At 38.9% G+C, this 144,179-nt stretch overlaps 6 protein-coding genes across 9 annotated transcripts; 2 read left to right on the top strand and 4 right to left on the bottom strand.

Annotated features, from left to right (window-relative positions):
- Positions 1-44,372: 44,372 nt before the first annotated feature.
- Positions 44,373-49,043, bottom strand: LOC114456964 (protein phosphatase 1 regulatory subunit 3E). Its single transcript, XM_028439085.1, has one exon. It carries the CDS (start codon positions 48,519-48,521, stop codon positions 47,598-47,600), a length of 924 nt encoding a protein of 307 aa, XP_028294886.1. The 5' UTR covers positions 48,522-49,043; the 3' UTR covers positions 44,373-47,597.
- LOC114456957 (uncharacterized) lies at positions 48,561-51,779 on the top strand. Its single transcript, XM_028439079.1, has 3 exons — positions 48,561-49,276; positions 49,375-49,578; positions 50,862-51,779. Exons 2-3 carry the CDS (start codon positions 49,408-49,410, stop codon positions 51,651-51,653), a joined length of 963 nt encoding a protein of 320 aa, XP_028294880.1. The 5' UTR covers positions 48,561-49,276; positions 49,375-49,407; the 3' UTR covers positions 51,654-51,779.
- Positions 51,780-52,430: 651 nt separating this feature from the next.
- Positions 52,431-59,135, bottom strand: atmin (ATM interactor). Its single transcript, XM_028439065.1, has 4 exons — positions 58,795-59,135; positions 57,105-57,230; positions 55,730-55,929; positions 52,431-55,641 (listed from the first exon to the last, which is right to left on the bottom strand). The coding sequence occupies exons 1-4, from the start codon at positions 59,047-59,049 to the stop codon at positions 53,898-53,900; spliced, it is 2,325 nt and encodes a 774-aa protein (XP_028294866.1). The 5' UTR covers positions 59,050-59,135; the 3' UTR covers positions 52,431-53,897.
- Positions 59,136-60,001: 866 nt separating this feature from the next.
- cenpn (centromere protein N) lies at positions 60,002-66,300 on the bottom strand. The gene is made up of 10 exons (XM_028441155.1): positions 66,016-66,300; positions 65,872-65,917; positions 65,739-65,798; positions 64,194-64,267; positions 63,892-64,065; positions 63,697-63,798; positions 63,534-63,588; positions 63,011-63,120; positions 62,748-62,871; positions 60,002-60,148 (listed from the first exon to the last, which is right to left on the bottom strand). Exons 1-10 carry the CDS (start codon positions 66,184-66,186, stop codon positions 60,027-60,029), a joined length of 1,038 nt encoding a protein of 345 aa, XP_028296956.1. The 5' UTR covers positions 66,187-66,300; the 3' UTR covers positions 60,002-60,026.
- A 1,110-nt stretch (positions 66,301-67,410) lies between these two features.
- On the top strand, positions 67,411-70,748 carry cmc2 (C-x(9)-C motif containing 2). 4 transcript variants are annotated; one of them, XM_028438299.1, is made up of 6 exons: positions 67,411-67,513; positions 67,591-67,691; positions 67,910-67,988; positions 69,667-69,737; positions 69,818-69,889; positions 69,974-70,748. In XM_028438299.1, exons 3-6 carry the CDS (start codon positions 67,952-67,954, stop codon positions 70,055-70,057), a joined length of 264 nt encoding a protein of 87 aa, XP_028294100.1. In that variant the 5' UTR covers positions 67,411-67,513; positions 67,591-67,691; positions 67,910-67,951; the 3' UTR covers positions 70,058-70,748. The 4 variants fall into 4 exon arrangements, with proteins under 4 accessions (XP_028294100.1, XP_028294118.1, XP_028294089.1 ...); XM_028438317.1 differs by lacking the exon at positions 67,910-67,988 and having other exon boundaries at positions 69,624-69,737; XM_028438288.1 differs by having other exon boundaries at positions 67,411-67,691.
- A 613-nt stretch (positions 70,749-71,361) lies between these two features.
- Positions 71,362-109,865, bottom strand: LOC114456489 (chromodomain Y-like protein 2). Its single transcript, XM_028438277.1, has 7 exons — positions 109,453-109,865; positions 90,345-90,951; positions 87,224-87,441; positions 76,270-76,442; positions 75,961-76,171; positions 75,727-75,870; positions 71,362-73,300 (listed from the first exon to the last, which is right to left on the bottom strand). The coding sequence occupies exons 1-7, from the start codon at positions 109,474-109,476 to the stop codon at positions 73,148-73,150; spliced, it is 1,530 nt and encodes a 509-aa protein (XP_028294078.1). The 5' UTR covers positions 109,477-109,865; the 3' UTR covers positions 71,362-73,147.
- Positions 109,866-144,179: the final 34,314 nt, after the last annotated feature.

The following is a 144,179-nucleotide window of genomic DNA, read 5'->3' as shown; positions in this document are numbered from 1 at the left end:
AATTTTCTCTTGCTATCCACACACTGTTGTTATGGTTTTCAGCTAAAAAACTGCACATTACAGTAAAACACATGGATATTTAAGCGGCTATTGTATGAGTCTGTTTCCGCGCTGTGTTCATCCAGCAGCAGCAGCTTCAAACACTCACTTTCACTTTCATTCACTTTCTTCTCCTTCTCATCTTTATTAAATACAGGAATAGTGCATTTAAGGTGATAATCATTTGTTTATCACCTCAAACCGTTGCGTCGCATTGGGTCACAAACACGTCAGATCAAGTCAAAGGTGATACGAAGCGGCGCGGCACTAGCGGCAGGCACTTCCTGAAGGGGACGATTCAGAATCCTCGTGACATCACTAGCATTTGAACCACTTGTTTTTCAGAAGAGGGCAGAGAAGCAGCTCAGAGAGCAGGATTATTCAGGATTTCTCAGAGATGCAGGAAGGAATCCCAATAATACTTTGGAGGTGTTTTTGATAAGGAATTAACATTGTAACAAGGTTAAAAGCTAAAAAAAAAAGTTGATTTGTATGATATAGGACCATTAAATATTGTAAGCAATTCTTTTCATTTGGTTATAGATGCTATCCCCCCTGTAGTTAACAGTCACATAACATAACAATTAATGCAAATGTAGAAGACCAAATGAAATACAAAAAAAGACAGTAAAAAAAAAGTCAGAGTTATGCAATGGCATAATTTCCTTTAAGAATTGTGTTTGCCATCTATGAATTTATGAAGCATAGCATGGCAATGGCAAGGATGAGAAACCTTACTAATCCTCTTTTCCATGGTGCTGTGGGTGATGAAATTATTTAAAACCCGATTAAGCCAGTTCCACCTTGGTATGCCTTTCGACACATGCCATACCTAATTATTGCATTTAAAGATGTATGACATCAACTCAATGCAATGACTGCTGGGTCGTCTTTGCCAAGATATTTACTTTTGGCATGCAACATAGACACCTCATAATGCTAAATGTGTCAGAGCTGAAGCCTGGTCTGCATTCTTCTCGAGGCATCACTGTCTGTAGCTTTGGTCAGTATCTGCCTCTCTGTCTCTTCATACCCAGCTGTTCTGGAGCTGGCAGGACAAACTATGTGCATGTGAGGAACCAGGTGGCTGGATGACACAGTAAGGGCCAGGACTAAAAGTACATGGAGGAGATGAGTAAGCCACGGTGTAAATGTCTTAACCAAAATAGCTACTGATGATGATTAGAACTAAAGTTGGGTCTAAACGTGATCCTGTCACAATGAGGGTATATTCTTTGCTCTCACTGGGCAATCAGAGATATCACCACAGCATAGCAGCAAGGACCCAATCGCAAGGAAAGACTAGTACAGATATTTAAAAGGGGGTTCTAAGTTTAAAAAAAAGCAAAATGAGTGACACTTTACTTCAAGAACTATTATCCAGTCAGCTGAGTGCCTGTCACATGTGAAATGTTTGCCAAGTAAAATAAGCTATTAGCTACTGTGTTTGCTGTGCACTGCAGTTGCATCCAGGTGCAGAACTCCTCATGCATGCTGACGTATGCACACGCCCACACAGACACAGCTGTGGCACAATCCAGCTGCACTTGCCAGCATAAGAGCAAGCACCTGCCAGAGCTCTTAACCACCTGGCAGACGCAAGTCTGCATTAACACACATGCAGACACGCTTGCAGCTGTTCTGTATGTAAATGATGACAAAAGGATACACAAAAAAGCAAGTGTATGCTAGCCTGTGAATGGATGCATGTAGACGTAAGTGTGGTTGAAGGTATGTTATGGCCAAAGGGAAGCTGTCAGAAACAGCTGAGCTATGGGTAAATTACACTCTGAATCCTCTATAATTACCACAGTCAAACCCGGTTAACTACAGTAGAGACCACACAGCGGTTGTGCAGTATGACAATTTTTATACAATACTCATTTATTGACATAACTTAGAACCATTGAAGGAAAATTACCACATAGATCACAGCAAAGATTGATGATTACCAAGGAGAGGGACTCATATCAACTGTAAAACCAACGCTTCTTCATAATTCTGATTGTAGAATATAATATGTAGAAGTTCTGAGGACAGGTATACAATATAATAAAACGTCAACATAGATACAGACCAAGTGTACCCACGACACAAAATGATATACCGAGACTGGATGTGTTGACATAGTTTGATTCTCACAGTTTCTAGCTGGATAGTAAACAAGCAGTTAACTGGCTCATGGCATTTACATATTTCATTGCCAAGTTGGCACCAACAGAAACAAAACAGAAACCTATTCAAGGCATGAAAATTCCTCTATGTTTTTTCTTTTTCACACTGTCCATGAGATGTAGACATTAATAAAGGAAGCCTAGCTGCCATGTGCTATTAATGGTACATTGTTTCACTTCCATTGATAAAGAGGAAAACAATTAAACTGGATGAATCCATTCAACATTGTGACCTTTTAGTTGCAAACAAAGGATCTTGATTTTACTGAATTCGAATTTCAACTGCTCGGTCAAAATGGGTTTAAGGAACTGACCATCCATGATTAGATACACAAGAAGTGTCATTGCCTCAAAACAAGAGATTTGAGGTTTTTTTTTTTTTTTTTATCTGGACCGAAAGCAGCAACTTCCAAAATTAACAGCATCAGTGTTACACATGCATTACGTGTGCATATTATAGTAAAGCAGTGTTTTGAATGTTTTTGCAAACAGGTGTGGGTGTCTTTTCTCAGCTATCTGACCCTTGTTGAACCTACTTTGAGTCCTTGCTCTTCTCATGGTTCGCAAAGGTTGAAAGGTCAGAATGTCTTAGTCTGACAGTTACAATTAGCCAAAGGGCACACAGACGTTAAACACCAAACAGTATGAAAAACTAGATTGTCTCCTAAACTTTCTTTAATCTTTTTAAACGACAAGCTTGTATTTAATTACAATTCACTTTCTTTTTCTTGTTTCATCTGCAGAACACCAATACTTGATTTAGTTGAATGTATGCTAAGAAGCTTTATTGTTGATTGGTTCGAGACCTTTTCTTGATAATATTGATCCTATTGCACCTTCAAACCAGGAATAAATGCAAAGAAATCAACCAAATATCACTTTGTTAACCCTATTTGTGAGTTTTTTCAAAAGTTTTTCTCCAATAATGATAATAGCAATATTAATAGTAACACCTGTCTCAGCGCAAGAAGGCCCTTTGTCCAACTGCACCTGGAACCTTTCTGTGTACTTGCGCGGCATTTACATGTTCTCTTCATCCCTGGCACTCTAGTTTCTTCCATCCAATAACACATACTATATGCTCGCTTACTTTCATTGACTAAATATGCAGTGGGAGTAAATATGTATGTGATCAGGAGATAATGACTTGTGTTTTTAAGCAAAACCAAAGCTTAATACTGCGTAATGTTTCAACTTTGCAATTCTAAAGGCTTCAAATGAACTGAGAAGAAGAGCATGACGTTTATTTTGAGGGCATGCATAATCTTACATCAAACGGACAGGTAATCCTTCTATCAGGTTTATTTACTGCACTGTCGAGCACGCAAAATACGTTGTTAGAAGACAAGCATTTGTGGCAATATGTTAATGTTGAGTCAGCGTGTAGAAAGTTTTTGGCTTCTAATGTTAAACACTGGAACAACAGGAAGAAACCTAGGTCCGGTGTAACCATGACATTATTAAAGGAAAGGCTAAGCTGTGTGTTTACATTTGCAGGATTGAGTCACAAAGGGGATTATATGAAACACGGTAACATCCCTACCTCATCTGCTGTCATCATTCAGATTATAGACAAGAATGCAGCAAGCGGGAAGATGGTGATTAAAGCATTGTGTGCTGAATGAAAACCCACCTTTACAAGCTTTGATATTAAGCCCTCGAATACCAGAGGATTCCCCGTTAAACGCAATGAAATCAGCTCAGAAAGTGAAGACAACCAGCTGTAAAAACTTAACACAAACCATGCAACATGGACACTTCTGACTAAAACTGACATTGACACATAGATGCAGAAAAGTAAGTACAAGAAATTATTCACTTTTTTTTTTTAATAAAAACTTAAAACATGCTGTAGATATTAAATAAATGTGTTTGATGTGCTTTTGTCTGGCTTTAGCGTCAGTAAGACCCTCACGTCCCGGCCGAAAGATTGGGGAAAACTTCCTTCTCCCTTTTCAACAGCACATATGAATTTGATGGGTAGTGTTGAATTTCCTTACTCTCAATTTGTCTTCCTTTGCAATGCTGTCAAAATACCTAGCGTGTTGTTCCTGTAACACCAAATACCTCTTTCACAGGGTAAGGACCATGCAGTAGGAGCACCATCAACCTCGTGCATACAAAGGACCCACAAAAGAGCAACGTCCAATGCAGAAAAACACACAAACACTAACAGTTACTGAACTGGTCAACAGTCACACACTATGGTCACTAAGCATACGACTAGTAAATGATACATTCACAAGTGCTTGTGCATAAGAGTTTCATAGTGTTCTATCAACACATATACACACAGCATTTATCAATGCAGGGCATGTAATAAAAAGAAGTATGATTAACACAAACTGTGTCTGCAATCTACAAGTTGATCATGATTAATTAAATGGACACCCCTGATTTAGATCATCATAAAAAAAATTGTATTCGATTTGTTTTGGTACTCTGTAACTGCAAGTAATAAAAACATACTCATCTTGCACAAAGTGATATTGGTGCTTCAAATCGTCATGCATAAATCAAACTGATGGGTACGTGAATGAATGATCAGTTTGATTCTAAAAAGGGATCGTCTGTCCAGGTTTTACCCCAACTTGCTTTCTGGTCATGTTTGGATGGTTTGCAGTACCCCCGATGATTAGTGGGGGTTTTGTCTATTATCTATTAAGCTGTAACATTGTTTTAATAGCACAAAAATAATCAAATAGGTATTTTGCCTGTCAAGATTAAGGAGAAGTTAAAATAATGTTTCTCTCAAACAGCTTTAACTGGAAACCAAATGAAAGTACGTATCAGAAACAGAAACAGAATCAGACAAGAATTTGTTGGGGGGGGGGGGGGGGGGGAAACAAAGAAGCATCCATCCTTCCACTTTCTGATCAGCTTGTTCCATTTTTCAGGGTCGCAGGGGTCTGCTGGTGCTTATCTCCAGCTAAACCAAAGAACCAATCTCTTTTTATTTACTTATTTTTAAAATGTAAAAAGTTGTAAGTTGTAGATCAGGTAAAAACTGTTCTACTGAGAGTGCCTGCTCCTCCTCAGTCACTGGGTTTATACGAACACACAGGTCAAGGGCCATGTTAGGCATTCTGATCGTGAAAAACAAAACAGGCATCTGATGTTTGTGTTACTTCTAACAGACATGTGGCTTTTATTTCATTGACTATTTCAGAAATGATCTCAGGTATGTTTGGTGACAGGAAAATTTGAAAAGAGCAACAATGAGACATCTTTGTTACATCTAAATGATAGATCGTTCTGTCTTGGCTGAGTTCTGACTTCCTTCAACTCCCTGCAGCCGTTTTTCAAGATAAAATGGTATGCCGCCTTAAAAATTCATAGAAAACTAGAATTGGCCATTGTGAAATGTGGGAGTATACAGTATGGTTTCTATTTTTATAGCACTCACCACCAAGTCCTCACAGGCCTATGGAGAAACAGATGAGCAGTCCCTCCTGACAGCTCAAACCCCAGTGATGACAAGCTCTCTCAAGCATACAGCATGACACTAAAGGACAACGCACCTGTTCCCCTGGTGCTCTTCTGCACTGCCCCCCTCTCTGAACAGAAATACACAATGGCACTTTCCCATGAGGTCACTGGATCACGGTGGCCAAAACAGACTTTTCCACATGCAGACAACTTGGTCCAGAAATATCTGTCTGGACAGAAATGTGTCAAGAAACGAGTATATAACTTTACGAATAACTTTTAGGGACATCATACTGTATAAACAAGGTGTACAACTAGTGTGTGCCAGATGTTCACGTGTGCTACGTGGTCATACAGTTAGTGTTTGTCTGTAGAAGTGATCAAAGAGCCAGCTGGGTGTCTGAAGACAGCTCAGCTCTTTATCAACACATTCCCTTCCTGTGTTGCCACTCACTTGGCCACCAAAGAACTCCACAAGCTACAGATGAACACGACATACAGACACGCATGAAAGGCCTTTGTAGCTAAACTTGGATGAGTAAATGTTTGAAAGAAAGGACAATTACAAAAAAAGCTTCAGTTATAGTGCTGTTGATACGTATAAACCGTCTTTAATATCTGAGATACCGGAGTGTATCTTTATGTGGTTAATATTAATAAGCAGAGCAAAAAGGTCCTGTTGATCAAAATCCTTTTAAAGTGATATTTGATTCCATCCATCCATCCATCTTCTCCCGCTTAGCCGTTTCCGGGTCGCGGGGGCAGCATCCTCAGTAGGGAGGCCCAGACTTCCCTCTCCCCGGCCACTTCCTCCAGCTCGTCCGGGGGGACCCCGAGACGTTCCCAGGCCAGCCGAGAGACATAGTCTCTCCAGCGTGTCCTGGGTCTTCCCCGGGGCCTCCTTCCGGAGGGACGTGCCCTGAACGCCGCACTAGGGAGGCGTTCAGGGGGCATCCTAATTAGGTGCCCAAGCCACCTCATCTGGCTCCTCTCGATGCAGAGGAGCAGCGACTCTACTTTGAGCCCCTCCCGAATGACTTGAGCTTCTCACCCTATCTCTAAGGGAGAGCCCAGCCACCCTACGGAGGAAACTCATTTCGGCCGCTTGTACCCGTGATCTTGTTCTTTCGGTCATGACCCAAAGTTCATGACCATAGGTGAGGGTTGGAACGTAGACCGACCTGTAAATCGAGAGCTTTGCTTTTCGGCTCAGCTCCCTTTTCACAATGACGGACTGGTGCAGACTCTGCATCACTGCAGACGCCGCACCAATCCGCCTGTCGATCTCTCGCTCCATCCTTCCCTCACTCGTGAACAAGACCCCGAGGTACTTGAACTCCTCCACCTGGGGCAGAACCTCATCTCCAACCCGGAGAAGGCACTCCACCTTTTTCCGGTCGAGAACCATGGACTCGGATTTGGAGGTGCTGATTCTCATTCCGGCCGCTTCACACTCGGCTGCGAACCGATCCAGTGAGAGTTGAAGGTCACGGTATGTTGGAGCCAACAGGACCACATCATCTGCGAAAAGCAGTGATGCAATACTGAGGCCCCCGTACCGGACCCCCTCAACGCCCTGACTGCGCCTAGAAATTCTGTCCATAAAAGTTATGAACAGAATCGGTGACAAAGGGCAGCCCTGGCGGAGTCCAACCCTCACCGGAAACGATTTCGACTTACTGCCGGCAATGCGGACCAGACTCTGACTCCGGTCATACAGGGAACGAACAGCTCCTATCAGGAGGTCCGATACCCCATACTCCCGGAGGACCCCCCACAGGAATCCCCGAGGGACACGGTCAAATGCCTTTTCCAAGTCCACAAAACACATGTGGACTGGTTGGGCAAATTCCCATGACCCCTCAAGGACCCTGCTGAGGGTGTAGAGCTGGTCCACAGTTCCACGGCCAGGACGAAAACCACATTGCTCCTCCTGAATCCGAGGTTCAACTATCCGGCGGACCCTCCTCTCCAGTACCCCTGAATAGACCTTACCGGGGAGGCTGAGGAGTGTGATCCCTCTATAATTGGAACACACCCTCCGGTCCCCCTTCTTAAAAAGGGGGACCACCACCCCAGTCTGCCAATCCAGAGGCACTGCCCCCGATGTCCACGCGATGTTGCAGAGTCGTGTCAGCCATGACAGCCCCACAACATCCAGGGCCTTGAGGAACTCCGGGCGGATCTCATCCACCCCCGGAGCCTTGCCACCGAGGAGCTTTTTAACCACCTCGGCAACCTCAGCCCCAGAGATAGGAGAGCCCACTCTCGGGTCCCTGGGCCCTGAAATCTGAGCAGATATGAACTTTATTTTTCTAATTATATAAACAAAGCACCAGTGACAGGGGCTGAAAACCACCCTGGTTATTATAAGGTAGGCACAACATATACAAAACTATTATTGAACAAGCAGACTATGTTAATTTTCTGACAACTTAATTTTAGAATATAATACTGTACATAGTTTCAATGGAGCTAAAGTTTGATCATCACTGTGGGAGGAGAAGATATTCATGAGCCATTGTTATTGATTAAGTTCTGTGCCACACACTTTACTATTAATCCTGGAATCTGATAATAAACTGTCACATAAATTGGGCTAACCCATCCTTTACAATCTGAATATGTCCGTATTGTAAATTTGTGTTATTTCCTCTTACTGGTCAACTTAGAGCATTGAAGCAAGAAACCTTTTAAAATAGTCAATAAGACTGAATTAGAATTAAATAGTAGAATTACATAAAGATTAACAACCTCAAGGTGTTTTTGTAATGTATGTGTTCAGAACAAGGCTGATCTTGGTTCTCCATGTATTGTTTATATTAGTGACTTCTGATTGAGATATTTCAGTTATTTTTCTGTCTTGGATTGAGAAGTTTGCTGCACATTCTACATAAAAGATTAATTCTGATTTTTTTTCAAAGGTATCAATGCATTGATCATCTTATTATTCATCATTTTCTTATTATTTTTTACTCTCAAGGATTAGCCAACCAGAATTTTCAGGACAAACAGTGTCTATGTCAGGGGTCACCAACACGGTGCCCGCGGGCACCAGGTAGCCCCCATGAACCATGTGAGGGGCCGTCAGGAGCTCTACCAACCAATGGGCTCCATCTAAAATCTGATTTATTTACCAGGATTCAAACTCACAAAGATAAGTACATATGACAGATGTAGAACTTAGTAAAGTTAAATACTGCTGCACCTGATAAAGTTTTAGTATTAAATTACCATGTTTAAATGTTTATTTCCACTAAAAAATTGTGACCAATGTTTTTAAGTGCTGCAGATTTGGTGTATGGTCAGTGGTATGTTTTTTATATATATATATATATATATATATATAATTTTTTTTTTTTTTTTAACGCAAGATGTATCTTTGTACATTGTTACATTTTACAAATGTTACATGTTTACCACAGTGACATGCAGTCAGGGTAGGCAAGGTAGGCAGTGCCGACCCAAGGGTGAATTGATATTTTGATTATTTGTTTTAAATATAATATAATTATGAATTATTTATTTTTCAATTTCCGATAGCCTACATTACCTATAAGTTTGAAAGTGTTAGCATGTTGTGCTTTTCATAGCCCAAATCGCCAAACATTGCTATTTCCTAACCGCTGTAAGGCAGGAGGAAGCCACACCCCTTCTCAAAGGCATGTTGCTGCTCTGCCTCTGTTCCCATAGTGTGTTTTTATGTGTTTGCGCATGCGCACTCAGTTCCCCAAGATGAAAACCATTTACGTCCAAAGGCAGCTCTCTACGCTGCCTTTGGATGTAACCGCGCTATGCTAAATGCTATACGTAAGTTCACAGTGCATTAGTGAATTGATATCACGTGACCGCTGGTGCTACGTTCTCTAGCTAGTGGGTGGGATAACACTACAGGCAGGATGACAGCGCTAAAGACGATAAAGAAACTTTTTTTTCAGGAAAAACGACAGCTTTTAAAAGATGGAAGACCAGAAAATAGTTTGTATTTTTCACAGTGAATGGGACAAAAGGAAGGATTGACTTTGTGGCTGTGTCTCACTGAGGCTGTTCTGAGTTGTTGTTGTTGTCATTTTCTCTGTGTTTCTGTGTTTCCAACACAAACAACGGATGCGCTGTCGTGTCATGAGATATATCTTGTTGGGAGATTATGGAGGCTATATTAATTCATTGTTTATGTTTCTTTAATGGTGTTTTACAATGTTGATTTTGTGAGATGACTAAATGCTTGTTGATGTCGATCTTGTTGGGTTTTTTCTTTCTTATGAATTTTATATTTTGATAAGTGCATTGAGATGACTTTGTTGTAAATTGCGCTATAGAAATAAAGTTGAATTGAATTGAATTAACACTTGCCAGCAGAAACATATGAAATTGTCATCGGTGTTGACATTGGTGGTCTCGATTTGGAACGCCCTGCCTCCCCAACCCTACTGCTCACGGCACGTCACTGGTTTACAATCAGTTAGAAGTTGTTTGTTAGAAGTTAGTAAAATAGGAAGATGATCATTTTCTATGAAATGTAATGAAAATGAAACAATTGCATAAATTAGGAGAAATAAAGTGTTGCATGTTACATTTCCGACCTTTTTAAGTTACTCCGAGCCTTCCTTGTTATCTTACGCTATAATTAAAGTGAAATCGTGAACATTTGGTGTTTAAGAAGTTCTTTTCTAACTGGTAGCCCTTCGGACTATACAGTACCTACAAAGTAGCTCACAGTTTCAGAAAGATCGGTGACCCCTTTACTTCTCTCAAGTGGAAAAAAAAAAAAAGTTAACAAACACAGCTAAATAAAAAGCAGGATGTGACTTTGTTGCATGATATCATTTGTGTGATTGGTTCTCACCTTGGGTTTAGTCTGGGATAAAACTGATTGGAGGTCTCTCCTCTCCCCAGCAGAGGCTTCACTCCCCAGCTTCGTCCTGTCTTGCTGCACGCTCTGTCCCACCTGCACCATTGCTTTACATTCCAAACATGAGCCAATCAGCAGTCTCCTGCCATCATCCACCAGCAGAGTGCGAGAGCTGCGAGGGGCATACAAGAACACAGGTAGCCTGGCCATGGTGACAGCACACAGCCGGCCCCGCCTGCACTGCTCCTGCCTGCAGAAGAAACACACAAAGCCCTCACAGCAGTACTGACGGGCCCATGGAGAGCTGGCAGCCTGTGGGGTGGCTGTGGATGAACCAGAGGTAGTGGTGGGGGTGGAGGGCTTGGAGGGACCTTGTTGACTGTTGTTCTCATGCTGAGTCCACTGAGAATGCAGATCGTGGTAGCAAAGAATACAGGCTGACACTAAGCCTGTTGCATCAACTGGTTTGGCACTGGGAGCAGGAGGATGAACTGTGAGGAATGGGAAGAAAGGTTCTTTTTCCCCAAATCGACCAGGAGGGTTAACGTGTAGTTGATACTCTCCTCCTGCGCTCAGCTCTGCTCCACACAGGTAACACACCGCTATGGAGCTCCCAGGGCGATAGGCCCCTCCTGTCTGCTTCTGCGTTGGTGTTGACACTTCGATGGACATGACAGCGTGGTACCTGGCCAGGAAGAAGCTGACAGAGGTGATGAGGTCTTCACTGTGGCTGATTCTATATGCATCCCAAATCTCCTGGAGGATTAAGTGACACTGTGCACAGCAGTGCACGCGGCCATTCCTCACACCGTGAGAATTAGGGGGGCAAGGCATCATGTTGAGAAATGGGAAGTACATCACATCAGGAGATTTACCAACACCAGCCTGTGCATGCGTTACTCTCATATCCCCACCGCACTCCTGACCACAAAGGAAACAGGCCTCATTGGGCACCTTGGGTTGGGCTTTTCCCTCTGAGGGAGAGACATGGGACGGATGGAGGTCACTGTTACTTTGGTTAAGTGGAACCACATACAACCGCTGGAGGACTGGCACATCAGCCAGCTGGAAGCTCTTCCACTGCTGCATGAGAGAAGTGTGGCAGCTGCCACAGACCAGGGTGGTACCTGCTGGACTAATGGGTGCTGCACCTGGGGGAGCAGAGTGAAGCCACAGGAAGGGAAAGAAGGGCTCACCCTGCGCCTTCTCCTGTTTCTGAACACTGACTTTGAAGCAGCCTTCATGGCTGAGCTCAGAGCCACAGATGTAACACACACACACTTGGACTGGAGTGGAGTTTGCAGTAAGGTGTGTTTGGCTGCTGTTCCTCACTGACAAGTCTGCAATAGGCATTAGGTGAGTAAGCGGGCCTGTTTTACTGCCATACATAACATCTCTTTCATCATCACTTGTGATGTTGATCTCATCTTCATCAGAGGGGTCAGAGTTATTCTCCCTGGAATCTGGAAAGTGACTTTTATTATTGGCTGAGGTGTTGTTGGAGTGAGCATCCCCTCTGGTTCTGTACATGTGGGTCAGATCTGCATGTCTCACATTCTCCTCCTCCAGCCATCGCCTGTTGCGCATAATAACTCCGTTGTCCTGCACAGGTGGCTCAGACACAGGGCTGTCATAGCACCGCTGGGGGATTCTCTCATGTGCCTTTGTCAAAGTTTCTGATGACGCACACACACTGTTCATAATTTTAACACCTCGTACTTGAACACTATCCTTTTTCGGAGACCCCTGCGCCCCGTAAACACCCAACACCGGGTACCGCAGTGCCAGCTGAGAATCAGGGCTGTTTTTAACACTGATGACATTCATTTTCCTGCCACTGTCTTTGGCTGCTTTTCTCAAACACTTATCTTTACCACCAGCAGATCGATCGACTAAATCCATCTCCTGATCAGATAGATTCTCGTTCTCAGATGAGAAATCGGACTCTGCACCTCCGTCATAGTGACTACCCATGCTGATTCTTCTCTCCAGGTCATAGGAGATGTTCCACTCCTGAGGGACCCTTCTGGAGTCGCACTGGTAGGGTCGCTTTAACCAGTACATGCGCTTCTCTATTGGAGTCCTGCTGCGCTCGAACGCGTTCCACTGCTCGGTCAGAAAGCAGCGGCACACGGCGCACACCAGCGCGTACCCGTCCGGGCTGAGCGCGCACGCCCCCGGTGCTGGCTCCTGGTTCTGTAGAAAAGGAAAGAAGGGGAGCCTCTCTTTCTGATATGTCACATGTAAAGGCAGTTCCTTCCCCGGTGTTACTCCGCTTCCACATATAAAACAGTGGACAAGAGCTCCTAATCCATTGCGCTCAGACCTGGAGATGTTAGCGGGCAGAGAGCTGTCCTCACCGGGCATAGCAGCGGCCATGAGGCGGTGTTTGCGTGGGTAGCTGGATTCCAGGTCCCGGTCACTTGGGGAGTTCATTGTTTTAAAACTCCCTGGACAAACCTGCCATAATGTCAACAACTAACTAAGTCATACTAACTAAGTCTTTTATCCTGCCATCTGTTTGGTCCATTGAAACGTGCACCGTTAACTGGTCATTTACCAGCACGGGGAGGAAAGAAAAGCACTCCAAACATCCACAAAGCAGTGCAAACGTCCCAGTTTTAGAAATCCACAGTCCGAAACTCTCCCCTGGACATCCGTGGGTGATATGACAGAAGAAGTTGAACACAGGTTTCCTCCAAACAACTTTCCTCCTGCACTCCGCCAAACTTTGGCAGCGAACTCACACCCACTGTACAGCGCAAGCATGGGACCCGCTCCGACACCCCAAACCACACACTACTACACCCCCTTCCCCCAGCCCCCACAAACCATGGAGCAGAGATCATACCATGCACAGGGTCTCAGGAGGTTACAGTTACAGCATCTCATGGACACCACCAGGATTCACTTCCACCTCTGTTCCTTCATCTTTTATTGGCTTTGAATGAGAAAAAATCCTTTTGACATATAAAATGTTTTTATTTTACTGTACATCTACCACTGTGTGTGGAGTGAAAGAACAATCCACATCAATGTAATAATCAGAATAATCATAATCACAAATAAATGTACATGCACGTTTTAATGTGTGTTTATGTACATTATAAATTATATCTATATATTCTGTGCATATATTCAGTTTTTCTTGACTTCCCTATTTCTCTCTGTACTGTCTACAGGTCCATGTGTGTATATATATCTTCTAATTTTTTTTTACTATGCTGTTTTATTTTATTTTTGATTTATTTATCTGCTGCTGAAACTGTGCAAGTTTCCCCTCGTGGGACTAATAAATGATATCTTTACTGTATCTTTGTCTTGAAAAACCTATTGTTGCCTTAAATGTCCTGTTTGCTTGTTGCCACAAGCTTCTTTTTTTTTTTTTTTTTAGTATTATTATTATTATTATTATTATTATTATTATTATTATTATTATTATTATTATTATTATTATTATTATTATTATAGCTTAGGGATATAAATAGAATGTGTATGTTGAATTACATTCAGAAATGTATACGTAGCCTATGTAAAACTGCTTTGACAGAAAAACTTTTACCTAAAGAGACGTTTTAACAAGGGCAATGTATTTATTTATTTATTTATTTATTTTAAGAGAAAATGTTCAGTTGTAAAGGAAAGCCTTCATGGTCTATTTGGAAAAACAATATGTATTGCTGCAGAGTTTAGAAAACAGTTTAAACAGACAAAAGTGCAACTCTGTTACCATCACTGCTGGTTTAATTTAGACAATATTAATAGTAAATAATATTGTGAAATGATACTAATTAGATCATTATAGGGATTAATATTCGATCTGTCTATCTATCGCATCACCAAACGTTCATGTAATTCTAAATTAGACATCATGTCAAACATCTAAACACTTTCAGGTCCTTCCACGTAAACAGGATAAATGAGTTCTTTGGGTTTTTCACAGGTGCCATTGAGCAAAAAGAAAGAAACCACAAAATATTGTACTTTTACATCATCACAGCATATCAATAAGTATGTTTGATTAATTGTTGACAAAAAAAAAAAAAAACATTAGTTGACCAATTAGTAAACCAAAGACATCATGACTTAGGACGTTTTAACTTTGAGTAATTTCTTCTACTGTGAACTTTAAAACTCTGATGATGGGTGCTTTACAGAGGTGTACAATACTGTCGCACTCTGTCAAATGTGGGTACTGCATCACAGGTTGGCTTTACAGTGAAAGAGTCAGAGAGGACGCTATTTAAAGGTGATGAGAAATAGAAGGCAATTTTAAGAATTCAATGATCATTTTTGATATTTGATGGTAATATTAGATATAAAAAAATTGATGAAAATGAAACTATGGATCCATCTGAGTGGAGCTTTTTCATGGTCCTATTTCCTCCAGCAGTTCAAAAACTTGAATGCATGCATGTTTTAGTTTTGATTCAATGTTTGATTGGATCATTATATCACGCTTGTATAAACATTTAAATACATCTTATTTTGTGATATATATTTAATAATTCAAATTTTTATGTACCTGCACAAATATATACGTTTTTTCCACATTTGTGTGTCTTTTTTGTGTGAGTGTACTATGATAACCATGTGGGTAGAACCAAATATGTCAGTACTAAAATATGGGAAAAGAAAAAAAGTGATTAAACTATTGTATTTGAAATGAGTGTTGCTTAAAATAGTGTAAATTCACTGGTATTTTTTGAAGAGGCACAAACAGCAGTAGCTTTTATATCAAAGCCTGATTTATAAGCAAAAACTGTTCAAAGAGTTGGCGAGGAGCATGAAAGCATTTTGAAAGCAAGACAGTGTTTCATAGCTTAACATTTTCCACTCCAGCTTCTTTGTGATCATCTTCACCTTTGTGATGCACTCTTTAATGTATCCTCTTGTTCACCACTCTTATTTTGTGGACTGAAACTTTTCATTTTTTCAAGTGACAATAATGAGACAATGACTAATTGAAAAAAAAAAAAAAAAAAAAAAAAAAAAAAAAAAATATATATATATATATATATATATATATATGTTTATTAATAATAATAATAATAATAATAATAATAATAATAAAATACATTTGAATGAAAACAAAATCCCAAATATGTTGATACTTTCATCAACTAATAGAAAAATAAGCTATAACGCTCACTGACGAAATCCAATCAGAACTAAATTTCTTTTTTTTGGACGGTATCAAATCAACTTTTGTTGTCAAAAACCTTTGACTAAAGCTCCTGTTAGAATTGATTATTATTCATGGTTTCTTTTTGTGTGTAATAATATAATTATATATATATATTTATACTCAATAATCCTGTTAATAAAATACATTCTCAGTCAGGCCCCACAGGACAAGGACAAACAGTTTTAGAACGTCTAATTTCTACTTAATCTAAATCTAACAATAACAACCATGGACGTAAGCGATGATCCAAATCAGATAAATAACAAGGACACTCAGATTAACACTAAAATGTCAGTTTGACCCAAAAATGCACAAAGTCTAAATCATTAACAAATAAGAATAATTATATATTAGAAATTCAACTTATTAATACACGTTAAACAGTTGTTCATATACCTAAATAATCAAATAAAGCAGACCCAATAGACCCCTAAATGATAAATAATAATGAATAAATCAATAATTTTGAACATCATGTGTATTGCTTTAAATCACCAAAAAATATCATCTTTAAGTAACTGATTGTTTGATTTCTAAATGTAAAACATCTTCTAATTAAAAGAAATACTGTAAGATTTAAACCTTTGAAACACCCACAGCTGTGTTTTAGATGAGTGCATGCTTCTCCTATTGACTTGATATTGTTGTTGATTTATTTTCTGTTCATCTCTAATAAATAGATTGATTGATTCAGCTCAGCAAAACCTCTGACTATGTCTCTTTGTATATGCAAACTCAGAATACAAGAGTTAGATCGTAAAATCTAACACTACATTACATAAAAAATGAACACTGCTGTTCACATTACATGGAGAACTATGTGGTTCTTCTCTTCTGCATTATTCTATCTTTACCTTTACACCTGCACTGATTTTATCCTTCGTATATAGCCTAAATCAGGGGTCTGCAACCTGCGGCTCTTGAGCCTCATGTGGCTCTTTCGCAATGGCTCAATATATTTATAAATAAATTATTAAAATAATGAATTGTTATTTCTTACAGATGATATGAATGATTAATGACATTAACTTCAAATAGAATTATGATAAAAACAATTTGATAATCTAAAAATATATCACTGCCACCTTCCTACTTCACCTAGTGCAACATCTACAGACCATTAACTTTCCTTGCTAATGGCTAATGCTAGTGGCTAATCTTAAATTATAAATCCCAGGTAAGATAACTAAACCAACAAAAAGACTTTTCTGTAAAAAAAATAGAAACTTTATTTGTGTGGGGAAAGATTTATTTAACTGTCAACATGCCGACTTGATATGTTGCAAGAATATAGCAATTCGCATGTGTTGACTGACATGATCACGTGTTCTCAAATTCAAGTTATATTTTGTAGCCCTTCAAATCCATTAATTCATGAAATGATTCAATACTATTTTATCTGTATAATTTTATACACTGTATTGTCTTCATTGAGAAGTTTTTTTTGGCTCTGGGAGGGCTTTAATCCAGGTGAGATTAGGTAAAATGGCTCCTTTGAGAGTAAAGGTTGCAGACCCCTGGCCTAAGTTATCCTAAAAATCACATATCAGACCTTTTTCTTTCTTTTTTTTTATTAGCTCTCTCTCTTTGTTGGTCAGTTAGATTCCATTTAGATCAAGTGATGCATATTTTAAGGCTTTTTAAGGCATATCTTATCTTGGACGTAAGAACACAGCACTACTGTGAAGTCTGTCTCACTCTGCCTCTAAGTCTTAAAATGTTTGATATATGCTTTTGAAATAGCGTTGTCGTTCAGAGCGGGAGCAGGAGTTTGTACTGTTCTGGAAATTGTTATGACTATAATAAGAATGAGATGAAAGAAAAGGTTTTTGAAAAATGACTCAATTTTGAGTCATCCAACACATGGTCGACACATGATGAAATGGTATCAAACCAGTTTTAGTCAGTTATACATAGTGTTTTATCTTCCCAATTGTATCGTTCATTACAATAAGGAATAGTAACATAAACTCAGAGGGGGAGAAGTGATTCCTTCCGCCGACAAGGCATTTATTTATTTGTTTGTTTGTTTGTCTGTTCGCAGGTTTATGTCAAAAGTAGTTGACAGAATTTGACAAATTTTTAACCAAAGATAGACCTTGGCCATGGAAGATTATATTACATTTTGGAGAGGATCTGGATCTACAAACTGATGCTGAATCGGTTTAAAAATATTGAAAAACAATTGTTTCTTATCAATGGCAAAATGTCAAAAAAATTAATATCTCGGTTTGAGCATACTGTATTTTTTGATCCAGAAACACTAATCAATGATATGGGAACTGAAATGACAGATTTAAAAACATGGTTTGACAGGAATGATCTGTATTTAAATTGGAAAAAAAACTAAATGTATGATTCTTGGGACAAAAAAGCATGGGGATCAGAAAGAGAATACCATCGGCGATACAGTTATTGAAAATGTTTCAGAAATAACATTTTTGGGAGTCATGCTAGATGATGATGAAACTAATTGGAAGAGTCACATTGAATACATAAAGAAAAAACAAGTAAATGTATCGGCATATTACATAAAGTAAAGTATACTTTTGATGAAATAGCATTGTTCAGAAATTATACATCCCTAATAGTCCCATACTTCACATATTGTATTGAGATCTGGGTTCATTCATGCAAAAGTTTCACTGACCAAAACAAAGCCATTAGAATCATAAATCACAAAGGTCCAAGGGACCACACGGATGAACTTTTCATTAAAGGTAATATTTTGAAATTCACAATTCACAAATGAAAACAGCAGGAGGAAAGGAAACTTTTGTGTAGCATTTGCTCGCACTTCACTCAAACAGAGGTTTTGTTGCCACTGGGATCAGGTTGTGGAACTCATTGGATGACATAGATATCTGTATCTGTAAATTAAACATATGTTAAACTATTGACATCTGTAACAAACAACATTTTTTGTAACAAACAAAATTAATTTAACAACGTCGTACCTGTTACAATGTGAAAAAGAAAAGAAAAAAATCGCAGAATTGATCGGCGACCATTCACTTGGACATTCTTTTGTTTAACAAAAAGGGGCGTGTGCTGTATAATAAGACTTGGTCTTCAACATGCTCCTATTCTGACATGTGAAAAGTACTGACTGTCAATTATAATGCTGATATTGTGAACAGGATTACATGGAAGAATACATTTGATTTGATTTGATATTTGTGCTTGGCGGTGGTTTGCCCTCTCTACGTGCTTTTATTGATAATGCCTATCAATGCCAAGCTAAGTGTCTTTCTATGAGCAGTTTAAATGTTTCCTCTGTACTTGCTTATGTTAGCCATGCATTCCAAGTTTTACTTTAAAGTTCAAAAAACACAATGTAGTTCATGTGTGTCTATTTTAATCTCAAAGATGCAGATAGAATTTGATGCCAGAAATAACATTTATGTTTGGCTGCCAGTTACACCTCTGTATCCTGCCAGGCAGGAAGTGGGGGTATGCATGTCGTCATGGAGAGGAAGCACAGGGTTGCACACTGAGTCGGACTCAGCAGTCCACTTCCTAAGAAGTAAATTAACCATATGGCATGGTGACTTGTCATGTAAATAAATGAATCTTACAAGAATCAATAGGAGTAGATTTTGGATGTGTTTTTACACCCTTTAGAGAAAAACTGTAGCAGCTTAAACACTAAACATAATAAAGTTGTTACAGAGAGTTCAGTAATCAAGAAGTTTTTCAGCAGTAGTGACGCTCCATCCATGGGGCACGGAATGAAATAGGGGAAAAGTCAAGGCAACCTCAGGGAGATGTCAGTGCACACTCCTTGTTTATTTATTCTTTGAGTTCTACAGGATTTTATTCCTCTTGCCAAGGTCAGATGTCTAACAAAGGAATGTGTTTCCTCGGAACAAAGTGAAAGCCATCATGTCCATTTAATGTCCGCGTATTTTTCTTTGTTTAATCTGTGTTCCTCAGAGTGAACCACAGTTGGATCATTTTTGATGTTGTGTTCAGGATAAATGCTTACGTGTTCTAAAGAGTTGTCAATCATATCCTTAAGGTTTCTTTTTTAAGTTTATTAGGTTTGCAAACCAATTATGTCTTTGTTTCGTCTTCAGTGAGAACAGTCTAGAGACCAGTGTTTCTGAAATGGGGGTACGCGATGGCACTACAGGGGGTACTTGAGAGAGAGAGAGACAGAGAGAGAGAGAGATGATACAAACTATATAAATAAATCTATTCAGGAGACAATAAATTAAAGTTTTCAACCTTGGGGTCGAGACCCCATGTGGGGTCACCTGAAATTTCAGAAAAAATGTATTATTCAATCTTATTTCTATACTTTTGCATTGTGAAATATACATTTAGTTAAACTAAAATGCAGTAATATCTGAGCTCAAACATGATCAAAAACTAATTTTAGAAAAAAATGTCTTTCGGGTCACCAGAAATTCTTTATATCAAAATGGGGTCACAATTCAAAAAAGGCTGGGAACCACTGCACTAAATACACTCATGAGATTCTTTAAAATGTGTTATCACCAGTGTTTACTTCCTGTTTACAGTGGCGGTACATATTTTTGCGGGATGCCCTGCAAAACACAGTAGAACAGTAGAAGAAGAAGCATTGTCAGCGTGTTTCTGTTTACATCACATGCGCCAATCGTGGGGAGAGCAGGACGAGCTTCTCAGAGTGGAAATACGCGCATTATTTTTGTCTCCAAAAGAAGCATAAGTGAAGCTAAGCTAACGCTGAGGCTGGATTTTAACGGACTGTGACTGTTATCCAGGAACAGATCAGCCAAACTATTGCACGGTATGTTGTTGTAAATATGCAGCCTGTCGCTACTGCTGAGTCACTGCTAACAGCAGCTCATTAGCCTGATGTTTTTTTTTCTTCTTTTCTTTTCTTTTTTTTTTTATTTTTTCCTGATATGTTTAGCATTGTGTAGCTGAAAAAAATTCTGTGAAATCATTTTTCCAGATTTATTTTTATCAACATTTTCAACAGCAGAATGTGCACCTGGAATATGCACAGCTTGCTGTACATTACTGTGCTACGGCTGAAAAATTACTGTTTTAATTTTGGATCAGCTGTTTTGTGCTTTATATGCACATCATTTATGGTTGTTTTATAGCAGTTGATCAACAGTGGATTATTATATTATTACGGCACTGATATGTAGCTGTATGGACACAAATGACCCAAAATAAATAATACACTCTTTAATTCTAAGTAACTCAAAAGTTACTTTTTCCAGTAATGCATTACTTTTTGGTGTAAGTAATCAAAATAGTAAATGAGTTACTTTGTGAATGAAGTAACTAGTAATGGTAACTCATTACTTTTTTTCAGTAACTAGCACAACACTGGTTATCACTCATCATTATGCTCTATAGTTGTTTTTCTTTAAACAGTGTTCTGAGCAAAATGTTGACAAAGGGGGTACTTGGATTCAGAAATCAAAAGAGCCAAAAAAGTTGGAGAACCACTGGTCTACTCTAGACCAATGAACAGAACATTTACAGTTATGTGACATGATCACATGAGATTTGGCTTCTACTTTCCCTTTCCTTGAACTCCATCAGCTCAGCCGTTGACCTCTCCACTCTTTGACACCAGTATGATCCAAAACTACTCTCACCTGCACTTGTCAGTCAGTCCTTAAGCTCCTCCCACAACAGAATACTGAGCACACTTCCATTTGGGACTTTGAAAGACTCTGACAGACTTCTGAAGAACATTCCTTACTTCTCAGGTCACCAAGACCCAACATCGGAAAAGACTCCAGAGGCAAGCCGAAGACAACAAAAAGGAGTAGAGGTGCCAGAAACACTTAAGAGGAGGGAAAGGATGTGTGACAACTGACCTTTTTAGTGTTTTTCTCTGAACTCAATGAAAATGGAAAGCCTTGAACACCTGTTCCATTGCTGCAGATGTTATTCCTCTCTAGTTTTCCTGTGATCTACAGCTGGAAATGTAGTAATTATCAAGATATATGTACAGTATGTTACGTGTGTTCTTCACCTTGTTTAACCTGAAAGCAATTTTATTTATATAAGATTCAGCTAAAGTGAAGGGAAACACAAGCTAACACACACACACACACACACACACACACACACACACACACACACACACACACACACACACACACACACACACACACACACACACACACACACACACACACACACTCTTATCCAGTTCCAGAGGTTATTCACTTCCTCGTTCTACTCTTGCCCTCTGGTGCATCACCTCCAGCAACAGCTCATAACCAGAAAATAATGGCAAGGATGAAGACATAGGACATCAGGGGCTAAAGGAAAGGCCAGTAGAACCAGGGGATGGTGCTGCTCGTAAAGAGACGCCTGGAATAATGGGAAAGGAATGCAGTGCAATGGCTCCCCTGGGACCGGCCCAGCCGAAGGCATTCTGGCTCGGCAACAACAAACGGGAATGCCTGAGGAGCACAGGGTGAACACATAAGGGCTTTAACAGCACCTCCCACCATTCCCAAACATATACACATGTCCACACACTCACCCCCACCCTCCCCTTTCCTGTGGCGACCTACTGGAGTCGGCTGTTGTTGTTGGCTGCCTGCCTCCTTTGGAAGAAGAGCGCCCTCATCAGCCTTTACCCTCCCTTACTTTTCTCTTGGACTGGCAGGATATGCTGACGACATGACATCTACACAGAGATCCCAGCATTCGTATCAAGTAATCCTAACCCAGGTCTTCAGATATGTGCTCTGACCTTCTGACTTATAAAGTTACGTTTGTGTCTCGTGTGTTTTTTGCTTGGTGTGTGCAACGCAGTTGGTCCAAGTGAGCAGTGGTGATTCTGATCCATGAGGTGCTTGACTAAACCACAGCTTGTATGGAGCCTTTAATATGCTGCACACATAGACACACACACTCATAAGTGCACCAGTGGACACACACATAGAGGCTTCACTCATGGTTTGTCTGGATTCCCGGAGTGTGTGTTGGTCACGCGAGAAGCGGTGTGAGTTCTGAGCATGAGCCAGTTTTCAGAAAAGTATAGGAATCGTTGAGAAGTGAAAAGGAATGGGGGCAGCCTAGGCTGTGAGGTTTGGATTGGAGCCAGAGTTATATCCAGCTCTTTGAATCATGGCTTGGAGTGCTCTGCCAGATGTATTAAACTATTATAAAGGCTGATGTTCCAGAAGGATGCGCTGGAAAACAGTTTTAAATTATTGTTGGTCTTCAATGATAGAAATAAACACATATTCCGGTGGTGTGACGAGCATTTTCTTTGCGTGGGTGGTCCAATTTGGACACTGAGTCCATGCAGCGGTGGAACAGTGACAATCACCTGCAGGTTTTAATAAGAATAGATATAAGGAACAACTGTAAATGTGTGGATTTTACCACTGAGAACACAACATCAGGACTTACAGGTTAGAAATCCTACACTTTGTCCACTATGTTTCCTTCTGTAAAACAGACCATAAAGTTGTAGACAACTCGATCAACTTTACCTATGACAACAGTGACTCAGTAAGTCAAATGGATCTGCCTTGTGATTACGTGCCTCATTGGAATTAAATGTAATTATATTGGCCAAGTCCAGTGTCATGACAAAAAAAAAAAAAACATTACCCTTTATTTACTTTATCCAACACCTCGTATCATTTTGTATGCAACCTTGTAGTTTTGCTGGTAGTTCTTCCTTTTTTCCCGCAGTTGATTTCTTCCTACACTATTTCATACAGCCAGTAAAAGCATCATGTTTTGATTGAACCTCAACCTTTATCTTTAAACGTTGACTTGAAGAACATTTATTTATTTATTTGTTTGTTTGTTTGTTAGCAGGATTACGTCAAAAGAAAATATACTGTGTTTGTGTGTGGATGTGGTGCATCGCACATCCCCAGATGTGCTGAGCAGGTGGTCCAGACCACATACATTGCAATGCTAAAGGAAACCTATATTTGTTCCAGCTTCATTTTGTATATGCTTAAACGTCTGCAGGTTCTCATGTGATTGCGTGATTAGGTGAATGTGTGTTTATCATGATGCCTCACCTCAGCGCTTCCACAGCTTCCCATGGATGAAAGCAGGAGAAACCCCAGACTAGCGGGGCTCCACAGCCAATTAGAATTGTTTATTTAGTCAGCCACGGCGGCCTAGCAGAACAGGAGCACACAGCAAGCCACACAGCCCTGCAGGGGGAAAGTGCTCCTCTCTCGCTTTCCCTCTTTTTCCACTCGTTTAGACTCCGTTGGCGGACTCCATCTCTTCAATTGCCTGTCTTCACCTTTTGTCCCTTTTTTCTCCAATTCTCAAAACTCTCTGGGCAGATGTTTAAATGGGTTTTAGATGGTGATTAAGCCATAAAAATGATTTCTATCAATGGGGATTGAATTGCTTATTTGGAGATGCAACACTGGCTTTTTGCATAACTGCACATACTGTAATGTTTCCTAACTGGTCTGGTTTAGCATTCGCCATTAGCCCCATATAACCAGCCTATACCAAAACTGTCATCATTGTCTCATTGAAAGGATGGAGAGGTTTGTACCTGCAGCATTTTGTATTATTACCTCCAACAAGGAGGACATATCTTCACCAGTCTTTATTTATTTGTTTGACTGTTAGCTGTTAGTTTCGTCGTGATATTAAGAAAAAAATGGGGGCGCTCATTATTTTGGACCTTCTGTATGGTTATCAATGGAAGTGGGAATGATCATGGTACCACAATGAGGATCACTGATCCAGTTAACTGGCGATATCTGGCAAAGAGAATATTTGAAGCTTGGCAGAGGTTTGCGCTCTGAGTGCTTTTGTTACAATAAATAAGAAAAATTAATATTGATAAACCATTATTTCCAGCAAGTGGTAATGAAATAAAAGAAAGTGAGATAATCAATCAACTGTTGCTGCCTAAACTAAACATCCCCCGTTAAAAACTCTCTCTTTACTCAGCCAGGAGCCCATAACCTATACAGAACATGTGTGATCCACTTTTCTTCTATGAGAATGTTTGCTTTGTATGGCACACAAATTACTGTTGTTAAATTAGTTTTATTATGATATCACTGTTCTGGACATTGATGTTTGTTACCGTCTTCAAATCTCACCAGTTCTACCAGCTTTGTCCTCCTCTATTATTACTTTTCTCCAAATAAACATCCACTAAATAAATGGGGTGAAAAGTCATCTTCACTTTCCCCTCCATTTCTCTCTTTTTTCTCCGTACAGTCTACACCACATGATTTTTTTCTCCTTGCCTTTACTGCTTATTTTACCTTCCCTTCTAATCCACATGGACATCAGTGATGGATCAGCTCACTGACTGATGCACAATGAGGACTCTGGGCTTTTATGGGCATTACAGAACAGTGAACACAGAGTGCTTAGCATAGAAATGAGTGAAGCAACATGATATCGTCAATGTAACAAAAAAAAGAAAGGAAAAAAAAAAAATGTGTCTGTTGTGAACGAATCGCTCAATCACGCCACGTCCACATTTAAACACATATCCCAAATCAGTTTCTGTCTTTGTGGTTTATCCTGGGAGAAAAATTTAGAAACATTCATTTTCAACCAGACAAACGTGGGTGCTGTAAAACAGATACACACTTCTAACTGTGAGAACACTTTTGTACACAGTCCTTCTTGAGCTTCCATGCCAGTTGAAATTGAAAAGGGTATATTTTTGCTGCCTTACCCTGTTTATTCCTGAACACACGTACTAATCCCGTCAGTGGGTTAAATACTAAAAGTCCATCAAGGCAGGTCATCCCTCACTGGGCTAAAAGCCAACCAGAGGGTTCCTTTCAAGGTCACAGAACAAAAAAACAACTTTTTTAGGTAGAGGTGAGGAAGAAAACCTTAAGAAAGTAGTGAAGAACATTCAGAGATGTACGTTTATATTGAGTGTCTGAATAGAAACATACAACGTACATTACCTGTGATGTGTGTGTGTGTGTGTTGTGTCTTTAACATTATAAAAATCACAAACATTTCTAGTCAACCACTAAAGGTTACAAAAGACTGGTGACATCATGTTAGACGAGCCTGAGATCTTTTTGATGAGTAAACGTGGGCGGCAAAAATTCCAAGTCAACACTGACTACCGGTCATTTTTTTTTTTTTCCGCAAAAGAAAAATATGCTTGAATATTTTTGTGATGCGAGTGCGTTTGAGTCACGTTTGAAAGACTTTTATGTGGTTCATGACACTTTATTGAGGACTATATTGAAAGGGGTGAATGTTCCTGTAACACACCACAATTTATCAGTTGGTTTTTCAAACATGGCCTAAAATATCTTGTCTAATTTGGGAAGGGATACATGACACAGAATAACAAGAATGCAAGAATAACAGATTAATAGAAATGTTAAAAATGAATGGCATGACGTCACAACTCCGACAATGCTTTCAGTTTTACACCAAGTGAAATCGTTTGAATCTTACTAAGCATTTTTTCATTGTAGGATGATCATGTCATCCTCAGGCTACATTTTAAAGGGATTCTCCATTTTATTTCATATTCTGCCTCAATGGGTCTGTTTTTACTTTTGGTTAACCCCATACACAAGTTAGTATTTAAAGTGTTTACAGAAGAGACACTTAAAAATAATATGATAAATGATAGCGTAATACAATCCCTTTAAGATTTGAAAAGGTTATTTTAAAGAAATGATATAAAAGGCAGAAGGAACTGTGAGCTTCTTCTTTCATGTAGTGCATGTTGTATTTTGTTCCTGTGTTTTTTTTTTTTTTGCATAGAAAACAATTCTAAAATTCATTTTTTAATCATAGCATCAAATTGAAATTCCTTTTTTATCATAGCATATTTGACACTGACATTAAGTGTGCTACTGTGGGAGCAAATTGGCTTTGATAAAAAACAACCCAACGATGTCGTTTATGGTTAAAACTGTATACAAGGAGATAATTCCAAGCAAACATCTGTTATTGAAACACAGCCATGAAAAGGAAATATAGGAGCACCAATTGGACAGCTGTACCTATGGAAGTCTGATTGGCAGTCGCTTTGTACAAATCTGGTACATCTGGAGAGTACGGCTGACAGGGAAGTAAGTTTGTGTCCATAAATCTACAGTACTGAAGTTTGTGCGCTGTCAACGCACAGTAACATACATCTAGTCCCTATCTTTGAGGAAGCCTACATCATGGCCGTAAATATCAGATTTTTAGGTGCTAAATATTCATGTGTAAGAGTTGAGCATTAGGGCAATGTAGCATGTGCTTCAGTACAGCCTGGGCGATACATTCATTTTGGCAATATATTGAATTTTCTATGATTTTATTTTAAAGTGTCTGAGCCACCATCAAAACTTAGACTTTTTATAAAGTACCACATGTATAATAACTGATTAACAGTAAAAAAAAAAAAAAAATATATATATTTTTTGCATTATTATTATAAACCAAATGTTTTTGTCAAATTGTTTCATAAATTTTGAGGCCAACAGACATGGCCTGAAAATCTGACGTTAAATTATATCGCTTGGTTTTTTACACGCATACATGCCCGGAAAAGTTAAAGATTCTATCAGATAAGACTGGGATCAGCTACAGGAAGAGGTGAGCACTCAGACCTACATTGTCTGATATTTCGCACTTTGCATTGTGCGATTTGGAGTCCTGTACATTGATACATAGAAGTGTTGATACTTCTATCCGAACCCGGGCGAAATGTAATGTCTCGTGGACTGAGGCAATATCACAGGAATATTGAGAACAAACTGGAGCAAAAATGAGCTCTACACTGTTTTCATCTGATTACCGGTAGAAAAAGGATTGTCTCCAGCAGCTTTAACTCAACCTTGGTGAGAGTAAATTGACCAACTAATCAATGTTTTGTGTCCATTTTGCCTCTGCAGCCATCGTCTGTAACACTTGGCTTGGTGCCAGTTGGCTCAAACATGTGGTAAGTGGCCCCAAAATGCCCTGAGTCTTTGTCATGATGATTGTAGATCATTTTTAGAAAACTCTTCTTTCCTTTTGAAGTGTATCAAAGTATTTAACATCTTGATGTTAAAAGGTTTATACTGTTTTGAACTACAATAAATGTCATAATGTTTGCAATTTAGTTGCCCCGAAGATTTCTTCTACACCACCTTTTCTGTCATCACCATCCACACCACAAGATGCAACACTTTCAGATCCAAAATGCTTAACTTCTGCGCTAAAATCCGAGTCATCACGGGACAACACAATTGTTTCATTCGCAAAAGTCCATGGAAACACAGAGACGTGTTTCATTTTTAGGTCAGTTCTGATTTCAGCGCACGCGCAATGGTTTGTCTGCTTCATCTTAATGACCAGCTTTCTTGGTTTAGCACTCGAAAACAGACAAGTCAGAATCAATCTTTTTATTTAGACTCAGGTCCATTAAAAAAAGACAAACGAACATGCAACATTATGGCAGTCATGCCAGTGTTTCCACATAGCAGACTGGTATCTTACAGCAGAATGTCCTAACAATTGCGCTTTACATTCATAAGAACTACATCTGGACAATAACATGTTTGGTTTAAGTCACAGACTTAAACATTTGGCTTTGTTTGCTACTCCCATGAAACATGAAAAACCACCGACCAAAGGGATCAACCAACGCCAAAGTGTGATGAACTGTGCAGACTTTGAGTGGCTGATTGTCGGAGGCACAGTGCAGATATCCGATTGTAACACCACACGCTCCCTTTGATTCCCTGTGCAGCTGATTACAGCGCTCTGTTTACACTTCTCTCTGTCTTTGCCCTGCTTAAAGGGGCCAGATATTGGATTGCTGAGTGCTCTCCAGACTGCATTCAGCAACTCAGGCCTGCTCTGAAAGAAGCCGCGATAAAGAATTTACCCACACATTCTATCCCTAATGAGAGAAAAAGCCAAAAGTGCCACAAAACATCGACACTTTTGCTGCTGGTAATTAATAAGAGGGCCTTTCGGGCACTTTTCCACAGTGACTTTGACCGAGTATTGTTTTTCTTTTAAAACAGAGGGAAAAAAAATTATTGCCATTTTGGAGAAAAATATCAAGATGTGAAATGTGGTCCATATGGTCCAGCTCTCCTTCAGTACCCATGTGCCTGAGGTATTAGATATTTCCTGTTTATAAAAAAAACTAAAAATATGGAAGTCCAATTGTGTGTTAGTTTCCTGTTTGATATCGTCTCTTTGTTTACCAGTTGGCTCGATAGATCTTTAAATGATTGTGCATGATCCATCTCCCCTACCCTACCAATCTACTGAGGAAGCACCTTTAGAAGACGAAGCCTTTTCCTCAGTTTCTATCTCTTAGAATCTTCATGTTGACAGAGACTGGTAGGGCTATTGTTGTTAATTTTTTTTTTGGCCTCCATTAAACACAGCCATGGGGAGAAAATTGGGGGGGGGGGCTAGGCGAGGGTGGCTGAGGGAACCATCTTGAGGATCTGTTGCTACTAGACAGCGTGTTTATCATAACAGCTGCTGTCCACAGGGGAAACTTGGCAGTCAACATCAAAGTCCACCTTACCCATCTCCCTCTGACACACACACACACACATACACACACACACACACACCCACACCCCAATTTCCAGGTTAAAGGAATTTGTGTTGCAGCCCAGACTACCTAAGCTGTTAGCTCCCAGCCGCGAGGTTTGCTCTTTACGATTCTCCTGTTTTTGTGTAAATGAATTAAAGTCCCATTTGAGTGGCGCCCTCTGTGTATGCCAACACATTCTTCAGATAGAGAGTTGAGCTGGCAGTGCTTCAACACATCTCCCTCACATAAAAGGCAGCCAAAAGAAAGAAAAAAGGAGCAAAAAAAAGAGAGAAAGTGAAGGGCCAGTAGGAGCTTTTTCGTCGAGTCCTCAAAGACTTAGAGGATGAGGTTACAATTTGTGATCATGTTGGGTTTTCCTGTGAGTTTTATAAGGAATCCAGTCATGTCACGCTGCTGCCATCATGAGGCTAAAGCATGAATTGCAATCTTCTAAATCACATTGCAAAGTAAATGCGATGTGATTATTGGTTATTTCATCTTCTACCTAAAATCAAAAGGGTGCCTGGGATCAAAAACTTCAGGGAGGAGCTTGCATGTTCTCCACATGATTGTTTTATCCTGGTTCCATTGGGTGCTGATTGTTAAATTGCTCATGCTAAAATAAACAGCAACTTTTTGCAGCATTTAGCAACAAACCACGTTTAATAAAACGTATGTGAAATTTTTACTTTTACCAGATTTTCAGCAATACATCTGACATTTGTGATTCTCGTAAAAATAAAATGTCAATGTTAAATGTAAATTTTAAATCGAAACGTAAATGTTAAATAATACATCTACATGCTAAATCTAAATGTTGAATCTAAATGTCAGGCGTGAAACTAAATATTTATGCTAATATGAGATTTTATGTTGGTACTTCAGGTGAATTTGTATATTAGTTAAATATTCAGTTTCACCCGTGACATTTTCATTTAACATTTACATTTAGATGTACCATTTAGATTTAATATTTAACATTTAGATTTAATATATTGTTACGAGAAAAGAAATGTCACAAATTTCATAAATAATGCTGTAAATCAAGTCAAAAGTAACAAAAAAAATGCACGTTTTTTTAAACGTGGTTTGTTGCTAAATGTTGCTGGGTTTTTTTTTTAGCATGCACAACTTCACAATCAGCACCCCATATTGTTCTCCGGTTTTCTTTTACAAAAAAAAAAAAAGTTTTTAAGTTGGGTTTAGGGCAGGATGCCAAAAATCAGCCATATGAGTGAATATGATTGTCTCCACGTGTTCAATCTGACAAGATGGCGTCCTGTAAATGGCCTTGTGCCGGCACCATATAAAATGCATAGAACAAAGTCTTATTTGGCTGGACTGCCCCATCGTCAGTCCCTGGCCAGGTGTGATAGCTTTTCATAACATAAAAACAGCATATATGAGATACAGTATACAGGATATAGACAGTAAAAACTGACTATAAAATGTTAATAGGATAATTTATAAAAGCAACAATGAAGTTAATACACAGTGATATTTCATATTCAATGCCTACATTTTTGATTATCAATAAGCCATTTATTTGCATTAAATGTGAATGAGTGATATGATGGGGACTCTCTTATAACAGATTGTGGCCCTGTCATCCATTAATCTGATCCCTTGTATGAGAAGACAGCCTGGTCAAAGTCACATTTTCTTGGTATAGTGCAGTCTCTTTTAGTTGCACCTCTGGTTGTTCTTGTAGTGCACCTACGTTCATGATCCACGGGATGTGCATCACTCTTAGTGAGAGGAAACGCACAACACTCCACAGGATCGGTTTGCGTGCCAGTGAAAACAATCGACGTGAGCGCAACCCATCCTGACGGTTGATGAACACCACAATTTATATGAGCCCGCTGGAGGACCGCATCCCAGATCTGTCAGGCTGGCGTCTGTGGAGATCACCACATCCATGCAGCGCACAAACACCTTCGGGCTCAAAGAGAGGCTGAATGAGAGAATGTGGTATTCCTAACACACCCCTGGGAAAGCACACTGTAGGTACTTTCTGTGAGTGGGGATATATTTGAACGTGGGAATACGCGTCCTTGAGGTCGACAGATGTGAATCAATCGCTCTGTCACACCAGGGAGGAATGCTTGAGTATCCTGAAGGTGTATTTCCTGAGGACCCTGTTTAGGGCCCGTAGGTCCAGGATAGGACAGAACCCAGACCCCCCTCATTTGGGGACTAGAAAGTACCTGGAGTAGAACCCCTCCCGAGATCGAGCCGGAGGATCACCGAGATCGCTCCACTGTGCAGCAAGGAACACAAAGGCCAACTCTCCATGGGCCTGAGAATGAACTATGCCGGTGAATCGGGGAGGGACAGGTGCAAATTGCAGCCTATAACCCTTCGATATCTTCCGCAACACCCAAGGCTCTCCATCCTTCCATCTTTAGGGAAAAAGAGGTTAAGTGCTCTGGTGCACCCACTGAGACGAGCCATTCGTTGCGCGATGGCACCCTCTTTCTGGGGCAGACCGTAAGCGGCCGGAGAGCCCAAATGTGGCGTGATGGCGCCCCCTTTCGGAGAACCAACAGTCGAGGGATGAGGCACCCGACACCCGGGTTTTCCCCGTGAACAAACGGGCCTTCCAGAGACGCGCAACTTCAACAAGCAGCTCAGGAAAGACAGGAAGGATTTGTTTCGGAGTGCCTTTGGAAAAGGGGAGCTTCTTCTCTTCTTCTTTCTTTCTCTTTATTTCCTCCTGAAAGGCTACAGAGGTGGCAGGAAACTCGCCTTGAGCCGTTGTGATGAATGGTGCATCTTCCTTGTCCACACCTGAGCCAAGAGGTTCAGAGGAGTCTTCAATAAACTCTCCACAGTCAAAACATGGACATCCTTGAGCTGGGAACCCCAGCTGGAACCCTGAGCAGCCACAGTTTTTATCAGTGCAGCCTCTTCTTCACCTGCTTCGGCGGGGACGCCGTGAGGAGGGAGGAAGTGGTCCTGCTCGGACAGGTTCACCTGCATGCCAGTCTCTTGTGGAGGCTTTGTGCGTTAAACACGGCGTAGTGCTGTGATGAACCCGGAGTTTCGACTGCCATTTGGGCATGTTCCAGACCCACGCAGTTAGAGCATACCTTGTGCCTGTCCATATTGGAAATTTTTCCACCACATGGACAGAGGCGAGCCCCAGAGCATCTTGCTCCCTCAGTGAGAGGTGCTTTAGCTTCGTCACCGCATGACGTAGTTAGGGAGATCAGGAGGCCTAGCTTGCACTCCCACAAAGCAGCTAGCACAGATGCTAGAAGGGATGCAAGTCAACGTGTTCTGGTACGTCTCAGACGTTGAGGACAATGTTAGCTTTCGAGACGGCAGCTGGTTCGCTTGCGTCCGAAGCTCGGATACCGTGGTATCTAGAGCTGGAGCCGGGCTATACACTTTCGTAAGAGCCCAGAGGGAGGGCCGAAGTGCACACAGGCCCGTAAGTGCAGTGGGACCAAGACGACATCGAGGTGTGATGAGGTCAGTTCGCACCGGCTTTGCAGCGTGGAGCGTGCAGCTGGGCTAACACTGGAGTGAGAGAACCGCTGGGGATCAACGTGCGCCGAGGCAGCAGTGTTGGAAGGAGCAGTCAGCCAGAGCTGAGGTTCGGAGGGACTCACCAAGCAAAGCAAGATAAGAGTTGTGTTTTCTTTCCTACTTCTTGACCTGTTGTGGTCAAAAGCAGGTGCTAGTTCTGCCACGTCCGTCTGTCAGAGAGACAGAGGTTGCATCCCATGAAATACATCTATTTGAATAGAATATAGTCAACTTTATTGGCCAAGTTATGTAAGTTATACACACGAGGAATTTGACTTGGTAAACTGTGCTCTCTCCAGTAGTGTAAACATTAAATAACATTAAATTAAATTAACTAGAAAAAAAAAAATCTAAACATAAATATAAACAGTAGCTAGACTAATATGTGCAAAACTAAATAACATAATATAACAAGATAATAATACTCGTAATAATAATGATAATGAGATAATAGTGCAGTAGTGCAGTGATGAGTAGTGCAGGTAAACATTTAAATTATACAGTATGTACATGAACATTCACAGTGACAGACTGATCCAGGGTTGTTACGTGTTTAGTTCCATGGTTATTTCACAGCAACAGGTCTGACACTCTTTGAATGTTTAGCGTTGATCAGAGTGACAGCCTGGGGGAAGAAACTGTTTTTATGGCGTGTTGTTTTGGCTTACAGTGATCTGTAACGTCTTGGATGGAGGGCAGATCGACAACAATGATCTTTTCTGCAGTCCTGATTATCCGTTGTAGTCTGTGTCTGTCTAGTTTGGTTGTAGATCCAAACCAGACAGTGATGTGGATACAGAATGAGACTATTAAACTATTGATGGAGGCCTGTTATCAAAAGACCTGCATTTAAAAAAAAAAAAAAAAAAAAAAAAAAGACCTGCATTTAAAAGCTGAAGCCACTGCATTAACTTACAGCAAAATTAACTAATTCCTTACCAAAAAATGGCCTACATAAGTACAAAAGAGCTTGGATAGTGTATGTATATCAAAAAAAATAAAAAAAATTAAAATTAAGAAAAAAATTGCAAACCCATAACATTAAACAAGTCTGGCGGGACGGAGAGTTCAGAGTCACAATGTATATAAAAATACAACAGATTATGTCCTCAAATGTTTTGCTTTAGTGTAGGGTTTCATATAGCTCAGTAATCTACTTTGCTGAAAATATTGATCTGCAAATATAATCACTTTGTTTCTGTATTAATTGTTTTCACACACAAGACTGTTTTTTTTCTGCTCACTCCTAAACTAACAGCTGTATCCAGGCTGCTCAGACGACAAAGAATAATTTTCATTAACTAGCACACATTAGCTAATTAGTTATCTTAGGTATGTAGCCAAGCCTGCTGTGTCCCACTGAAGTACCTCACACATGCTCTGTGTTGCCAGATAGAGCTGCTAATTCTACCCATAAACTGTCATAACTCCACCTACACTGCCTCCTTGAGAAAATGTAAATATAACCTGGCAACACAGTTTCTGCAGTGGATCACTCTACTGTCTCACCTAAAGTTACATCTTAATTACCCAATAAAACAATGACATTTTTAAAATTGTTTATCAATTTTAAAATCCAGGCTCATTCATTTATTAATAATAAAATATTTACCACATCTGCAAATTGTACCAGAGGCCCCCTGGTCTGTAAATGAAAGAAACTTAAGCTAAGCCTACCGATGCCACCTCAAAATGAGGAAAAGGAAAATGAGGTTAACTTAACAGAGGGTTCCCTATTAATAAATAAGTCTTTTTACAAGTCTTGACATTGTCAAGACTTGTAAAACCAAATCCAAAACACAGCAAACTAAATTATAAAAACACAACACATCAAAGAAATTTTGTACAAAACTAATCAAGATGCTTAATGGTTAACGGGAAAAACAAAACAAACAAACTGAACTAGAGAGCATAATTCAAGCTAAAAGTCAGAGCCTAACATGACAGCAGTTGCAAAGCTCTAACAAAAATAAATGAACTGGCCTAAATTAATTGTGAACATTGACTGTCACAATACCTTAGCTTGAAAATAGTCACCTGGGTTCACTCTGTTCCAGCACCACAAGACTCTCAGGGCAATCTCAAACAGACTTTGACAAAGGCCTAAAACAGGGGCCAACGTTAATGTTTGTCATAATAAAACAGACTCCAATGAAATAAAGAGCTACTTAGTACTTACAGTACATCTCAGTACACCAAACCAAGCCAACAGTTGAGGCATGGCCAAACCAAAGGGGTGCACAGGTTCTTCTTCTTCTTCTGGTTTAATGGCAGGTTGCAACCATGCACCACCTACTGTACCATAACTATGTTTGCAATGGGCACTCCTCAGACTGGACAGGGGTGCACAGGGTGGTCTAGATTACCTAATTAAAGTCCACATAGGAGCAGGGAGTGGCACATGCAGCAATGATGCGTTCAAGACTACTGGGAAATATGCAACTCACCTCACTACACACATTAACAAAAGGCCCAACTTCACTGGATGCAGTGAGATAATTTTCAGCTCTTTTTTGTTCTCATTTTATTTTGTGTAAAGAAGGTTGTTACATTTCAAGACTCAAGAGTGAGCAGCGGAGTCTATTTGAGAACTGGTTGCTCATTCCACACATGAATGTTCAGCATGAGCACTGGGGGGCTGATGACTTCATTGGTCTGTCTGTTTGAGCAAAAACATATAGTCACATCTGGAAGAATATTTAAGCATCACTTAAAGGTTTATAAATGTCTCCCAAAGTGAATAAACCCACACATGTTATATAAACTCGACTGCCACTTTTCACTCATTATTCTTTTATTTCTAGATTATGATGTAATAAATGACTTACTCGCGTCATTTCTTTACCCTTTTCTTTCTGAGCACATTCAGTTCTGTTAAAAACATGTACAACACTTTCTGGAGACTGTTGTCATGTGTAATTGGTTTCCCAGCAATATTATGGAGACAGTCACTTTGTGAATCAATTAAAACAGGCAGTTAATGTATGATGGGGATCTTAAACTTGGTGAGAATAATAACTGAGTGCAGCCAGACCTACCAGGCTGTACTCAGTTCATCCAACTCAAAACTTTTACTTCCCAGCCCTCCCTGGGCCCCCTTCTCTTTATAACCTTCTTCCACTTGGCAATATCTTCCGGAAATTTGGCATTCAATTCCACTGCTTTGCAGATGGCACTCAGCTCTATCTTTCCAGCAAACCCAACTCCACACTCCCCCTCTCCTCCCTTACCCACTCCCTTTCACAAATTAAAGACTGGTTCACCTCTAACTTTCTCAAACTGAATTGCAATAAAACAGAACCATTGGCCCCAAATCAATCCTTTCCAAAGCTAACTCTTTCCTCTTCACCATTGACAGCTCTACCATGTCCCCCTCCCCTCAGGTCAAGAGTTTAGGGTGTCATCTTCGACAGCTTCCTATCATTTCACTCCCACATCAATAACAAAACCCGGTCTGCATATTACCATCTACATAACATCAACTGTCTCCGCCCCTCTCTCACTCCTCACTCCACTGCCATCCTGGTTCACAGCCTCGTCACTTCCCGGATCAATTTTTTACAATTCACTCCTTTTTGGTGTCTTTCACAAATCACCTCCATAAGCTCTAACTGGTCCAGAACTCTGCAGTCCATATCTTCACCGGAACTCCCTCCTCTGAACACATCGCCCCTGTCCTTCAGCAGCTCTACTGGCTCCCCATCAAGTTCAGAATCATCTTCAAAATCCTCCTGTACACTTTCAAGGACATCCACAAGTGTAAGTCCACCTCTAGCATTCATGAACCGGGTGGGATTTCAACTCCTGTCGGTTGTGTAAACCTTAGGGACTAGAACCACAGGTAAGGGATATCCCAACAATGGAGAGCAAGGATTTCAGTCGCACTGCTCCCAAACTCTGGAACTCTATCCCACCGAACATCAGAAACATCAAAACCTTGATCCCTTTTCAAATCTAAACTCAAAACCCATCTCTTCCAATCTTCCCCTTCTCTGTAATTCTCATTCCTAATTTTGCCTACATTGCTCTTTTCCTTTTCTCTTCTTCTTTGTATTATTCTGTTTTTAATGTATTGCACTGTTTTTATTATTCTGTTTTTATTGTAAAGTGTCCTTGCGCCTGAAAGACGCTTTTAAATAAAATGAATTATTGTTATTATTATAATTATTATGTCAATTATTCCCCGCGATCCTGAGCAGGAATAGGTGGGTCTGAAAATGAATGAATGAATGAATGAATGAATGAATGAATGATAATTATTATTATTTTTATGATACTTATTATTATTATTATTATTATGATAAACATCAACATCACAGTCGGTGCTGATTTGCAGATGAGATGGGAGCAGATGGCATGGGGAGTGAGAGTCGGGGAGAGGACAGTGTCAAGTCCTTCAAACAGATGGAGGACGTGATGTGTTGGGACAAGGCCCCAGAGAAAGCCATTTATCTCTGTCTTTTCATCCAACACTTTCTATCATGTTAATGCTTCTCCTCATGATATTTGACACATTCTCATTATAGCCCCCCCCCCCCCCATTATTTTGTCTACCTAGATATACCAATAGCACACACTGCTTCACTATCCTCACAGAATCTTTGACAAAAGAGGGCAGCAGAGAGTCACCATTTGCAGTGTCAGTGCACACATGCATGAAGAGTTCAGCTTAGTGCATCACACATTAGCACTCTCCACTACACGTGTGCACGTGCTTCACAAAGCCAACCATTAGTGTGGTTTATAACATTGAGCTGTAAACAATGGACTACTGCATCTGGCTCAGCAGGAGAGAAAGATGAGACTGAATGTGTTGGAGGTCGTGTGAATGAACCACAGCAAAGCAGAGAAGCTGACCCTAACCTTCTCCTCCACAGCCATTACCAAGCAAAACAGAAAACAATGGAAAGAAATTGACTTCATACTGTTGACTTCAATCTTTCACTACCTTGGTCACAAAGATGCCTGTGGACCATCAACCATGAATTGGGGGCTGCAAAGACTGATAAAATAAACAATCTATAGCATGTTGGTAACATGTGTTTTACTATGTAAGAAAACACAGTGTCAATAAAATAAACTTTGGATCAAATAATACTCCTTCATATATTAGCTTTGGGCTTTTACAAACTGTATATTATTTAAGTTCTCTATAAATCTATGACAGAATGAAGAATCATATTTGTTTAGTCGCTACTTTTTTTTTTTTTTTGTATCTATCCTGCTCTTGTGGGATAAACATATCCATAATCCCTAAGGCATGTAGGAGTATTTTGTATTTGCTTTAAGGATTACGAGTGCATTTTGGACAACTATTCTGGCTGGAGGTAATTGTCAAATATACTGAAAAGACTGTTTCCTAGTTAATTCAATGTATTAATATCTTTAGGCTTTCTGATCTCAGGAGGAAAAAAATAATTTTCAGAATAGATGAGACTGAAAAATAGGAATGCCAAAAATATTTCCAAAAATAAATGTAGAAAATGTGTGTATTGATTATAAAGATATGGATACATTGGCAGAAATAACGTGTCGGATAGCAACAAATGAGGTAGACTGGTCAGTAGCATGGTTGGGGTGAATTATAACTGCAATCGCGTAATTGATAATTAATTACAAATATGGTGCAATTTTAATAGTAATTAAAAAAAAAAATCTGTTGCTGTCATAATCATAATGAAATTGTAATTGAGTTTAGATAATTGACTATGTAATTGTAATTGTCATGAAAATTGTCAATTATAATTTAACGCAAAACTGGGGAACCGTGCTACAGTTCTATGTATAGTTCTACACATATGTAATTAACATATGTAGGTAATATTTAATAAAATATGTTTCATGTCAAGCTTTCCCACATTTTGTCATTTAAAAAAAATGAAATGTATGCAAATACTGACACAAAGAAGTCTCAGATGCCCACACCAAAAATGATTAAAACCTATAATTTCATTGATGAGGAAGACGAACAAGGTAACCAATAGATAGGAAAGTGATCACAGTGATCACATTACCTGCTTTAGACATGGCGACACAAATCCTGCATTTCTCTTATTCTGAACTATAGCTCAATCTGCAATGGTATGGCGTACAGTATATGGGCCTTAACCTTTGCTCAAACTGCATGTGTGTGACTTCTGTTTTTAAATGGGATGTGTCTATTTGTTTTGAAGCTGAGCGAAGGGTCAGGTGGAAAGAAAGACTTCAGCACCCCAGTCACAAATCCTCTCCATGTGACCTGTCAGTATCTGCAAGAGAGACTCAAGAGAGTACTTTGGAATGGAAGCCATAGACACACGAGTGTGTGTGAGTGCAAGAGCATAATTATTTTATAAGACCTGTTGTAAGTGCTCTTTTACACAGAGGCAATAGAGCTCACTGTGACCTTACGAATTGGGTGAAAATGATCCGGTTTATGTTACAATTTAATGAACAGAGAGGGATGTGGAGTAAAAAACCTCCAATACTCCAAAAACCTGGAGTATTCATGTATTATTGGAAATATGCTGCTGTAGGTTTGATTTAGTAGCAAACAACATGTCTCCAGCTCTTTGTAGCGGCTGCAGTCACGTTTTGCTGAATCACTCTCACACACACATGCGCTGCTTCTAAACAGCACGTAGGCGATTCCAATGTGAGAATGATGGTGGCCATCAGTCACAGCATCCATTTTAACAAACCCCCACAAGGTGAGGACACAGAGATGAAATGCTGAAGACACACTTTCAGCTTATGGAACAACACACAGCAGGATCATCTTTGGCACTAGTAAAAAAAAATACACGTTTGCTGTTCATATTAGATGGGGTTGACCTTTGTTGTATACTGTTGAATACAGCATATTCATCGAGGCTCTCACACATTGCATACCTTTATTGTACTGTATGTTTGCACATAGAAAATATCCATACAAATGTTTTGACAAGCAGTAGTAATGCTTTTGGTAGTCTTTAATAAATCAGAATGATTTCTTTTTTTCTTCCGTCACCCAAATGGTAGTGGGGGGTTCATACTCTGCTGGCTCAGTCACTTCCTAGAATTTCCATATTTATATTAAAAAGTACTTCACAGGTTTTGACAAACTTTTAACTAAAGATAGACTTAATGCCATGGAAGATTCAATAAAATTTCATAGGGGATCTTGATCAATATACTTCAAGGGTCATCAACCGTTCTGAAAAGGTGAGCTACCGTCACAGGTACTGTATAATGTGAAGGGCTACCAGTTAGAAGAGTGCTTCTTTAATACTACAGTTTCACTTTATTAGAGGCTAAGATAATAAGAATTTGAAAAAGTAAGAAATGTTGAGGTTTCAACATGAAATATTTATTTCTCCCAATTCATGCCATTGTTTCATTTTAATTACATTTTACAGAAAATCTATCTTGCCTTTTTAAAAATATATCTTATCATATTTTATAACATACCACTGACAATACACCAGATCTGCAACACCTAAAGGAACACTGTGGACTTTTTGACCTAAAGAGTTGACCCATATGGGTCATTTTAAATGATTCCTCAGGCCAATATACAGCACTTAACAGTATCAATGCTCTGAGCGGGGCTCCCCTCTTGAAATACCGACTATGCAAGTTTGGAGAGACGGACCGTCTTTCACCAGGTCATGTGACCTGGAGAATACCTGGAGAACATTTCACTTTACGGCTCATGGAGCTAAGGCTTTTGCTTCTATGTTTTCACCTGAGGAAAACGTTTAAAACTGCTTCTGAGGAGGCCCCCGTCCCCCGTCCGTCCCGACCCCGCCCACCGCGCAGACCCTCGGCGAAGGGGGCCGACGACTGCGGCGAGGCCAGGGAGTTGGGGGGGAGCGCCACAGACGCGGCAAGGAGGGCCGAGCGCGAGGCCTCCAGCGGCAGGAGAGGAGGGCAGCGTCTGCTCCTCCAGCCGCGGTGCTAGCCCAGCTCCGCTTCGCACCCCAGCCTGACCGATCCTTATCCCGAAGTTACAGGTCAACTACTGTCTGCATACACAACCAAAAGACAAAGGAGGCTGGCCCGACTGACTGACTGATTTTTGCGACAGTGCTGCGCCGCTTGTGGCCACTAGGGGAGCTTGACGTGAAAGTTACAGGTCTAGCGCCCCTAGTGGCCAAAATTACACAGTGTGCCTTTAAATGCATTTCTCACAATGTTTCAGTGAAAATAAACATTTAAAGATGTTTAATTAAATACTAAACATTTTTCAGCAGTTTTTAACTATAATTAAGTACTAACTACATTGTTCATATGTATTTCTCTGTTTGAGTTTGAATCCTGGAAAGTAAATCAGATTTTAGATGGAGCTCATTGGTGATCAGAGCTCAGCCCCTCACATGGTCCATGAGGGCTACCTGGTGCCCACAGGCCGTGTTGATGACCCCTGATATACTGATTTCTCAGTTTAAAAAATCAAAAAGTCTCTTAATTAGTAAAATTTCAAAAATCCATATCTTAGTTCGTAATTGACTGATCTGTATAAAACTTGACTCAGTTGTGTCGGGTTGGTTCCTCAGTTACCCCACTGAGTTTCATCTATATCAAACTAAGATTGAACATTTTGTCGCAATTTTTTTTTTTTAAATGGGGTTGCTAATACATTTGGACCTACTGTATTGTTCGTAATGGGGATATACATTTCTTACAAGCCATTAAAGTGTGGATGATCTCGGTACCATGATCAGGATCACTGATCCAGATAAACGGCTAAGAGGAGAAGCAGCATTTGGGGGCGGTTTGCACTCTTGTTTGTTCCTTATATTAAAGAAAACAACCTCCGCTGTTAAACCATTTTGTCCTCATTACTATAAATAATCAAGATTGCTTAGAACTGCCTGTACGTTATTTAAGTGCGTCATCTGTGTATCACTAATCTGCCCCTTTTCCAACACTATCCTTTTTTGTTCTACCAGACATGTTAATATATCAGGAAAACTCATACTCTTTTTCATTAATATGACTTCTATATTTTACATTTTAAATGATTCTAAACTAAACTGATGCCTTGACGGGACCTATCAGCTTGTCAGGTTAACAACCCCTGTCTTATCGCACAATATGATCCTTTCTCCTTCCCATGAAGACTGTGTTTAGGGGAAAAACACAAGATGCACTCTGGATACTTTGTCAGTCAGTATACGTACCACAATGCACTAACATGATCATAACAGGAACATTTACTATTTATCTTCACAGTGAACATAGGCATACAAGATGACATTAGAAAGGTAATGGGGTTTATTTTTTGCTATATCAAGTCCAAACTCGAGAACATGCAGTACAATATGAAGGTAGACCGCACAAAGAAATGACAATATTATTCAATATCACAAGGTAAAAGGGGGGAAAAGCCTCTATATCATGACGTAATTACACAGCAGGCTATACTGCAAGCTTACAGCAGCATCATACATTTTTGAAAAAAATGATCCAAGTAATCAATAATTGAGTGGCCAGCACTGAGAATTTATTGTGGATGCACCTCTTACAACAGCTCTGGCTGCCTTCACAGCTACTGAGTCGGAAATAATCTCATGGTAGAATAGGTCTGAGAAAGGGCCTGTCATGAATTATAGAGGATGAAGTCATAAAACCTTTTTTTAAATACAGATATATAAATGGATGTGATTTGGTTGGACCACACCTGCAGTGATGTGAGAGTGTAATTGTTCAGGTGTGTCACTGATTACCTCAAGGTGGCATGACAACAACTTTAATGGGTTTAACATCATCACGATGCATATGCTGTGGTTTGTTAATATGAACTCTTTTGAAAATGTTTCCACACATCTAATTAAATTTCCTTTAACCTAAAATAGTGACATTTTGTCTATTGCTATATATGGCAATATATTTCAGTACTTTCACTGCCTTTTCAAGTTAAATACATTCAGGCAGAGGGAATTAGGAAGGTTAATTTATTTATTTTTAAGTTGCTCAGCTGAAACAACCTCCCAATTTCCATAGGTACATAGCCTCTGTTCAGAGGCCTGAGGGTGAGAATAATCAATCAGAGCAGAATCATCACATAAACTCAACAGTTACATAAGCAGTAAACAATACTGCCTTATTACACAGGCTTGTAATGAGCCTCTGCTTAACAGGTCAAATGTTATCTGCCAGGACTTAACAGGATGCATATCTATACAATCATGGAATATTCCACTCAAGGTTTCGTCCATAATGTCTCTGATCCACAAATAACCTTCTCTCAGCATGTTTTTATTGTTTGGCCATGTGGATATTATCTGAGTGGCTTCCTGAGTGCATTAGGCTAATACCTTGACTCGCTACAAAGTTTGACATCATTTTTATTTTTTTTTAATTTAATATAAACTTGGCAGAATCATCAGTTTGTGAGGTTATGTATTTGAAGAATTAGAGAGGAACACTAACAGCATTAGGAATCTTCACTAATTGTTTTATCAAATTTTATACTCACAAATGAACAATCAGCACCTGATCTCAAAATGTCAATGAACACATTGTTCTTACGCTTTGTCATCTACCCACCCTGTCCCATTTGTAATCATCCATTAAGGTTTGGTCCTTCTCTGTGAATGATTGTTGGTCTGTATGGGAGTCTGTTCTAGTATCAGTAAAGCTAAACATCCACCTGCCTGTAGGCAGTTGTGCTCTAAAGAACGATGACATCCCCAGATCTACATCAACAGAGCAGTGCTAGCTTCCATGCTAACATCACACTCACATTTTTACAGCCAGTAGCTTAATACGCTAGTTAGGCTTATGCAGTGAAAGGAACACAAAATGATATGAACTTACATCTTACACGTTTGTGCTTGAATCATGAAGTGTTGGCACACAACCAGCAAAGATCAAATCCACCCACTGTGTACCGAGAGGCTCAGATGAAGGGAGGAAAAATGCACTTTTGCGTGGCTCATCCTGCCTTCACCATGTCTGTTCACCTGCAAAGTAAATAATTAGGGTGGAGCTCACCTCCATGCAGGGGCAGAGGGAGGGTCAGTAGGAGGAGTTATTCCTTCTATTACATCATAAACAGAGCAAACTCGAACTCTCCTGTCTGAGCACACATTTCCCAAAATGTGGACCAAACAAGGGATGGAGGAATCATACATTTTCACTTTTGAAGACTCAGAATGAGGCTATAGAGATAAATATAAAACCATTATAAAGGATAATTTGTATATCTTTAAAGAGCTTTTCATGTGACCAAGCTAGTAACTTTAAAACAGCTCACATGGTAATGCAAGATATGAGAGACATTTTGGATTACATAATTATAGTAGGAATTTGAAGGGCTATTATGATGACTGTTTGTCTCATATTAAGCTAACTACCTTCACAACCCTCCACATTGCCCCTCCCCTTCATAGCAGGGAGGGGTGGTGTCACACTGCAATCGATTCAAGGACACGTCCTATGCCACGTCTCCAATTGCAATGGCTCTAGGTCTCTGCAGTCTGCAGCTTCTTGAATGGGCAGTCACAGCAGCAGCAGCTTCTTCAATGAAATAATCAGCTGATAAATTACTCATACAGCTGGAAATTGTGCTTGAGGCTTCAGAAAAACTTGCACAGAGGCTTCAGTATCCATCACAAATGCTTTTATTCACCAGTGTTTCAACAAACTATGGATTACATTAAAAAAGAAAACGTAAAGAAAGGATTTCGCTGTACGATCTAGCATGGTTAAATTTCACTTAGTGAACAGCTCACAGTGCAGATGGAACGAAACAGAATTGCATAGGAATAAGAGACAAAAACATCAGTGAAGTCAAGTTTTTTAGATTGACATAAATTAGGTTTCTATAATAACAAGGGCAAAAATCCCACTTTCTGTGTTTGGGAAGCGATAAAAATAAATAGCTTTAGGCCATATTGTAGTTAGATCCAACCATAAAAAGTGACTTTCCATTTAGAAATGAAAACATTTCCTTAATATATCCTTAAACATTGTATAGGTTCTGATGCATTGGGAGGGGGACCAGCCTCCATTTTCCCAAAGACGAACCCCCACACCCCCGAGATTTATGCCTTTGCTTTTTAAGAAAATGGAACCCTATGATCAAGAATGGAAGAGCATTTTGTTTCGAAACAATTCACGGGAGACGCCTTTATTCTCCTGCCAGACTTTCAGTGCGTTACTCGTCCTCTAAACATCAGCTACAATCATAAAGTCATTCATGCAAAAAGCTATCAAACGCCAAAGTGCATCATGTGTCGCCCATCACACTTTGAATCCCATATCAATGTACAAATCAACATGATCTGCAATCAAGTTACTTCCCAACAATTGCATTTGCAATTTTCCACTTCTTTGACAAGTTCTGAAGTAAACTCACAGTTTCATAAGGCAGTGCACAACATCTCAGTGTGCACGTAGGCTTTTCTTTAACGTCACTCCTCTCTCCATATGTTTAATGTTAAAAAATTACATTGTAAAACAATGCTAGTTTGAATATATCTCTAAATATCTCCAAATTGAATGATTAAGTGTGCTTTAAAGGTATCCAACAACTGTAGTCTATCTGTAACTTTAAGCTTTGCTTTCAAAATATTATATATCAAACAGCACAGCACGGTACAGGAAGACATTCAATATGAACTTTAACACATTTACTTACATATCTATATATCAATGATTTTTGACTCACACTGTTAGGAATACACTGAAGTTAAAATGTAATCTGACAAAAAAGCATTTTGAAAAGCACAGAAATGCATCAATATCAATTAATATGTCCATAAGTCATGATTTTTTTTTTTAAAACTCAAAATGCTAACATTTTCTCACTTCGGAGAGCAGAAGATGAATCTTGTTTAGAGAAAAAAATAAAATAAACTTCACACTATTGGAGCAAATCTGGTGTCAGTGGAACGTTACAACTAAAGGTCACGATCAGCTTTGACAGTGAGTAATTGGCATTGATGCATCTCTTTTAATCCAAACATGTGTCCCCAGGCTGCATTATTCCCACTGGGATTTCTATGAATGGATGTTTAAACAAAGTGGTGCGAACCAAAGCAGACAACATGCAAGTGCCCACTAATTTAACAGCATAATTTACATTAATATCAGCCATGATCCCATTTTTAACATCGACATAACAAAATAATGCTGAGAAAATTTAGTTTTGTACACAATCCAAAAGAACTGTAGGATAACAAATATATTTTCTATTGTCCTATGTTCACTCTATATCTGATACCAGCAAATCTAATCCAATCAGCAGGTGGAACATTGTAGATGTGACACAAATTATGTCAAAGAAGGAGTGAAAAGGTACTGATGGATTCACAGTGGAACAGCTCCAAAAACTAAGTGGTTACAAGAATAGACTCCATTCTCATTCTGATGTAATGGCGTCCTAAATGGAAAGTGTTCCTCTGAGGCCATGAGGATGTAAACAGAGGCCAAAGTGATTTTCCGATTGCAAGAAGCAGATTCCAATGGCTCCTCTTAGCTCCACATGGGTTTCAACAGTCCTGAACATTGCTGCTGTTAAATCAATAAAGAAATTAATAAGTTTAAAAAGTACCGGGCTGTCCTCATATTTTAAACGCAAAACTGAATTGAGGATAATTTTGTAAAACAAACACAAATGATTGAAACATTGTATTCCTGGTTACATTGTTTTCTAAAGAAAGCAAATTCTTTTTGAGGCAAGTTTTAACACCAAAGTGCATGGTATGAAATCAGGAGTGCTTTTTGCTATTGTCATTGGCTCAAAGGTTGTATTCTTGAATACACGCCTGTGCACACACACACACGCACACACACACACTAAAACAATAGCTACCTTCTCTGCACGTAAACAACACAAAAATACTCCAGAGAAATATACTATATGTTAATATAATCTTTTTTCATGTGGATGTATTAAAAATGTTAGAAAAAAAAATATCCGTCCACAGGTTATCTGAGGTACATTTAATTTCTCAAAGATATACTTAATGTTTTTTGGGAAGAGTTCATTTTTGATAAAAACGATTCAAATCAAAGGCCGTCATAAAATATGTAGCATTAGCTTCAGACTGTTACATATTACATTTGTTTATTGGAGTAACGTCATAATTTCATATGTGCAATTATTTGCAATATGAAAACAACATATGTCACCTGATGGGTGCACTAAAGTTTCACTGTTATTGAGTAGCTTTAAATGTACATCTAAAGAAGCAGTTCAACTAATGTCCCTGCATGGTTTGTGTAAGGTCAGTAATGGTTAAGACCAACACATGCATTTACTTAAAAAAAAAAAAAAAAACCTGTTCCACATTCAGTGTATAATGTCCTGCAGTTTAGAATAAGGCATTTTAAATGTCACTGCAGACGGATATCATACTGAGAATATTTTAAAGCTGCTTCTTTCTATCCAAAAAAAAAAGACATGGGTGCATTATAGTAAAGGAGAGGATGCTACATAATCGATTTGTAACTTTCACATCAGCCGATGTGTGGCGCTGTTTTCCTTCCAACGAATCAATATTTTTTGCAAACGTGCAAAATTGGCTCTTTTAACGACACCGTGCCATCATATGAATGTAGCAGTAAAGGCCTGAGGTTGGTACTGCTCGACACGTTATTCCGTGGCACGTGTTTGGTTTTGGTTCTCACATTACACAACATGATCATACCCACCTAAAGGGCACCAGGCCTCACACAGCCCTGCCATCCAACAGCACCCCTCACTGGGAAACCAGCAGCAGGATCCAAAACATGTTCAATGACGTCACGTAAGGGGAAGTGTGTGAAATGTATAGTAGGAAATCATATTTCTATCACAGCCTATGTGTCGCTGGCAGAAAATCTATCTCATATCAGACTACTGACTCAGGTAGCCGATGGAAACCCGGGATGAGTTATGCGTATTTTACGCACGCCTGTAGCGCAGCTGCCTCAGATGAAGTGAATCCATCCGTTCTCCCATTCCCGCGGCGGGGACATCTTGAGCCGGTGTCGCCTCACTTTGTAGTTGTGACCGTTGTTGTTGTCCCAGAACTCCTCACCACCCACACAGTATTTGATGGCAAACTGCAAAGTGCCGCCGCTGTCTAAAAATGTAGGCATCACAATCTTGAAGCGGAACTTGTCAGTGGCGCCGTTGGTTGAATCCGGCACGTAAGAGGCCAGACTGTCCATGAAAGTGATCCAGTTGTTGAGGGAGTAGCGCAGAGAGACGCTCTTTTCAAACGCCAGGTTCAGGACGCGCACAAAGCCCGAAAGGCTGGACTCGTCCGCCTCCACGCTCTCCAGCATGACCCGGACCTCCCTCACCTTCTGCTCAAAGTCGGGCAGCGTACCAGGGTTTGTGAAGTGCAACTCCATGAACACGGACTGCGCAGGTTCCCGTGGGAACTTTGTGTCCAAATGGTTATGGGTGAGGGGGGTCTTGTGCAGTTTGGCCAAAATGCGCTCAGGGACCTCTGGTTCATCTGCATCATTGAAGTGCTTCACGCTGATCAGCTCCAGTCCCAGAGAGTCTGCGAAGCGGACCTTTTTCTCACTGGTGGGGCTCCTGCTCCGGGAAACCTCCAACTTTGCTCTTTCTGTAGATGTGGGCAGAGACTTGCACCTTCGACGCAGGTTTGGACTCTGTGGAGGCTTGAGGAACACCTCCCTGCCCCGTGGCCTCTCGTCCACCACCGGGCTCTCGATGGGCTCACACGTACTGCTCACCATGTCGAAGTCGTCTCCATCTTCAAGCCTCGGGTTCGCTGCTGCCAAGCTCCCAAAGAGCCCCGCGATGCAGCTGTAGTTCCTGGGCAGGCAGTTCTTTGGAGGCAGCATGACCACGACAGGATGTGAAGAGTCCGCTTCCATAAAACGCAACAATCCCCGCACTGCAGAGCTGGAGTGGTCGTGATGAGGGAGATACCGGAGGAGAGACGGAGCCGTCAGGTGTCAGAGAGCCGGGCTGGGATAGGTGCTGCTGCTGCATGCGTCACACGCACACTCCGCAGAGCTGACCCAATGGACGGCAGCACACAGGAGGATAACACCGTCTGTACATCATGCTCCCAGTCAATGTTACACACATTATGGAGTCAAAGCGCTAAAAGGCGTCATTCCTTGTGTGATGCGATTGAACTTGTCATGCTACGCGCAATCACGCCTGGATTCCCCGCGGATTGTCTGACGTCACACATGTCTACGTGCAGAAGCGCACATTGCAACCACACACCAGGTTTCCTCTCCCACCAATGATAGCGCAGCGTTGCCTTTTTTCCACTTACACACTGATGTAAAGCACACAAACAGCTAAACGTCAAATGATTTATGTGCAGCATGTTTCAGAGGTAAACTTCCAGTGAGAGTTCTTTGGATTATCCGGATATACGCGATAATTCAAACAGATTACACAATCCATTTATCATCTGATGCGGCTGTTAATGACCACCCACTTTCCACTACGTCATGACGCTCGTCTACGTAGCGTTTACGGCCTGGTCGCCATGGCGACGACGCTGCATCTTGTCTCTGTTGGCATTCAGCGCGTCTTCCTAAAACTGTGTCAACTAGAAAAAAAAAACAGAAAGCAGGACTGATCGAAATCTAAGCCATTAGGTGGACATTTGGTGAGTGTTTTATATTTTCTGCATATTGGTCATTTTCCGTTTCAAATGAAAATGTTGTCTACTTAGTTTTGAGCCGACATGTCTTGTCTTTTTTCCAGATCACACCAGGAAGTGTAGCTACAGCTGATATCATGGAGATCTTAAAGGAAGATGATCCTGAACTGGAGGATCCAGTTGAGCAGCTTCCACCCCACACTGCAGAAAGGACGTGTGTTGATGCTCTTTTAAGTCTTAGTGAGGAAAGCTCCATGAACAATCTAGGGCCGTTTGAGTATAAGTCTTACTCAGGCTGGGAAGAAGCTGTAAGTGGACAAACCTGACTTTGTTAAGGCTGAGAACTTAACGCCAGGTATTGGCTTATAGTTGGAAAATGAATAAGGAATTAAGTTAGTTTTTTATACATACAAAATGTATAAACAAAGATTAAATTGAGTGAAAATGAGTTACCATTTTGTACATGAACGCATACAGTCCTTTACATAATCTTTAATGAATAATAACCAGTGGTTATTGTGTAAATTATTTCAATAATTCTCCACATTTTGTCTACTTGCCTACTGGATTTCTGTAATGACATAGGCAAGACATTGGATCTAAATGTAAAAAGTGATTTGAATTATTTGCCTGTATAAGGGAACAGCAAACAATAACCTGTTCCAAAAACAAGGATTTAAGCTATGCACCATTTTGTATTTTTGGTCAATAACCGATAACTCAATATTTTACTGCTCATTTGGCCGATTACTGATGTTGATACTGATATTTTTTATTCCCTCACACCTAATTGCAGAGATGACGTAGTTTCTGGCTCGCTAGCAAATACAGACATAAGTCTAGCTGAAAATGATGTAACATCAATAATCATTCTTTGTGCCAATAAAGAAACATAGTTTAACTTACGTTCTATAAAACATGTCCTATTTATTCATGACAAGTGTTTTTAAACCAAGCAAGTATAGATACATGCATCCTATGCTACTAAGAACAGTGACACCCTTCTTACTTACCAACTTAAATGCTGTATTTGAGGGCAAAAAACAACAGATTTACAATATCCAAGCATTCTGTGTCATAGCAAGCTACTGTATATATATATATATATATATATATATATATATAAAAGGAAAAAATCAAACCATTTGTAAATTTGGTGAATAATTCTACTTTGAGATAGTTGGGTGCCTCTTAGCTCCACTGATTTACAAGCATCTGCTTTCAGCACACAAGATGGCGGCGCTTAGTCATGCCATAGTTTAGGAATATGACGACTACTGGTTGATCAAGGAAGGAAGCCGAGATATGGAACCGATAAATAGGTCCGATATGTCAGTGGAATGCCCGACATCCGACACTTAATTTTAAAGCTGCTATTTGCCGATACCAATAACAGCTGATAATATCGTAGTCTGGACTGGTTGTTTTGCCCATAGATATCTTCTTGTTATGCTTGCAGCCTGCTTATAATTGTAGCATATGAGTACATATATCTTTATATAAGTATATTAGCCTTAATTTTAACATCAATTTCACACCAACACAACCTGCATTTTTCTAAGTCAGTGTTTTCTGTTTGTTTTGTTGCCAGGTCTGTGGATGGACCAAAGCATCCCCACTAAGCTGCATACTGGGAACTGAGACAAACCACAGGAATTCAAAGCAGAGGGAAAATGATAAGCTGGCCTCTTCGTCCACACACCTAACACTCTCTAAAGCAGAGAATTCAGTGGACCAGCATAAGACCAAGAACCCCACCTCAGCAGGCAAGCGTTCAGCCTCACAGAGTCACACATCTCCGTACAACCATCATTCTGATACAGCAGAAGGGACTGTTTCCAATACCATGAAGTTGAGCATGGGAAACCTGTTGATAAAGGACAAAATGGAGGAAGAAAGACCAAGAGAAAATCCAGCATTCCCACTAAAATGCAATGTGTCAGAGAATGACCACATCAAGCTTCTAAAGTACAGCCATAGACTCTATGATAATACAATTCCCCTCAAAAACGTTACTTTCTTGCCCCCTATTTGGTCACCAATCCTGAATTCAAAGATGAGTCCCTGCAAGGGCAAGAAAGCCTCCCAAGCACGAACATTAGTGGAAAACTGTGTTATTTCAGACAAGTCGAGTAGCAGGACGATAAGCGTGAACACGATAACTAAGTCTGATTCCACTCCTTATCTATGGAAGCACGTCTCCGAAAATCAAACTTTTCAGCCAAATTCCCAGGTCTTCCCTACAGATAAGAAGTATGGAATACAAATCTTTCCTGAACTTCAGACATCTCACAAACCTAGCTGCCCCATGGGAAACCGCACAACCCATGCAATCATTAAAAAAGCCCATGGACCTATTCTGATGAAAAACCAGGCTGTATGACGACAATCTGTGAAATAAACTACCGTCATGGCTTTCGTGATATGCAATCGTTTTGGATTCTCAGTGTGATATCTATGATTAACAACACACTTGTTTTTACATATACTCCACCTCAACAATCTTTTAGTGTTAAATACAGGTCAAAGTGTTGATCACAGTAAAATGTAGTTTCTATTGGGAAGAAACCTTCACCAATCATTCAATCAACAGTTACAGGAACTGACCAATATACTGTACTGGTTTAGCCCAATGTCAGATTAGATGGACCTTTATTATGAACTCTTCTCACAAGAACTATTTCCCTTTGTTTCCTAGCAACAGAGAATTACTCAAAATTAGTGATGCACTGTGAAATTATGTAATATTGGGCCAACCTCTGCCAAATGCATAGCTACAGACAATATTTTTCACCATAAAAGAGCCCCTTATTGGAAAAAGCTTGTAAACCTAAGTAAAATGTTTACTGATCATTATTACCTTCCTGTCAATCTTAGTTAAAATGCATCAAATATACTTACACATACAAATATGAGCAGTTTTCCTGTAAAAAAAAAAGAAAAAGTTTGAGATTTTTTAATTTAATTTAGCACAATCATAGTTAAAGAAAAGTGTAGAAAAACTTTGCTTATTGAGGAAAAGAAAAAAAAAAACCTAACATTTCAGCCCAATTCTGTCCATTTTCTCCTCAGACATAAAAGGCTAGAAAAGTAATCCTGTTAAAAACCAGACCGTCTGCAGGGACTGGACGTGAAAGTTATAGAGAACAAATTACAGGAGTTTATAACTTTTCTGTTTATTAACATTTGTTGTAATCAAGGCAACCAGAATATTTAGACAGAGGCAACAGCAACTGAAGTTTGACAACAAATATTTTACGCAGGAAAATGTCTGCATGCACTCCCTGTATGGAGGAAATAGAGCACGAAAACCAATAGTTAAGACTGACCAAACCTGCAGTTTCGTTTTAAACAATCTATTCCTGCTTTCGAAAACACCTTGGAAATGTCAGTCTTTTACTTTTGAACGTTACAGCAAGGCCCAACTTCAAATCTTGAGATGCAGAAATTTAATTAAAAGGCTCAACACTTTTACTGCTTGAGAAATCGTCCCTACACAAAAATGAGGCACGTCACACCTGCGCATATTACCCAAGTGTAATAAGATGGGATCAAATAGGAATCTGAAAAATTCTGCATAGCAATACTTCTATGACATTATTATTACCAACAGACATTGTATTAAACCATGCAATCTTGACCAAAAAACATAAAATGTAACCAAATATAGAATGTTATAGTCATGCAAAGCAAAGGCTAAAAGGAGTGATAAGTGTTTGTTCATTTCCTAAACTGTAACTTTTAAAATGCAATCATGCCATTACTGAACACAAGTTGTTTCCACTACGAAGGCACCAACACAGCAAAAGAAAACAACCATGTCATTATGTTTCAGATCAGTCTGAGGTGCCGCTGTCATTTCAATCAAATCAGCCACAAAGGTCAGAGTACTCACACTGTATACTCTAACAGGAAATAAGCAAACAAACAACAATAGCAAATCTATCCTCTGCAATGACTTGTTGCTTAGGCTAAGACACAAAAGGAAAAGTGCAAACTGAACATCACACTTTACAATCACATTACAAAGAAACGTGCACAACAGATAAACACACATTGCATTTTACATGTGCCACAGCTGTTGGACATTGTTATGTCCTACAAGGCCTACAGCCAAAGAAAACGTTCAGTAGAGTTGTAGAAACAAAACAGGCAGCCATGAAAGGCACATTACATCACTGCATACTGTACAGCTGAGGTGAGATCGTTATAGTGAGATGAGAGCTTAGCAAATAGTATTGACATACAATTGATGTCCTATTTGTGTGCACACTTAATTACATTTTCAAGTTTTTAACTATTAATAAGACTACTGAACGGGAAGCAGTCACAATGATTACAAACTACAGGTTAAATACCCCTTCAAAACAGACAAGATTTTATGTGCAAATAAATATGTAAACTGTCACAGGAGCAGATCTATCCTGCCTCCTGATGTAATAAAGTGCAACAATATACACCTCTCCTGGCTCGGAACGTGGTGCTAACAGCGGAATGCTCAAAAAACATTTTCACAAAGCTTTAACAGCTAAGGTGATGTTCTGCCTGAGAACAACATCAATGACTTTTACTATACGAGGCAGATCCTTGAAACATGGAGCAAAGGCAGAGGAAGCTTCACTAGACTTCAGCGGTTGGGTTTCTCTGGGCCTTGAAGGAGAGCACAAAGCTCCTCACATGTCTGCGTTTCCACAGAGCTGAAATGAGACTCCACGTTCCAGGCTGAGTCTGCAGACAAGAAGTCATCCATGACAGTTTGGGTCTCATTGCTGGTCAGAAAGAGGTGGTTGAGGCCTTCAGGTGGCCCGGCCTGGCTGGTCACAGTCTGTGTCTCTGTTGTGCTCTGCAGCCTTGCATGATCGCTCTGACCCAGAGTGCTATGATTGGAGGGACCAGTTACAAACAAGGGCAGGTCAGTCTGTGTTTCAGTATCCGAGGACTCAGTGCTCATAGAAAAACTTGAATGTCGTAGAATGCTGCTCAAAGGCAAGTGACTTCCAGCGTTCAGCAGAAAATTGAGGTCAGTCTGAGTTTGGGTGTCAAACAGCTCCAGGTCATTGGCCTGAGTTCGATTTGGTCCCACTGTGTGTTCGAGACCCTCCAACAGAAGAAAGTCAGTCTGAGTCTCAATGTCAAGAGACTCCAGTGGTGTGTCACCACCCAGTGCTCCCAGTTCACTCTCCTCCGTCTGTGTCTGAATGTGCACAGCACTGAGGAACTCTTCAAAGTCAAAGTCGATGCCACTGTGCTGCTCCTGCACTGAGCTGAGACCTGGTCCACACACACCAGAGTCCTCTGTGAGAACCTGATGACTGGACATGCTGTCAGAGAGAATGTTCTCAAGGTCGTGTAACAACGTCATTGTTTGGGTCTGGTTGTCTGCCATGTTTGAGTTGAGCTCATGTGTCTGTACCCCAAAACACAAGCCACCAGAAGTGAGAGGTTCCTCTATGTCCACAGGTGTCTGGGTGGAAACACTGAGGGAATCACTGGCAAAAAGGACAGAGCCCATGAGGCCCTGGTCCTGGTCCTGGTCCTTCTCCTCAGCACTTGGCATCACACAGCATGTCTGTGTGCGTCTGGTTCTGTGTGGGAGGACAGCTGAGGAGGAAAGCTGGCTAAGGCACTGGCTCTCAGTCTGAGCTCCAATAGATGACGTTGCTTTTTCTTGAGAAAAGAAGGTCTGAGTTTCGACACTGACTGGCAGGAGGATCTGGGCACTGACACTGATATCTGTTTGTGAACAAGACGACACGGAAGGCTCACCCACAGGGCACAAGCATGTTCCCTCCCCAACCTCAACCCTCATTACTGTTGACATTTTTGACAAGAAGGAATTATCCGTCTGAATGTTGGTAGAGGTGCTCCTTCCTCGCTGTGCGGCAGAGCTGCTGTTTGACTCGTCTGCACATGTTGGATTAAGGCTGACTTGGACCCCTGTACTAATCGGTCCTAGGCTGGAGCGGGAAGTTGGCATGCTATCCTTGAAAGTTAAACTTTTAGAATCCAGTTGGGGCACCACCGCCCCTGTGGATTGTGGGAGGAGTTGGACGGTGCTGAGTGAACCCTGGCTGTCTACAGCAAGGACAACAGACCTCAGAGTCCCACTGTCCACTGAAGGAAGTAGCACAGGCAGGTGGGTGAGCTGCATCACTGGAACGCTGACCAGAGCCATCTTGGGCTTGGGTAGAAGCAACTTGGGAGGACTCCTATAGAAGCTCAAGCTTTGAGGATTATGAATTGTTACATCAGAAGACATTTCAGACAACTCTTTAGTTGGAGTAATAATCTGAAATGTGGAATCGCTGGTCTTCATCTTTTCAGGCACGCTAGACAGTTTCTCCATTTTTCTTTTCTTAACTGGAGGAATTCTAAAGAGACACCAATCAGAAATACATAAACATGCATTGTAATTACAGGCAAATGTAATTTATCAGACTAAAACCTTCATGTGCATACCTGTGTTCACTAGGAATTTCATGACCAGTCCTGTAGACGTGAGAGAGGAGAGCAGCTCTGCTAGCATAGGGACAGCCACATGTACACTGGTACGTCTTCCCACAGTCCTCTATGTGCCTCTTCAGGTCCCACTCTGTGCTGTAGCCATTACTGCATTTGGAACATTTATGCTTTTTCTCTGCGTGCATCTTCATGAAGTGCTGTGGTTAAAATGACAAAAAAAAAATTTTGTCAACCCAAAGGGTTTATTATAAGATAACAATATCCATTGTATCAAAGCTGCTGAACAAGCAATTTTTGTTTTTGATAAAATCATAGTGTTGGTATAGATTAATAAACTAAAGATCATTTGCTTGAAAATTTTTTTAAAGGAACGAAAATGCTGCTCGAAAAATTTGTTTTCATCTTCACAGTAAACACTGTTTGTTGACATCTTTGGAAAAGTTTTGTGAATTGCATTGTGGGATGTGGAGTCCCGTAGACCAGTGGTTCCTAACCAGGACTACACTTACCCCTAGGGGTACATGAACATTTATCAATCAACTTCCAAATAATAGGAAGACAAATCAACCACAAACTCCCAATAAAATTGCTCAATACACAACACTGTCTCTTCTTGTAAGTTATTGAAACAGGATTAACTTATACTATAAAGGCCATTTCATTACACTTCTGTCATTAGGAGACAATAATTAGTTAGATTTTTCAAAGAAAACAATATTTAAGCAATCACCTGAAAGTTGCTTTATTTTCTTTCTAAATTAATTTATTATTTTGAGTTTAAGCTTTAGCTAACCATGTTCAAGACATAGGAATGAGTTCATGAGAGCTCGCTGATACACATTTTTATTGTTATTTATTTGCACTCAAATGTTGATACATGATGTCAAGATAAAGGATTGTGCAAGAGAGGAATGAAGCCTAATGGATTATAAAATATCCCTTCAAAAACACAATTTACAATTAAAAATAAAAAATAAAAAATTAAAAACAAGAGAGAAAGACAACAAAAAAAGGCTGCATTGTAGTGGAAACAAGAGTGAGTTAATTCCACAGTGTTCATTATATGTCATTACTTAGACAAAATATACTGAATTAGGCTAGCCCTAAATGTTTTGTATGTAGAATGATTTATTAAGGATTTGTAATCAAAGACCATATTCAATTGTGGAGTGGTTTATGATGATATGAAGAAGTGGTACACATGATTTGAGAAAAATACAAAGGGGGGTACAAGGGACAAAAAACGTAGGGAGACACTGCTATAGACGGATGCATGCATGTGTTCATTTATTCTTACACAACATATGTTGTATATACAGTCCAGGTTTCAAGATGAGCATTCCATTTGAAGGGAAACTGGTGATATACTCACTTGCTTAACCAGGGAGAATTGGGAGAACGGTCGGTTTGGCCCTCGGGGACACCCTTCAATAGGACAGCAGTAAAGCTTCTGAGAGCCTTTTATGTCCTTTCTGACCGTAGGATTGACCATACCATCCTATGGGTTACAAACATCAAAGAATCACAGCGCAGAAATAATATCTTTATGTTCAAGAAAACAGTGTACAGTAGGACCTTAGTTGGAATGACATAGCATTCAATGTCAAATATGAAATCCTGATATGATGATGTACATTACAGGGAAAAATAGAACCTGTGTCTTAATCTTTAGCCAATTTGTGTTTGACTCAGATCAAGATCTCAGACACCAGAAACTGTCAAAAGATACGCACTTTCCAATAGAGCACAAGAAAAGGAGTTGTATTCAGCTCCAGCTCAAAATGTGTGACTCAATTGCAGAGTCCGAATGTGCGCAGCTCTCGATTCATGTTCTCACACTATAGGGACTGACACTCTGACACGATCTGACTGCTCTCACTGTAGATTCATACATGACACGTCGTGGTCTTTTTCCCGGAAATGCAACATACAAATTAGATGAAGAACTCTGTAGTGTCGCCATTAAAACAGAAGAAGAAGAAAAACCTAGAAATTGAAGAAACACTCACAATTCAACTCGCAAAATGAGCTGAACTTTATTTGGGATTATTCAGAGGCACTTTAAATGGTGACAGGTGTGTGCTGACTCCATTTCAACATGAGTTTGAATGTGTTTGGTTAAATCCGAACACAGCCCCGTCACCAGATATAAGAGGGTGTGCACAATTTTGCAACCTCATTCTCTCTGTTTTTTATTTTTACTTCACCTCCCTGAAAGGTTTCAGTTACGTTTTTCAATTGCATTGTACAGGTTATAGTCACATTAAAGGTGCAAAAAGTTTTGAAATGATCTATCTTGGTGTCATTTTCTTTACATCACAAAAACTTGGCATTTGAACAGGGGTGTGTAGACTTTTTATATCCACTGTACATTTCCGGACCTTTTCTACATACGCGTAATGTGCCTGTGTTTTCACTGTGTCAGGATGCTGAGTGGTCTAATGCGCCACACTCAAGAATTCTTCATTCCGCTAACTTGGGTTTGAATTCCACATTTGACATATATATTTTTTTTTATTTTAACATATTTAACACGGAAAATTCCACCTTTAAAAATACATATATGACAAAAATAAATACTTAAGGGTATTTCCTGGGTTAGGGCTAAAATAAAGGGTTAGCGGGGTAGCTATTAAAAAAAAAAAAATAAAATAAAAAAAAAAAAGAGCTAAAATATAACAGACGGAACTTTAAATCACGTGACCTAAACTGGCCAATGAGGGGCGCCGAGTATGCATAGAGTGGCCGTGGCTATGGATACGTCCACAGCCAACTATGATCGATACCCATCATAGTATCAGTTAAGCTGTAAAATCTTCAATACTCAGGCGTGTCCGGATGACTATGAAATAACCCTCTAATTGATAACACGTGGCTATGTTGGTACAAAGTTAACAGTTACTGGCCTACACCTGCTTTAAACCCTAAAATCCAACGAGAACACGGGTTGACACTAATAACAGGAACAATAATGCTAATTAAAAACCACACGTGGCTCTGGACGTGTGTGTATTGCAGATGTTGGTTAGCATTGAACTAGCCCGGGTTCTGTTCGCTGTTACCTTTATCCTGTGAGACTTCACCAGATGCATATTAAGTGCAGGTGTGTTGGGGAGGATCTTTCCACATCCATCCACGGTGCACAGGATGTTCGTCCTTACTTCTTTGGTCAGCTCCGTGATATCGGGTTTTATTATTTCCCGAGACTGCGTCAGTATATCTTTGTGTTGTTTGGGCCCATTTGCGGCAGACTTGCTCATGTTGCTGGTTGGAGAGGCGTCCATGACTGTGTTGACAGTCGACTTTGGCAGCAGCATTGAAAACAGACAAACATTCCGCCTCTGTGCTCTGGCTTAAAGGCTCTTTCAACCTCCTCCTCCTACTGCGGACGAAGCGCACATACAATGACGTCACATCCTGTGAAAACTCAAAACTTCCGGTTTTTAAATTAGCTTCACGATCTTTTGTTTACATAATTGTTAGTGTTTAAATACTGGACAGCAATGCTGCTTCACAATAAAATGATTTTGACTTTTGGCCATGCTGACTTTGAATGTTATATCATAACGTGAATGTCATTCCTCTGCATATATAATCATAAATTATAACTATAAACCACGAAACAGAGGTGGGTGCATATACAATACAATACTTTTAAGGTAAGTGTCCTCGCACATCTCCAACACTGGTTTTTCATTCCTTTTATTTACAATCGATGTGTATCTTGTTATAAAATAAAGAGCACATGTAGAATTGGAGTCTTTCAAAAAATTTCTGCCAGACCTACATATTAATAAAAAAATGTTTTTGTACCAACACCCATTAAGATAGTCATATCTTGCCAGATTAGATCAGTCACCAGGAAAAAAAGAGAAAGTAATACATATTCTCGACACTTTATTATTGCAACACATTATCAAATACCAAATAACTTTAAAAAGTTGAATAAGTCTATTTAAGGTCCTAAAACTTCAAAAAGTACGGACTAAAAAATAAAATAAAAATCAAAACAGATCATATTAGGCCAAAAACTTTGTGAATGCCACATACACGTTTTAACCATTAGCACAGTTCTGCCCCACTTTGCAAAAAAAGAAAAAAGAAAAAGACATGCACACATTTTATAATCATCATCCTGTAACAGTTAATAGGTGCAAATTACAACACAATAAATATGTACAAAACACAACATTAAAGAGATCAGAAAACCAGAGGATTAAGAATCTCAGAGCTGCTCTAACAAAAAAAAAAAAAAAAGCACATGGACTGTTTTTAATTAAGAGTTAGTCAATAATCACTTCTGTGGTCGGTTTGTCTGTGAGGAAGAACCAGGAACATTGTCTGTGATCACAAAGTAATTCCTTCCTTTTACAGGAACAGATGAGAGGAGAGGTGTGACAGGAGTGGAAGCAATGCCTGGAAAATAGAAAAATTATTCAATCGAAACATTCGTCAATAAAAATCTAGTTGTTAAGCTCGAATTCTGTTTATTTACATGTATTGAGGAAATCCAATGCTTATTGTTTCCTTACAGTTGGTACGACTCATTTCAATATACCAGATGTGTATTCCAGAAAGGAGGTTCAACAAACCCTGAGTCTATCTATAAACTCTGGGTCAACATACCCTGTGATGGGAAACTCTGGGTATCTGATTCCATTACAGCTGGTATGAAGTGGGTCAATCAACTGAGTATGTAAACCTTGGGTTACTTACGTGCACGATAAAAAGCCATTATTAATTGAGTAAAGATCACACAAACTACCATGGCAACTAGGGATGTAACGATTAATCGTAAGGCAGTTAAAAATTGATTTATAGGTATCACGGTTGATATCAATTTTCTAAAAATTGAATCGCAGTACTTATCCACAAGTGTAGGCGGCGGGCGGAGTCTGCTAATAGTTTCTTTCTGGCCGCCTTCTACTCTTAAATATGTTAATAAATGATTCATTACCCCTTAAGCACCGAAAGAATATCTGTAATATTACTTGAATATCTGCAAAAGTCACGTTTTTCTATTGGCTCTGTCTGCTAGCAAAGCTTCTCTTCTTCACTGCAAGATATCTGCATGTCAACCGACCACTGTATTACCATCGCCCTCTGCTGGTCCAAACAAATGACGTAAATCAGTGTACTCACGGTTTTTTTTTTTTTAAAGTCCAATTGTTAAGGCACAAAATACATTTTCAGTTGCACTTTTAAAAGAAAAACAACTATTATGCAGTTTTGCATTGTTTATTATAGAACCACAATTTAAATTGATAGGCTTCATTTTCATTTGTATTCTTCCTTTATTTATTTCATTCAAGATTTATTTTTAGTTAAATTACATTGTTTTGAATTGTTTATCAAGGAATTCTTTTGACAATGAAAAATACAAGGAAAATAGTACAGTATTTTCTAGTTTTTTTCCCAAAAAAAAAAAAAAAATGTCTGCAGTCCCATTTTGTAAAGTAAATCGTGAGAGAATCGTATCGTGAACCCAGTATCGTGAATCGAATCGTATCGGGAGTTGAGTGAATCGTTACATCTCTAATGGCAACCATCACGATGGGTGAAAATAAGCCACGATTGTGTTCTAAAGGTGCGTTCGCACAGAGCGCCACTTCAGCAACTATAGTTACTTAAATCGCCTGTCATTAGTCATGCTTTTTGGTTGCTTTATCGCGCCAGTGACGTGACGACCGGAGAATAATATGAATAAAATATGTCTGTGGAGCCGGGGCTGCATCGCTGGAAGGGCATATCACTTCTTCTACAGCCGTAGCTGTCACTTTCATAGACAGGTCCACTTGTACTTATGGTTTAAATTCTCAACTTACAGATTTTCTAAAGGATGAGTTCACTCAAAATTTAATTATAATTTAAAAGGTGTTTTCAAAAAGTATTACACTTTCATTTGGCCCCAGTTAGTTGGGGAAGTGTACAGCCCTCCCGCTACAGTGGCTATAAAGACAGCGACGGCTGCGTCATTTATATAGATTTTTAATGCAATGTAGTCGCCAGAGTCATTTAGACGTCCAAAAAAATAGGACGCAGCTTGGATTCGAACCTTGACCTTACACTCTCAAACACACCTCCATACCCACTGCTCCACCGTTACTTTCAATATGTGGTGACTATACATCCAGCTGTATCAGAGTACAAAACAATGTAACGTTAATGTCAGGCCATAAAAGTGGATTCATTTAAATTGACATTTTCCCCTTTACATTATCCACAGGTTTGTATCCAGGGACCTTTACTACAGATGTCAGTAGGCGTTCTAATGCAGATCAGCCTCAGTGTCTTACCCTTAATGCTCTGCATCCACAATGTTATAAAGAAAACTACCGTTTGCAAAAAAAATGTAAAGTGGCACAACATTAGTAATGCTGTGAGCACATCTGTGGTGTGTGATGTTACTAATGTGTGTCAGAGAGGAGTGTCAAGGTACATTAAAGTGTTCCTTAAGAAGCGGTGTTCAGGTGGGCGGAGCAAGGTAGAAACCCAGGGTTTCTTAGACAACACCTGCCAGCGAGCAGGTTCAGTTCGTAGAGAATGTTACCATGGTAACATACTCAGAAGAAGATGCCTCAAATTTAGGAATGGGATACTTAAGAGTTTTCCTCATTTGAGCCCAACATACTCAGTTTGAACACAACCCGCTTTATGGAATACCCCTCAGGTGAAACATTGTTCTCTCATTATTTGCGCGCGCGCACACAAACGGATGTGGACCTGGGTGTTGGGTTTAATTCCTGGTCTGGGTATTTGTGACTTTGTGTAGAGTTTGCATGCTCTTCCTGTGTGTGCATTAGTTTTCTCCCATTACTCCAGTTAATTCCCACCATATAAATCATGAAAACATGTAAGATTAACTGAATATGCAAACTGCTAATAGGTGTGAGTCAGTGAGTAATCTGAGCATTTTTCTGCCCTCTTGTGGTTTTCATTGGAATCTGTTTTTAGCTTTAATCTCAACATAAAGCCCTTTTCTTTAGTTCATGAAGCAAAACAAACCCAGCTGTACCTGATGATGCACAATGTCTGAGGGACTCCAATAGGTTGGTGCTTGTAAACTTTACAATACATTTGAATGGCTCCTCTCGGTCCGTCATGGTCTTATTGTTGTGATCTCTGAACTTAGTTTCAAGCTGGGGAAATACAACCAAGATCAGTCATTAGGCAAGTACAATAGATACTAATACAAATAATTATAAATAATAATAAAATACAGCTATTTTATTGCAATAATTGAGTTTTCTCTTTCGCTCCATCAGGGTCTGTGAATACCTTATAAACTGCAGACTGTAGTTGCGGTAAAACGCCGTCACCAAATGCTTCGCAGGCCATCTGATGCCGCTTTGTTGCAGACTCAGCTTGTTCTCTTTCTATTTGTGGATCTGTATGAATAAAGCATCCAAAAACACGTAGAATCTACTTTATTACTCAATGTTGTAACAGATAAATGCATTATTCAGCAATGATTGCATTTAAACCCAGATTTAAACTTGCAATTTATCCATTTTTCCCCCCCAAATAGTACAGTAATGTGCATTCATCTTTTTTCAAACAAAAAGCATTCGAATTGTACATTTTGTTGATAAGATCTTTTAAGAAAATTAGAGCACATGTTACGCTAATTCTCGAGCACGGTGTAAGGTGTATTCATTTTAGAGACAAACTTGAGATTTTGCCACTCGGGGTTTATTAATATAAATCAATCAAATAAAATGATGGTAATGATGTGTTCAACAGGTCTAACACTAAAAACATCACATGAATGGGATACATTGACATAACTGGCCATACATACTTGAGATGTTCTCACTTTTTTCTGCAAGAGGAGTGGAAAACTTAGTTGAAAAAACCTAGAATAAAAAAAAAACCCAGAATAATCAAAACCAATATAGTTTTACATCTATAATAAAGACCAAATTTGTAACTAATATGAAAGTGTAAATATAGAACAAGCTTACTTGCTGATATTGTCTCATCAGCAGGTTTCTGAGGGCCGCGAGGTTTCGCCCACTGAGGTTTGCATCCTTAATACCTTGATATCTGGTGGATAGAACCAAAGCCTGCAAGCAAAACTTGAGTCTTAAAGGGGGATAAGGACACACACAGAAAATGGGTTGCTGCATAAACAATGTATGCACGAGTTCATTTCTCACCTGAGATAACAGAGGCTTGAGTTTGGAAGTCAACCTGGTCACAAAAACGTAAGAACTCTGAAGGTGATGAACAACATACGTAGGTTTCATATGATTGGGGCGGGAGAAGCCGTCGCCCCAAGCTACTCGGATCCATATGGCTTCGTCCGTGTGCTTTTTTATTTTGACCGACACCTTTAAATGCAATGCAAAAAGAAGGCTTTAATAGAAGTTTGCAACAAAGTACATGTATTCTTCAAGTGTACACTATAAAGTTTAACTAATAATGAATTAGTAATGTCGATAAAAATCTTCAGGCTTACATTTCGCATTAGTTTACTGAGATGGAATTTAAATTGTTCCTTAAACTGTGTCATGTCAACTGATGGAGCAGCATCTAGGGAAGAAATAGGAGACATTAAGTTATAAAAACAACTCAGACTTGAGACTCTGCATACTCAGTGGTCCTTAGAGTCACTGAGCATGCAAAAAGACTCTTTCTGTAGCAATTTGCCAAAAAACAGAACATTTATATGAATATATATTTATTTTAATTAAAGAGTTATGTTTTTTTAAAGTTTGTTTTCATCTCCACTGTTAACACTCAGTTTGTTGAAATCATCATGCATTGCATTATAGGATGTGGACTGTGGAATGTTTTTACTTCACTGCGATATCACAGGGAATACCAGGAACAAAAAAAGAAAAGAAAATTAGTGTAAAAACAATCACTGTCCTCCCTGTCTGGCAATGGTAAAATAAAACTAGGGCTGAACGATTTTGGAAAATAATCTAATTGCGATTTTTTTTCCTCAATATTGCGATTTAATATGCAATTTGTTTTTCATAGGCCTCTTGTCATGTATTTTTTTTTATGAACACAAGCAATAAATCAATCTGTTTCAGAACAAAACAAGTTCAGATTTATTTCAATTTTAAATAACTATAAAATATACAATTTAAAACAGATCACAACAATACAGCAAACAAATCTGTGGCTTTACCTCTTCAACATATCTAACCAACTTCACGTTTCATGAAACAAGTAAACATGTGGACTGCACTTCTTAAACACTCTCTTAACTTAACAGGACAGTCTATAAAAAAAATAAAATATACAGATATAAAAAAAATAAAATAACGCTTACTAAAATCCAGTCAGTAACATCACACATACTAAAGTGCAAAAAAATTAAGGAGAACTAATATCTGTTTTAACCAAATGGATGTTTTTTTTTTTAGGTAAATCAAACTACCAACAACCTTTGACAGCATGCGCAGACAAAGAAAAAAAAAAAAAAATAAATAAATAAATAAATAAATTGCAGCCCTTGCGATTAGAAAATTGTGTCTTATGATTTTGCGATAATATCGCAAATGCAATTAATCGTTCAGCCTTAAATAAAACAAGCAAATACAGTAAGAATGGGACTCCACCTCTCACAATGCAATATGTGAAAATGTCAACAAATTGTTTACAGTTGATTATTTTAATAATAATTCTTATTTTGATTAATTATAATTAGCATCCAAACAGAAGACAAAACCAACTTGCTGGAATTATTACACTGAAGTCAAGAAAACACCAAAACTATCAGCAGACGCCTCTGAAGAAGACTGGCAGTTGACAGTCGAAACATGCCAAAACAACAAAAAACTTATTTTAAAAGTGACTAACTTTGACACGTTTTTTTTTAATAAACAATGTGGCTGTCGGTACGGACAACCACCGGTGCTATTTTAGGGTTAGTTAGTGCTTAGGAATCTACGTATGAATAACAAACAGAAGTACTGGCCAATGAGGGGCGCGACATATGATACAGCTACGTACTGATAGCCACTGCATTTATTTTTTTAATAAAACATACCGTCAGGGTCAAAGAGCTGGAAAGCGTACCACATGCCCAGGTTAGGATAATCAATGACATCTGGGGCAATGAGAGCAGACTGAGTGTTAATGCATTGATAAAATAGTATAATAATTTAATTTATTAGACTTACGTATCATCTCCAGCTCTGTGACGTGTTTAACTGTCAATTCATTTTCCTGTGAAAAGGTAAAGCAAATAGCATGAAAACATATCCACGTTTGTGAACAGCGACACTTTAATATGATGATAACAAAGAGGAGTCTTTTAGTTTTACCTCACAGATGTTGAGCAGTTTTTCAGTTAAAGCCCATTTGGACGTGGTAAAATCTACGCTCTGCAGCTGAGCATCGCTAACACGACCCCAATGACTCAGAGTTGTTTTTAACATGTTGGCCGGTATCCGTCTAATCACCCGCTTCAGTAAACACTTACCAGGGTCATTCATCCTTTCCTCCGACAGAAAAGGAGCTGCTAACACTAGATGCAACAACTGTTTATCTCTGTAAGTAAAATCCCGTCTTTAATTAGTCGGCAGAGCAACACCAGTTAGAAAACCCGCCTGTGTACGAATCGACCAATCACAAGCCACCAGAGGGTCTGCTGTGTTTCCTGTAGCGCCCTCTGCTGCAGTGGAGGGGTAGGATATTTATTTCACTACACTGCACTGGTGTAACTTCTCTACAACATTCTTGGCTAGAGATAAAAAGTTGTAAATAATAACTTGCACAATGTTTATCGAATTTTATTTCCAGAGACACACAATGATGCACATATCTGATATTAAAAAAAAGACAGACATCTAGTATCTATTTAAACGCATGGCTATTACAAGGATGTAGACAAAAAGATAATATAAGCCTCTTTCTCTTCTAAACGATTGATGTATACAGTATGATGGACAACTTATATCACAGCGGGAGCCACACAAATGTGATTGTCTCATTCGATTGCCACATTATCAACATCTATGTCAGCGTTTGGAAGAATGAGCAATCTGAGCATTAATACAAGCTTGAAAACACTCATTTCGTATTTTTTTTTCAATTCATTTTGTAGATTTTCTCATCAGTATGGCACATTTTGCTGTCTTTTTGTGTGTTTTTTTAATATTTTTTTTCTGTTCTAGTTGTCATTTTGTGTATTTTTCTGTCATTTTGTAGAATGTCGTGTGTCTTTGAAGTCCTTGTGTGTGTTTAAGTGGTTGCTGAGAGTATTTTATGACAGGAAAAAAAGTACTGTCAGGTTTTTTTTTTTTTTTTTTTTTTTTTTTTTATCTTTTTGTGTTTTTGTTGTTACTTTTGTACTTTTCTTGATATTTTGTGCATTTTGCTGTTATTTCTGTGTTTCTGAAGTTTTGTGTATTATGTTTGTTCTTTGAGAGAGAGTGGTTAGACAACATTAAATCGTAGTTTGTTAAAGAATACCCCAGAAAACTGAAAAACATAAGCATTGGGAAGCAGAATCAATGATTATAAACTGAGGAAGGACGTTTTTCTGTTAAATGTATCATACTGTGCAAAAACGGAAATAGTAAGGCAGGATTTGTCTTGTATTTCCTCCATATTTCTGTTTTATAAGTCCCACCTTTTTTAAGGAATCCTGTCCTGGATTGGTGAAGTGTTGTATAATTCTTGTCGTTGATTGGTTGAAATTCTTGTCACTCAACTCACCGACCGTCAAATAAACAGTTACGAAAGTGTGACGTGCTGTTACCAGCATGTCCTTCAGGCTCTAACTAACTCATACCAATGTTATTACACCTACAGGTTACGGTATTGGCATATTGTTTTTGTTGATAATTGATTAAAGCCGAGGAGGAAGACAGCTAATTGTCTTACTGTGTTTATAGGGGTGAATGGTTAGCTTTGAATTAGCCCAGCCGCTAGCTGAAGTGCCTCAACACATAAGTGGACTGCAGAGCTACTCAGATGACACAACAAGGCTCCACCGGTAAGTGACATTTATCTCAACAATGTGTTTTTAGTAAATGGCCTAATCCGTACATTCAGATACAGTAGTTTAACCTTAAAGGTATTCCAGTTTAAGCAGCACTCCGACCTGTTCTGGAGGTTTGCTAGCATGATTTTAGCTAATTCTCGTTGCCTGTAGGTGTTTTACAAAGATCAATGAGATGTCTCATATTCCTCACTGTGTCCCTGTGTCTACAGGTAAGTGCAGTCCTGGAAAATAAATAACAGGCCATCGTCACAATGACACACCAGGAGGGAGAGGGATGGGGAGGCGTTAGTATCCTTCAGCAAACATGTCCTTGGCAAATGTTTGGCAATGTAGACTTAATGCATGCAAAATATTTCATTTTTATTTATTTATTTTTGTAAAAAAAAAAAACAAACAAAATAAATACAAATTCCGATACCTCATGAATCTGAGTTATTACTTTAAAGCTGCTAACCACGATAATTATTTATGGCCGTCGCTATTCGTACGGAAACGTATCAATTGACTCCCCCTCTATCCGTACGGAGCGCCCCCTCATTGGCCAGTTTAGGTGCACCACGTGACTTAAAGTACCGTCAGTTTTATTTTAGCTTCATATTTATTTTTAGCTACCCCGCCAGCCCTTGTAGTTTAGCCCCAAACCAGGAAATACCCTGGAATATGTAAAAAAAATATGTAAAAATGAAAAAAAAAATGTTTATGACAAAAGCAGGATTCAAGAGAATTTTTGAGTCAGGTGCTTAAGCCACTCAGCCATCCTGGCACAGTAAAAACACACAGGCACATTACGCGTATGCAGAAAAAGTCCCAAAAAGATACGTTTTCTTGTCAATAGTCCCAGGGTCTATGGATACGTTTCCGTATGAATAGACACGTCGATTATTTATCACATAGGGGTGCACCGATTGCAATTTTCTGGCCGATCACCATTTTTTTTTTTTTTTTAATAAACATGACCTGCCGATACCGATTTTGGCCCATGCCGATTTTTATTTATATATATATATATATATATATATATATATATATATATATATATATATATAACTGACAGCATACACCTTGAATGTTCCAATCTTTTTTTATTGTAAAACATCGAACAATACCTGTGAAACAATACAAACGTGTTGTTTTAACTGCACTTAGGTAGTTATCTCAAATATAAATTAAAAGTTTAGAACACTGCTGTCCAAAATACTAAATTATATGAGTTCCTTTAGTCTTTAGTTTTTCACATTTTAAAAATAAACTATATGTGTCCAACAGGTTACACTGCAGACCTGTTTGGAGCTCTTAGCTAAAAAATAAAGTGCACAGCAGTATTTTGGTTTTACAAATAAAATGTAAAAAAAAAATCACAGGGTTTTACGATAAAACGATATTCGTTTTCTGGCTGATATCGGGCCGATATCAATATCGGATCGGGACAACCCTACATCATTTACTCCAAAAATAAAAGCAAAAACACAAACATTGCTGCTTGAAAGTTCATTTTGGTCCCCACACTTTCATATTGACATTTTTAGAAAAGTTTTGTGCATTGCATTGTGGGATGTGAAGTCTTGTGAATGGATACATAGAAGTGTTGTTACTTTATTTTAATTTTACTGTGATTTGTGTTTTTGAGCAGACATGGAAGACAGTGATTTGCATGACATAAATTTTGGTTCAAGTTCTATCATCATGATATCAGAGTGAAGTAAAAACACTTGTATGCATCTGTCAATGGGACTCCAGGCCACATTCTACACCACAATGCGCGTCAATGTCAGCACTTCAGCAAACTTTCAAGCGACAATTTCAACCTTTCACTTTTTTTTTTTTCTTTTTCTCCAAGCAAACAATGTTGAGTTTATTGATCAATGAGGCTCATGCTTTGGTTTGGTTTCACACCCGTGCTCCTTTTGTCTTATGGCTTTCCAGTCCTGCAGTCGTTCTTAAAGCCCTTAACTCAGAATGCACCCAGATCTCTCACCACACCTGCACACCAGCGAGTGCAACGAGCTGATAAGTCGCCTAAGGCAGTGCCATCAAGAGGTGAGTCTCTACGTCTGAGTAAACGTGTCTTATATTCGTTAGCAACGCCGCGTCAATTTTTGCTTTGTCGTCACCATCAGCACACGGTAATGAAGTTCTTCGGCACCTGTAACGATGTGGACCGCGCCATGCGTCACTGCCTGAAGAAGGAGGTCTGTGTGTGTTAACCACTGTAGTACGGTACTTATCAACCTACCTGTGTTTTTAATATTGTTGTTTTCCTCATTGATTAACAGAGACTGGAAAAGCGAGAGCACAGCAAGCAGCATGCAAAGGATATGAAGAAGAGGCTGAAAGAAGGACACAAAGAGCCTCTCTGAGAAACCTGTACCTTTGTGTGATAACTTAAATAGATGTGTTACCAGCAATGCATTGAAATAGTTGCTGAGGCCAGATGTTATGCCTGTGTTTATGAGGCAGAGATTCGTAAATGCCTGGAAACATGTTGCTACAGAAGAAATGCAGACAACTGTTGGAATGAAACACTATAGGATGTGATTTGAAAGGCATATATTTCAGACACTATCAGTTTTAACAGTGAGGGATAAAAAAATGCCGTAAAAAACATATGTTTTTAGAGTTCAAAAATACTTTCGATGCTTTAGTGCAGACATGAGCAACTGGTGGCCCTCAATCTAATTTTTTGTGGCCCCATAGCAAATAATTTATTCTGACATGAATGTTGATCATGTGGCCCATCCCTGCTTTTATTTCACCTCCTGCTGCTGAGTGCTTGTATTAGTTGTCAATAGCTAATACTAATGAAATATTGTTCCACAAATATGCATTAATTACCACCTGTGACTTATTTTAACAATATACAGTCACACCCATTTTATGGCATAATAGCATCAGAGGAGGGGGTAGGTGTAACCAACCATTCTGTATGTGAGCTGGATTGTGCCAGAAAAAAAGGAACTCACCGCTAAACATTATGGGTTAAAAGTTTGAATGAAGGAGGAATCATATTGATTCGTTATTGTTTTAAAATAAAGGGAAGTTGTCCAATGATGTTTTTGAAGTTTTTTTTTTACTTTAATGAATACTTTATAATTGAAAGTGGAGTTTCAGATCAAATATCACATATTTGACCCTACACGGTCCTAAAAACAAACAGTAATATGTATTGATTTATTGTTTTATTAGAAGTTGCTCACTGCACTCAGCATAATGCAAAAAGACATTGAGTGATACTTGAATTGTAAGACAAAGTAATGAGAATAGGGATGCACACAAAACAATGTGATAAAAAGAAAGATAAATGTCACCAAAGCACTGATTACTGTAAGAAATAAAAATATTTATTAGGGTTTAAATAGACTATTCACAAGTTGTGTTTTTTTTTTTTTTATTTGTATGTAAAACACAATGATGACAAAAATATCTTTGGGTTGGGTTGATGGTAATAAAGAAAACATGGCTGTCACAGATGATAAATAACAATAGTGATCTTTAAAATAAATAAATACAGTTACCATAATTGATCAGTGTAGCTAACGCTCTTTGTCGCACATTTATCATTGCTGGAGTTCAAAGGCTTTGCAAAACTTTAATAGGTATGCAAATCTGATCATAATAAATGAAGATAATTTAATAATTATCACAAAAAAAATATGCCTTGTTCTTGTTTTGGAGTCATAGCAATGTTTGATTTTTTTTTTTTTTTTTTAAATGACAAATAATTTATCAATTCATCAAATACAAGGGGGAAGTTTAACTTTTTAACTAGTTAGAAACATCAATCTATTTTCACCACATTTTCAATCAATACATCATAGAAGACAGTTGCTTAAATTGCTATAAAAATTCTAGATATCTTACTCTGAGAAAGTCTTCAAGCTGTACTGTGTCAAATATTGAGTTTCCATTTCAGTTTTGAAATTAAAAGCATGTACATTGTCTGACAGACTAAGTTTGCTCATCCAACTTTAATTCAACGTGGTGTTAAAAAGATTCCGTGTTGCCTCTGGAGCAACCAAAACCACATGCGACTGCATGACTAATCAAGAAATACAAAAATAAACAGCCATGTTTCTAACAGTACTTACAATGCCGGTACAAAACAGCCTCAGGGCAAGACATTTATACACTATATTACATGCGATTACTTACAGAAGAAGTTCATATTTTACATATATATTAATCTGTACTGCATGTGTGCAACTGCAAAATGGACGTTTTACAAAACAATGTACACAGGCCTACATACATTTATATTTGGTAAAATAGATCCCTAAATATTTTACACAATGCAATATAAAAATGACTGAAATATTCTATCACCACATGCAGGTATGGACAAGGTTTACTTCATTGCCAACATATTGTACAGTTTTGTTGAATGAAAGACCCTAGATTGAGTCAGTCACCTCTGATTTTGTGCCCTTAAAAACCTGAATTGTCAGGTTAGTAATCACAGATTTTCTGTTGTTTCCTTGATTAAAATGATAATTGCATGTTTTACAAAACAGTGATTTGCATGGTGTGATCCATCACAGTGAGGCTAAAATTAGTGCCTCCTACAGTGTGTTGTTTAGCAGTTTAAAAAGAGCCAACATTTAATGTAATCAACATAATTCTTTTTTTTTTTTTTTTAAATCAATACCAGTTCGCTTTAGTGCTTGATTTTACAAAACATTTGCTGTATTCACCTTTTTGTTTCTGAAAGTAAATGGCCAAATCTTCCAGGACACAGAACAGCACATGAAGTACAAAATCACCAGTGTACATGTTATTAAGACAAGGAACACAACGTTTAAATAAGCCTAAATATCTGTTTGATATTCAGAATAATCCAAATGCGCCATGAATGTTACATTGGCAGATACAAAACATTGAGCTGTTCCTGAATCTAATCCAGTGAAACGTGTGAGTGATGAAGGATTATTTATCCTTCAGTTCACACAGAAAAGAGCGAATGTGCACATCTATCAATGAGAACCAGTGTCTGCATGCAAACTTTGGTTTACATTTAACACAATATACTATATACAATTTTTTAAAAATCATTTTATATACATGAAGCAGTTTTTTACATTTATGAAATAAATATATTAGCAACTATACTGTGTCTTCGTTCATCTTGGTAAATAATAAATCTTCCACATGTACAGAACCATTCTGTTCCTTCTCGTTCGAAGCAATGCACGTTCGGCTCTTTCCTCTGAGATTCTTGGGTCAGTGAATCTGGACGGTCATTTAATCAGACAGGCCTTTAGTTAAAAAGCTTCTTTACAAAACATGATCTGGATGGAATTTGTTTTTAAACTTCAGAGTAAACACAAATCCCAAGGACTCTACGTGACTTATGAATGGAAACCAAGGCCGCTACTGCACTTTAGGATCACAGCATTGTCATAGATGTCCTTCCAGAGACTCGCATTGCACAGCAGAAGTTTCTAAGTTTACTTTTAATACGTCTTGTTCTGCAGGTAACTGAAGATGGCCTCCAGTCCTTTGGTTGAACAACACAGCTGCTTTAACATCTGGCACTCCTTCTCATTGACGTCCTCCAGGACTGACACGAGGATACTCCTCACCAGGCATTTGGATTCTTCTAAGACCTTTCAAATGTATAAAGAATAGGGGAGGAGTTATTTGTATGTATTCAAAAGACCACTCGATTCAGTGATTACCATACATACATTAAAGGGTACCTGTAGTGGAAATGTACAGTATATGACAAAAATTGTGTTTAATGTATTACCAATAAAGAAAATATACCTAGAGCCACCATTTTGGTCAGGATATGACGCACATTCGTAGTAGTGCTCTGAACAATACGTTTACAAGCTGCATTGAGACTTTGTCAAGGAATTCTGTTGGGACCACATCTGATTTCAGACATAACTTTGGCTTCGTGCCCATTAGCTTAGCCCACAGATCCCTCATATCATAGCAGCTCGGCTTGAAGTGGTTCTTGCATATCACCGAATTTTGTCTGAACGGAAAATCTGTATCTGGCTAACGCCTGGCTAACTCTGACTTCATGTCATTATTTGGTTTAAAGACAAAAAAATAAATGTTTCTGCTGGGTTTTTCTCTTGTTGTTATGGCAACCACTGGCTTTACATTCTGCCATTGTTCAGAAACTGTAGACCCAGTCCCGTTTAGAAAGAGAGATACGACATCTCCGTTCACGCCAGCTAGAGCGGAGTAGACAGTATGTGATACACTTTTGAATGGTAAGACGTTTAAATAATCATTGTGGATATTATTATTTTTATTATTACTCAATTCAATTCAACTTTATTTGTATAGCGCATTTTACAACAAAATCAGCTCAATGCGCTTAACAAAATATAAAATTCATAATAAGAAAGACAAAACCCAACAAGATCCACATGAACAAGCATTTAGCGACAGTGGGAAGAAACAACTCCCTTTTAACAGGAAGAGATCTCCAGCAGAACCAGGTTCAGAGGTGGCAGCCATCTGCTGTGACTGGTTGGGGTTAATGGACAGAAGGACCAACAGAACAGGATAGAGAAATAGAACATCAGAGTGTCTCAGACTAGTTGAGCCATGAACCACAGATCAGGAACTGCCATCATCAGCTTCATGACACCTGAAGCAGAGAAGAGAGAGAAGGGCGAGGAGAAGGCACTGACTGCAGAAAAACATGATACATTATTATCAAGTCAGCCTGCCTTGGCCTTGGACCTCACTCCCAGTGGCCTAGTCAACACTTATTGTAAAGGTGACAAATCTCTTCCCGTTTATTAGTAAGCTAACAGCGACTCCAAGGTCTGTAAATGCAACCGTTCAAAGATGAGCCCATGTCCACTCTAGAGGTTAGGTTATGTTATGATTCAGTCCTGTTTATGCGGACTGTAAATAATAACCAGCTACATCAGAATTTGAATCTCTTCCCGTTTATTGAACCAGTAAATGCGAATGTTTACAGATGAGCCCATGTCCACTCTAAAGATAAGATTATGTTATGATTATCAGCGTATCTAAACCCATTAACGTGTGCATTAAAGCATGTTAGTTTATTATTATTATTATCATTATTATTATTAATAACATATACTGTATATACACATACATATGACAGTGTACTGTATAAATATTGTAAATCAATGCAGTTATTGATGACAAATTACCAAAAATCCTAGTTATGTCACTTGGAATCAATGGAATAGAATTGCCTGCCAATAACTTCCGGGAACTATTTGAGTCTAGATAAATAACGTGACGGTCAAGCATTTCGAACTTCTGTTATCGTAACTCTCTCTCTAAACAGCACTGTGTAGATCAACAGAACAGTGTTGCCACGCAACAGCTAACAGGAATCAAAAAACGTACATATCCTGACCAAAATGGCGGCTCTCCATAGTTTATGCCCCAAGGTATAAAATTGTTCTAAAAAGTCCCTTTGATGTGTTTTCTTTCCCTCCAAAAATTCAATTCAATTCAACTTTATTTATATAGAGCTAATTACAACAAGTCATCTCAAAGCGCTATTAAAATATAAAATTTGTAATAAAAAGGAAAATACCCAACAAATCCACATGAACAAGCATAAGCAACTGTGGGAAGAAAAAACACTTCTAACAGTTTTTCTTTAAACAGGAAGAAATCTGCAACAGAACCAGGTTCAGATGCACATATTTTGTTTATTGGTAATATATTAAACACATTTTTTGTTATAAACTTTTCTGCTACAGGTACCCTTTAACACATACATTAGCAAGGGGTAGAGCTGACGTGTCAAGGCTGGAAATTCTTAAAAATGCCTTGATCCATTGCTCCAGTTATGACACGCCCAGTCACTCACTAGGAACAGCCCCCATCAGTCAGTCGACAAATGCTAGCTTTCATAGGAGGGGTGGTGCAAACATTGGTGGTTCATGACATAAGAAGTTAAGGTGGGACGATATATCATGCAAGAAGATGTCACGATTTTAAAACGTCACAAGATGTATCAACAAGGATACGAGTGGTATCGCGAAAGGTTGTCAGATAAATGTACATAAGTTCCTACCAGTGCGCTACATGTTGCCATTTCCTTCACGCGCAGCATCACTTCCTGGTTGAATGTGGTTGGCCAAAAGACCTGTGAGACCAGCCCCCGGCTGCATGCTTCCTGTGCCGTGAGTTTTCTTCCACAGAACAGCATTTCATTAGCCTGCATTTAAGGACTTGCATCATTCATTGTAATGTGATATTCAGGATTCATTTTGGTTAACAAAATGTATTCAATGTTGCAGGAACCCACCAAAGCAACGCCCAGTATCTGAGGGAAGGTGTAGGAGGAGCATCCAGAAGGGGTGAGGTGAAGAGCTGCACATGGAGTCTGAAACCAAGCCCTCTCACTGGCCCACACTACGTCACACAGTGGCAGGATGGAAGCCCCTAAGCCCAAAGCTGGCCCGTTTATTGCTACCACAATAGGTTTCTTGAAGTGGATGAATGCCAACACAAAGTCCCTACAAGAGTCACAGAACAATCGGTATCCACTCCAGTCTCGACTAATGACGAAGGGGAAAAGAAGTGAGTATCAGTGGGTGGAATGGTTTCTTCTTACCGAACAGCATCGGCGATGCGGCTGCTCTCTTTTCTGCGGTCAGTGGACAAACGCCCGATGAGGTAAGACGGCTCCAGGCCACTACAGAAAACAGTCCCGACTGAGCTGAGCAGTAATAGTTTAGTATCATCAGCAGCTGCATTGCTCAAAGCTCGGCAAACTTCTTTCATGATCTGAGAAAAAAAGCAACAAAAAATGTTAACATTCCAACCCTAATTTACATATGATAACAATCAAAAGATGATTTAAATCGTTGACATGAATATCAAACATCTTTAAAAAAAAAAAAAAAAAAAAAAAGAGGCTGCAATAAAAACAACAACTAAAACTCAAACAATAATTGTCCTTTCACTCAAACTTTTATGACAAACTGTATTAACTACGATAAAATACATTTGGATTTAAGCTAATTCTTCTCAGTAATGAACCAATTAAACAAAACTGAATACAATTTAATGCTGATAATGAGGGAATTTTTTTTTTTTGCCTCGTCTGCACAAGCTGTCGGAGGTCAACACTACATGAGGTGCAATTTTTTTACCACAGCAATGCATGTTTTGTTATTGCAATTAAATAAAGGAGTTTATTTTATTGCATAATTGTGACCATCACCAGCCCTCCCTAAGAAAGGGTAAGAAACACTTTATTAAAGGGAGAATATAAAAAGAGAGGGCAGTGTTACACCTAGGTGAGGGGGAAGGGAACAGGGAAGAGGGAGTCAGGGTGGGATAATGGAAGTGGTGGGGAAGAATAGACTGAAAGGGAATAAAATATAATGAATAATCTTTTGTTAAGTAATATCTTAAGCATCTCTAAATAACCTTGAGTAGTTTTGAAACACTTCACAAAGGTTTTTAATCATGCTGTTGGTCAATTTGAAATGCCAGGGGTTCTTAATCCAACCAAACACCTGTAGGTTTTTGTTTTTACAATCCAAATCTCTGCATGTTAAAGATGTCTTCATGTGAGCTTTGTGTCTTAAAGCACTGTAATCAGCAGCGGTGTTGGGAATGCACACAGCTTGTCCTAGTTCTGACATACTGTAACTACACATCAGAATAATCAACATCACAGTATACACCAAGACCAACCAAATAGACATTTTCAAGGACAGCTTAAAGTAAAGCCAGTTATCTTCATAAAGTTTACCAGGAATACTCTGATGTGGCAACAGAGACCCAAGTTTAGCATCTTGGTTCAGTCTGGCCAACTTGTGATAGCTTTAGCAGAGGTAGCGTTCTAGTCCAGCATGAACACACTCAGCAGAGCAATGGTACACATGAACATATAAACATTATTGTAAAACGCAACAAATGTCATATTTTACAAAAATCTACCTTGCGTTTTAATATATATATAAAAAACATACCACAACATTGTGACAATGTTTAATACTAAAACTTTATCACGTGCAGCAGTATTTAACTTTACTAAATACTAACTACATCTGTCATCTGTATTTATTTTTTGAGTTTGAATCCTGGAAAGTAAATCACATTTAGATGAAACTCATTGGTGACTCGAGCTCCTGAGGGCCCCTCACATGGTCCATGCGGGCCATGTTGGTGACCCCTGCTGTAAACTGTAAGATAGGTTAGTGTTAGTTTTATTTTTGGAATCTGGATGAGCCTGTTCATATTTTCATCTAAGCGCAACTAGAGGCTGAATGGCAGTTAATGGCAGTGAAGCCTTAAAGCTGCAGTTTGCAGAATCCTCTCTCCGCTCCGTTTTGAAACTGAAACCGAAACTCAACCTCCCATACCGGTGTCTTTTGTGAAAGCTCTTAGTGACTTTTTTCAAAATATAGACTAGTGACAAGTGTATGAACTTTATCTTGTGTTATTGAATACTCTTATGGTGTTTTAAAAACTAACATGAATGCACATATCACACTGTCGTTACCGTCCAGAGCAGCGGCTGCTGCCGTTGGCTCGTCCCCGCCAAAAGGACACACAGAGGCAGCTGTGATCTAGGCTGCCTGATAACCATCACTCCGCATCCAGACTATAAAATTAATTCACCTTAAATAAGCTTCTCTTGGTTTACACGCGCGTCTGTTATCACTCTCTCTCTGACACTTGTGTGTGTGTGTGTGTGTGTGTGTGTGTGTATGTGTATGTGTATGTGTATGTGTATGTGTATGTGTATGTGTGTGTGTGTGTGTGTGTGTGTGTGTGTGTGTGTGTGTGTGTGTGTGTGTGTGTGTGTGCGTGGGGCGGACCCTGCACAGTCACGGAGGGTTCATGAGGACACAGCGGTCCGTTCCTCCTCAGTATGTTTGTGGCTTTAAACTGTTGCTTCTCCACCTCGGTCTGCCTTTTTCCTCTTGATTTGCTGTGTAACTGTTGTGTCTAAAGCTGTTATGGCGACTTCTGCTGGGACGTCCTTCATTACACTTCTACTCTCGAGGGTACCTGAACGTCAGTCGAGCAGCCAATAGTAATGCCAAAAACAGCTCATGGAGCACACGTGTTTGTAAAAAGATCTCTGATTGGATGAAGTCCAGATTCTCGGAGCATCATGTTCCTGGATTTATAAATGTCATTTTACAGAGCCAGGAGAAGGAGAATAAATTTACTGTCCACTCAGAACACTTTGATTACAATATGCTCAAAGATGATTATGGATTTTTGATCAAATGATGCCAACAAAAGTTACTTATTGCAGCTTTAAGGGCCTTTCTTTCATGTGATGAAAAAAATATTAGATTAAAATGCAGCAGTTTAATCGGATATTAACCACTGAACCTCAGTGTGAACTTAATTCTCAGTGTTTCACCAAGCACAGAAACAGTTCCCAGTTTGAGGTGGATGCCCTATCTCTGTTTGCACACTTGTATCACATGTGCTGTTAATAATCCTGTTTCCTTGGGCATTCAGTAAATATTAAGCCAAGCTAGTGATCATCAAGAACATCAACAGATAATTCAAGTGGGGAGATAATCAAAGTTAGGATAAGACCCCGCTGTGGGCAGTGATTCATTAATGCAATGATTAAAGGAGGGATGATACATAGACTGAGGACAGACTTTTAATATATTATTATCATTTGTATAGCACATTTCATACACAAGGAAATTCAATGTGCTTTACGTGATTAAAAAGTACAACATAAAACACTAAACTGTTTAAAAATTAAAAAAAACATTAGAACATTAAACTGGGTATAAAATCAACAATAAAAACATTAAATCAACAACAAAATGATTAAAAATATCCCTCTCAGTCATAGGCAGTAGAAAAAAGCAGTGCCTTTAACTTGGATGTTTAATGTTATCATAGGATGCAGTTTGTTCCACTTCTTTGCAGCATAACAACTAAAAGCAACATCACCATGTTTACTGTGAACTCTGGGCTCCACTATCTGACCTGTGTCCATAGATCTGAGAGACCTGCTGGGTTCATACCTGACTAACATGTCACTGATGTATTCTGGACCAAACCCATTCACAGATTTATACACCAGCAGCAGAACTTTAAAGTCTATTCTGAGGCTGACTGGGAGCCAGTGTAAAGACTTTAAAACTGGAGTAATGTTTGTTCTGGTTAAGACCCGAGCTGCAGCGTTCTGAACCAGCTGTAGATGTTTGATGTTCTTTTGGGAGATTCCTGTCTGAAGACCATTACAATAGTCCAGTCTGCTGGAGATAAAAGCATGGACCAGTTTCTCCAGATCTTCCTGAATCATTAAACCTTTCACTCTGGAGATGTTCTTTAGGTGGTAGAAGGCTGTTTTTGTGATAGATTTGTAGGAGGTCATGTCTGACAAATACCACAGCACACTTCTTGACCATTTGGTCAGGAAGAGTTTCCCACTTTTTCCCCTCACAATCAGAGACAAAGAGCTAAGAACAGGAATTTACGACTGTTTGTCCTTCCCCCTGCTGTGAGCACATGGCAGAATCTTAGCTTTGTGCTAAACTGTTCTCCAAGAATTAACAATGAAACATTCCAAAAGTGGACACAAATTTCTGATAAAAGTTTGAAATGTATTTTTCTACACTGTCAATAACTGTTTTATTTACAGGAAGTCAAGGACAACCTGAGAATAAGATCATATAATTGTTTTACAGTAAAAGTGTTCCTAAGGAATATCTCTCATTAACGTTGCATAAAGTAGATCATGTTTGGTGCCGCAATAACCAGGAAAATATGATCTCTGCTTTTGTCTCGTTGGAAAGTTATAATCTAACTGGTTTCTGAGTTATATTCATATTTCTTGTTCCAAAGGATTTCTCATGCATTCATTCCTTATCACACTTACATGATTGCCACAACCCACAGAACATCCAAAGCAATCTAATTGGCTCCTGAAAACACGTCGACCAATAGAATCGCTTAGACCGCGACAAAACCGAAGCGCAAAATTCAAAACATTGGATTTTGGTGCTGGGCGCTAAGATGCCCACTGTAGTTATGTACGTCTCCTTTAATCTTTTATTTTCTTTGTAACAAAGTGTTTTCTTTCATTAGACCTTTTAAACAAGCTTGCGCGTCCAGAGATAAAACCTCCTGTTCCAACTGAAGATGCTAAACCAAGAATCAAGAACGTAGCCTGGAGGAGCTGAACAAAGGCCAGACAGGCCTAACATAGGTCAGAACCAGTGGAAACCTGCTGACTGAACAAGCTGTGAAACGTGCTGAACAAGGAACAGAACCGACCAGCGTAACACAGGCCAGAACCAGGTCCAGGAAAGGATCCTGTCGGACACACTCCAGCGGTCCAGAGCCACGCTTTGCTGCTTCAGACTCCTCTCGCAAGTCTGCTCTGCCACAAGAGAAGGATCACCGACCACGGACCCATCAGAACCGAGGTACTCTGGACCTCAAATTCTAATCGGGCCTAACACACACACACACACACACGCACGCACGCACGCACGCACCCACGCACGCACGCACACACGCACACTATTGTGTTTGTAGGTTTTAACTTGTTTTGATAAATAAATGTTTATACTTTGAGAAATTGTCTGTGGTTTATGAAAATATTACAATCATAAGGTTTGTTATATGGAGAGTAGACAGTCTTGACAAGAGTTCACAACCCTGGATGACAAGGTATTAACAACTAATTAAGTGATCTGAAACACTTTAACTCGATTTCAGATGGCACCTCTTGGCAAATTACTGTAATATTAATAATAATTAATATTATAAATCTTATCACTCCTTGTCCAAGCTCATCCTCCCTCAGATTTGATCTCACAGCTGAATGTCAGATCTGAGTCAATCAGAACACCAAGGTTTCAGACTTGGTCTTTAGCGTCACAAGCGTCACAAATAGACACTGCTTTAAAAAAGTGTTAAAGGATGTAAAGTATGTAATAAATGTGTCTAATAAGTCATTAGTGAATACCAGAGAACCACACGAGTGAGCATGAGAAATTATTAGAAAATATGTAATGAAAATAAAATGTTAATCTTTAACTTAAAGACAATCAACATGAAATTAACAGTAAATATGCAACGTGTTGACTTGTATATGAACTGTAAGTATATTAAATAAACTTCATAAACACATTTATGTTTTATACTGAGGCTGTTTTATAATTTAAGAATTAGAGCTGGGTGATACTGTATATCGAGATTCAAGATGTATCAATTTTTCTATTTTGGTGATATAGAAAACTATAATATTTCATATAACATATGAAACAAAATACTAGTTTTAGGAGTCACTGCTTTTACTTCTCAAAACAACATGTAAAGCTCAGTTAGATGATTAATGAGTGCACATATTGATCAGCTGTTTGTTAATAAATGTCCCTGTGTGGCATTTTGCATTGGCAAATTTAACCCAGAATTGTCTTTCTGGTCAGACTTTATTTAATAAAATTATCTAGATTTATATCATATATCACCATTTTGAGAAAATATATTGAGATATGAGTTTTGGTCCATATCACCCAGCCTTAGTAGGAATGTTCACATTATTTCAATGTTAATAAAGGTCGACCTAGCAGATTCTAATCACATAATTGTCTTTAGTAAGTGGTTGATAAGTGGGTATTTTAGATTTCTTGTACACCTATCTTAAAATATAAGGGATACTGGTGCTTGGTTGGGCGGGTGGGACGGCTCGTAGTGGACGCCAGAAAATTTCCCTTATTATCAAATCCAAAACTTGACAGGTATGTCTTCGCCAGATATTTGCAATTATCTGGATTAACATGATCATGGTACCATCCTTGTTAACAATGATGCTTTTTCCAGATATGATCTGGATTACATTCGTTGGGAGTTCTTGAGGAACCAACCCAACATATATGAGTCAAATTTAAAATAAATCAGTCCAATACGAACTAAGATATTTATTTTGAAAACTTTGCGAAGGATGAGAATTTAAGATTTTTCAATTTTTTAAACTGATCCAGAATGATTGTATTGTTCCAGATCCCCTCCAAAATGACTTCCATTGTGTAAGAAATTTTTGTCATAATCCGTCTAGCAGTTTTGACCGAATTGTACTGCCACTAACAGACAAAACAAACAAACAAACAAATATTACCTCCATGGCAGAGCTACTAATGAGATCAAAACAAATCATTACCCTGAGGAGCTACATTTGCAACCCATTTCATTAAACATCCTATTTGACAAGAAAGACAATATACCTTGACAATGAAACTCTAACAGATGCATCCTTCATTTATGAAATAATCTCCTTTACAAAAAGAACAACAACAATCCTGATAGTCCTGATAGTACAGTCTGAATACTTTTAGTGAAAACTGCCTCTGTACAATCCACTGATTCCTTTAAATGAGGGATGTGGCCTCGCTTCAGGCTCCAGATTGTCTGAAAACAAGGTTGACGTTTTGAAACTGTTGATTGGATTTTACTTTCTGATTGTAACCTCTGATTGCTCCTCTTCTGCAAAACAGCAGGGTTTTTGACACTTTGGTAACCTCTGTCATAGAGGTTCTTCTCAAAGCAAGTATTAAGAGTGTGTTGTACAATGTTCTGGATTCTTATGGAATTAACTGTCTGCTTTTTGTAGCTTCAAATGTTGAGAGACAGCAAAGGCTCATTGTTACACATGAAGGTACACACTCATTTTAGGCTAATTCAGTGACTGTAAAATACAGGCTGCTGTGTATCATATCTAGGAGTGGGACAAAAAAATGTATACAGTATAATGATAACCTTCTTCTTCATTCTACGCTCGATACTATAATTAGCTTTGTTTCCATTATCCTTGGAAATACTCAAAATCTAAATAGTGCAATAAAAACTGGTGCTGGAAACACCCGGATTTAAGAAAAAACACTCAAGTATTACTAAAAAGTTTTTACACTTTCAAGAGGAGGAATTTCAGAAGTTTTGATATTGAAATGTGTCACAATAGCGCTATGAAACACTTTTTCCGCAAATACACGTCACAGAACGTGACGCACACGGTCACATGACCACTTCTCTTCAGAATAACATGACGTGGTACATGTTGACAGAATAAGAGACTGGGACATTTATTAGCATTGTACATAAAAATGATTACGACCACATTTGACGTGAAACAACAAAGAAATACAGAGTGCTATAAGGAGGTTTGGAAGGTGAATATTCCTTCAGCAAAGTCTCGCGAGATGAGATTTCACAGGCGTTATGAGGCTCTAGCCCAAAACAACCTTCAATAGAAACACGTTCAAAGCGCAATTACACTTTGTCGACATTCAGAAATATCACTTTTATTTTGCAAAAATCTGTAATGGAAACCCAGCTAATGATATGCTGACACTAAACATATTTATTTATTTAAAAATAAATATCCTTGTCTGCATTTGTTGTCTTATTGGCACTACATTTATTACAATCTTTTCCCAACAACTATGAGAAAATGATTAATTTCAGCATTAATGTGCTGATTTTGTAACAAATTTCTATTTAATTTGGGGAGTTTTTGAGGAACAATTTAAAGAAAATTGTGAAATTATTTTAAATAATTTGAGATGATAAATGATATAAGCATGGGAAAACCGTGAGCGCTGGCAAATATTGTAGAGTTAACTGAATTTGTGCATTTGGAGGGGCTGAGATTTCTACATCTGATATCGATGGTAATTTATTCTGATTCATGTTTTCATCTCATCTTCACTTCCTCCTGCACGCCAACTTGGATGCTTTCAAGCAGGGGTGTCAAACTCATTTTAGTTCAGGGGCCAAATACAATGCAGTTGATGGGGGGGCTGGGGGGGGAATAGTCATTATTGTGCTCTAGTTTGCACTTCCACCTATAAATAAATGATAAAATATGTACAGCACTGATAATATCAAGGCAATAAGTGACAGATTTCAGGCCTTGCAGAATCTTCACTTTCAATTTATTTGATTTTGTGAAACATTTTTACGTAATTTGGCAACATTTTGTGAAATAATTTGAAGAAAACACACGATTTGGGAGAAATGTAGTTCTTTTTACAATTTGAGATTAAAGTCACTTTCATCATGTGATATACTGTAAGCGTGCGGGAAAATGTGAGCCTTGCTAATATGTGGAGTTGTATTGAATTTGTGTAATAATTTGGAGATATCTACACCTGAATTAGTTGGTAATTTACACAATGATTTGTGGTTTTTCTGACTTTATTTGCTTTCTGTTGTGAGCTGAAATGGATACTCTAGAGGGCTGGATTTGGCCGCCAGGCCTCGTGTTTGACACATGTTTTTGAGCTTGAGTCTTGGCTATTACACAATTATGTAAAGAGTTTAAAAAAAATGATTCCACCAGTTAAAATGATTTGACTGATTGAACATACATCAGTTTTGTGTCTGTACTATATATAAATCAAACCAGTAACCAACTGTCTGCAAGGAAGATGCAGATGGAGAAAGTTACTGACTACATTTTGGGAAAATTGAAATGAGCCAGCTTGTTGCCGATTGAAGTGTGCAAATGAGCAACCAATCACAGACTGTTACAGTCCCACAGGCAGCCGGTACCCTGAATGAATCATCATAATGCACAAAGCATCAGGGCAGAGCTGCAAAGCATTAGGTGACAATCAGGATAGCACATTTTTTCAGGTCTTTCAGTCAATATTTCTCTCATCCTAAAATTAATATTGGGATTGTCCTATGCAAAAATAGCATATGGCTAAAGAAACAATAATTAGTCTGCAGTCCATGTCCAGAATATAAAAATCCAATCACAACTTTTGCATTCAAGGTATGTTCGCACAAGTGTTGATTTTCAAGGAGAGACTTTGATATAAAGTAAACAGGTGATCAACATACTGCTGAGGAGAATGAGCACAGCTTGGCTTACATTATGCTCCCAAGGCTCCTATAGAGAAGACAGCAGGGTCATCATCAAACCTAATCAGATGTGCTTCTAAATATAGTGACACTCTCTGGAATGTGAAGGCTGTATTAATCATTTACACAAACTTTTTGTTGTTTTCGGTCAAAATGTAATCACACAAAATCATAGATTAAAGGAGCAAAGGTAATTATTTGCTGAAAGCATGTTTAGAGACAAATACTTAATATTTAATATTGCATGACAAAAATGTGAAGGTTTTTGTTTTCCTTTAAATCTTGGGCTACAGTGTTGGAGGAAGCTGTAAAGGCAAACTAGACCTGAAAGAACACAGATGAGTTTGTCCAAATAGACTGACTCTGGCCCAGAAATGGGCTGACTGAACACTTAATCATCAAATCCGATATGTTAGGCTGAAACAAATAATTTACTGTACTTGTTATAAGATTGGCGCAATCACAGAAACGGGATGTTATGCAATCAATGGGTATAGAAGGAGCCAACAATGAAGAGAGGACATTTCATATCAGATCATTTTCTACTTAATTTTAATCATCCCTTAATATAAAACACATGTATGAGATATTTCTCTTGCAGTTGACTGCTTTTACTAAACTTTCCCTCTGTCAAGTTATACCACTTATCTGCAGTTGGCTTCTTCATAGCCTCGCTATTAGAGGTTTAGAGTTAAAGGTCTGCAATTCTGTTGAGAAACATTTTGTTACACTGGGTAAAATGGTTCTTCCATTCTGAGAGTAGTCAATACATTATGTATTTAGAAAAAAGAAGGATCATAATTAGACAGCTGTAGCAGCTGGAATTCTGTAAAAAAAAAAGACCAATCCCTGCCATTCGGTCCAAATAGTGAGAATCAATCAGATGGCTTCATGTCTTGTCTTTCCCTTTTGTAATTGTGTAACTGATAATTAATTATAATTATTGTGTAATTGATAATTCATTACAATTACTGTGTAACTGTAAGTTTAAAAATCAGTGACTGTTGTGATCAGATTTAAATCATAATTGAGTTTAGATCATTGACTTTGTAATTGTAATTGCCATGAAAATTCTACAAAAATTGTCAATTCAACGCAAAACTGGGCAAGTTACAGTTCTCTGAACAGTTCTACACATATGTTGTTAACAATTATTTAAATACGTTTAATATCAAGCTTTCCCACTTTTTACAATTTGAAATTAAATCGAGTAATATGCGGACACAAAAAAAGACTCAGATGCCCACTCCAAAAATATTAAAAAAGAAATTAGATAGATATTTGTTTTTAGTGTATTTTACAGCTGATTTAGGACCTGCTATCATAAGTGATGCTAACAGAAAGCTAACATATGAGGAAGGTTAACTTTTATTAGGCTAATTATTTCAGGCTCAGTAATTGTGATTGATTGTAATTGAACTTAAGTAATTGAGAATGTAACTGTATTTGACTTTCTGAGGATAAAAAATGATTGCAATTTGATTGTAATTGGAAAAAATGCTGGTAACTGTAATCATAATCAAATTGTAATTGAACATGGGTAATTGAAAATGTAATTGTAACTGAAAAAAGTAATTGACAGCCACGATGAGCCAAGTGGGATGCTATTAAAACTAAAAGTGTCTGCATTGTTAAGTTATTGAAGCAATAACGCCCTACAGAGAAATAAGAATATGTGTACATGTGATGATAATCACCTCTGGGGTCAGAGCATTGTTGTCTGTCGTTTGGCTGGACAACAGGACATGAGTGAAGCCGTCCTCTTTCCTCACGACGATGTCTCGAAATCGACAGTTGCTCTCGTTCTGTCGGACGTTGTACCTGAGCCGCTTGTCAAACACGTAGCCTTTCTCCTCGGCGAGCTTCCGCTTTACTGAGTTGTGCAGGTGCATCTTTCCATTGGCCAGAGGGGAACCTGCGGCAGACATGGCAAAATGACTCAATGTGCATTCCAACTGTATTCCATTTTTAATGAACTGCTTCAGGGTCAGCAAACAAGACCTAAAAAACCAATGTGTGTTTGTGAGGCTGGTTTACACCAATTAAACATGGAGGAAATACAAGAAACAACAAAAAAACAAATAAATAAAAAATAAATAAAACAACACTGTAACGCTTGATGCCAATGCCAGCTTTTGTTGCTTGAGCAGGTCTTACATTGGGCTTCATTTTTAAACTAGTTTTAATTCTTTATTGAGAAAAGTCTTTAGGCTGCTGAGGTCAGTTGAGACTGCGCAGTTCACTTTGTGCACCCCTGTGTGAGGTGTCCAAGGGTGCCTGTGTGAAAGCGCATACTGAAGATCACACCAACAATGGTATGACTAAAGGAACACAACTTAAATGTCAGTCAATGAGCAAGTGTAAGCACTTACTAACAGACGTACTGTATTAAACTTGATTTGGATGAAATGAACTACAATACTTCAGCATACAAAATAAACTACACACTTCTCATCCACACAATATGATGCTTTAAAAAAAGCTAGACAGGGAGACTCAAAATAGACGAAGCACAATATTTCTCAATTTTTTCATCTAAATCATTTTACAAATTTGGTCAAATTCTCTGTATTCAGAAATCTGTTTCCTTCCTTTTCTTCCTTCTTGACATAGCATCTCAACAAGCGGCATGAGATCTATTATGTTTTATTTTGACTCGAACATTTCAATATTTCAAAGATGGAGTGTGTTTTGCTTTTATTTGTGTCACACTTCACAAAGTGAATCTGCACTAATGTAGCCTCCTTTAGCACGTCTTACAGTAGCAACATTGTCGTCTATGGAAATTTGTGGAAATGTAAATGAAACTTAAAACCTAAGAACATGTAAACATGTAGGGGTAGTAGACAATAATCTCATAATAATTCAAATATCGATCTCCAAACTTAAAGGCTTAGCCAGCAACAAAATGTTGCTAATTTAATGAAAATTTCTTTTTTTGTATCTTGTGTTCATCTTTGTCTTTGAATGTGTCTGTCATTTGCAATGCATGTAATTATGGGATAAGTACGGTGGCTGAGAAGTGCAAAACACATTTACAAATGATCGCAACAAATTAACAAATGACCGCAACGCTTTTACAAATGATCGCAACACATTTACAAATGATCGCAACACATTTACAAATGATCGCAACGCTTTTACAAATGATCGTAACACTTTTACAAATGATCGCAACACATTTACAAATGATCGTAACACATTTACAAATGATCGTAACACATTTGCAAATGATCGCAACACTTTTACAAATGATCGCAACACTTTTACAAATGATCGTAACACTTTTACAAATGATCGCAACACATTTACAAATGATCGCAACGCTTTTAAAAATGATTGTAACACATTTACAAATGATCGTAACACATTTACAAATGATCGCAACACATTTACAAATGATCGCAACGCTTTTACAAATGATCGTAACACTTTTACAAATGATCGCAACACATTTACAAATGATCGTAACACATTTACAAATGATTGTAACACATTTGCAAATGATCGCAACACTTTTACAAATGATCGCAACACTTTTACAAATGATCGTAACACTTTTACAAATGATCGCAACACATTTACAAATGATCGCAACGCTTTTAAAAATGATTGTAACACATTTACAAATGATCGCAACACATTTACAAATGATCGTAACATTTACAAATGATCGCGTAACATTTACAAATGATCGTAGCACATTTACAAATGATCGTAGCACATTTACAAATGATCGCAACACTTTTACAAATGATCGCAACGCTTTTACAAATGATCGCAACACTTTTACAAATGATCGCAACGCTTTTACAAATGACCGCAGCGCTTTTACAAATGACCGCAACACATTTAGAAATAATCGCAACACATATACAAATGACTGCAATTTGTAAATATGTTTTCAGCATTTGTAAAAGTGTTGCGGTCATTTGTAAATGTGTTTTGCACTTAGCTACTGTAGATAAGAGAAGCAAAACCAATTCAAAAATGAAAATAGGAAAAATAAAATACATAGGAGTCTGTTGCAGGTATAAAAGAAATACACATTTAATTGAAAATTATAGATGATGGGATTTAATAGCATTTAAAAGACAAGTTATTTTTGTTCATCTATAAAATGAATAGATCTTTAAACCTGTCAGCAGTAATGATGGCTTTCTCCTAAAAAAAAAAAAAGAGTTATAGATCATTGAGGGGATAATCAAGCAACGAGTCTCAACATAGAATGAAATATGGAAGTTTGAAGTAAGTATTCAAATTCACTTTGTGTTCTCTGCTTTGACATTGTGAGTCTTAATGAGTCACTTAAAAAACTAAAACTAAAAAAAGATCTAGATTTGTTTTTTACCAAGTCAAAATGACTTTTTGAAAACAGAACTAATTATTAACTTGTGGGATTTAGGACATGGACTGTGACCCTGATGTGACACTCAAGGTGTTATCAGTAGTTCCTGCTGTAAAGAACTACAGTAGGATCTTCATAGGCTCTGCAACAACATTCAGAATCAGAAATACTTTAATTATCCCAGCGAGAAATTGCTTCTGTTACAACCGCTCAAGAAATACTTCAAATGTATACCCACTAATGTAGGAAAATACATACGCTGTGCAAGAAATAAATTTATGTCTCAAAAGTGGAAAAAATGTGCAGAAAAGGCATTGACAAAAAAAAAGATCAGAAATTGTTATTTCCTATTCTTACCAGAAATAAACATTATTTAAGAATAAAATCTCTGGTTCCTTCAATCATTACTGTATTTTAAATTTCCTTCATAACTTAATCCACATTTTGTTTAAACATTTGAAACATCTTACCTAGTTTAGAGGTAAAGTGCTGTCTAGTGTTATCGACATGTCCTTCATCTCCTTCCAGTCTGTCTGCGTGCAGTCTGTGGGACCTTGCTGCTGATCTATGCACCAGCGGTTCCATCTCTCCATTTTGGACTCCATTATGAGAAATCCTCAATGCGGAGACAAAGTGGGGTCCACCAGCTGTGGGGGGCTTGTATGTCCTAGCTTTGCTCATTCTGTCTTCTAAAGCATGTTTCCCTTGTCCTGCACCCACTTTTCTCTGCTTCTGAGTAGGTCCCGTCCCCCGACCTTCAATCCCGAGAACTCCCCCAACTTGAAGCCCTATTGATGGACAACAAGTTCTTTTCTTCTTACGGGCCTCAGACTTGGTTCTGTAGTTTTCTGTTGCAGCAGGGTTGTTGCTGACGAAAGGATCCCCGCGAATTCTAGGGACTTTAGGACGTTTGTGTGAGTGCAGTCTCAAGCTGTTGAACTGATCAATAAATTCCTCACAGTGAAGCAAATGATGCTCTGGCTCCCAGGTGTCCTCCTTACTTCCATACCCTTTCCACCTGATCAGGTACTCCCACTTACCCTTCTTGTTGCGCCTCTTGTCCACAATCCGCTCCACCTAAGGGCAGTTCAAAGAAAAGATTGCCATTGGAAGATTTGCATATACATATATTACAGCCCATCATTTAATGCGTAAAATCTAAATTATGCAATAAGTGTTGAATTAAAAACAATCCGACATGCATTAAAAAAAATGAGACTTCTCGGTTTCTCCTGGAATTGTTAGATTCATCATTTGACAATGTATGATTTCGGAAGGTTAGAAGGTCGTCCATATAATCTGCAAAAGCACTTTAGAAGTAAGCAGAACATTATTCGAAGTATATTGGAAGAACATACTCTATCGAAAGCAGAACAGCAACTGTATTTGGAAAGTAAAAATAACTTATGTTTATGCTGAAGTTTGACATCAACAGATTTCTAACTCATGATTTCCTTCACATGATTAAACATTTAATCACCATCAAAGCAATATTCAGAAACTCGTACAGTGTGTCACTGAACATAAGAGTGGAGGACTAAATGGAGTCCAAACCAGTTTTCTAAACCCACACCTTTACCTTCACCATGACCAGATGGTGTTTCTGATAAAACAAAGGTTATTGGGACAACTAGGGTCTCCGATTTCCACTGATTAATCTTTGCGCTGACGCTGCATATTGGCCAGTTCTTCACTGTAAATGAGAACTGGTTATCAGTGACCAGCCTGGTAAATTAAAAGTAAAATAATAAATAAATAAACAAAAAGTGACATAAATTACATAATTCACTTCCTGAAACGGGAACAACACTATTTAACCAACACTTTTTAACCAAAATGAAGCATACATTGCATAATGACACAGAATATACCCTCAAATGCATGTTTTGGGACAATATTACACATTGACCAGCAATTTTTCCCAGTAAACAGGTGGGCAAAGAGACGGAAATGTCAACTCTTTCACAAAAACTGATGGAATTCAACTCCTGAAACTGAAATAGCTATATGACGGCCTAAATCCTCACCGATATGTTTTGGGACAATATTACGTATTTCCACGATATTCCTGAACGCAACAAACACAGAGACAAGTCAAATTTTACGCTACGTAATTACTCACAATTTCAGTCCGATGTTGCCTCTGTACATCTGAAGCATAGAAACATAACATTTGACCAAAGAAAGAGCACCCCAGATGATAAAGGAGCCTCCTATGATGTCCAGAAGGAAAAATCTCCAGTGGCTTCTCCTTGTCATGCCAGTATATTGGACGCCATCAGGACCAGGTAAAATGTGTTCTTGTTTTTTTCCTCACCTTTCAATGTCCCTAGTTTAATGCTCCCTTGCAAAATCCCATCACACAATTACTTTTGTTATTTAAGCTCATCTCTTTCAGATGCATTTTAATGGTTTTTCGATTACAGTTTGCATCGGGGAGAGACATAATTGGGGACGGGGATCTTGGGTCGAAGACCCATTGCATTTCCATAATATACTTTGTCATAAAATGGGTGGCTAAATGACTTGCAAATGTAGCAAAAAAAGAAAGACAAACTTCAAATTGCTCTCTGCCCACTAGTGCAGTATAAGAAATGTGAAAAATAATAACAGTTTACTCAGTTAACCATATTTAGCATGTCTGACATGATTTCAGGAAGTTTATTAGGCAGTAATGACATCTGATTAGCGAAAGCAAACAAAATTTAAATGAAAGCAAGGGGTAAACTGAACCGGAGATGAAACTGAAATGTGTATACTCACACAGAATTGGAGAAGTTTTTAATTGGAAAATCGGAGACTACACTTGTGAGAAATGAAAAAAGCATAAATTAGATACATTTTTGTATTCATCCAAAACAAAACACAAACATAAAACCCCTCCAACTCATTAGTACTCACACCAAAAACTGCAAATGCCAAATCACAAACGGAAAAATTTGCTGGGATCTGCCACATCTTCTTTCACGAGCAGCAGTAAAAGTAAAAACTATCAAACTAAAACTCAAACTATCCATTAAATCGCTCACATTGCTGGTGCCATTGGTATCATACAAAGGCCACCGAATTGATTCACTTTTCCTGACAACTTATTGAAAACACAAAAGCTGTGTTTTAGTGACAACATATTTAACTTTAGTCTATCTACACAAGAGAAAGTTAGATTTTTATTTTGTAGAAATGATCTCTCCCAGAAAAATGGCTCCATAGCAGAAACATAAAATGGCACACTTTTGAGCCACAGGACTAATGGAAAATTTTGCTTATCTCCCGAGATGTGCGACTCCCATTACCAGGTGTAAACAACCTTTGATTGGTGAGCCACAGGGTGTCAGACAGCTGAACTTATGTTTATGTCAATGCCAGATAATGTGAGATCTAACAGAAATACAAATAAAAATTACACACAGAAAAAATGGGAGGAAAAAGCTTGACTAACTAGAGGGTTTTAAACCAGAAGGATTGAAATGCCTTTGTTGTTTCATGCAAAAGACAATGTGGATTAGCTAAAAAGAGGCAGGTATGATGAGCCTATTTATCAATGATAGTGGATGAATCCCAGATCCTTATCTAGTAAAGTGGTATAGGTTGCTACAGTACGTCAAGAGGGAGTAAAACCGATTATTGGTCTTCACAAACAGAACGCCAAAGGGTTTCCAGCATCAATACGATTATATACATTGGAAACTACATTTGCCTTTTAAACACACTTCATCCTTCAAAAATAAATGAAATGCTGCTGTGATTCCTGCTTGCCCAGTCATTTTCTATTAAATTGCCTGTTTTGTTTCACATAAAAACTTCATTTTTTAAGATAATGTAGACTGTGGACACTTGAAGCGACAGTTTGTTTGATTGCATAACTATTTCAATAGAAACAAGCATCATGGTTCTTGTTGAACACCAACAGCCTTGGTAAAACATTTAGTAACGCCAGGCTGCTCTTTTCTGAAAATAAAATATCTTCAGCCCATTTAATACTATTCCTATTATTACTATTTGACACTAAGAAATGGAACACCAGATTACAACATAGGTGAAATCTTATTTATCAAAGTACATTGAAGTTATCAACTTGTGTAAAATTTGATTGAGTTTTAGAATCCTATTCAGGTGGCAAGGCAAACACTGCACTGATTCAATATGCCAATCAATAAGCAGTACACATACTCAATACTAGGTATGCACCAAGATGAAAATTCTTGGCCAAAACCAAAATGAGAAAACCAAGGCCAAAAATGAAAGAAATGATGATTATTTATGGATATGAATGTGTACTTACCGCACAAAAATGAAAGCATTGCAGTTGCACAAAATAATAGAATAATTATAGAAACAAAGAATATCTATTTAGCACTGACATTCCAAAAATGCATCATTTCTTTTGTACGTTGCTTTATTCCCACATTTAAGTACAGTTGTAGTGAAGTGCAGAAGATCTCAGTGAAAAGAAATGCTGACAGACTCTAAAACCGAATATAAAGTATGCTTCTGGCATAAATACGAGTCGACGCAGAGGGTTATGCGTAGCTGCCGCGTTGACGTGACACAGACGCATAAATTGCACTTGAGAGTTAACTTTTCATCATTTTCCCTCCATGGTCTGCCTCAACCTCTGTTTAGAATACACTATCGCTCAGATGTATTGAAATGCCCCTCTCTGCGGACAAGATGGCCCGTATCTAGAGAAGCGCACGCTGACCGCAGTGTTTGCTTGCATCATTACAACTTCCTTTTCCAGCCAGAATTTATGAAAAAGTGTTTCATAAATTCGGTGGCTGAATTTTCGGTCCCTAACTACTCAATGATATACAAAATACTACAATGTTATAAGAAAATTGACATGTCTAAAAGTATATGCATAAAATTATTATTATTATTCATCAACACCTGTAAATACTTTGCCACATTTTTACAATTACATTGCAACCACAATGTTATCAAACCCTATAATTGTATGGGTTGATCTGAACCAAACATCCAAGACTCATTGAGGACAACACAAAATCTCTAAATTAGTGCTGTACCTGCCACCAATATATTAGCGGTACGTTCTTATAAGTTTCTCACGTTCATCCCACAGTCACTGGGTAGGAATGAAATCTGTGGAACTAGCCCGAGGCTCGATGAGGTCTTTGAACTTTTCCTAAACCCTCTAGTCTTGATAGTAGGAATACGATTAAAACGAAGATTTCTCGAGAAACAGGACTCAAAATACTGTAACAATAATTGAAGATGTTTTATAATTTAAATTAAGTCCTTTTGCAAAATTAATGAAAATTCTGGGACTTGCTACTTTTCAGAATTCCCCCAATTTGTCTGCAATGGGTGACACGCTATCATTTCAAACACGTGCACAGTCAGAGAACAAGTGGACAGATGCTCCACAGCAGGGAACACCAAATACCAAGACGCAGCCCAAATAGAGTGCCATGGGAAAGCTGATACTGGCTCACATGGAAAACACGACAATGAGGTTTGCCCATCCAAAGCAGGATCAAGTCAATCAAGCTTTTTATATATATATTTTTTTTTTTTTAAAGAAAGTGAGAAGTACCCAGTGGAGCAGATGGAAAGGAGGAATCTCTCTTGATTCGAAACTGAAGGACGAGCAACAGAATCAACAGATGAAAAAGGAAGATAGTCGAGACAGCTAAATTTGCAAAGGCTACAGCTAGAAAAAAAATGAGGGATCAAAATGTAAATTAAGAATGTATGATGTGCCCCCTATTTGTTCATGTCTATAAATATTTTTTGGGCTCACATATATTGTGGTCGCAAATATATCACTTGAGATGCACAAGTGCTCTTTGGGAACAATGTCATCATAGACTCTACACTGTAGAACACTGACAGTACAAAGGGCACTGTAGGGGGAAGTGATTTGGGAGAAAAGAAGACTCATACTAACACAACAAATAGATGCAACCAAGAAAAGGGTGTGTGGGATATGAGAGCACTGTTTGGAAGGAGGTGTTGGCATCTATCAAGGAGAAGCAAGCCAGTACGGATAGTTGTCATGTGACGGCAAGAAGCCTGGATGCAATGTGAGCAGTGGAGGTCAAGGTTTCTTAAAGGGGACATATCAGGGTTAAATCCTTCCTTTTTAGATATAAATCATACAGTTGTGGTCTATATAAAGCGGAACTGCACTGCTTGGGTCTGAATTCCTCATTATTATAGCTCCCCAGACCCCTTTTATACCCCTTTTCTGATGCGCTTCTAAGAGCAACTCGTTTTGGTGCGGTCTCTTTAAATGCAAATGAGACACTTCATACCCCGCCCCCTCTCCAGGTTCAACTCCACCCTGCTCGGCCATTTTTGTAGTTTGATAGAAGAGATATGGCTATGTAGCGGCGCAGAAAAAGTTTATTCACACGTTATTTACACAATGTCAACAACGGAAGACTTGTCCATCCAGCCTTACATGTTTGAGTCAGAGTCTGACCCGGCGGAGCGAGATGAGAATGAAGATGATGAACCTGCAGAACCCTAACAAATGGACTAAATGGTAAATGGACTAGATTTTATATAGCGCTTTATCACCACACTGAAGCAGTCTCAAAGCGCTTTACATATCAGCTCATTCACCCAATCACTCTCACATTCACACACCAGTGGGACAGGACTGCCATGCAAGGCGCTAGTCGACCACTGGGAGCAACTTAGGGTTCAGTGTCTTGCCCAAGGACACTTCGACACATAGTCAGGTACAGGGATCGAACCCCCAACCTCTCGATCAGAAGACGACCCACTACCACCTGAGCCACGGTCGCCCCTAACAAGTGAGCTAACACAAGCACCGAGCTAAAGCTAGCACCAAGCTAATGTCACGAAATGCATTTTAATACAGTCTTTTCCGAGACAAAAACGGCAAAATGAAATGACTAATGAAAACTTTAGACTTAAATTAAATCACGTAACATATGAAGTCTGAAGACGGTGCAACTGCTAATGCTAACAAAACAATGACGGGGACGTCTTATCATCACACTTTTTAGCGTTATTTACAGCTTACCGAAGTGCTCTGTTTGTCGTCTCCAAAGATAGAAGGAATTGAACCCTCAATCAGACAAAGTCTTTCGGCAAATCCTTCTTTATACTGGCGAAGTAGTCATCCTTGAAGTGCTTCGCGCACACAAAAATGACCTTACCCACAGATGTGGGTACATTTCTGTGAAAAATAAAACTCAACCAGGCACTTTGAAAAGGTTCTGATGCTGGGAGACGTTGTAATGAAGCGTGTGGGTTACTACATCCAACAACCGAACATTTTGACTTATCCTCTCGTAACTTCAGCATCCTTGAGCTTGGACTACAAAATAAAAGCGAGAAATAAAAATGGCGGATTGCTCGAAGTGTTGGACCTGGAGTTGATGTCCTAATTTGGCAGTTCCGCTGCAAATACTGTGATGTAATAGTTCAAAAAATGTAATAGAGAATAGAAAAATCGAAACAGATTGAAAAATATGAGCAAAACAGAATATAAATATATCTACGGAGCACCTGAAGAGACTAATTTGATTTTTTCTGTACTTCTAAGCACTCTAAATATGCAACAAAATGCATTTAAGGGCTAAAAAAGTGGATTTAGCATGATATGTCCCCTTTAAGACAACCCGTAACTAGCCGAGAAAACAAATAAAGTTTCAATATCTAGCACTTGCAAAGTTGTCGTAAAAATGGTTGTTGTTTGGTAGAAAAATGAAAGCCTTGAAAGACATTTTAAATTCCAGATACATCATTAATTGCACTAAATAGGAGCATGCCAAATGTGCCATAATGTTGTCTTTGGTTTGTAGCAATAAAATTTTAAAATGATCAATTATTGGATTACCAACCCTCCTCCTCTCTAACACAGGATCGATATTATATCTGATCTGAGCCTGACGGAACCAGACGGGTCGGGCCGTGATTGGACACGTCAGCTTTGCGTGCCCTGGGTTGTCGCTCACATTGCCTATAGCAAAAATAGTTTCTGGCCATACCACATATTTTGGAAATTACATCATCTACCTATCTATTTGGGTCAAATTGTTATTGTTTATTGGTCAACCATGGGCATGCCCATACCCCAGATCATAACGGAGCATCCTCTACGGTGTCAAGGACACTCCAGTGGTGTCTCCTTGTCTTTCTAGTAAAGTTGGAAGCCAATAGGATCAGGTAAAAATTCAATCATCTTTCATAAATAGATAGATAGATAAATAAACATGGCCCTCGGGGGTAGAAGCCCGTAGCCTGGGCCGAGTGGTAGAAGGCTGTACCCTGCAGCCTGGTGGTAGAAGGCTGCAGCCTGTGCCTGGTGGTAGAAGACTGTAGCCTGAGCCTGGTGGTAGAAGGTGTAGCCTGAGCCTGGTGGTTGTTGCCTGTAGCCTTGACCTGGTAGTAGAAGGCTGTAGCCTGGGCCTGGGAGTAGAAACCTGTATCCTTGGCCTAGTGGTAGAAAGCTGGAGCATGTGCCTGGTGGTAGAAGCCTGTAGCCTTGGCCATGTGGTAGAAGCCTATAGCCTGGGCAAAATCCCATCAGGCAATTTTTTTATTCTTTAAGCTCAACTGTTTCAGATGCATCCTAATGCTTTTTGGATTATAGTCTATTTCATGAAGTGACTTCATTTGTGTCAGGGATCTTGGGTCAAAGACCCATGGCAAGCGTCTTAATGGACCAACATTATTTATGTGGTAGGCAACTTGACCTTTCCTCCTAACCTTTAGGCTCTTAAGAAACTTGACTGTCTCACTGCATCAAAAGACAACAGCGATGGCAAGAGGCCTTGCATGTTCAGCTCAACAATCTTGGCACTTTCAAAGAGATAAAGCCTTCTTGCCGGAGCCATTAGGAGGTTTTCAATGCATGATAGAGAACGACAAACACACAGAGGCCCCGTCTACACAGAGACAGGTTGTAATCTAAATTGTAGGGTTTTTTTTTTCTTTCATGATTGCGTCCACACGGCGACATGGATTTGGAGGCTGAATACAATCACTTCAGAAATGAGTGGGAAAGTCTGTGAACGCCACCCGCTGCGGTGTCGTGAGGACAGCGTATAGGCTACTCTGCAAACGACGACACCATAGCCACACCTTTCTCTTAATCGGCATGCGCGAACACCCACAGCAACAACAGTAATAATGGCAAAAAAGGAGAGGCTCTACCTTGTCATCGGTCCACAAGCAAATCTCCTGTCATTTCTTTGGTCACCATCTCTTTCTTTTTTTCTTTTGTATGTCCTGTTTTTTTGTAACAAGTTTCATGAGCATCCCCTGTCCTCCTTCTTCCTCTGTATTTACAGCAGACTGGACGCCACAAGTCGCATTACTGCCCCCCACTGGTCTTTACTGTAATAACTAGATGTTCCACTGTCATGCAGGAACTGCAGCACAGCCTTGAAAATCATCTGGTAGTTCTCATTGTGACCAATCAAAGAAAAAATAGAAAAAAACTCAACTCTTAATCCAGGCATTTTTGTAAATAGATGCTGCCCCTCTCTCTGTGTCTTCTTCCCTGTTTTGGTGTATTGCAGCATTACAGTGCCACATAAAGGCCCCTAATGTTTACAACAGCATTTTCTGCCTTTTCGTGTGGACGCAAACATAATTACCCGTTTTTGGGGAAAGCGTTTTCGTTTTATCTCCGAATGGATGGGGCCTGAATGCTGAATGTCCTTTTTGATAAATGAAATATTCAGTGTGACCTGAACTCATCTACGCTATGTAATAATTTGCTGTGAAAATAACTACTTGTGTTCTTCTCAAATGCTGTGTACCTAATAAAACAGGTAAACATAATTTTAAAAACATTGTTGGAATGCTAATAGTCACACTTGGAGGTAAAATAGAGGCCATGGAATCTAAAAATGTTGATGAGAAAACTAGATTATACACAGTATTTTAAAAACATTTTAACACACAGAGGCACAAAGATAGTGAAGTCACACAGCCCAAGACTTTTCACCTGCTTAGTGAACCTAGAGTGTGAACGATTCACTGGTATCTGTGCCTAAAAATTTTTTAGCGCAATCGCGAAAAATATTATTTGCACCTTGCACTGTTCACTTTGTCAGGGACGGAATTGAGTGAAGTGTGGAGCGAGGCGCTCCCATATACCTTCTCTTTAATACCGGACATTTCTGTCTGTTTCATAATAATAATAATGGCTTGGATTCATGCAGCGTTTTTTTTGAGGAGAGTCAAGGTGCGTTACAGAAATAATTATTCATTCACACCAATCATACCGGTGGTGGTAAGCTACAATGTAGCCACAGATGCCCTGGGGCATACTGACAGAAGCTTCTAGGGCCCCTCTGACCACCACCAAAATTCATACACAAGTTATAAAAGGCAATGTGGGTAAAGTGCCTTGCCCAAAGACGCAACAGCAATAACTGCAAGATTTCAGGAGGTTGGTGGACACAGGAGCGTATGTGTGCGCCCCACCTGAATAGGGTCAAATGCGGGTTTTGCAATGGATCCAGAAAGCTAAAAGTGAATGTTATTCCTTTATTATTAGATTTACTGTCCATGACCAATGAAACATGTATACCAAGGCTTATATAGGAGCTAATGCCAGATCGGGTATATAAATGACATTCACAATAGCAGTCTGGCCTAACTCCACTCCAAACTGCTGAAAAAGGTGTGTGATGTAGACCCACTTCAGCCAAATTTACGTGTAAAGCAAGGCGAGGAATGTTTTTTTGTTTTATTGGCTCGGGGCTCTTGTGCTCAAGAAAAATTAACAGAGATAAAGGGGGGGAGGGGGGACACCAACTGGTGCATACCAGTTTACCAGCTCCAATTTTTCCCAAGATGTGCAGTGAAGATGTGCCAGCTATGAATCGACAATGGGCAGTGCAGACTCCCTGATGAATGAAGGCCACACCATGTATGGTGCGCAAGAGTATCCCAAAAGCCTTTACGTCAACAACTGATCATACATGTGTGTATGTTATGTATGGCCCAGTAAAAAAAGGGGGACCAATACACCTTAATATTGAGTGCAATATAATGCAATGCCACAAATGTTCCCATCTATGGTTCAGTGGACATTGCTACGTCTGAGCTGTTGATAGCCTTACTAATTCTGAATTCCTGGCTGGTGGTGTAATAGGTAGCTCTTCTGCCTCATCAGAGGTAGGCTCTAATTTAGACCCCAGATAGTTTGGTGTGTACTGTTCAAGTACTTGAATGTAGAGCCCACCATGGAAAACCCTTTGCAGGAAGTAGCGCGCAACCGAAATATTCTGACAGTCTCAGATGCCACGCCATCACCACACCCTTCAGTAACAAAGACTTCTTAAATGTCTTGATGTTACAAATAAATAAGAGGTATTATCTACATTCCATGAAGAACTTCTACTCATAGTTATTCGGACATCAATAGATCTCACTAAATGCTGCCTTTACAAGGCCTTTCTAAGGTATGGGTTTTCGGAAATCATCCGCTACATATGTGTACAGTTAACTTGACTGCACATGCTTTATAAAATTATGTATTATAGGTACGGTTGTTGTGTTTTTATTCATTCTGAGTCATTGTTATTAGCCCACGAAAGACTTACCGTATATTTGACATATAGTGAAACTAACCAGCAATGCTATACACACACAACAACATCTTGATGACACATTACCACTATATTTCAGAATATGTTAGTAGTGACGCACAATATTATCAGCATGTTATTAGTATCGGCCGATATTGGCTTTAAAATCCTATTGGCCATTTCACCGATATACCTCTGCTTCCTTGATCCAATTATAGACAGCATATACGCAGACTGCAGGAGTGCTTGTAAATCAACGGAGGTAAGAGGCACTCAACAATCTGACAGTACAATTATTCACTGGATTGATTTCCATACCGTTTTTACCGCTCAAATACAACATTTAAGTACTGTTTGAAGTAAGATAGGCTGCAAGTATCTTAATTGTTTTATGTAAAAACAATTGCCATAATGCCATAATTGCCACATGAATATGTGAATACATTTTACATAAGTATTTTTCTAATTTTGTACAAATAGTGATTACTGATGTTACATCATTTTCAGCTTAGACTTACTTGCATTTGGCAGCGGCCAACGTGATAGAGTCTGCTGAATATTTCTGTATGTTAATACCACTAAAGAAATTAGATGATTTTGGAATTAGGTGTAAGGGGAAAATATCGGTATTGGTTATTGGCCAACTGAGTTGTAAAATATCAGCATATCAGATATTGGCCTAAAATCCAATATCGTGCATCCCCGGATGTTAGGAGTAGCCTTAAAAATATATTAACAATAAGCTTGACCCTAATTATAGCTTTTCAGTTATTTAGTGTATTGTGTTCTACTTGAGGGCGCACGGTGGCTTAGTGGTTAGCACGTCCGCCTCACAGCAAGAAGGTCCTGGGTTCAAGCCCTTGGGTGGACTTGGGTCCTTTCTGTGTGAAGTTTGCATGTTCTCCCCGTGCTGCGTGGGTTTCCTCCGGGTACTCCGGCTTCCTCCCACAATCCAAAAACATGACTGTAAGGTTGATTGGCCATAGGAGTGAATGAGAGAGTGAAGGTTGATTGGCCATAGGAGTGAATGAGAGAGTGAATGGTTGTCTGTGTCTGTGTTGCCCTGTGATGGACTGGCGCCCTGTCCAGGGTGTACCCCCGCCAAGCGCCCTATGAGAGCCGGAGATTGGCACCGGCAGAATAAGCAGGTATGAAGATGGATGGATGTTCTACTTGACTCACGCACCACCATTCAGTGCAGCAAGCTGATAACGTTATCTTCTTCAACAGCCCGAGGATGCTCATGCTTCTTGTCATGTAAATGGGTAAAGGGTCAAGGAATATTTTAAGTGTTTATGCTTGTTGTATGTGGGTTTGTTTCCTTGTTTTCATTGACAGGCTTTCTCCAGGTGGCCCTGATTTCATCTGACCATCCTAAAACTTTAGTGAAGAGCAGTGTCTGAATTCCCAATAGGAGTCAATGTGCGTCAGAACTGGCAACTTGTACTGAGTGTATCCTTTCTTAAATTAAAACTTTATATTATTGAAGTACTGAAGAAATTACATAGTCAAGTTGAAGTTCTCCACAAGGATCTTTCAAGTGCTTTAAGGACCCCGAGTCTCTGTTGCTGATCCCTCACATCCTGGACACAACTTGTTCAAACCACGACCTTCCAAGAGAAGGGTGCGCTTCATCAGGACTAAATCTCCTGACCCAGGAACTCATTTTACTCCACATCAACAACCCTCATAAATTAAAAAACCTTGTCTCTAACTGACAACAGCTTTCCCTCCACATCATTTCTTCACCTCCAGTTCACCTGACTGTTGGTTTACCTGAACACTATTGTATTTGTATATGCTTACATATGGATGCCTAAACTATGCATTTGTCTCACATTTATTTTTCATTTCTTTTCATTATTTTTCTTTACACCAGCTCCCAGTCAGCCTGAGAATAGACTTTAAGGTTCTGCTGCTGGTGTATAAATCTCTGAATGGATTTTGTCCAGAATACATCAGTGAGATGTTAGTCAGGCATGAATCCAGCTGGTCTCTCAAATCTATGGACCCACTAAATCACCGGGAAGTTTGGCCACCAAAGATTTTTGGCCGAAAATGGCTCAAAATTTCATTTTCGGTTTTGGACCAAAATAGGATGTTGTGATGACATGAGGAAAAACCGCGGCCAGCACAAGCTTATCTAGATATGGGCCAATGTGTCTGTGGTGTGAACATATTTCAGTATATATGAGCAATAAACGTCTCCAGGTTGAGATGGACAGGGTGTGAAAGGATTTTTTTTGCATCACAACGATGCCGTACCTGCACATATCCCTGTGCTGGCCTGACGCGCTCCTTCAAAACATCCTTACCACGCACCAGAAGCATAAATTTGGCTTTAGAGTCTGTCACAGACGTTGCTCCGAGATCTATTGAGATCCTCTGCACTTTATCATGACTGTACGTGATCCGCGTTTCATATATCATTACTTGAATGTGGGAATAAAGCAGTGCGCAAAAGAAATGATGCATGCCTCAATGGATGCAGAAAACTCACTTGAAGACAGAAGCATGCAGAGCGCAGGAGAAGGACAGCAGAGGTGACACTAGCTGGGTTTCCCTTTCAGATTTTCACAAAATAAAAGTGATATTACTAAATGTCAACAAAGTATAATTGCACTTTGAACGTGTTTCCACTGAACGTTGTTTTGGGCAGGCGCCTCGTAACTCCCGTGAAATCTGATCCCGCGAGACTTTGCTGCAGGAAGATGGACGCTCAGAACCTATTTATAACACTCCATATTCCTTTGCTGTTTCACGTCTAATGTGGCAGTAATATTTTTGCAAAGAAATGTCTCGGTCTCCTCTTCTGTCTACACGTGCTGTGTCATGCTTTCTCAGTTACGTCACGTAACCATGTACGTCATGTGTATTTGCGGGAAAAGTGTTTCCATTGAGCTTTTGCGATATTTCAATATCGAAACATCTGAAATTCCTTCTCATGAAAGCGTAACAAATTCTGGTGATTTTGATTGCGCTATTTAGGTTTTTGCACATTTCCAAGGGTAATGGAAACACAGCTAGGGGGAGACTGTCAGGAACAAATTTAACTGTGATGAAGCAGAGAAGCTGCTCTTCATCAACAACTTAAATGCACTTTGTGTTTTTTTGAGAGAACATATCTGTCTATCTTTCAGCAGCCCAGTCAGTTACAGGTAAGTACATTATTATTCATTATACAACAGTTAGTTCTGACCAAGTAATTTGATTAGACAGACATTAAATGAGTGCTGATATATAATGATTAAATAAACAAATCATAATCCCTTGACACTTACTGTTGACTAATAAAATGCGCTTGTAGAACAAGCGCACGAGGTATGTATTCAGTGAATTAACAGACTAAACATTTTGTATCAGATGAGTTTTAGAGGCAAGATCATTTATAAAACTTGCTTTACTGATTTTACATTTCAGGTGGAAGAGAGCGTGGAACTGTGGAACTCTGGATGATCAGCTGTGAGGGCAGCCAACCAACATTTCCAGGACGTCACATTAATGCAGCCATGATTATTTCCCATTTGTTGCCTGCTATATTTACTTGAATTAGTCAGCATTAATGTTGTTAGTTTATTCATGCAAGTGTTGCATGATGGGAAAGTTCCGCCAAATTAATAGGAAAAATGAGTGTTGTAAACACAATTGGTGTTTGCATTTTAAATATAAGTTTTTCTGTGGGTCCGAGAGTTTTTTTTCTCTTTTCCTTTCCCTTTATTTGGTACGGACAACAAAATTACATTAGTTACCCAGATGTATTGTGTGAGTGTATTAGCACATATGCTAGTTTACAACACTTGTCCACAGGAGGCTTTTAAAAAGGTTAAAAGTAACAGAAATAATAAGAAAGTAAGGAGGAAATTTACACTGCACAAAACATTACAAAAAGAAAAGCAATATTCAAAGTTAAATATAGTCATTAGTCACAGGGCAGAGGCAACACGGGCAAGTGCGAAACCAGGTATAACTATTAATGTAAACACCAATGTTACACATGGTCTTACATACTTATACTTATCCTGAGTCTCTTACTTTCCAATGATTTGTTTTTGCTGCATTTTAGTTTACTAAATCATGTTGTATATATTGTACAGAATATCTCATTTAAAAATAAATAAAATAAATTCATGGATCCCTGAGCAACAGCTCTGACCCCAGTTTGAGAACCACTGCTTTACAGCTGTGTTCCTGAGCCTTTTTTTCCCATGTACCCCTTTGCTCACGTCACGCATTTTTTTAAAATTATTTCCTGCGTCTGGTCCAACATTTACCTCAGATTTAAGCCTTTTATTAATCTACGGTATTTCTGATGTTTTGGCCATTTTAGATGTTGAACTTCACCTTTTCATGTATTTAAAAAAGTGTGGCACAATTTATCATTTATGGATGAGGAAAATATCTGTTCACGGAAAAATGAGTCCGATAATGTAAGGAAATTAAATTGACCCGCCGAGGTGTGTTCGAGAGTACACGTACCTTTGTTTGGGAACTAAAACCTCATAGTATACTGGTACCTGCTTGTTCTGCTGGACAGTATAGACCAGTGTTTCTCAATTGTGGGTATGTGTTCCCCTAGAGGTACGCAATGGCACTACAGGGGGTACTTGAGCGATAATGTGAAATTAACAAATGAAAGAATTAAAGATATGGGATTTTGTAATGCTTTTTTAAGATGATGATCGAAATTATTTTGATTAAAACATGAACTAAAAACAGTCTTAAAAACAAGAGAAAATTTTTTTTATCCCACTTATTTATAAAAAGAGATTATTTAATATTTGCATGATCACTCTTTCATTCCATCTTTGTTCTCTCGTTGCTTTTTCACAGTATTCTGAACAAAATGTTGTAGTTGGACAAAGTCGAATGCTTATAAATATATATACTGTATATATATATACTGGCTATGTAGTTCATAGTGCTGTGGACTTCGAGCTACACATTCACGCCTATAAAGTTTTGAATAATTCTAAGTTTTGTGGCATATTTATTTGCACTTTATAGTTTGTGTAAAGGTTTGTGTATTATTTAGCTTTAGTTTAATACATACTGTATATATTCAATGTATTCCCACAGTAATAAGTTGACTTCTATAAACCAGGGTTGGGTGGGGTCAATTATAATTGTAATCGCATAATTGATAATTAATTACAATTATGGTGTAATTATAATTGTAACTGTAATTTTAAAAATATGTTTGTCATTATGATCATAACTTAATTCTAATTGAGTTAAGATAATTGACTTTGTAATTGCCATGGAAATTAAGTAAAAACTGTCAATTACAATTTAATTAAACGCAAAACAGGTCTATGGCTTACACAAATGTAGTTAATTATTATTATTATTATTGTTTCATATTGATTTTTTACACTCATACAGATGGTAAGAGTTAGAAGGTTAAGGGGTTCGTGCGTTAGAGTTAGGATATAACATATATTTTTATTAAATAGGAATGACAATTTTACAGAGAAACAATACTGTGAATATAACTGGTGTTTTGCACAAAGAGTTTATAGAAGGTTTTCACGGCGCTTCATCACCGCGGCATCAAACCGGAAGTTGCCATATTGGAGGTACTCAGCAAGTAAACAAAGCACATCCCCAACGTCGACCCAAAGGAAATGATGAATTATTGCCGTGTTTTTGGCTTCTAGTGTGATGATGATAATATAATTCATATCAAGCTGGATTGGGTAAAGGTTAAAACCAGGCAGTTGACAATAGCAGGGCACGCAATAGACAGAAGACTCTCCGGGTCGTCCATGATCCAAGACGAGGGAGCTGACCCATGGATCTGCACCACCAATAAACTGTAACTTTTTCAAATATTGTGTCTTTTCCTGCAGACCAAGTCGTTCCCTGTATGCCTTTGCATCTATAATGCATTTTGAGGAACTTTTCTAAGGTTTATCCGTCGCGGTGTTTACCTTTGAGTGCCTCCAATATGGCAGCGCATCCGGGTCACTGCCCAGAATGTGACGTAGGTAAAAACCCTCTATAGTTGTTTCTAAATTCCAACTCTTGACCCTAGTTGGACTTTTAAGATATTATAATAAATGCTCTAAAATATAAATGTAAAGATGCTAAAATGACATTGTACACAAATAATAAAACAAATACAATCATCACAATGCTATATGAATAATAGTTTATAAAATTGTAATTAAGCTTAAGTAATTGAGAATGTAATTGTAATTGACTTTCAAGGGAAAAATAATAATTATAATGTATTTGTAATTGAAAAAAAAAATGCCGGTAATCGTCATCATAATTGAATTGTAATTGAACATGGATAATTGAAAACGCAATTGTAATTGAAACATGTAATTGACCCCCACCCTGCTATGAACCATTTAAGTTGAAGAGTCTCAATTAACATAAAGGTTCTGATATGTAGTTGTACTGATATGCTACAGTAATAACAGCTTATAAATGCTTCATATACATGTGTTCTTGTAGAATTAGGGCATGATGTTCTTCCTGATACCCGTTGGGGTATGAAAACTTTTACAACCGAGTCTTTAATTTCACAACTACACACATCAATCAAAGAAAGAAGCACACGTTAAGATACTTTAAAATTCTTAACCTACGTCTCGACTGTTTGCTAAAACAGTGGTTCTCAAACTTTTTTGGCCGAAGTACCCTCTTTCTCTTACTGACATTTTGCTCAGAATACTATGAAAAAACAACTATAATGAACAAAGATGGAATGAATGAGTAATAACACACATTTTAAAGAAACTAATTTTGTAAATAAGTGGATTGAAACAGTATTTAATGCCTCCTGAATGGATTTATTACTATAGTTTTTCATCATTTCCAGTCATCTCCGGCCTGGTGTGGGACGAAGACTAACCCTTGTATTTTCAGTTCATGTTCTAATCGAGACCATTTCTATCATCATTTTGCGTGTTTTTGTTGTATTTTTGGTTTCATTTTGTGTATTATGTTGTTTGTCTGTTCTTTTTTATTATACAGTAAACAGTATTTTTCTCTTATTTTGTCTGTTTTGGTGTGATGTTGGTATTATTTAAATGATTCTATCTCAGTGTGTGTGTTTTTGGTGTGGTTTGGTTATTTCTTATGTCGTTTTGTATATTCCTCTGTTAATTCTAGTGATCTTGTGTATTTTTCCTCTAATTTAGTGTGTCTTTGTTGTCGTCTTTGTGTGATGCTGGTGCTGGTAATGGTGATAATGTTTCTCTCGTAGTGCGTTATTTGGTGTATTTTGTTGTTGTCGTTTGTGAGTTGCTGGCAATATTGAGTGATTATGATTTATTTTTTTTATAGCTAAAAATAAACATTATAAAACCCCTCTCTCTCTCTCGCCCCCTGTAGTGCCATCGCCTACCCTTGGGGTACGCGTACCCCCATTTGAGAAACATTGTGCTACAGCAATAACATCTTGTACATGCTTCTAGAATGTTCTAGTAAAATTAGGGCATGATGTCCTTCCTGACACCCGTTGGGGGTATGAAAACTTTTACAACTGAGTCTTTCATTTCACAACTTCACACATCAACCAAAGAAAGAAGCCCACGTTAAGACACTTTAAAAGCTGCGTGTCGCCTGTTGGTTTAAACAGTGTGGTGTTTAAACGGCCAGTGCCATCCCAGGCTGTGACAGATGAGTAGATGTGAGTAGTAAATGTGGCACCGTGTCTGCGCACCTTTCCGAGCCATCAGTCCGTCTGGAGCTATTCACCAAGCCCCGTCCGCGCTGCGCTGCGCTGCTGTCACTTTACCACCACTTTCAACTCACACACACACACACACCGAGGAGAGTTCACCATGTAGAATGACATCTGATCTATTTACCACAGCCGTGCACCACGGTGTCAAAGTCTATCAACAGACACTCAAAGTATGAGCGTGAAATGTCTTTCCAAAGCTTCACAAGGGTTAGTTTCGCCTGTTAAAGGGCTTAGGACACCGCTTTTGCACACGCGACGCCCTTCCCTTTACTTCCTAATTCCAATATTCGTCAATATCAGGGCATATTTTCCTCAGACAGGGTCTTATCCTACCTCGTAAAGGTCTCCTGAAGCCATACCGTGGTGCGGGGAACGGCGGAGCGGTGTTCCTGGCTGCCTTGTGGGCTTTTTATGGACCCGACTCTCTCGGTGCTTCGGCGAAAGCCCCGATGGACGGGAATTAGCGAGCAGCCTTGTTATTCTGAGCAATCCGCAGTAGCAGATCAGCAGACAGTGTCAATCGAGCACGGCGCTCTGCGATGGATCGCTCCTCACTTAGAACAAACAACCATCTGGGCGGTGCTGTTTACACAAACCCAAGTAGAAGACTAGAAATTAGTCCCCGGTTAAAGAATGCACAGTCTGCGTAATGGTGTGCTGCTGCTCTCAGCTCTGTGACCAGTTCTACTGCTCTACAGAGGATTATGGTTGATGCATGGTGTCTGCCTCTCCTTCCAATGGTCAACTCTACCTGTCACCACCCAACACTGTGTGTGTCCAGAGAGTACTGCTACTGTATATTCTACTCAAGTACTCAAGTAGAAATACTGTTACTTGATTGAAATTGTACTCAAGTACAAGTTAAGTACAAGTAGAAAGTAGCTCAATTAAATAATACTCAAAGTAAAAGTTACTATTTCCTTTCACCCCCCACGTTTATTTTTGGTAATAAATGTTGCCACGGTTTCCTTGCATACAGTAAACATCTCATGTATAAACTTAACAGGAAGAGATGAGATCTTGCACAATTTGAACTTAATTTATTTTCCACAAACACATCTGTTTATATATATATATATATATATATATATATATATATATATATATATATATATATATATATATATATATATATATATATATATATATAAAATATAAAATTATTAAAAAATAAATAAAATAACACCAATAAATTAAAATCAAAATCAAAAAAAATATTCTCAGGTTCTAAGTAAATTTATGAACTCTAAAACTGAGAAAATAACCATTCAATATTGTTTTGGCACGGTGCATTACATTTAATGTGGTTGATCGGCTATGATGTGATGCATTTTATTGATGTCTGGTCATTTAGTGTTTTGTAGTTTTGCAATGTCCATTGGCAATGTTAAAACAAAAAGAATAATTTACTCTGTAACGGTTGGGTATATAAATGTAATGAATGAATTATTTTACTTCTTTTGAAACATACTTTAGTACAAGTAAAATGACTGATTTAGAAATATACTAAAAAAGCAACTTTATTAAAATCAAAGTGTTCACGGTTTCATTTTAATTAGAGTTAAAATGATAAACTACTGGAAGTCCTACCCACGTACTGTAATTAAGTTGCTTTTATGGGTACTTGTACTTTTATTTTATTTTATATTGTCACCTTATTTTGAATTGAAGTAATTGGTGTTATTTTATTTTTAAAAGAATTGTACATTTTGACAAAACCATTTATGTTATGCAGATGTGCTGGTGGAAAATAAATTAAGTTTTAATTGTGCAAGATTTGGTCTCTTTCTTTTAAAGTTTAAAAATGAGATGTTTACTGTATGCAAGGGAACCGTGGCAAAATGTATTACCATTAATAAACATAGGGTGTGAAAATAACTAGTAACTTATTTAATTGAGATATTTTTTACTTGTACTTGAGTATTTTATTTATGACTTACTTGTACTTGTACTTGAGTACAATTTTTGAATCAAGTAACAGTACTTCTACTTGAATAAGATACATCAGTAATCTTAGTAACACGAGAAAGTAATGTTTACACGTCAACAACATGCAACACTGTTTCTCCTCATTTATGCAATTAGTAATTTGGATTATATTTCATAGAAAATCATCATGTTCCTATTTTACGAGCCACTAACTTACAACTTTAACAGTTTGTAGAAAGTGTAACATGTTTGTACAAATGAACATTTATGTAATATTTTACAAAAATCCACTTTACATTTTTAAAAATATATTTTATCACAAATCAAACACCAAACTTGCAGCATCTTTAACAAAGTTCTATCTGCAACACTTAAGTTGCACATAAGTTGCAATGTGTGGAAAATAAACATTTTAAGATGATTAATTTAATACTAAAAGTGTATAAGTGCAACATTATTTAACTCCATCGAGAATCTGACTACATCTGTCATCTGTATTTATCTTTGTGAGTTCGAAGCCCGGCAAGTAAATCAGATTTTAGAAGGAGCTCATTGGTGCTCCTGTTAAAACAGGGTACCTTACATGGTCCATGCGGGCTACCTGGTACCTGCTGGCACCATGTTGGTGACCCTTGGTTTAGAATGAGAGAAAACATCATAAAGTCATGAATATTTGCACCCAACGTATATCTTCAAAACCAAAAGTTAAGGGTTCTCATTTTTTCCACTCTAAACCATACAATTGTCATTTATTATTGAAAAACAGTCACTTAACAGAAGTTGAAAGGTTAAGCTATCATCTCCACTGCAACTGTTAAATTCATCTTACTTAATAGAGGTTCGCTTGAGATACTTTGCACAAAAAACTTGAAAAGAGCAAAAACAAGCTTTAAAGTACACAGCAGTGTGTCCCTCTACTCCACCCCCTCTTTCACCACCGTTGGCCACACCCCAGTCAGGTATGGCAATGCTGTTGGATGAGAAGGGAGATGCTATTTTATCTTGTTTTTAAGCCCTAAACCAATTGATTGAAATAAATTATGATTTATGCTGCACCTGTCATGGGTTTATTAAACAAATGATGAATGTGCTGTCGTAAGCCTGCTGCAAGAGAATATTTGTTTTATTCCTCTGTTCATATGACATATTCCCGAATTGATTATTAGTTCATGGATATTATGGAGAATTTTGCATCCTGTGTAGGAGTGCGACTATAGATCCATTGTCATTTCAGATCATGTTCCTCTATGCATGAAATTTTTCAGTCCTGATACGCAATCAGTATTTCGCCCTTGGCGATTTAACACTTTGCTTCTTTCAGATGAGAATTTTGTTGGATTTTTCAATACAGAAATTACATTTTTTCTTGAGGCTAACCAAACCCCAGGTATGTCATTCTGTACTATTTGTGAATCTCTAAAAGCCTACCTAAGGTGTCAAATAACTTCTTATTGCACTCATAAGAAGAGGAAAATTTCTGAACGATTACGATAGCTGAATGAAGCAACAGGGAATTTTGTCATACTTATTCGCCAGAATTAGCTAAGAAACGTGTTTCATTGCAAACTGAAAATTATACTTTATACACTCAGCAAGATGAATATTTGATTTCCAAGTCAAAACGTGGGTACTATGAACATAGAGAGAAGGCTGCTGTGTCAGAGGTCTGCTTATCAAACCATTCCAGCAATTAATAATGACCAAGGCTTTAAATATTCAGATAATGGAGAAATTAATATATGTTTAGTAAGTTTTACAAGTCACCGTACTCCTCTGATTTTGCGGCAAAAGAATTGGATTTTAAAAACTTTTTCAAAGATCTTAATCTCCCTGTAGTAAACTCTGATGTGGTCACTGGCTTGGAGAGGGACATCTCGGCAGCTGAGAGAGGCTTGGCAATAAGGGACATGCAGAATGGCAAGTATCCGGGGCCAGATGGCTTTCCGGTAGATTTTTTAAAGAAATTGTCTGATTTGCTCTCTCCAATATTGCTGCTATCACTTTGTTTCTTAAAAAGGATAAAAATCCCCTAAATTGTTGCTCTTATCAATCAGTATCACTTTTAAATACAGATGCTAAAGTATGATCAAAAGTACTGGCAAAGCGCCTTGAGAGGGTGATTCCCACTATTGTTTCACCTGACCAGACAGCGTTTGTGACCTCTACCGCCGCGCCGACCCTCGGCGAAGGGTGCCGACGACAGCAGAGAGGCCAGAGAATAGGGGGTAGCGCAGCGAGGGAGGCCGAGCGCTGGGGCTCCAGTGGCAGGGAGAGTAGGGCGGCGGTGGCGGCTGCTCCTCCAGCCCATAGACTGTAACCGCGGCGCGAGCCCAGCCCTTAGACCCAATCCTTTTCCCGAAGTTAAGCAACTACTGGCTGCATACACAATCAAAAGACAAGGGAGGCTGGCCCGACTGACTGCGGTGCTTGTGGCCACTAGGAGCGCTTACGTGAAAGTTACCGGTCTAATGCCCTTAGTGGCCAAAAGTTACACAGTATGCCTTTAAGTTTTGATCAACATAAAAGGCAATTGATTGCCTCAATATTTTTGAGTTCAGGTAACTTATTAGGGTTTACAGTGTAAAAAGAAAAAAAAAAAAGACCCACTCTGAGGCATACATGCAATAAATATTCTGATGCATGTCTTGGTTGCAAAATGTTATCCACATTTTCTTTACTTTTTTAATGCTTAGTAAGGCTTTCTTTCTGTCTATCAATGAAAAAATATTTCACGGAAAACGGGCTTATAATAGTGAGCTACTGGTTTGAATTCCATCAGGGCCATCACTGCGGGATTTTGAGCAAGCTCTTTAACCATAGGTGCTCATGCTGTAAGTTGCTTCGGATAAAAGCGTCTGCTAAATGACATTGTAATCTTGTAATGTTGCTACTTGATTTTTTGCCTGTGACAGCACAATAAGTTGTAAAGTTACTTTCAGTAAGCAACATCCTATTGAATTGTGCAAGATCAAATCCTGCGCAGAATGTTTGAGGGAGGCGAAAATCAAGACAATGTTTAATATTTTAAAAGCAGATATCTGAAGACACTAGCTGTTACCACGATGTGAGCCTTCATCACATGTCCACTTCACAGAAAAGATAATTCCTGCCCTCTGTAATGAATTGTCAGCATGAAGGAGCCATGCTAGTTGGGTTGTCATTACATGTTATTCATGCACCGCTGAAAACAGTGAGGCTACCATACGTTAGCAAAGACTGGCGGATTGTGTCACTGCACATACTGTGAACAAGAAACACTTATGAATCAGTCGTGGATACAATGGCATGCCTCAGGCTTTGGGATAAGCTTGAATTGGGGCCTAACGTTAGAGACGAAGATCCCAACTATCAGTTCTAGGTGTAAGCACTCACTCTCTCCCTCTCTTCCCGGCCACCATCATTATACTTAAGCAGGGTATTGCGTCACCTTTTTAATCTCCACATTTGTCACTAGTTCAATAGATTACACCAGCCATCCCCAGTTAGCAGCCCACGGGCCAAATCTGGCCCACAAGAGCAAAGTGTCCGGCCCGTGCGGATCCAGTGACACTAATAACCTGCCATATGATGAAATAAAGTGTGTTTGGTTCTTTTTTGAACTTTTCCTACTGTACATCGTAGACTTCACCCGGATGTAGACGCGTTTCACACATGCGTTGAACAGATCAAGTAGTGACACACTTCATCCTCGACTCTGTCAGTCTGATTGTCTTAGCCACGCAAAATATTACCAGTAAGAGACAATAAATAATTAACCTAATGAACCAAGAACAGCATGGCCTCTATTAAAAAGGGCAAGGTTGACCAGGAGAACCGTCAGTTCAAATCTGACTGGACGGAGGAGTTTTATTTTATTTTACCAGACCATGTCAATGCAAATCCGACATGCTTAATATGCATGCAAACTGTTGCTGTCAGCAAAGCTGAGAATCTAAAGCGGCACTTCAACACAATCATGCAGTCAGCTTCAATGTCAACTTGGTGAGTAAACTTCCATTCATTTTTGTCAATCAAAAAGAGTAAATTGATGAATTGAGAGAACAAAATTACTTCAAAACTGTTAAAATGTCATACAAATAATTTAAATGATTACATTTAAAAAAATAAATAAAACCAAATTATGTTGTTTGGCACAAAAAACCAAAACATTTGTTGTTTACAGCCTGATATTATTTGGTACACACATATATTAAACGTGCCTAACTAATATTATTTTGTGGTTTTATCTAATTAATTTTAAAAGGGCCAAATAGATAATCTCTCTCTCTGTCTGTTTGTTTTCCTGTCTGTCTCTCTAAGTCTGTGTGTGTGTTTACTGGTTCTGATGTCCTCCAGTCTGACTGTTTTCACACAGTCTCACTTCGCTCTTCTTTAGATGAATGTGGTTGTAGAAATGCTGATGACAGCTGTCTGTGTGGAAAGCTGAAAGCCTTTTGGACATTTTGCTGAGGGGTGTATACTGTTTAACAATCAGCATCAATGTTACAGATATTGGTAAGCAGAAATGTTCCAGGTCTATGTTGAAAAGTTACCAGTTATATTTGCCTGAGGATATTCTTGTTTTCATCTTGTGCACCACTTGCTGTAGTGCTGTTGTTTTTTGTTGTTAATCAAACTTGTCATATATTATGTTGATCACAATATTCTCCAGGGGCATTTAAATAAATCAATCGTTGATACTAACTTTGCTGACTTACCGACTCTTTCGAGTGTGCATTTTTTCTTTCGTCTGTCCCTCAAAACAGGCTATAACTACGACTATATCTGCTACTACAACCAACTACCACTGGTACTACTAATCATTACAATAATAGTGCTTCTAATAATAGCAACATCTGCACACAAAACAATGTCTACTGGTCCAATTAAAAAACAAAGAAACAAAGAAACAGACAAGTTGGCGTAGCCATTTACATTCTGGTGAGTTTGAGATTAGTCCTAAGGGCTATGTGTCATATTTCCGGTCTTGTATTGTAGCCTGAGCTTCAGTATTATGGGTTTACTGGGAACTCTTGAAATAAGAATGGTTCCGCGTTGTTTGGAGTACTTAAAAGTCAATTTCAATGCAAACACTTCAGTGCTTTCACCTTAGTAATATTTTTACTGAGTTATTTGAACTTGTATTGGAGTAGTTTAATACTCAATACAACATTTGACTAAAATAAACAAAGGAGCTTCACATTGTGTATAGGCCAGGATCAGCAAGACCAACATTTATTTGCTTTGGCAAATCTTGTTTTATTCATAAAGAAACAAAAAAGGTGCATTGTAATGTAGTTAATTAGTGTTTCAAAGTGTTGTTTTTTCTTCATCTTTATGTTGAGTGGGTACATGTTTTGCCTTCAATTTGAAAAAAAAGATGGACTTCTTATAGTTGAGATTTTAGGCTAAAATATTGAAGGTTGTGAATACAGCTTTCAATAAGTGCCTCTTTTGGTTTGTCACTACTTTGGTTTTATTTTTTGTCATGCTTGTCTTTTAATGAATAATTTTGTAGTTATTTAACATATCTGGTTTTCCCTGTCTGTATTTGTTGATAATAGATTCAACATGTCCCGAGTGGGGTATTTACCATAACAGATTAGCGTTACCCTGGATGAGTTCAGCTTGTATATAACTGAATAAACTAAGTAGAATAGTATAAGCTACCTTGAGATCTAATGCTGTAGATAGTTGAAATAACTCTAACTTGGTGCAGTATTGAAATATGAAAATTGAAAATTGAACCAACAGCACTGCATTACACATGGTAGAAAAGACATTAAATAATACATTTTAAGATTTAATTAAACTAATTTCGGGGTATTGCACCACTTTTTTTTTTCAAAGAAAAACCATTCTAAACTCTTAAAATGTGGAATTAACAATAAACTTTTTGAGTGTATTTATTGTGTTGTCAGTGTGGATTAGGATACTCTTGCTTTCTTTCACCACCTTACGTAGATTTATTAATCTATACACTAATACATGTAAAGCTGCAAGCACAATCATGGTTCTGTAGTTTATTTATATAGCACTTTTCCACAGACAGAGGTCACAAAGTGCTTTACATACTGTATCAGCTCATTCACACTCACATTCACACACCAATGCAAGGCGCTAGTCAAGCACTGGGAGCAACTTGGGGTTCAGTGTTCAGTGTACCATCAACCTCTATCCTTGATAAGGGCTTTTATCAACAGTTCAGGGGGGTTGGGGTGATTGGTCTTCTTCTGATAAGCCACTGGCAGGGTGGAGATGCCTTTGTTTTCCCAACTGTGTGTGTGTGTGTGTGTGTGTGTGGTGGAGAGACAGGAGGAAAGTGTATAAAAGTGGCTGTGGTGGCGCAACCGTTAAGACAGTGGGCTTGTAATCTGATATTCACTGGTTTAAATCCAACCTGGGCCATCACTGTGTTGAACAAGTCTTTAACCATAACTGTGTGTGTTGTACGTCGTTTTGGATAAAAGTATCTGCTAAATGAAATTGTAATCTTGTAATAAAAGGGGTTGGAAAACCAAATGGTATGAGGGCACTCAGAGAGCGCAAACCTACACCAAAAGCCAGATAGTAAGTAAGTAAGTAATGTTTCATTGTATAGCACCTTTCACAGACAGAGAAGTCACAAGGTGCTTTACAGAATTACAATAGAATTACAAAGTACATTTACAGTCACAAAACATGATGGTCATAAAACAACCCTTAATCCACTGGAATTAAAATGCTTTCTGAAACAAATAGATTTATAGTTTTCTATTAAAAACATCAACAGAATCAAGTGAGCGCAAGGAAGGCTATAAACTGTTATAGTAGTCTAAACGAGAAGACACAAAGGCGTGGATAATCATTTCAAGATCATCTCTGGACACAATTTCCCTAAGTTTCGAGATTTTCCTGGATTTTCTTGGTAAAAACAATTCCTTGTTAGCAGTTTTGACATTGCTTTGTCAAAGATAATGCCTAGATTTCTGAGGTTTATTTTAGCAGACAAACTCAGGTCGCCCAAATACTGGTGAATCCCTGGAATGGTGTCATCAGGGGCAATCACCAGCATCTCCGTTTTGTCTGAAGCCGTTTTTCAACTTACGCAAGACATTTCAGCAGAGAGCTTAATTTCTGAATTTCAGAGGTCTTAAAAGAGCAGTAAAGCTGAATATCATCAGCAAACAAATGATAGGAAACATCATCAAAGCTCTGGATAATTTTTCCTAATGGTTGGACATAGAGTAAAAACAAAATCGGGCCCAAAACAGAGTCCTGGGGAACACAACAAATCGGCAGTCAGACAGGATCTGATTTGCAGAGACACTAAAGCTCCTCCCCAATAAGTAAGAGGAGAACCACGCAAAGACTGGTCCTGACATTCCGACCATGTCACGCAATCTTGTTAACAAGATTTGATGACTGACAGTGTCAAATGCCGAAGAAAGATCTAACAGTACATTTTCCAGAGTCCGCAGACATCATAATATCACTAGACACTTTAAGCAGGGCAGTTTCCGTGGAGTGATGCTTACAAAAACTGCACTGAAAAGTGTCAAAAATGTTGTATTTCTCCAAGAAGATTACCAACTGATCAGAGACCACCTTCTCCAACACTTTGGACAAGGCTTCATTCTGGTTACCAGAGCTGAGACATCGGCCTGTGTTACAGGGCTAAAAGAGGACCACTCGTGGGGAACAAGCTCAACAGCACCAAATGTGCAAGGTGAGAGCATTGGAAGTTGATCTTTAATATCCTGGATTTTATCGATAAAAAACTTTCGAAAATCATTACTGTCAGCTTTACAAAACACAGGTGTAAGAGGAGCAGCAGGACTTACAATAGAGTTGATGGTATCAAACAGCACTTGAGGTTTTTTTTTATTCACGGTGATCAGTTTACGGAAGTAGTCAGATCTGGCATTTTATATCATGTCATTTAAAGAAGACATAAGTTCCCTAAAGTGCAACCTATGGACCTCAAGTTTGGTAGACTTGCATAGACGCTCAGTTTTCCGACATAGTCTCTTCATATCACAGATAGATATTGACAGTTGCCTGGATCAGCGGACCTTGATCATGTTATATGATCATTCACACTTAAGAAATTTCTAGCACATGGCTGTGCTGTTGTATAATCAAAACAGAAAGTGTAACAGAATTTATGACTGGAGCATGTATTGTGAAAAGCAGGAGGTGTTGTAGAACCAGCTTAAAGAGCTATACATGAACTGATCCGAAATGAGTATTGATCCGGCTCATGCTCAAAATCTATTAGTTGTTCCTTATCTCACTTAGGACATTTCGTGATATTCCTGACATTTCTTTGATTTAATCCAAATCCGTCCATTAGATTTTGAGTTAGACTGTGTACAGTCAAACAAATAAATAATGCTCACAAAAACACAAGCTCTTTGGCGGAGGTAACAAAGGCACAGACACCCAGCAGTAGCAGAAACAGGTGGTCTCAATTGTTTAACTGGTTGTAAGTTTCATGTTTTAGTTTGGACTGGAGAATTCTGGTACAGTATTCCTGTTCTTGTGTTTATATCAGGGTTGGGGTCAATTCCATTTTTCCATTACAATTACGTCTTCTATTATCCATGGTCAATTACAAACTCAATCAGCATTATTTTCTGTCTAGGATGGCTACCCTTTGTTAGTTAGTCTGTTCAGTCAATAAAACAAGGTTTTAGACAGAAAAGAAAAAAGCAAAAAAATGTCTATACATAATGATTGAAGGGGTTAAGGCTGAAGTATATTACTTATTGATGCCCTACCCTATGAAAACAATTCCAAAATACACAGAACCAAACATCTTTCCTTTTTTTTTTTTAACCCTGCCTTATTTATTTAATTATATATATATATATATATATATATATATATATATATATATATATATATATATATTTTTATATATATATATATATATATATATATATATATGGTAACACTTTAAATTAAGGTACACCTATTTATGGCAAGCCGATCAGGAAAATAAATATACATATATATGAAAGTTTGAATATATAAATTTAGAAACGAGGTGCAGCACTTCTCTAGAAAGTCCCCTAACAGCCTCTGTCTACAACTTTTGCCCATTTACTCAGAATTGTTCGACACAAAAGAGGTGTGAGAACATGAGTTTGAGCTGGAGCTGATACAACGATTGAAAAAATCGCACAGTGTCTGCCTGTATTTACCTCTTCTGTCTTGAACGATATAAGTGACTACAAAGATGGCGTCCAGGTTTTTCATATACATATATATATATATGTATATATAAACTTTTCTTATTATTTCTTATATTCAGACTTTCATAAATATATTTAATTTCCTGAAAGGTTTGCCACACCTATTGACCATTAATTAGTTACTAATAATAATAAGCCTAATAATAAGTAACTAATTAATGGTGAATAGGTGTACCTTAATTTTAAGTGTTACCTCCTCTTTGACTCTCTTACACACATACAGTACATACATGCAATATGCATGAAAACACATTTAAAACATAAAGAAAACAGACAGAATATGACAAAACAGATTAGCAAAAAATAATACGGATAAATCCAAATCACAGTCCTTGTGCCACATTACTTTTTCAGATAAAGTTGAGCTTTTACAATAGTTTTTTTTTTCTGTGGATACGGGCTTTGTTTGACAAAGGTTAACTAAAATGGACCTTCTTTTTATAAGGTGCTCTTGAATGCTATTTTGCACACCTACCCCCCCGCAACACTGACAGTAGTGACAGTCTTTTGTCTCACAGTAAGAAGATTGTAAGTTTAATCTGTGATTTAACAGTTTTGTCCTGGATATTGTACTTTTCCTTGAATGCCAAGGTAGGTTTTTTGCTACCAGTGATCCCTGGGATTTTTTTTGAGAAATGTAGCACTTACCTTGTCGTCTTCAAGGCTGTCAACAAAACAAATGTAATGGTGGGTCCTGCATTTGGATCCAGTTTTACAAAGACAAACTTTTCAACTACTATCAATCAATCAAATTTTATTTATCGAGCATTTTTCATATATACAATATAATTCAAAGTGCTTTACATCATTAAAACACAATTACATACAATAAAAAAATATCTGTCGCAAACAATCCACAGGAAACCCCACAATAAAATGCAAACAGAACATCCACCCCGTACAAATAATAAATAAATAATAATACATTTACTTACATTTGATTCCAAATCTCAAAGTGCAACAGGATTAAAAAAATAAAAATAAATAAATAAATATAACAACATATATTAAAAGACAGGACTAAAAGAGGCATTAACTGTTAAAATAAGTTTCTGTAAAAAGGTGATATTTAAGTTTTTTCTTAAAAATGTCCACCGTTTGTGGGGCCCTGAGGTGGTCTGGGAGGGCGTTCCACAGGCGGGGGGCAGCGGCTTCAAAGGCCCTGTCACCCATTGTTTTGAGCCGTGTCCTGGGTGTGACCAGACGGTGCTGGTGGCCTGACCGGGTCCTGGTACAAACCTCGTCCACCGCACACAGACACACAGGTTTAAATATGGACAATGACATATGGTTGGACATATGGAGGATCTCATTGCCCGGGAGGCTCATATGGTAAAAGCAGTTCTGAGAGATAAGAAGGCCCAATACCATTAAGACACTTAAAAACCAGTAAGAGAACCTTAAAATCAATCCTGAAACACATGGGGAGCCAATGCAGCAATTTTAAAATTGGTGTAATGTGTTCCCGCCTCCTGGTCTTCGTCAGGACACGTGCTGCTGAATTCTGTAATAATTGTGAACTTGAAATACTCTTTTTGGGAAGACCAGAAAGCAGGGCATTACAGTAGTGAATTCGACGAGTGATCGAAGCATGAATTTGTGTCTCCCTGTTGGCCTGAGAGAGAATGGGGCGGACTCTGTCTATGTTCTTCAAATGATAAAAAACTAATTTTGTTATATTTTTTTAATGCTAGAAATAAAAGTGTGCTCGAAGTCTAAAATAATGCCCAGCAAGAAGGTCCTGGGTTCAAGCCCTGGGGTGGACACCTGGGTCCTTTCTGTGTGGAGTTTGCATGTTCTCCCCGTGCTGCGTGGGTTTTCTTCGGGTACTCGGGCTTCCTCCCACAATCCAAAAACATGACTATAAGGTTTATTGGAGTCTCTAAATTGCCCATAGGAGTGAATGAGAGAGTGAGTGAGTGGTTGTCTGTCTATGTTGCCGAAAGAGCCCAATGAGAGCTGGAAATTGGCACCGGCAGACCCCCGCGACCCTGACAAACGAGAATTAGCGGGTTTGAAAATGGATGGATAGAAGGAGTCAAAGATGCAGTTTGAAGTTTAGGTGAAAGTTTTTCTCTCTGGGACTCATGACCGAGAACTAAAAAAAGTTTTCTGCCATCCAGGATTTGATATCTAAAATACAGTTAAAAAGACAAGGAGATGTACAGCTGTGTATCGTCAGCGTAGATGTGGATCCCTGAGGCACACCACATGTAATTTTATGGACCAGATGTACAGCTGTGTATCATCAGCGTAGATGTGGATCCCTGAGGCACACCACATGTAATTTTATGGACCTCAGAGGAGAACATATCCAAACTTTCCAGAAAAGTTCTGTTTGTGAAATAGGATAAAAATCATTTGTGAACAGCACCAGACCAAAGAATGGTGTGGTCTACGGTATCAAAGGTTGCACTAAGGTCTAGTAGAACCAACACTGTTTATCTTTTAGTGTCCAGGTTATACCTAATGTCATTAAAAGATTGAGGACAGTCTCTGTGCTGTGGTTCACTCTAAAACCAGACTATAAAATCAGCTGAAAAGTCATTCAGTTGAATAAAAACAAGTTTTTCTAAAATTTTGCTTAAAAATGGTAAAAATCTAAATTGCTCTTCTTCAGAAGGGGCCTCACCACTTTTGCTTTAAAGGCTGCAGGGAAGGTTCCCGTCTGAAGAGAGCAATTCACCATGTTTCAAAGTTCATCCCTGAAAGATCCATAAAATATTTTATCTAAAAGACATGTGATGGGTTTTACTGCAGAGAAAACTTTATCAAGCATCTCAGCAACAACCAGGGGAGTATTGCACAAAACCAGGATAGGGGATAAAGCCTGGAAAAATCTCCTATCCTGGATAAACTTATCACCAAGTCGCTTGAACGAAAGCCAGCCAAGTTTATCCAGTACAAGTAACCATGGTGATTTAGTGTCTACAGCTAACAACCAGGATAAAGTTATCCCTGTTGTGGCTCTGCTGTCAGTGCTGTGACAATGAATTAGTGTTTTACAGAATGTTCATGGTTTTTCTGCATGTTTCTTAACCCAAATATTATGAAGTCATTTCATTTGTCAGTAGACTTTTGGTTTTAATATTTTTTTCATCGTAGTTTATATAAAAAGACATAAAGAACATATAAAAAGACAGGATTTGAGCAATGAAAGTGGGAAGGCAGGCAGTTTATTAGGAATTTTTTCCTTATTAATAAAACACCAACACTGAGTTTGAAAAGACACAGAATAACTCAGTGACGTGCCGTGACGACTATGGTTGGGTAGACACGTTGCAAATCAAGACCACCAATGACAGTTTCATATGTTTCTGCTGGCAAGTGTTAATCAAACAAAATCAACATCGTAAAACACCATTAAAGAAAAAAATGAATACAATTATAACTATATTATAATTAAAACAAATGATCAAAATATCAATTCACCCTTGGGTGGGCACTGCCTACCTTGCCTACCCTGACTGCACGTCACTGGACATTTTCCATCAAAGACATAACTGGATTTCAGTGACTTTTGTTGGGGTTAGTTGAACCTTTGGCTCATTTTGCCCTACACCCACCATCTTGGAAAAACAGGCTATCTTAGAAATGCAGGCACATTTTTAGTGAAGTTAGACTAGCAAACCACCAATGTATAATATAAAGTTTTAAGCCTGGATAAAAATGCTAAATTTAACCCTCCTCCCATGTGCTTCCAAGATTGAAATGATGGATGCTTCCTGAATGTATTGTCACATGGCAAATCATCTGCACATGTACCAAGAAACAAGGGGTGGTTTAACTTACCCACTGGCTAATCTTACCCCACTCTCCCCTAGGTATGTTTAGAGGAACACTACCTAATGTGTGATAGTAAAAGCATGGAGCAATCAAAGTGCTTAAAAAAATTGTATTCGGTGGTAGTGCTCAGTGTTTTTTCCACATACAAATTTTAATGAAAACAAGTTCTGATGTATTTCAAGTGTAAACCCCTGGGCTATTATTGTGAAGGTTTCGTAGCAAAAACTGGTGATCTATGTGCCAACCCTGACTGCGAGTATAATAAATATAGAGAGATGAGTACTGTTTCATCAGCTGAAGACTTCTTCATCTGCACTTTATTTATTTATCATTAAGGAAGTAGCACTGCTAATCAGAAAAATTTGCTCCAGAATTAAGGAAGAGAAACTAAAAGCAGATGCTCTTCTGTGGAAATCAGCTTATTTCACCTCAATCTTTCTACAGCAGCTCTGAACAGCCAGATAGATTAGTGACTCTAGAGAGAAGTGCTCTGTATTTTTTTTACGAGTTTCCTTTCCACCACTCGTCTCTCATATGCTTATGAGTAGAATAATGGAAAAGCTCATCATTTCATTCAATGCAGTGTCGTCCCTTAGTAGAAAACACTAAACCCTGCTTGATGATCTTTTAAAAGAAAAAAAAAAACATGAAATAATTATGGTGTGCACCTTGGAGGAGGTTCTCTCATCCAGAATGTAGTGGGTGTGTTGGTGATGTGTGGGGGTGTGTTTGTGACAGGCGAGGTGTTCAAGAAGGAAGTGCGGTGATATGAAACCTTTGACAGGTGACCTGTGTGTGAAGCAAGAAAGGATGATTTGAACATGTCTGTTGAAAACGCAAAAGCCGGCAGGGCTGCAATATTAGCCACTACATTCAAATTACAAGAGTTTTGGCAACATGACCCCGAGTCGTGGTTTCAGCACGTTGTAGCCCATATCCAGTGCCGAGGTGTCCCGAGCAACTGGGTGTTGACTACCCTGCGATGGCCGCCGACCAGCAGGCTGATGCTGAAATTCAGTAATTTAGGACAGCCGCTACAGGGTTATGGTTAGTGGATGAGGTTTTCCATTACAGTGTGACCTTCTCTGTGATGTCTCTACTGGACAGCCCCACCACAGGGTACCTACAGACTGGCAACGCCAGATTTTTGATGCAATACACGCTATTGCATCCAGGTGTGAGAGCATCAAACAAACAAGTGGAAGAAAAGTTTGTCTGGCCAGGCATTAAAAAGGATGTCAGGAGCTGGGCAGCTTCCTGTGTGGCATGTCAGCGGGCCAAAATACATCGCCACACCAAATCCCAGCTGGAGCTGTTTTTGATTCTTGAGAGAAGATTGAACTTTGTTCATCTAGACTCGCAAGGCTTTACTCATCTCCTCGCCATGGTGGACAGCACCACTTGGTGGCCAGAGGTCGTTCCTGTCTCATCAACAACGTCAGCTGAGGTGGCACATGCTTGCATTTCCACATGGGTGGCCAGTTTCGGCACCCCGTTGGATGTCACGTCGGACAGAGGCTCCCAGTACACATCCAAGCTTTGGACTCGGGTGGCTAAGCTACACCAAACCACAGCAATTAACCCACAAGCAAATGGACTGTACGAGACTGCAAGGGTTTCCATCGCTCGATGAAGGGTGCTCTCCCAACCACACTCACGGACAGTAACTTGATTGACCGACTGCCATGGGTCACAATGGGTCTGCGTTTGGCTCCGAAAAAGGATCTACAGTCGTCGGTGGCCAAGCTGGTGTTTGGTCAGCTGCCACGTGTCCCTGGAGAGTTCCTGACAGAGCCATCGGAACCTTGGTTGGTTATGGTCAGATTGCCGGTTGTAAAAGATACAGCCCGCATGTTCAACCCGGTTGGGCTCATCACTGCTTTCCCCGGTCCTATGTCCCTAAGAACCTGATAGCAGCTGGACATGTGTTCATCAGCATGATGCCCACCGTTCCCCACTTCAACCGCCGTATGATGGCCCGTTCACATCCAGCTGACAGGGTTGAAGAACTTTGTAGTGGACATAGGGGGTAAATTGTCACGAATGAAAATAGGACCCAAATGCAGACAGACAGCAGATTAGCAAAAGTTAGTTTTATTTTTATAACTTGTAGAGTTGGGCATGGCAGGGGACCGGGTTACCAGGAGAACACGGGACCAGGAGATGGACAAAGACAAGCCAGAGGACTGAACACAAGGAAATGGACTTCAGTAACTTTTTGAAAAAAATGTACTCTTTACAATTCGAGAGCGATGATTTTGTTGCTTTTAATGTCAGTCTATTTTTTTTTCTTCAAAGAAACGTTTATATCCTGCTTTCAGAGAAACTGTTTCATTGGCAGTATCTCAAAGCATCAGAATCATTGGTCTATGACTCTCCTGCATCATCTTATACAACCACTCAAGTGTTGACAATCAAACATCCAGCATATCTTATTAACGTGACCATGGCGGACAATGAGTAGCCATCGAGAAGTTCGGAGGAGACAGTCCACCCCTGGCCTCATATAAGGCCCTCCTCTCTTATGCGCGTAAGTCAAAAAAGCAGCGCAGCGGCACTGTTTTTGGCTACACGCTATCCTCCCCCTGTACTTAAGTCAGTCGCTGCGCGCCTCCATCCCAGTTACGCACTGTGGGTGGAGGAGCCCTGAAATGCGGGTATTCCCATTCAAATCTGGCTTTACGCCTCTTCTCCGGTGTGCGTAAGTTATTTTCCTCTTACGCACTTCTAACCCTGGAATAAGTGCAGCGCCCCGATAAGGTGAAACATTATATTGCACTAGAAATATGGACTTAGTTACATTTTAAGCCACACGGACTCATAATATTGCAGAAGAGACTTCTGGATAGAATCGATCCAAAACAACATTGTCATGCTGTCACAGGGGTGGGGGGAGTCACACAAGCACGCCAAAGGATTGATCATGAGCATTTCTAATATGTTCATATTTACCAGTTCTAGATGGGACAAAAAGAGTTTCATTTCATTTTATTTTACCTGTGCATCGTGGAGCCCATCAGCTGTGTGTGTGTGTGTGTGTGTGTGCGTGCGCACGTGTGTGTTGCTGCTGTAGCTCGTTACAATCTCTGACAGATGTCAGACTGATTAAACTATTTTAACACTGTGTACAATGTGAAGCCACAGTTTGATCCACTACAAGAGTAAATAACAAATGAAACATTAATGACAGATGACAATGATGACGATGTGATGTAATGTGCACGGATGATGATGAAGCACTGCAAGGAGAGAGATTTTAACTGTGACTCGGACAGAATGCGGCCGATCCTCACAGTGCAATAATCTGATCAATGATCTGATCAAATCAACCTGTTATATTGTTTATCAACGAACGTGTTTCAAAAGAAAAGTGATTTCAATGACATTTACAAGCGTTGGGAAAACGGGGCTTTCTAGACAGCCAAAAAAAATGAAAACACAGCCTCTTTTCCTTCAGCCAGCCTTCATTCACAGACTACGCACTTTTTGGCTCCTCACGCACGGTGGGCGTGGCAGGAACCTGGACCGGAGAATATGTGCAGGAGAGAAACGCATAACTGCAGGCGCGCAAAAAAACGCTTAAGTCCAGATGGGAGAATAAACCCCATAGAGTCCATGTTTTCTTTCACACCGTGCAAGAACAACAGCTACAGTATGTTATGCGTTGCTGCCTTTGCCAAAACAGGTCAACATTTCTGCAAACAAGAACTCCACTTCTAATCTACGGAAGCATGTCACGGTAAGTTTTTTCCCAAGCTAACACTAGCTTCAGTCAGTCAACAGTCTTTCGCCATCGGCTAAATTTAAACTAACTGAGAGATGGAATAATTGATAGCCTTGCACGTTTGGTGTTGAAACAAAACTGGTTCGTTCTTAAGTAATACTAACTGTTCACTTTAGGTAAGAAGGAAACCATACACATCATTGAAGAGGAGATGGGGTGGTTTAGAGAGAGGTGATGAGGAGAGGTGTGCAGGAGGGAGAGAGAAGGGTGGAAGGTGATTTACAGGAGGGAGGCAGAGAAAGGAGAGGGTGATGTAAGAAAACTATGTCAAGGAGAGAAGGTGAAATTGCTTTTATTTGTCATGTTTTCCTTACAAAGCGTTTGAATTAAGGGTGTAACAATACATGTATTTGTATTGAACCATTTCGGTGCAGGACATTCGGTTCGGGTACAGGGTTGTGCTACATCTGCAGCCTGGTACATCATTGCTAGCGAGAAACCAGAGCTGGAGGACCCTCCCCTGTCGCTAAAGTGTCCTGCTTGGGAACACTTCGGCTTCTGGGTGAAATACTGCAACGGAGAAAGACAAGTTGATAAAACGAGGGCAGTGTGCCGACATTGTTCAGCTGAGATCGGGTATGTTTCCGGGAACAATACGAACATGCTGACTCACTTGACACGGCACCATCTAAGTGCAAATATCACACCGACAAGAAAGAAAACGTCCCTAGTGCAAACGCAGCTGACTTCGGCATTCAAGCAGCCTCTGCCTAGCAATTCAGATCTAGCCAAAGCTGTAACAACTGCCATTGGAGTCTTTAAAGCAGTGGATATAAACTGTTAACAAGCTGTGAGGACCTTATTTTTACAATGTTTTATGTATTTTTTGTTTGAGAATATAATTATTGCCAGGCAGCACTTTACAACAGTATAGTATTTTTTTTAACTTTATTTTCATATTCTGTATAATGTTAAATACATTGTTGGTTTACTAAAGTTTTGAATTAACAAGCAAATTTATGTTTTGCATTTTGTTCCATACTGTACCAAAAATGAACCAAACCGTGACCTCAAAACCGAGGTACGTATCGAACCGTGATTTTTGTGTATTGTTACACCCCTAGTTTGAATGTATGAGTTTTAAAAATAGATGTTGTGATTATGGTGTTTTTTGAATAAATTAGATGTTACTCAGTACTTGAGTACTTTTTCACTCTGACTCAAGTAAGTATCTGGGATGACCACTTCTGCTTTTACTTGAGGAAATTTCATTTACATTTACTTTTACTCGAGTAAGGTTCTGGACAAAAGGGTAAGTCGACATAAGTACCAAAATCCAAACTGGTGCAAACATGCAAGCCAAAATGATGGTACTGACTGAGTAAGAGTCACAAACAAACGGGCAGTGTTGCCAGAAAACCAAGCCTCTTGTACTGCTGGTAATTGGTGGATTGAAGCCAGCTGTGCTGTCCTGCACAGAGGAGCTGCTACGCCCATGAAGGTGGAGACATACAAACACAAAAGGAAATGGGAGAGGTGGAGCAAAACATGAGAGCAGGTTGTACATAGTGACATAAACAGGGCCGGGTTTCAGTGGACCGTCTGAGGCCTGCCTATGTCACGCCAGAGGAGCAGGTGGAGGTGGCCTGCTCTCACTCAGAATGGAGTGAGTGTGTCGGTGACATGTGGGGGGTGTGTTGGTGACAGGCGAGGTGGTAAAGAAGGACGTGCGTTGAGGCAGATATGAAATGTTTGACAGGTGAACTGTCATTCTGTGTGTAAAGCAACAAAGAAAGCCAACTCGACATCCCTGTCCGTTTCCCCTTTCACGGCTTTCACGCCATACATTCTGACAAAACGACAACACTGTTCATCTCAATAAGTTACAAACAAGATTTTTCAGTCATTACTTACTAAACAATTACTTTTAATCATAAAAATCAGAGCAAAATTCAAAACCTCTGTTTTTTTAAGGGAGATCGGGCCAAGAATGACTGCTGCAGCTACACAACGCTGTAATAAAAAAAACATATACATCCATCGGTGTACCACTAGGGTTATGTGAGCAAATTGTAATGGGCATTGGACATATTCAGTTCTAGAATATTCAAATCCCTGATTAATATTAGGCATATTTTAACCTGATAGTTGTGCACCAGTCAGAGCTGACACTTGGTAGACAATACATTGATAACTGTGAAAGCACATTAAAAGGCAAAACCAAATTACTATAACAAAGTATACATGTATAAATGGTCTTAGCCCATTGTTACTCTTGCACTTGACAGTTGAAATTGTTGAGGAGCGGCTGGAGACATAAACATGGACGAATATTCATGGGGTATTTAAGGTTGATGGCTTACTAATGTATGAAAAATACTTAGTGGCTACATATGATGAAAAGGTTGGGAACAACTGATCAAACTAATAGCATGTTTCAATCTTAAAGGTTGAAAAATATTGGGAAAAAAAAAAAAGGAAAAGTTTTGTGTTTTGGCTGATTTTAGGTGCCCGGCTTCTCTGGTGGTCTAAATTTAACATCTCTAATAACATAGAAATAATAACATAGCTTTGAAAGGGATGTATGTTATTATATATTTGAAATAAGTGCAGTATTTCTTTTTTTTTTTTTTTTTTTTTTTTTTTTTATCTTGTCTGCACATTCTGTTGAAGGTTAACACTACAAGAAGTGCAATCTTTTAACAGCAATGCATATTTTGTTATTGCAATTAAATAAATTTATTTATTTCATTGCATAATTGTGACCATCACCAGCTCTCCCTAGGGAAGGGTAAGAAATACTTTATTAAAGGGACGATGTAAAAAAGAGAGGGCAGTGTTACACCAAGGTGAGGGGTTGGAGAGGGGTGGGGAAGTTAACAGGGAAGAGGGATACAAGATAGGAAATGGAATGGGTGGGGAGTAGTCGATAGATTTCAAGTGATGCGATGTGAAATTGTGGTTGTGTATATTGTGCTTATTGTTGAGTTATCAAGCCAGTTTGGTGACCAGTGTGCGGCTTAGGAATAATGGTGGTGGCTGTGAACAGAGGAAGAAGTGAGTGGAAATTCCATAAAACAGGTATTTGGGAACAACGTGTCTATGGTTGAGCCCAGTATGAGTGTTATCCCACAGCCCAAGGCCAGTGCATCCATGACAAATGTATTTCCAAGAACCGCCACTGCAAAACCCACGAGCCGCCCCCGGGCCCGAAGAAGCAGCCAGGCCAGCAGCAAGAGCGGGCAATCTAGGGGCCCCCGGCGACCACCCCACGGCCAAGCAGCCCCCCGAACGCCCCCAAGATCCCAAGCCGAGAGGCAACCATTGCCCCCCCCATACACACCCGATAAAGCCCCAAGGAGCCAAGGACCCAGCGCACCACGCCACCGATCCAACCCCCAACCCCCAGACCCCCGCCAGGACCGGCCCGGCCAGCCAGCCAATCACCCCGGGCCCCAGGAGCACCCCCCGGGACCAGGACCCCCCTAAGTGCAGTATTTCTTTAAAAAGAACAACTCCAACAAAAAAAACCTAATTTTGCCGATGTATCAATGTGGATTTAGTGTTTTTGGGTAATAAAATGTGTATGTTCTGAGAATATATGCCTTAATGGAGAAGCCTGAAATGCTTCTCAGTGCACTCATGCCCCTCATTCATCATTTATGCTAGAATAAGATACACCTTCCCATCATAGAACTTCTTTTAAAAAAGACCACTAAAGTGCAAAACATGAGTCGGGATTAGTTTAAGTAACTTGAATTTCATACCAATAGGATGTGTTTGTCTTGTAATTGCCTCTAGGATAAAAATAAAGTTTTTTTTAAAGATGGAATTGAATACCAGGAAAAGCTAAAGGGTAGGATCTAATACCAGATGACACATAATACACTGTTCCTATAAGCAACATGACTTCTTGACAAATGTCATCACTCTTGCTCTTCATATTTGGTTCAACAAGTTTCGCTTTTAACCTGTTCATTAAAGTATCTTGGGTAAAGAAATTTGACTTTCTTTACGTTCAGTTTGAAGTCTGTCAGAGGAGCTTCTGCTGGCAGTAAAAAAAGCAAGGATATTTGTGTTTGGTAGATTACTTTGGTGTAACAATGCTACTTGACATTACCGTTTTTCCTAATTGTTTTGATGGAGTAGTCAACTCAAACACCACATTTTCAAAACAGTCATGACAGAGGCCGAAACAGTGGCACGCAAGGTCAAAATGACACATTTTGTTTGCCAAGGCTCTAACTGTGCCAAAACATTTCAAATATGCAACAAAAGCAAATGTTGCCCTCAAACAACACCACTTGCAAACAAGTGTACGAGCTCTTCCAATCAACTTTACAAAGTGGACAACAAAACACAAAATGCAGCATTCAGTGCAAATCAGTGCACAATTACTTGTCATTATGGCTTCAAGTTTGACTAGGTTTGACCAGTGTCGTTACAAAAATTCATTTAAAAAAAAATGTAGTTAAGATTGAGTCTCAATCATTTAAGTTTCAAAACAACACAGAGAGGTAAAAATGGCATTATTAGCTTTAGTGGCTGGGATTAAAAAGTACACCATTGTTAATTTGAAAACAATCTTTGATCACATTCAAAAGCAACTTTTTTCATACAGTGAAGTTTGTTAGATTGGGCCAAAATTAGACACGACCGGTAAAGTGAAACTGCTTTTGGCTCATTAAATCTAAATCACACAACAATAGTTTTACATTGCACTTGTTGTGCATATTACTATAGTGATGTTATATAGAAAAACAGAATTATATATTTCTACACACGGAAAAGATTTCGACAGCCATTGACGTCAGACACAAAATGGTGGCTTGCAGGCTTAAAAATGGTGACTTTCAAAGAATTACATTACTTTTATTAAAAAAAATAATAAATACATAAATTAAAAAAAATCTAACAACTAAACATTAAGGCTTAACACATCAAACTATATCCATTTGTCAAATACTTTCACTTCCCTTTTAATTTTAAGATCTTTTTGTGATTGTTGGGGGAACTGCATCACCTTAAAGCCTATGCCTCATGACTAAAGGGGAAATGAATTAAAAATGATCTGTGCTGCACTGTGCTCACTAGATGGCATCATTGTCCTATTCTACATATAGGACCTTTACAATCATAATGCTGACTGTAATTGTAATTATCTCCATTATTACTGATTTTCTGTTATTGCAGCCAAAAAAAAAAAAAAAAAAGGGTTTGTAGCAAATATATTTAAAATAACAACCAATTAGGTATTGTTGAATATTATATTAGGTGGTGACGGAACCAAGGTTAAGACTGGAATTAAATTAGAATGAAGAAAAAACAACTGTGAATTATACATGCATCCAGTGGCATTCTTCTCAATGTTATTGGTTATTGCATGTCTACTTTCATGTTAAAAGACACAATAGGAAACTATTGAAGGAAAATCTACTTTTGTACCTACCATGTAATGCGTACCTTTTTATTTTTCCAAATATCATAATATACAAAATAAAAATAAATAATTTAGGAAAATAATAAATTTGCTTTAATTAGGGTTATTTGGGGAGTCACGGAGGAATGGTTGTTTGCATCATGGCCTTGGAGTAAGAAAAGAATACTGATAATCAAACCCATCACATTCATATATTTTGGTCCTGTGTAAAAATAAAACAGTTTTGGACTGATATTGGATCAACAGTAGAGCAAATAATTAGTATCAAAATAACACAAAACATGATGACACTCTACATGGGAGATATACCCACAGACTTACCAAATAACGTCAAATACAAAGTCAAAGTTCTCACTGCCTGTGCAAAAAAGCAATTACCCAAAATTGGCTCCAAACAGATCCTCCTTTATTAGAAGGCTGGATACATTTAGTTGAAGAGACTCATAAAATGGAGCATCTGACTTTTATGCTATGGTTACACGTTAACCTCTATTACACAAGATGGGGAAAATGGTTGAAATATTCTGACTTGGTTTGATGGTTGTATGACTTATGTTTACACATATTTTTTGATCCTAGCTCTTTCTATATCTGTATGTAAAAATATCTTTATAATGTACATTGAAACTTCTTCATGCTGACTGTTTTGGTTGATTGTTTGTTTATGAAAAATCTTCAATAAAAATCTAAGTGACAAAAAAAAAAAAAAGAAAAGAAAAGAAAAGAAAATTGGCAACCTGTCAGAGATTTTACTTGCCTTAAGTTCGAGCCCCCCCCAAAAAAAGGAACTGAAGATGAGATTGATGAATAGAAAACTTTGTCATTTTTATTTAAACTGTCAGAGGTACAATTCCTGTATTAATGCTCAGATTGGTCATTGTTCTAAATCAGGGGTTCTCAACTGGTCTCATCCTGGGACCCACATTTTGTCATTGGGTCCCACTTTCTTTTTTTTTTTTTTTAAACCAAATTTAGTTTTTAAATAATTGCTGTTGAAAACACACATATATAATATTTTGTAGAAAAAACATAAATCTATATATTCCACAGCATGCCTGCCAAAAAAAAAAAAGTTTCTTTCAAAACAAAAGACAAGTCCAACATGAGACATTAAGTATTTATTTATTTTTGATCAGCTGTCCGTGACCCACCCAGTACAGGTCCACTACCCACTTTTGGGTCCCGACCCACCAGTTGAGAATCACTGTTCTAAATAGTGACATGAATGTTGATAATGTGGCATTTGGATCGGATACAATCACATTTTTGTGGCTCTTGCTGTGATAAAAGCAGTGCTCTGTACTGTGGTGTTTCCTGGTATAGCTGCAGATCTACACGTGCCCAAAAGAGGGCAGACTAATGCTGCTAACCTGTCTTGTGTTCAGTTGCGTTTTTCCCTCTTAACTTTCCATGAGCTGAGGTCAGAGAAATTCAGCTAATGGACTAGTCTCGGGTTCACCGTATGTAGCCTCTGTGTATAGTTGTGTTAAGTTGGACTTATATTAGCGTGTCAAGTAATGATGTGAGTATACATTTGTTGTTTTAGGGGACATGATGGCCTTTAGAGCCCAAATACAGTCGTGGATCAAGCCAAGGTTGGGGTGAATTACATTTTTCAGTTACAATTACATTTTCAATTACCTATGTTTCATTACAATTCAGTTACGATTACAGTGACCAGCATTTTTTCCAATTACAATCAAATTGCGATTATTTTTTATCCTCAGAAAGTCAAATACAGTTACATTCTCAATTACTAAATTTCAATTACAATTAATCACAATTACTGAGCCTGAAATAAATGATCTAGTAAAAGTTAACCATCCTCTTGTGTTAGCTCTCTGTTATTTTTCTTATGATAATGGGTCCTAAATCAACTGTAAAATATCTATCATCTAATTTCTTTCCTATCTATTATTATCTTATAAGGCTTCCTAATCAATGAAAATACAGCATTTTGGTGCGGACATCTGAGCTTTTTTTGTGTCAGTATACCCCTCAATTTCTATGTATTTTTTAAATGGTCATATACGGGAAAGCTTGATATGAAACATTTTTTAAAATTTAGTTTTTTAACTTTGTATATGCTGTCGAAGGTCAACACTACAAGAAAATAAATTAATTTATTTAATTGCATAATTGTGACCATCACCAGCAAGAAACTTTATTAAAGGGAAGATATAAAAAGAGAGGGGAGTGTTACACCTAGGTGAGGGGGAAGGGAACAGGGAAGAGGGAATCAAGGTAAGAAATGAAAGGGGTGGGGAAGCATTGACTGTTTTAAAGTGAGACTGAGATGTGATGTTATAGTTGTGCATATTGTGCTTATTTTGTTGTGTAAGCATCGCCCTGGGCCCAAAGATGCAGCCAGGCTGGCAGAAACGACGGGAGCCCCAGGCCACCCCCCACGACTGAGCAGCACCCCAAGAAGCCCCAGAGATCCCAGGACGAGAGGCAGCCACCTCCCCACACACACCAGAGGAAGCCCAAAGGAGCTGAGGATCCAGTGCACCCTGCCACCGACCCCAACCCTCAACCCTAAGGCCCCCCGCCAACCGGTGCGCGACTGACCGACAGCCGCCACCGCAGGAAGGAGGCACACACCAGGCGTAGTATAGCAGCCCTCAGCCGAGGGCACCTGGACCAATCCATTGGCCCGCAGATACCAATGCAAGACCCACCAGGCAATCGACAGCGGCCCCAACCACCAGAACAGCAAGCGCCACCCCCCAGCAAATTGCATCATCCCAAAGGGCCAGGCAACCCCGCCCAACCCTGACACAGGCGCCAGCACCTCCCCAGCGTGCCTGCCCTCCACACCGGCGTGACGGGCCGCTCTGCGCCCACACACTGCGGTGACTGCCTCCAAGACCACCAGGAGACGAGGCCAGCACCAAGCCATACCCGAAGGGGAGAGGCACCCTCACGCCCCGCAAGGCTGACACTGGCCGGAGAGACACTGCAAAAAGAGCACCCAGCAACACCCCCTTACGCCCCTCAGAGGCCCGACCGCGCCACCTTGATGTATTTGTGCTCTACACGGTGGCCCAGCCATCAACAGAGTGGTCTGGCCCCCACCCGACAGGCCTAAATGTGTGAACCCACCCACCATCCTGTTATGGTTCCTCTCCATTCCCCAATGGAAAGGCACTTCCCTAGCCCCTGTGTGAATGTGAAGTGTCCATGTAGGAGGCCTGTCTGGTGTGAGCCCGGCCCGTCCACATAGCAGGCCACTAGAGAGGGTAGATGGCGCAGACGGCACCATGGGTTCCAGGGACGCGCCGGGCAGCACAGCCGGAAACCCACCCCACGGTACCCCCCAAATCATATCGACCCCACGGAGCACGGCGGTAACCCCCACTCCCCAGGCACAGCGGGGCACCAGCCACACCCCTCAGCGGTCCAGGATGTGACCCCTGTCGCATGCCGGAACCGAGTGGCCCGCCCTGCCGCAACAGGGAGCGGCCTCACAGCAGAGCCTCACAATGCAGGCGTGATATGAAACATATTTTAATAATTGTTTACATATGTGTACAACTGTACATAGAACTGTAACACAACAATAATTGACAATTTTTATTGAATTTTCATGGCAATTACAATTACAAAGTCAATTATGACACTAATTATGATAGTAACAAAAATAAAAGTTATATTATCAGAACAATACATTTTCTCCTCAGTGGGACTAATGCAAAGATATAGCCTACCAGATGTCAACAAGTCCAAAGGAACTACTGAGTGCAAAGCATTCAGACCTAACCTGGAGCAGAATTCAGTCATGTTGGTTGTTTTTCCTGTTAATTTTAAACCTTGCAAAAGCATGTTGCTGGCCCGGATGGATGCTAATATGTGGCCAAGGGGTCTCGAGTTCGATACGTGTATATTATAGGATCTATGGTCCTCCTTGAAGCTAAATTGAAACTAATGCTAATGGGGTGATACATTTATTGAGGATCATATTATTGAACATGTGATATCATTTTCCTTGTTGTACTCCAATGAAATGATTGAGATCAAATGCCTTTTTAGTCACTTTGGATTCATAAATGCAGTGTCAGTATTTATTGTTAAAAGCAATTGGTTTGTTGCTTACAGGTTTGGTGCAGCTGGGACTGCTGAACTTACTATAGTGTCATTGTGTTTCATATTTGCGGTCTAAATCAGTGGTGCTTGTACCTGTTCTTACTGAGGCCAAAAGTATTGATGGTGGTGATAAAGACATTTAATAATGTTGTAAAGGCAGAGGAGACTTGGAGCTCCAGCTGAAGATTGGCTCAACAGTGTAACCAGTAATCAGTCAGCAGGGTGAAAAATGACAAGGCCAATGCGAGCAGACAGAAATGGGAATTAAAACATGGGGCTCATGAAAGCTGAGATGACCAGAGCAGAATGAGGGCGGAGGAGTAGAGGTGACCTGCTCTCAGAGGGGATAGGCCCGTCGCGCTTCCTGATTACAACCAATAGGTCTCAATTTTACTTGACAACATCAACTACCCATTTGGGGCAGTATTTGTACTACAAGGGTTGGAGGAGTAAGGAGAGGCCGAATAATGTCCCATTGGGTCTGTAACTCTGTGCTAAAAGAGTAACCTCTATGATGAAGATATTTTTGTGCCAGCACAATACAGTCCCCTCAATCTCATCTCTCTATGTTCTGTCTATAAGATAATATACTTCAACTGTAAGATTATTATTAGTTGGGTGCAATTTTTAAACTGACAATTTTTTTTTCATGTGAACCTGACAATTAACAATGTACAATGAGATCCTGTGCTACTTTGGGGGTCAAGAAGAATAGCCTGATTAACCCTTGAGGCAACTTTGTGGATCAAACGTTTACCTGCTTATTCTGTATTTTAAATTCTCAATATCTCATTCAGTTTAAAGACTAATTGTATAAACCAGTGTTTCCCAACCTTTTTTGTGTCATGTACCCCACGAGGCCTCTTATCTGATTTGGAGAACCCCTACGTCACAATTTAGTAACCTTTCTTGTTTTATTTACATGTTGTTAACAGCTTGTGTTTAATCACAAACACATACAAACAGGACAGTAGCACAAAAACTCAGTTGGCCCAAAGGGCAGCAAAAGAAGGTCCCAGGAAGGTTTTCTGCCCATTGCTGGGAGGCAGAAGTGTCACTGTGTTGCCTCTGCATATATATATATATATATATATATATATATATAACTGGTAAAATGGCAAATGGACTTCATTTATATAGCAGGGTTATTAAGGAACCAACTCAACAAAATTGGGTGAAATTTCATAAAGACCGTGTGACGGTGTGGTGTAGGTGTGGACCGAAATGCAGAGAGCGACGGAGGAAGCAGGCGGGTGTAGCATTGGTAGTATAGTCCATTTTTTAATAATGAAACCAAAAATCTAAAAAGACACAAGGAATCAGAGGGAAAACTGGGAGCAGGAAACAAACGCAGCAAGACACGAGGATGGTTGACAATACACAATGATCCAGCAAACATTCAGTGTTCAAGCACTCAGCTAAATAGTGGAGGAGGCCTGATTGGGGACGGGGCCACACCTGGGTGGAAACATAATGAAGCAAACCAAGCACACAGACATCACTGGGGGTGGAGCCACAAGCAGGAATACCTGAAACACAAAGACAAGAGTTAAACACAACTGACAGACCAAGCAAGTATAGATTGAGATATTTGTTTTTGAAAATTTGCCAATCATGAGAATCCAGAATCAGTATATTCATTCAGATGCCTTCCAAAGTTTGATGGAATCTTCCATGATGTAAAGGTCTAACTTTAGCTACAATGTCATCAAAATCCAGCAACAGTAAATACGTTTGACTTAATCCTGCTATCAGACCAACAAACTAAACAAATAACACCAGCAACAATATGACCTCCTTGGCGGAGGTAATTAAATGTAGCACCCCCTCAATGGTCAGAATTGTTGGAACACATCGTGGACAAGGAACTGCAGGATTTAAATCACACCACTGGGGGAAGAGAACGGAAAACCAATCCTCATCAAAACGATGGAAGACTTGGGAAAATACGAAGGTACTACGATATAATAATGTGTTTATACAAGTTAAATCTAACAGTGGAAAATACAACACTGCCAATAGAACTAACAACAGCTGGATTAACCTTGATGTAGAGACAAAACAAGCTGCAAACTTGTGTGTCTAAAAGAGACATTCCCGAGTGGTGACATTATGGATGAAAAGGGAAAAACCTTCCAAACACCTTCGAAAGAGGAACTATTCTTGAACTGGAGGAATGCTAACAACGTCTGGCAGGGAACAAGGCCAACACAAACAACGATAGAGAGGAGGAGGAATAAAAAAAAAAAAATTTAAAAAAAAAGACAACACTGACTACAGATGAGAATACACAAAAAAGGACTGTTCAGAACAACTCAAGAATGTTTGACCAGAGAGACATGTAAACCCATGTAAATTTGCGATGGTAAAACAGGGGACGGGACACCGATAAACAAACTGCTTCTCTCGTCTCCTTTTTCGGCATGTACAAAAAAAAAAAAAAAAAAATGTAAAAAAAAAAAATAAGTGAATGTAACCATGTCGGAAATAAACTGAATAAATAAAAATAAATTAAAAAAATATGTAACTTTTTAATAAACCCATATTTGCGTCCTTTAGTTAGATATTGATGTTTAAAAACACCCTAAATATAATACCCAGGGATGAAGCAAAAGAGGAAGCTAGGTGTTCCATTAGGAGCTACCTCATTGTAACCCTTTATAATGTGAAGGAAATTCTTAAAGTCAAGCATTGCTGTCAACTGATAGCCATTGCCTAGTACAATGTTTCCCAATCTTTTCTATCTCATGTACCCCCGAGGCCTCTCTTCAGATTAGGAGAACCCCTTCGTCACTCCAATTTAGTAATCTTTCTTGTTTTATTTACATGTTGCAAACATGTTGGCCTCTGAAATCTCCTACAGCTTGAAAATGTCAATCTGTACGTTTAACGTGGACTAAATATCAATTTTGTGCATTACAATTCTTGTATATCAGAGAATATGTTTACCTCATGTTTAGTAATGGGCACAACATGTTAGTAACAAATTAGTAGGATATTAAGGCCACAATATTGTTTATTCCATTAATGCTGTTTATTGATGATGAGTGGAAAATATGTTAGATGAGCATGTACAGTGTCTGAAATAGGCTTAAAAATGACTCAGCATGTTGGAAATAGATTCATCAATGTTTCCAAGTACCCCCCTGGAATGTGTTCAAGTACCCTTAGGGGTACATGTACCCCTGGTTGGGAACCAATTTAAATGAAACTGTTTGGATGGGAAGAAACTGGGTGCCCTTGCATTGTAAGAAAGAACATGCTAGCAGTCCCACTAACTGTGAAGCAGCCATTGTAGCCATACTTTATCGGTTTGTTTTTGGGTTTTTTTCTTCTCTGGGATTTGGGGTTTGGACTGTTGAAAAAAAATAAAAAATTATATAATTTTCTCCCATTCTTTTCAGTCGAGCTAAAATCATCTGGAATGGGTTTTAATACTGTCAATCAAGGTTGAAATGAAGGCTGCATAGTTTGACATTTATTAGATTTGACATGAAATATTGGTGGAAGCACCGCAACATTCACACAATTTTATGCAGATAAGACTAAAGGTATTCCCCTTTCACTGGTTGGAATGGTGCCCGGTACGTAGGAGTTTATCTGGCACACGTGCCCCTTCTTCCGTATTTCATTTTTGTTTCCACTCTCTCGTTCTGATAGCTTTATCACTGTGAAGGGGTCAGATGCTGACACCAGCATAAGGGCCGTTTAAATCGCTCTAAACAACATCGATCATGGACCCTATAAAGTAAGCTTCAAGGCACTCAAAATACTCTGGCCTTGTGCTTGGAAATGCTCGTCTATCATGTGGCTACTTGACTCCAAAAAGCTGTTTCTTGGTATCACTAAAAAATACACAACAATCAGTCTTAACTTCCTAAAGCTTAGGAAAAAAAGGACATGGAATAGTTTGAAAAAAGGGGAAAATAGATGGTGACTGATGGTTGACCGAACTTAATACATCCTAACATTGAAAAAAAAAAAAAACATTGAAAAAAGACTTTTGCCAACATTAAATAATAATAATAAGAATAATACTAATAATACTAATAATAATAATAATAATAATAATAAAATATTGAAAAAATACTTTTTGTCGAACCACAATAAAACTACCCCTGTTTTCTTTAACCTTACTTTTGATTTGCAGACCAATATTTTCTCGAGTTGATTAAATAACTTGTTTCAATTCAAAAAGAAATGGAAAACAAACTGAAGTTTGAGGTAAGGCTCATGCATCTCCTCACCGCCATGACTTGTCTGAGGTTATAAACATAAGGCAAAAGTTCCTGCATATAAATCTTTTGTCAAAGAGCAAAATGTGTCTAGTTGAGCCAAAAAAGAGAACAATCAATGATCCAGAAGAGAGAAATCATTGTCCAATCCCATCACTTAATTTCTTTAAAAGCCTTTTCAGAAGTCAGAGCCACTCAATGTGCATCCACTGAAGTTAACACTCGCTGTAAGCCATACAATTTAATTATTAGGACATGATTCATTCAGTGAGTGGTCACCCATTCAGGGGGACCATTTATGGGCCAGCGTATTTGTTACAGCCCCAAGAATGATCTTTTTTGGTCAGTAATCACTGAACTGTACAAATGCAATTTAGATATGTGATTGAAGGAGATATTTTGCTAATTAAGAGTTTTTGTAGAGTGCATAATCATTTGGGTGGGGTATTCATCAAGAACAATGTGATGATTAGCCTTCATGGCAGACTACGTGCTGCACATCTGCTGCAAAGGAGAATCCTGAAAGGATTCTTTGCACGGACAATAACCAATCAAAGCTTTTCATACAAATTATTATTCTTTTAACTTGCAAAATTAATTGTGCCCTAAAGTTAAGTAAAACACTGTAAACACTTTTCTGAATTATGATTTCATTTTAACATATTTTACCCTAGAAATGAGAGGGATATCATATCTCTGGTAACATTATTACATTTGATCATAGCAGTGGTTGGGTTGTAAAAGATCACTAGTTAAATGACAGAAACAAAGAAAATTATTATTTTTTTAGACATTTAAAACGCGGACAGTTAGAACATTTTGTAAATGGGTACAATAAAACAAATTTGAGGCCAATTCTTTTCATTTTTATTAATATTAGGGTTTTTTTTCGAACATAATACTTTCCAAGCATTGTTGCGTATTCAAACTGGTTTCAGGTAATCCTGAGTGGCATTGTGCTGCTCTAGGTTTAGCATCTTGGAAACATTTTCTGATGCACCTAGCTGCTCTTTATCTTTACTTCACATTCTTTAAATGTTGATGCTTCATCTATGTCGGTCTCTCGCTGTAGTCTGTGCTTTCTCCTCTCTCTTCTCTCTCTTTCGGTCCTTTATTTTCGTGAGGTCCTGGTCCTGGAGCTGATAGTTTCTGATTTGTGATACACAGTTCAGCCAGTTTCTCTCCTGTCCAACTAAAAAAGTTTCATTGGACGACAGCAGCGTAATGACATTTGACGCTCCTGTTTCCCGTAGCAGCTCAGAGGTACTTTGTTTACAAGATGGCTGACACCGCGGTTGCTCCATAGACTCATAAAGGCTGAAACATACGCGGGCGGACCCCGCGCACAATGGACTCAGCAAGGACTGTCCGCTTTCCTCAGAGCTTACATACACGGACACACCTTTGCGTAGTAGTTTCCATTAAAATCCTGCACGTCCCATGATTCTTTGCGCTTCTCTGTAGTCCTAGGCGTCGCTACCCTCGTAGCTTGTCTGCCAGCCTCTCCTTGTGTTCATCTCTCCTGCTCTGTTTCACCAGCAGGGTGAAATACAGGTCAGGGTCATCATTTAATGTGGGTCGATACAATGCCGAGCAGTGGTTTGTGTGACACCAACTACGCGGAGAAGTCCTCGCGGTAGTAAAATCTGAGCTTTGCATTTAATTGGCCTGGACTTTGCTATCCGGGTATTCGCCCGAGTATGTTTGAGCCTTACATCTGTTGTTTGTAGCGATGCACCGAGAAAACAAGCTGACTGGAACAGAGAACGAGCAAACCCCGCGTTCAGTGTGCGCTTGTCTGGATATAAAGCTGTGGATTGAGGGGTTTTGTTCCATTCTACTCCCCCCTTCCCGACCAAATCGTCATCCACTGGCTGCTGGGAGTGTGCATGCATTCGGCATGGCTGAGTAATGTTGTTAGAGATTTATAATGCCATAATCTACGTTGTTGGACTTTTAAATGCATTTTAATCCCTGTGTATCCCTTTATTCCATCCTACCTGTTGTCTAACTTATAGATTTACAACTGAGAGTCTATCCCTCTATGTTAAATATAGGGATGCACATCGTTAACTGGTTTCATTTGGGAACCGGTTCTTAGTCATCTTTTACCATTCCACTATCGATTCGCCACTGTAAACAAACGTACCTCACTCGCAAATTTGCGATGACGTCACACACAAAAGCTGCTCCAGAGCAGAGGTGAGCTTCTTGTTGCATTTCACAAAGAAGGACGACACCTCGGGGATCGTCACCTGTACTTCCTGCAAGAGGGATCTGTGGGCCAAAGCCGGTAACACAACCAATATGTCCAAACATTTGGCCACACAACACGGCATTATAATCAAGCAATGCCGTGTCTTTGACGCATTTAGCAGCAGTAGCACCAGTACTAGCACAAGCACAGCAGGTAAAATTAAACAACTGGCTAACGTGTGATAATGATAAACATGAGGTTAATTTATTATCCTAAGCCAATAGCTACTTGACTTGTGTACTCATTTTACTCATTTAAGTATTGTTTATTTGTTTATTGAGGACTCATTTGAGTATTATTTATTCTCAGCTGTGAATAATTAGGATTTATCTGAATAAACCTGATACTTACTTTAATAAGTCAGGTTGTATTCTTTTCTGTACTC

The sequence above is a fragment of the Gouania willdenowi genome, chromosome 3 (genome assembly GCF_900634775.1).
Source record: "Gouania willdenowi chromosome 3, fGouWil2.1, whole genome shotgun sequence".
Taxonomy (NCBI): domain Eukaryota; kingdom Metazoa; phylum Chordata; class Actinopteri; order Blenniiformes; family Gobiesocidae; genus Gouania; species Gouania willdenowi.
Note: the sequence above shows the minus strand (reverse complement) of the source record. Positions and strands in the feature narration are given on the sequence as shown.

Coding starts and splice junctions, on each gene's coding strand:
- LOC114456964 (XM_028439085.1), bottom strand. CDS start 48,521: ATGGAAGCGGACTCTTCACATCCTGTCGTGGTCATGCTGCCTCCAAAG.
- LOC114456489 (XM_028438277.1), bottom strand. CDS start 109,476: ATGGCTTCAGGAGACCTTTACGAG. Junction 90,952..109,452: donor CTTCAGGAGACCTTTACGAG/GTAGGATAAGAC, acceptor AACTGCCCTTAG/GTGGAGCGGATTGTGGACAA. Junction 87,442..90,344: donor GCACTTTACCTCTAAACTAG/GTAAGATGTTTC, acceptor TGTCTGCCGCAG/GTTCCCCTCTGGCCAATGGA.
- LOC114456957 (XM_028439079.1), top strand. CDS start 49,408: ATGGAGATCTTAAAGGAAGATGATCCTGAACTGGAGGATCCAGTTGAG. Junction 49,579..50,861: donor ACTCAGGCTGGGAAGAAGCT/GTAAGTGGACAA, acceptor TTTTGTTGCCAG/GTCTGTGGATGGACCAAAGC.
- cmc2 (XM_028438299.1), top strand. CDS start 67,952: ATGACACACCAGGAGGGAGAGGGATGGGGAGGCGTTA. Junction 67,989..69,666: donor AGAGGGATGGGGAGGCGTTA/GTATCCTTCAGC, acceptor GAATGCACCCAG/ATCTCTCACCACACCTGCAC. Junction 69,890..69,973: donor GTCACTGCCTGAAGAAGGAG/GTCTGTGTGTGT, acceptor ATTGATTAACAG/AGACTGGAAAAGCGAGAGCA.
- atmin (XM_028439065.1), bottom strand. CDS start 59,049: ATGCTGCTGCCAAAGTCGACTGTCAACACAGTCATGGACGCCTCTCCA. Junction 57,231..58,794: donor TGAAGTCTCACAGGATAAAG/GTAACAGCGAAC, acceptor TGTAACCCATAG/GATGGTATGGTCAATCCTAC. Junction 55,930..57,104: donor AATTCTCCCTGGTTAAGCAA/GTGAGTATATCA, acceptor TTTTAACCACAG/CACTTCATGAAGATGCACGC.
- cenpn (XM_028441155.1), bottom strand. CDS start 66,186: ATGAATGACCCTGGTAAGTGTTTACTGAAGCGGGTGATTAGACGGATA. Junction 64,066..64,193: donor TCAGTAAACTAATGCGAAAT/GTAAGCCTGAAG, acceptor TTGCATTTAAAG/GTGTCGGTCAAAATAAAAAA. Junction 60,149..62,747: donor CAGACATTGTGCATCATCAG/GTACAGCTGGGT, acceptor TCTATTTTCCAG/GCATTGCTTCCACTCCTGTC.